Source organism: Trichosurus vulpecula, chromosome 3, assembly GCF_011100635.1.
Source record: "Trichosurus vulpecula isolate mTriVul1 chromosome 3, mTriVul1.pri, whole genome shotgun sequence".
In the NCBI taxonomy this organism is placed as follows: Eukaryota; Metazoa; Chordata; class Mammalia; order Diprotodontia; family Phalangeridae; genus Trichosurus; species Trichosurus vulpecula.
Window position 1 is genome coordinate 59,188,195 of NC_050575.1, and position 144,179 is coordinate 59,332,373.

At 40.9% G+C, this 144,179-nt stretch overlaps 5 protein-coding genes across 6 annotated transcripts in view; 2 read left to right on the forward strand and 3 right to left on the reverse strand.

Annotated features, from left to right (window-relative positions):
- Positions 1-19,506: 19,506 nt before the first annotated feature.
- On the reverse strand, positions 19,507-35,307 carry SMIM3 (small integral membrane protein 3). Its single transcript, XM_036751069.1, has 2 exons — positions 35,043-35,307; positions 19,507-21,003 (listed from the first exon to the last, which is right to left on the reverse strand). Exon 2 carries the CDS (start codon positions 20,990-20,992, stop codon positions 20,810-20,812), a length of 183 nt encoding a protein of 60 aa, XP_036606964.1. The 5' UTR covers positions 20,993-21,003; positions 35,043-35,307; the 3' UTR covers positions 19,507-20,809.
- Positions 35,308-52,069: 16,762 nt separating this feature from the next.
- On the forward strand, positions 52,070-91,468 carry DCTN4 (dynactin subunit 4). 2 transcript variants are annotated; one of them, XM_036750676.1, is made up of 14 exons: positions 52,070-52,230; positions 60,620-60,690; positions 64,434-64,612; positions 74,341-74,384; positions 77,264-77,371; positions 78,417-78,437; positions 78,841-78,914; positions 79,156-79,268; positions 79,581-79,690; positions 82,253-82,326; positions 84,893-84,947; positions 85,406-85,513; positions 86,160-86,257; positions 88,846-91,468. In XM_036750676.1, the coding sequence occupies exons 1-14, from the start codon at positions 52,096-52,098 to the stop codon at positions 89,057-89,059; spliced, it is 1,404 nt and encodes a 467-aa protein (XP_036606571.1). In that variant the 5' UTR covers positions 52,070-52,095; the 3' UTR covers positions 89,060-91,468. The 2 variants fall into 2 exon arrangements, with proteins under 2 accessions (XP_036606571.1, XP_036606572.1); XM_036750677.1 differs by lacking the exon at positions 78,417-78,437 and having other exon boundaries at positions 52,084-52,230.
- An 11,693-nt stretch (positions 91,469-103,161) lies between these two features.
- Positions 103,162-126,572, forward strand: RBM22 (RNA binding motif protein 22). The gene is made up of 11 exons (XM_036752035.1): positions 103,162-103,335; positions 103,825-103,878; positions 109,256-109,285; positions 109,804-109,936; positions 112,992-113,092; positions 113,205-113,377; positions 121,565-121,765; positions 123,040-123,204; positions 123,412-123,500; positions 123,717-123,848; positions 125,507-126,572. Exons 1-11 carry the CDS (start codon positions 103,282-103,284, stop codon positions 125,635-125,637), a joined length of 1,263 nt encoding a protein of 420 aa, XP_036607930.1. The 5' UTR covers positions 103,162-103,281; the 3' UTR covers positions 125,638-126,572.
- A 1,497-nt stretch (positions 126,573-128,069) lies between these two features.
- On the reverse strand, positions 128,070-134,445 carry MYOZ3 (myozenin 3). The gene is made up of 6 exons (XM_036752036.1): positions 134,415-134,445; positions 133,659-133,813; positions 132,212-132,280; positions 131,950-132,085; positions 130,538-130,712; positions 128,070-128,337 (listed from the first exon to the last, which is right to left on the reverse strand). Exons 1-6 carry the CDS (start codon positions 134,443-134,445, stop codon positions 128,166-128,168), a joined length of 738 nt encoding a protein of 245 aa, XP_036607931.1. The 3' UTR covers positions 128,070-128,165.
- A 7,647-nt stretch (positions 134,446-142,092) lies between these two features.
- SYNPO (synaptopodin) overlaps positions 142,093-144,179 on the reverse strand; it is a 14,222-nt gene continuing 12,135 nt past the window's right edge. Inside the window, exon 2 of the mRNA XM_036749270.1 lies at positions 142,093-144,179. This exon is cut by the window's right edge and continues 3,453 nt beyond it. The gene's annotated coding sequence lies outside the window, so the exon portion shown is untranslated.

Sequence of the window (144,179 nt, forward strand, 5' to 3'; positions counted from 1 at the left end):
GGAATAAAGCTAGAAGGCTAAATGGGGGCTGGAAAATAGATCACAAACAGTTTTAGGATTCTCATTCTGTGCTTAGAATCATCAACCTTCATAGCTGAAATGGGCCTTAGAAATCATCTAATCCAATCCCTTCATTGTACAGAAGGGGAAAGTAAAGGCTAGGGAAAGGAGGTAACTTTACCAGGATATCACAGATAGTAAATAGCAAGTTACAGATTCAAACTATAGGTCTTATTCCCAGGCTCCATGGTACTGCCTTTTTTTGTAGTTACTTATCTAAGCTTATATCTCCATGGTCTTCTATTGGCTGTGTTTTAAATCCTGTCTTCCAATGCTGTACTAAAAGTCAGAAAAGTTGCCATTCTAAATAAGGTTGGGTAGGGGCAGGGCAACACTCCAGGGGAAACTAAAAGGACTAATGATGACCCATAAAGTTTTGAGGCTCTCAGATATGCAGGAAACCTCTTAAAAGGACAGCTTTGGGTGCTATATCCTTGCTGCCCAAGGTTGCGGATAGAAAAAGGAAGGTGGACACTGTCTCACCTCCTGCCTTGGCCTCCAAGGTCACTGTCCTGCTCCCCAAGGGATCTTGGGGCACCACAACAAGGGCATGGTGGACTTGGACCTGGAATGTGTGATTCCTTCTGTAACATTACTTCTTCCCATTCCTTCCCTCTACTCTCAGTTCTCTGTTTTTCCCTCTTCCTCTACCAGGGCACCACTTTCCCCCTTACATCTTCCAGCTACAATCTAAGGGCACAGTGTTTTTCTATCCTTTGTTTTCAGAGAGGACCAATGACATCACAGAGTACTGTCTTGACTTGCTCATGAATTGGATATAAGTGAGACAGAGTTGCACAAAGTCATCAGCCTCACTCTCTCTTCCAGAGTCATCAAAGTCTAGCAGCAGGACAAAAGTGAAGAAAAATGAGATGACCTGGACACAGTGAATGACCTTGGAGACTTCAATGTCTGACGAAGCTCTAAGTGCTTCACAGCACCTACTTCAGCCACCCTCGTGGTTGTTGGAACAAAACATTCTCATCTATCTGAAAGAAGTCTTCTCATGTTTGAGGTAGACATCCCTCTAACTCACCAACAGGTTTGACACCTATTGGTTACCCTCAACCTGATTTAACCCATCTACTAAGGTTTTACCAGGGTGTGGCTACTGTACATACTACAGCTTCTTGGAGCCACAGGTGAGAGTTGGGTGACAGGCGGACCCCAAAGGTGGGTGAGAGCCCTGAAAATAACTCACCAGCCCTCACACTAGATGTACTAGTCCTCCCTGAACACCCCATAGACTGCATGTAGACATGCATTGTAGACTATAGAGAACCCAGGCCTGGCGCTGCCACCTCATGGACATGGTCAGAACTGCACTTATCCCAGAATCCTGAACTTGGTAGCTTGGATAGGGACAAAAACAGGCCAGTCACAATCATTCCCTTCTGCCTGAGCCCCACCCAATCTGGGTTTCCATCTATTGAGTATGATTGCATGCGCACTTGCAGAATCCAAAATTACCAGCTAAAAGTTCCCTCCTCCCTCCTAAATATTCTCTGCCCTCATCAGTAGGTTGGGGCCAGGGAAGAGAGGCTGCCCCTCTGCTAGAGGATAGAGGAAGATCCGAACGATATGGTTTAGGGAAATACACACTGAATTTAGAGTCAGAAGACCTGAGTTATGATTGCATCACCCATTGTCTACAAGTTGTGATGGAAACAACACTGAATTAGGAGGCAGAAGATGAGGGTTAAAATCTCAATTCTGCCACTTAGGGCCCTATGGCTTTGGGCAGGCTAGATCCACTCTAATATCCTTTTCAATTCTAAGTCTATGACTCTAAATCTCTTCACCTCTTTGGGCTTCAGTTTCTTCACCTGTAAAATGAAGAGGTTTGGCCCTAATGTGTCACTGTAAACATTAGTATTGAAAAAGATCTTGAGAGGATAGACTATCATGCCAAGTCTAATAAGACAATGTGAATGTGGAATAAATGTAATTTCTATGGCTAATTTTCTTAAAAATCAATTTCAGCATGAGGAAGACATGCCAAAATATATTTATCTCAAAAAGATTCGGAGGTGTTAGTGGGCTTCAAGATCAACAGGGCTGCCAATAGGGCTGCCAAAAGAGAAACTGAGCTATGGATACATTAAGACATATTATCCATTGTATGATACCTTAAGAAAGACGCAATGTCCAGGACTAGGGAGGTGATGATCTCCAAGTCCTTTGGCCTAGTCAGACCACATATAACAGTATTGTCAACAAGTCAAGTCAACAAACATTTACTAAATGCCTACTACCTTCCAGACACTGTGGGAAGTGCTAGGGATATAAAGAATAGGCAAATAAGTAAATAAAATAATCCCTACTCTCAATATAACAGGAGAAACAACATGCAAACAACTATGATATATACAGGATAAATTGGAGATCATCTCAGAGGGATGGCATTAAAATTAAGAAGGGCTGGGAAAGGCTACTTGAAGAAAGTAGAATGTTTTCTGAGACTCGAATGAAGTCAAAGAGACTGAGAGGTAGAAGTGAAGGTGGAAGCGAGGTAGGAAATCTTTAGAGTAGGAATAGTGGAGTGAGGAAAAGGGGGGAAACATATCATATTAACAGTATTAAAATTACAATATTAACAGTGTTGGGTTGAGTCTGGGTGTTGTATCTGACAAATTATAGAGCATGCAGAGGAGGTGACTAGGAAGGCAGAGGATCTTGAGCTTCTGCCATAACAGGAACAATAAATGAGAAAAACTAGAGATGCCTGGTCTGGAGACAAGAAGACTTCAATGGGACGTGACCATTATGTTTAAAAGATCATCACGTTGAAGAAGGATTAGATTTGTCCTGCTTGGCTCCAGAGGGTAAAACAGAGTAATGGGCGGAAATTATATCCAAGTAGATTTAGGCTTGATATTAGAAAAAATTTCCTAACAGCAGCGCTTAGCACATAATTGACAATAAATGCTTTTTGATTAATTGATGGATTGATTAAAGTTATCCCAAAATAGAGGCTTTACTAAGAGGCTTCAAGCAATGGCCGGATGATAGTTTGTCAGTGCTGTTTTAGAAAGGATTTTCATTTAGAGATAGGGTGGACTGTCAGGGTGGGGAACCTGCAGCCTTGAGGCCACGGGTAGCCCTCTTGGTCCTCAAGTGCAGCCCTGTGACTGAATCAAACTTCACAGATCCTTTTATTTGTTCTGTGAAGTTTAGATTCAGTCATAAGGCTGCACTTGAGGGCTTAGAGGGCCACATGTGGCCTTGAGGCTGCAGGTTCCCCACCCCTGGACTAGATTGTCTCTGGAGTCCTTACCAACTCCCATTATGTGGTCTATGTGGTCTCTCTCAGATCCAGAGCCTATCATCTATAGGTGTGCTGCCACCCAGTGGCCAAAGCATATATTGTACATGTTCCAGAATACACCAGAGGAAGGTCCATGTCTCAAGGTTTCTAGAGGGGTTTCCTGACTCAGCCTACCCTGTCCTCTCAGCCTCTTTCGCCAGATTCCTGTGGACCATGGTTCTTGTGGGTGTCCAAGCCTCAATCTCCTCCATTTCCTTATGCTCAGTGAACTTCTCTCTGTGCAGAAGTCAGTCGGAGGGAGGGCTATTCTAGGAACAAGAGCAATAGGACCTTACACAGTACTAGCAGATTTCTCATCTTCTCCCTCTAGCAGTATTTGTCGTTCAGTCACTTTTCCATCATGTCCAACTCTTCGTGACCCCATCTGGGCTTTTCTTGGCAGAGATACTGGAGTAGTTTGTCATTTCCTTCTCTAGCTCATTTTACAGATGAGGAAACTGGGGCAGACAAGGTTAAGTGACTTGCCCAGGGTCACACAGCTAGGAAGTATCTGAGGCCAAGTTTGAACTCAGGAAGATGATTCTTCCTGCTTCTAGGTCCAGCACGCTATCCACTGCACCACTTCACTGCTCAGTACAAGACTAATAGGTAAATGAGTGTTTGGATTGGAAGGAACCATAAATGAAGCTTTGCCTGGGTTTAGCACAGTGCTTGGCACATACCAAGCACTTAATAAGTGCTTTATCTATTTGCTTGTCATGGTGCTTTCTGGTTTGAAAAGTGCCTTATATGCCTTATCTCTATGGAAGCATAGAAGGGCAAATGTTTATTTTGGGGTATGGGGATTAATTAGAGGTATGGTAGAAGTGATACCTGTTTCATGTAGATTGTGCTGGTCCTTTAGGAGGGTAAGGAAGTCTATGGCATTGGCGTCAGATATTTTAGCAGAATTCCTACTGCCATGCAGTAATGATTGTGTTGGCAGAGGAGAGAAAGTAGCCATTTTATCCAAATTAGTATATTCTTAATCTTAGGAAGTGTATCTTTTTTATCCTTTGTCACTAGGGTTGTTTTCATTGCATTTTATGGTACTCCGATATTTCATTGTATTTTAACCCCAGCTAGAATCTCTGTTCTGGAGTGAGTTGTACCTAAGCTGTACCTAAGTTGTACCTAAGTTGTACCATAAGAGATGTTCCCTGGATCAGTTTGATGGGCTTGTATAGGGTGATGAGTATTGTCTGAGACTTACAAAATTATCTCTCCATGAAGTGTGTAGACATACACATTGACAGCTTGTAGAAAGAACTGAAGATGCTTCTTAATTGAGTCTCAGTAATGAGGACTGTTCCCAAGGTGAAACAATTGGTTCAGAGCCACCCCTTGGCATGTTTTAGAGAATGGCTTTCACTGATTGGGTCTGCCGCCATGATGAATTGGTTGGTTCATTTTCCCTTGGGAGAATGGACTCTCGTTGGAGGAACTACCTTCTTTGTGCTGAGTCTACAGACCTGCTCAGGCCTTTTCTCTTTTTCCCCTCCTTTCTTCTTTGGGAGATCTGGAGAGTGTAGCAGGTGGGGAAAGATATTAATAGCTGCCTTGAGGCAGAAACACATGGCAAGCACCCACATGAATCATGAGAAGAATTCCTTCATAATATTGAGTTCCTGAACCTCAGCATTCTGGAGGAGTTCCTGGGAGGTGTCTCTCTAAAAGGCCCAAGTTTGAGAATTTGAGGCTCTGGCTTTCTATTACAAAGAGGGGATTTTCCTGCATAGTTGATCTTTTGTTGAGAGAAAAAACTCATATGCATGTCCACCAGTGCTGGGAGGACCAAGGATAAAGCCACATCGACAGCAATCAAAGAGCATGTATGAAGTGGCACTATGTATTAGGCATTGTGCTAGGTCCTGGAGCTACAAACAACAATGTTAATCAGTTCCTGCCATCAAGGAGCTTACAGTCTACATTTTATTCCTATACTCATATCAGAGAATGGTGGATGGAGAATGGAGCTTTGTTCTAACCTCACACAGAGATGTGAATGTAGACAAAGGGCAATAGATTGCCATGCCCTTTCCTTTAGCCATGGAATGATTGGTTTGAGTAGTGGTTCAAACCAGAGATAGGCAGGGATGAGTAGGGAGTAGGGAGTGCTCCTTGGTAGAGCAGATGGCAAAATGCTGGAGCTGGATAACTCCTGGTGGATGGCTAGATAAGATGAAGCATGGTCTGGGAGCTATAGATATAGAGGACTGAAGTGGACTACAGAAATTTTTTTCAGTTGTTTTTTTCAGTTGTATCCGGTTCTTTGTGACCTTATTTGGGGTTTTCTTGGCAAAGATACTGGAGCAGTTTGCCATTTTCTTCTCCAGCTCATTTTACAAATGAAGAAACTGAAGCAAACAGGGTTAAGTGACTTGCCCGGGATCACCCAGCTAGAAGTGTCAGAGGCCAGATTTGAACTTAGGAAGATGAATCTTCCTGACTCCAGGCCCAAAACTCTTATCCACTGTGCCACCTAGCTACCCACAAGCCAATACAATACATAGCTACCACAAGCTACATTCAAGCCAAAGAAAGATTAATAATTTGTAGACCTGCCCCTGGGGTCTCACTTTGTCCATAGAAAGCCAAGATTTGATGATTTGAACCTGGGGAAAAACCTTGTGAAGTAGGTACTGCAGGTATTGTAGGCATTGCAGGTATTTTCCAAAGGTGAAAAAAAGTCTATGGTTCTTGCCCATGGTCACTCTACTAGTAAGACAGGTGAAATTGAAAGGCGGGTTGGTCCTGCTTCCAAGACAACTCCCTCTTTCCATCACAGCAGAAGTTCTCAAATTTTTTGGTCACAGAATCCATTACACTCTTTAAAATTATTGAGGACCCTAAAGAGCTTTTGTCTATATGGGTTATATTGATATGTACCATATTAGAAATTAAAACTGATAAATTTTAAGTTATTTATTCATTTAAAATAATGATATATTGGGCATATTTGGCAGCTAGGTGGCACAGTGGATAGAGTGCCAGACCTGGAAGCAGGAAGGCTCATCTTCCTGAGTTCAAATTCTGCCTCAGACATTTACTAGCTGTGGAATGTTTGAAGCCTGGTCAGGCATTGAAGACACCAAGATCATCCAATGTATCCCAGGCTATTACCAGTTCTCGATCTTTGTCTTGCCACTGAACTGAAATGACTAGAGGAGATAGTGAGGCTGATGACTTTGCACAGCTCTGCCTCACTTATATCCAATTTATGGCAAGTCAATGCATCACCCTCATTATGTCATTGGTCCTGTTCAAGAACGAAGGATGAACAACAACAATGTATTGTCTCCCTCTCTCATTAAAATGTAAGCTCTTGGAGGGAGGGGAGTGTTTCAATTTTGTCTTTGTATGTGGGGCAAATGTTTAGTAAATACTCATTGGTTGATAGATTCATTGAATCAGTTTTTGATAGCTCCATGACCTCACAGGTGCAGGTACTCCCTCCACCAGTACAGATCTAAACCCTCCCTACTTTCTCATTTTTTGTGACTTATCCCCCATATCTTCTCATTAATCCTTCCTAAAGAATCTGCCCAATGTGCTAAAGGGAATCCCCTGGTTCTTTTAATATTTTACAGGTAAGAGGTCAGCATCCAGTCCATCCAGTGGTATCTTGCTCTTTCTCCATGACTGGCCCACTTCCTTTCCTGATCATACACGCACTTAATGATGTCTTTGAAAGACTTATGTCATTGATTCTTTTTACTACTGCCAAAAATAGAGATTTTTAAATTAAACATTCCTAAAGTTATAATGATGTCGCGCTGTTTCATATCCTATTGCATCTTCATGTATCTTCATTTTTTTATAAAATTATGACTTTAGGTCACCCTGGACCTCTGAAGGCCAAGACCAATAGCAACAACAAGCATCACAATCTAGACAGTGACAGAACTTCTTTTAGACCAAAATATGTGGGATATTTGATTATAAATTTTTTTTTAAAAGAACAGTAACTGAAGCACTAGATTGGCATTAGACAAGCAGAGGAAGTGACCAGAAAAAGACAAGGTCAGAATATGAATTTCTGTACTAACACAAGAAATATAATGGGTGAGTTGGAATTGGATGGCTGTATTACAGGGCTTGTGAATGCTAAAGAAATGAAGTCAAAAAGCAAAATAGTAGAATGAGGACCCTGTCTACCAGCACAGGTGTCATAGAGTCAGAAGACTTGAGCGTAAGTCCTATCTCTGTCACTTTACTAGCTGTGTGACATTGGGCAAGCATGCTTTTAGAGTCTCAGTTTCTTTACCCATAAAATGAGGATAACAATATTACAATAACCTATGTTACATTACTGTTTTAAAATTTAAGATTTTAAAAAGTACTCTTTTCTCAAGACAATCTGATAAAGTAGTTCAAATATCCCTGCTGTCATTTTTTAGCTACCCATGGTCCCACAAGTAACGAGTATAGAACCAAAATCTGAACACAAGTTCCTTCTCTGACTACTTTCCACTTAGGCCACACTGCCTCTATGCAGTTGTTGTGAGAACGAAACGAAATCGTGTATGTGTGGCCTGGGCTTTTGGCCATGCCAGAACTGGGCATCCCTAGAAGCCTGTGCTAATGTATAAAGGACTCTGGAAACCCTACAATGCTATCAAAATGTGTGGTGGTAACTGGTGTTACTCTGTGTACACCAGCACCACCTCCCTTAAATTTTTTCCTGGACTCTGGGGTTTTCACTGCTATGAGCCAGAGGTCCAGCAGAGGGCACTTCTGGGTCACAGGTCTATTTCATTTGGGTTTTTTTTTCTATCTTTAAGGACCAGGATGGCCACATAACCAATCAGACCGAACTGAAGGAATGTTTATTAAGCCCTGCTCTATACAAGATACTGTGTGTGGTCCCGAGAATACAAAAATAATGAATTAAATGATCCTTGCTTACTTTACAACAGACAAGCGCAGGACAAGGAAACTTAAGAAAGAAGACAGCATTCACAAGGGAAGGCTTCATGGAGCCCTGAAGGAAGACAAGGATTCTGTGTATTCCAGGCATGGGGAATGGCATGTGTATCTGGAAGCCCAGAGGCAGGAGATGGAGAGATGAGTTTGGGAAACAGCTCATGTGGTCCAGTAGGGCTGGATCATAGAGTTCTTAAAGCAATACAGGGGTGGGGAACCTGTGGCCAGGAGGCTGCACGTGGCCCTCTAGGTCCTCAATTTCAGACCTTTGACTGAACCCAAACTGGGATTTGTTCTGTGAAGTTTGGAATTCAGTCAAAGGGCCGCACTTGAGAACCCAGAGAGCCACATATGGCCTCCAGGACACAGGTTCCCCTCCCCTGGATTAGTAGGAAAGAAATCTGGAAAGATCAGACAGAGCCAGGTTGTGGGAGACTTTATATGATGGACTCAAGAGTTCATGCTTCATTCTGTAGGAAATAGGGAGCCACAGAACATTTTTGAGAAATGGAATGACAAGGTCAGACCTTGGAGGATAATTTGAGCAGCTCTTTAAAGGACAAAGTAAAGAAACGAGACTAGAAAAAGAGAAACCAATTAGGAATCCAGCTATTACTCTAGATCAGGCAAGAGTGAGTGAGGCATGAACTAGGGTGGTGGCTGTGTGAGTGAAGAAGAGGGCCAGCAGGATTCCAGAATTTAGGTTTGTGGCAAGAGAAAGGAAGATTTCCTAGACATTATCAACTTTGGAAATTGCCTCATGGATGACGCCGAGTTACTGAATTTGAAAGTTTAAGCACTGGAGCATTTAGAGATTAAAAAAAAATCCTGATACAGTATGCTTCTTGGAGAAAGAAAAAGAACAGTCCATCTAACATCTACAAACTATCTTCCCCTGAGACCTAAGCCAGAAAATTACTCAGATAGTACAGGGCTCTTGGAAAGTGGATGGTTGGTTTCTTCTTGTTGTTTTTCATTCTAATCCAACTCTTCATGACCCCTTTTTGGGGTTTTCTTGGCAAAGATACTGAGTGGTTTGCCACTTCCTTCTCCAGCTCATTTTTTATAATAATAATCTATTTTCCCCCAATTACGTGTAAAAACAATTCTTAAACATTCTTTTTTAAGTTTTGAATTCCAAATCCTATTATCCCTTTCTCCCCTACCCCCTCCCTGAGATGGTAAGAATCTGATATAGGTTATACATGTACAGTCACATAAAACATATTTCTATATTAGTCATTTTGTGGCAGAAAACTCGAACTTTAAAAAAATGAAAAAATAGTACGTTTGGTCTGTATTCAGATGCTATCAGCTCTTTTTCCGGAGGCAGATGGCATTTTTCATCATGAGTCCTTCGGAATTGTCTTGGATCATTGTATTGCTGAGAATAGCTAAGTCATTCACAACTGTTCATCATATAATATTGCAGTTGAATATTGCAGGCTCTGGTCACTTCACTCTGTATCAGTTCATACAAGTCTTTCCAGGTTTTCTGAAATCATCCTGCTTATCATTTCTCATAGCACAATAATATTCCATCACAATCATATACCACAACTTGTTCAGCAATTCCCCAGTTGATGGGCATCCCCTCAATTCCCAATTCTTAGCTACCACAAAAAGAGCTGCTATGAATATTTTTGTACAAATAGGTCCTTTTCCCCCCTCTGCCCGTTTCTGAAATCTCTTTAGGATACAGACCTAGTAGTTGTATGGCTGGATTAAAGGGTATGCACAGTTTTTATAGCCCTTTGGGCATATATCCAAATTGCTCTCCAGAATTTTTAGACGAGTTCACAACTCTAGCAACAGTGTATTAGTGTCCCCGGTCTTCCCACATCCCCACCAACATTTATAATTTTCCTTTTTTGTCATATTAGCCAATCCAATAGATGTGAGGTGGTATTTCAGAGTTGTTTTAATTTACATTTCTCTAATCAATAGTGATTGAAAGCACTTTTTCATATGACTATAGATAGCTTTGATTTCTTTGTCTGAAAACTGCCCGCTCATGCACTTTGGTTTGCCATTTCCTTCTCCAGCTCTTTTTACAGATGAAGAAACTGAGGTAATTGGGGTTAAGTGACTTGCCCAGGGTCACACAGCTAGTAAGTGTCTGAGTCCAGATTTTAACTCAGAAAGATGAGTCTTTCTGACTCCAGGGCCAGCATTCTATCTACTGCATCACTTTGCTATACATCTGGCTTTACAAATGGGAAAACCGACTTCCAAGGAGCAAAAATGATTTAACTAAGGGCTGACATTCAAACCCAGATCTCTTGACACCCAAATCCATTCAAGTGCTTTTACCAAGATTACACTTGCTCTCCTTTGCCCAGACACCTCTAGTTTGAAGAAATATTTACTTTGCTTTAAAGATAAGAGAAAAATGTTTTCTTCCCTCCTTCTCCAGTCCCTAAGGCTTTAAGCCAAGCACCTCTAGGCCTCTTTGATCGCTTTCCCCTATGTTCTACCTCCAACTCTGTAGGTTCTCACTTACGTGTCTGAAACAGCCTCCTACCTCTCAGCTCCATGGCCCACTCCTAGCCCTCATTCCCTCAGACCCTCTTCCCATCCTCTGAGTAGGTTCAAGAGGGACTCATTTACCACTATGACATCCCAAACAGTAACCATCCAGTTGGCTTGAAGATCTCTAGTGAGAGAGAACCTACTTCTTCACAGGCAGCTCATTTCACTTTTGTATATTTTTAATTTTAGGAAGTTTTTTTCCTTGTATTAAGCCCAAATCTGTCTCTTTGAGGGGGCAGCTAGGTGGTGTAGTGGATAAAGCGCCAGGCCTGGAGTCAGGAAGATTGATCTTCCTGAATTAAAATCTGGCCTTAGATGCTTGCTAGCTGTGTAACCCTGGGCAAGTCACTTAACCCTGTCTGCTTCAGTTTCCTCATCTGCAGAATGAGCCAGAGAAGGAAATGGCAAACCACTCCAATATCCTTGCCAAGAAGACTCCAAAGGGGATCAGGAAGAGTCAGACATGAGTGAAATGACTAAACGACTGTCTCTTTATACTGCCCATACACTGCTCTTAGTCTTATCCTCAGGGGCTAAGCAGAACCCAAGTCTAATCCGTCTTCCATATGACAGGCCTTCAGGTACTTGGAGACAGGTATCGTGTCCCTTCTAAAGTCTTCTCTTCACCAGATTAAGCATCCTCAGTTTCTCCAACTAATCTTCATATAGCACCATCTCCAGATCCTTTACCATTCTGCTTTCTCTCCCTTCTTAGGGACTCTCCAGGTTATCGCTGTCCTTCCTAAAATGTACCACCTTAAACTGAACACATGGTCTAACCAGAGCAGAGTAAAAAAGATTATCACCATCCTCTTCCTAGACACTTTACCTCCTACTTTCTTTCAAGACTCAACTGGAACCTCACCTTTTGTAAGAGACCTTTCCGAGTCCCTCTAGCTACTAATGACATCCTCTCTGAGATTACCCTCTATCTAGTCTGTATATATATTGTTTGTGTGTAGTTATTTTCATGTTTATCTCCTCCTCTCATGGGGGCTCCTTGAGGGCAGGGGCTGTTTTTGTCTTTCTCTGAGTGCCTAGCACTTAGCACTGTGAAGGGCACATAGTAAACACTTAATAAATGCTCATTGATTGATGGATAGACATCTCTTAAGGCAGCCTAAGATTGTGTAGTGGGGATTTGGATTGGAGCAGTCCCCATCTAGAAGTTGCCAGTGGTGCGTGCCTTTTGGCCAGAAGCCAGAGCGTGAGTCCCTCTCCATGGAGCCAAAGTACACATGCCCAGCTCCATGGGAAGTGCCCCAATCCAACCTACCCCACTCCCACACACTTGCCTGCACTAGCTTTTTGGCTGCCAAACCACACAGTTGACTCATCTGGAGCTTGCAGGCTACCAAAACCACCAAATCTTCAAATCTTTCAGTCTAGCCATATTTTCTCCATTTTGTCCTTGTGAAGATGATTCTGTTAATAAAACAGAAGCCCCCAGCCCTGGATGTTCTTCCTTTCTCTAGAAGAGTCTAAACCAGCTGTAGAAAGTAAATTCCTGACGTATAAGGAGGAATGGGGATGGGAAAAGCAGAGGACAGAGCACCCTCGTTCCCAAGGCCATTTGAGCAAATGGTAGCTTTGCTCATTGGCCATCAGGACTGAAGATGGTGGATTTTATGGGGGAAGGTAGGAAAGAGCACATTGGGTGGGAATCTTTCTCCTCAACAGCTTGTTTTTCCTGTGACTCACGATCCATTCTTAGATCTTAAAGAAGACGACAGCTTTTCAGATCAGCTGATGAGACAGGCAGAGTCAGCCTGCTCCTCTCCTTTCTCCATCCTTCCTAGGCTCAGGCTCCTTGCAGTGAGGGCAGGGCTGGGACGCCAAGGAACCTCTGTCCATGTTTTTTTTTTTCCCTTTAGTACTGGCTGTCTCCCAAATCCAATTTTTCCAGCTGCCCTCTGAGGCCACAAAGCACAGGGTGGGCATTTGTCTTCCTGCACAGGCCGCCTGTACACATGACTCACTGAAAGGCTGAAGACAGGCAAATATATCAAGCATTAGTTTCCTTAGTAATCAGCATCTCTTAAGACTTCCCTAGCAGCTGAATGGAGATTGTGCCTTTGGCTGGGAGCCCCGGAAACAGAAGGACCCGACCCACAAAGTGGCCATCAACAGGGTGAACCCTGCCCATGGGCTAACAATTGCCTTCAGGGGTCACTACCTTCCTGGGATCTTTCCTTAAATGGGGAACAGGAGCAGATATATTTTCTTCTTGGCACTCTGGGGCAAGACAGGAGAAATATGCAAGGTTTATTTCCCAGATCTGCAGATCTAAACATACCCTGCAAATGTTATCCCCCAGCAGATCTTCATCATATAAACAAGAAAAGCGAGTGAGCTTAACTCTAGCCTGAGAAGCCAGTGGGGCCCCAGAGTCTATGAAAATTTAACTGCCTCCTGCCTGGTGAATGATGTTGCAAGCCCAATACAGAGAGACTTTTCAGTTAAGGTTCTTAAAGGGAAATTAGCTTATTTACAGAGATAAGGATCAGTCTTCACACTGGCCCATCAGGACTGGCCCAAATCAGATACACTCTAGGAGGCATTAAAAGAAGAAAAGAAAAATGAATGCCAAACTTCTTTAAGAGCATAGTAGGCTACATGCTTGAAGCCTGCTCTCCTGACACTTACTAGCTGTGTGGCAAGCACTGTGAGGCAAGCACTCAACCTCTAGGGACACCTCCATTTCCTCATTTGGAAAGCTGGAACAATAAGAGCTGTAGTAACTATGGCAAAAGGTTGTGATGAGGCTCCATGAGATAATATTTCGCAAACTATAAAAATGTCAGCTAATACTGTTATTCCCTAAGACATCTTCTTCCCACCTCTGTCTTCGTCTCTCTGTCTCTGTCTCTCTCTGTCTCCCTATGTCTCTCTGTGTCTCTGTCTCTCCACGCCACCTCTTTGAAGGTGTTTCCCCCAGCTTTCCTTCCCTCCTATCACAATCCACCTTTCATCATATTTATTTGTGCACATGGATTGTCTTCTTTAAAGTCTTTTCCTTCAGGGTCCACCTCAGGTGCTACTTCTTTCAGGAAACCTTCCTTAATTTCCCAGTCCCACTCCCCCTCACCTAAAAGTGATCTCTCCTTACCCACACTTACACATTTGTCTCATGGATTCTTTCTATTTGTGTGCATGTCATATCCCCAATATTAATAAACTCCTTCAGGACCAGGATCATGTTATTTTTTCATCTTTGCATTCCCAGGACCTAGTTCAGGGCCTGACCTAAGGTAGTCACTTAATCAATGTCAAAATGAAGTTATGTTGTGGCAGAGGCAAGGAAGGCACTTCCCACTATGTACTATGAGGGGGAAAGGGTTGGTTAATTACATTAATATGAAAAACTCAATAATGACTTTCACAGCCTGAGATATTTCTCTGTGTTTGGGCAGAGCCAATCAAAGCTAGCTTACAGAAAGACAGGACTGGCCGTGAATGGACTAGTTTTCTAAATATACTGTAAGGTAGTGTTAGGAGATTCAAATACCATACATAAGGGTCCCTGCAGACAGCACATTGACTTAGTTTTAAAATGTAATGTTATGTTTGTTTTATTTTATTTTTATTTGTTTTCCTAAGTATTTCTCAATTACATTTAAATCTGGTTCAGGACACTCTAGGGAGTATTCTGGGCACCCTTCAGCTGCATGTTTGTGGTTTTTCATCCTTCATTTTCTAAAAGGCCCAATGATACCACAGGATGATGTCTTGACTTACGTGTGAATTGGATTTAAGTGAGGCAGAACTCTGCACAAAGTCATCAACCTCACTCTTTCTTCCAGAGTCATCTAAGTCCAGTGGCAAAGATGACTGGCAATGGTCCAAGTTGAAGTGGATGACTTTGGCATCTTCCATGTCTGATCAAGCTCTGAGGATTCCATAGCACCTGCTTCAGCTACCTTCATGGATGTTGGAACAAATTGTTCTCATCCACCTATTCCACAGGGGAGAGTCTTCACATGCTTGGGGTAGACATCCCCCTAACACACTCACAGGTTTGAGGCCTGTGAATTACCTTCAACCTGGTTTAACCCATCTGCTGAGACAGTTTTACCAAGATACCATTGAGGTTTAGGGGTGCTCAGGACCCCAAAATACCAGCACGGCATGTCTTACCTGAATGAATTTGACCCAAGCCTTCTTTCAGCCAAAGTAAAACAAAGTTTATTAAAGATTTACCATAATGGGCAGACTTTTAAGGAGCCTGAGCATTTGTAACATTAATGCCAGCAGGCCAGATTGAACCTTTTTAATGCTAACGTAAGCAGGCTAGATATAATCTGAGCGCTTTCATGGAAACAAGATGGATCTTATATACAGAAAGACTGAGGGAAGAATGCAGGGGTGGTCTAGTAGTCTGGGGGTTCCAGGGATGGTCTTGTTGGGAGTGGTCAGTAGCCTGGAGTGACTAAAGGTTGAATCTTGGGAAGATCTTAATGGGAATGACCAGTATCCTGGGGTGACGAGAGGTCAAATCTAGGGAGGATCCTGATGGGAGTGGCCAGTAGTCTGGAGAATGGGATTTTGTTAGAATCAAGGGTGGGAAGAAGCCAAAGGAAATCCAGGGGTAACAGAGACTTGGGCATAGTGATAATGAAAGGCTTATGACTTCAAGGGAACACCAGATCAAGTGGGGAAATTCAAGGAGAGTTCAAGGGGGTTCCCAGAGCCTATACCCCATCAGTAAGGCTGCTGCACATGCTATTATTTCTTGGAGCCACAGCCACAATTTTGATTATGCACAATTAAAAAGTTTTTGAACAAACAAAATCAATGCAGCTAAAATTTGAAAGGAAACAGACAACTAGAAAAAAATATCTTTGCAGTAAATTTTGCTCATAAGGGTCTCATTTCCAAGATATATAAGGAACTGATTCAAATCTGTAAGAGCAAGAGTCATACTATTATGGAGAACAGTTTGAAGCTGCACCCAAAGGGCTATAAAACTGTGCATACTCTTTGATCCAGCAATACCACTACTAACTCTGTATCCCAAAGAGATCAAAGAAAATGGGGGTTGGAGGGGGAAGGATCTCTATGTCTAAAAATAATTATAGCAGCTCTTTTTGTGTTGGCACAGAATTGGAAACTGAGGGAATGCCCATCAATTGGGGAATGACTGAACAAGTTTTAGTATATGATTGTGATGGAATACTATTGTGCTATAAGAAATGACAATCATGATAGTTTCAGAAAAACCATGGAAGTCTTATATGAACTGATACAAAGTGAAATAAGCAGAACCAGAAGAACATTGTATACAGTAACAGCACTATTGTAACAGTGATCAACTGTGAAAGACAGCTACTCTGATCAAGACAATTCCAAAGGGATACATGATGAAAAATGCTATCCACCTCCAGAGACAGAATTGATGAACTTTAAGTGTAAATTAAAGAGCACTCTTTCAACTTTTTAAATTTTTCTTGTTTTTGTGTGTAGGTGTATTTTCTTTAGCAGCATAACAAATATGGAAATATGTTTTGTATGACTTCACATCAATCAGTATCATATTGCTTGCCTTGTCAAGTGATGGGGGAAAGGCAGAAGGGAGGGGGAGAATTTAGAACTCAAAATTGTTTTAAATAAATGTTAAAATGTTTTAAAATATAATTGGGAAATATTTAATGAAATAAAAATATTTAAAAATAATAAACATATGGTTCAACCCACAAAAAAAAAGAGTAAGAGCCATGGTCAAATGATATGAACAGCCAGTTTTCTAAGGGAGATATCCAAGCTATCAATAGCAAAGAAAGCATGTACTTGCATCAGGTATAAGGAATCACAGGAAGTGCTAGGTTCACTGGGGTAAGATCATCTCAGGAAACAAAAAATTGAAGGGGAAGTTTAACCGCTCCCTCTGGGCAAACCTTATCCATCCTTTAAGGATTAGTTCAAGGATTACCCCTTCCCTGGGAATCCTTCCTAGTCTATTTAACCCACTGTTCCCAAAACCTTCCTGTGCATTCATAGCTCTAAACTCTCCATCTCAACTACTGAGGCTTTAAAAAGTCATGGTAAGTATCTAGAACAGCCTTGAGGCTGCAGGTTCCCTACCCCTGAAGAAGGTAGATACTATATCTCATTCATATTTGGACTCCCAATACTGAGCCCAGGGCTAAAGACAGAGTTGGTACTCCAAAGGCATTTATGGATGAAAGAAGAAAAAAGACCTCAAATATTCTCATCCTGTTATTTTTAATGGCAGTTAAGAGTCCATCAGGAAAACAAGAATACATACTAAATAAAAGTGATCTTTTCCTACTAGATCTTTGTGCAACCTTCCCAAATAACTTTTTGAGCTCCAGGAACTTCCCATGCTTGATAATATAGGCCCTATCTGTCCAGAAATATTTTCCCTGCTGTCCCTGCCACAGTGTCTGAGGGAGTAGACTTTCTCTTAAAAACTAAATCTCCTATTTCAGAAAGGTAACATGCCCACTCATTTGAGCAGAGATTAAATCCTGGGGGGAAATGCCATGGGACAGGTCTCTTATGATTGGTGAGTAACAAGAGGAAGGGGTTGGAAAAATTCTGGAGCCTGCAGGGAAGGAAGAGTAGATTGGAGCCTTGGGCAACCAGTGAATCAACCACAAGTATATACACAGGTAAAGGGTGATATGCTGAATAATTGACATAAGACTTCTTATTTCACTGACACAAGGGCTCATATATCACAGTTTTCAAAGAGTTTTCACCTCGTTTAGTCTCGTATGAGAGGACCTGGAAAAGAGTTTTCTAGGACAGGCAGGAATGGATGGTTGAAAGCTGTGTCTTTGGAGGGAACATCTGAATAGATGTGATCATAGAGCCACTATAGAATTCCTTTTTTTTTGAGTTAGTCTATTTTTTAAGGTGTTGTTTTCTTCAGTATATTTTTCCGTATTTTTTTGGGTCTCCTTTAGCAAGTCATTGACTTGTTTTTCATGGTTTTCTCACATCTTTCTCATTTCTCTTCCCAATTTTTCCTCTACTTCTCTAACTTGCTTTTCCAAATCCTTTTTGAGCTCTTCCATGGCCTGAGACCAGTTCATGTTTTTCTTGGAGGCTTTTGTTGTAGGCTCTTTGACTTTATTGTCTTCTTCTGGCTGTATGTTTTGGTCTTCTTTGTCACCAAAGAAAGATTCCAAAGTCTGAGACTGAATCTGGGTGCATTTTCGCTGCCTGGCCATGTTCCCAGCCAACTTACTTGACCCTTGAGTTTTTCAGCGGGGTATGATTGCTTGTAGAGTAAAGAGTACTTTGTTCCAAGCTTGAGGGGATGTGCTGTTGTTTTCAGAGCTATTACAGCCAGCTCTGCCACACCAGCACTCCTCCTTCCCCAAGAACTCCCAACACAGACTGGACTCGGATCTTCAGCAGAACCTGTGATTTCATTGTTATGGGGAACTCCCTATAAAGTAACTTCCTCTGCCAATGAAAATCAGCAAATGCTCTGTAACTTTTAGTCTTAGAGAGTTTCCTGGAGACCAAGAGCTTAAATGACTTCCCTATGATCATGCAATCAATATATGTAAGAAACAGGACTTAAACACAAGTCTTCCAGACCTGGAGGCCACCTTGTGATTGGCTATGCCACATTCCCTCTCTTCTCAGAGTATTCTAATCACAGCCTTAAGAAGTAAGTACGAGAGCAATCTATAGAGGAAAGAGTATGGAACCTGGAGTGAGAAGTCCTCCATGGAGTCCCAACTCTGACATTTGTTAGCGTTGTGGTCTTTGAATCTTAGCCTTCGCATCTTTAAAATGGGAATAATGATATTTTCACTATCCCTTAAAGGTCTGTTGCAAGAAAAGACCTTTGTTAACCTTAAAGTGCTATAAAATGATTCATGATGGAAAAAGCTAGCTATATCCAGAGAAAGAACTGTGGAATCTGAATGCAGATTGAGGCAAACTGCTCTCTTTTTTTTGGTTTTGTTTCTTCTCTCTCATGATTCATTCCATTGGTCATAATTCTTCTTTGCAACTTGACTATTGTGTAAATAAATTTAATGCGAATGTTTATGTGGAATCTATATCGGACTACATGCCGTCTTGGGTGGGGGGGATGTGGGAGGGGAGGGAAGGGAAGAAAATTTGAAACAAACTCAAGAACATGTAAAACTAAGTATTGTAAACTAAAAATAAAAAATCTAATTTAAAAAAAGTGCTATAAAATGTGGATCACAATTGTCCTCGTTTTGCTCTAATCCTAAAATGTGACATGGTATAATCAAGGACCACTCCACCAAGACTCATTTGACCTTGACTCTATTCACAATTCCGTTATGAATAACTGGCTGTGTAATATTGGAAAAAAATCACTTAACCTCTCTGGGATCTCAATTTCCTGCCTAGCTAAGGCCACGCAGCTCACTAGTGGCAAAAATCACATCCAAAGGGAAAAAAATAGGACCAACAAGCCTCGAGGATACATATATAATCATGGGCAGATATGGAATAAGGCAATAGTGCATATCCTGCTCTCTTTGGAGAAGCAGGGGACTTCCGTGTGCCCAGCAGAATCATAGAATCTCTGCCTAAATAGCTCTGGTTTTCAGATCCTATATGGTAGTGTTGCAGTCTAGGGGTCCTGGGAACCCCAAAATACAGGGCAAAAGGTATGGGTTCTGCCTTGAAAGAATTTGACTTGAGCCTTCTTTCAGTCAGAGACAAGGTTTATTAAAACACCAGTTGGAGAGGGCTAGATTTTAAGAATCCACACATTTGTGATACCAGTACAAGTGGGCCAGACTCTTAAGGAATCTGAGCAACTTAATGGGGGTACAAGACGGACCTTTTATACAGAAAGACTTTGGGAAGATCTGGATGTAATCTAGGAACAGCCAATAGCCTGGAGTGTGCTGGAGGTAACAGACAATGAAAGTCTGGGCTGGGTCAAAGGTAACTGAATGAAGGGCCAACAATAAAAGGATTACTGGGATGGGCAACACCTCATGGAATGGCAGAGACTTGGCCTTGTGGGAAAGTTCAGGGGCTGGATCGAAAGTTCAAAGTGGGATGGGAGGGGGCAGTCCAGAGCCCATATCCCATCATTAACAGAGGCAAGAATTTAGGAAATGCTACATTCAACTTTCCCTGCTCCAGTCAAACTCTTTACCCTCTTCCAGCTAAAGATACCATATCATAATAGTACAAGAGATATGCTCCTGGCTGGAGGACAGGACCAGACGTCTGAAAGAGCCCCCTCCCCAAATATCTCCCAAGGGACTGTCACAATGCCTGAGATCTATGAGTTCCCTGAGAGTATGGGACCTTTTTTTAGTTTTTTTTTTTTTTGCCTTTCTTTGTACATCTCCAGAGCTTAGCACAATGCCTGGCCCATAGTAGGTGCTTAATAAATGCTTATTGACCGACAATAGTCATTCCTTGACTTGAATATATATTTTATTGAAGTGTAAATGGCCTAAAAAGGAAAGGGACTTTAAACTACAATGAGCTAGCACTTTAGCTAACTTGCAACTAGCTAAGAACCACGTCCTACCAGGAATTTAACATGATAGAAAATTTGGCAGGGGATTTCCCAGAATAGGCAGGGCTTTGTTGGTGACTGGAAGAACTTTTAAAGGGATGTAGGAAGAAAGAAGTAACTCCTCCATCATCCCTGTCTTTGATGATGTCTCTTGGATCATCTCTGATTTCCAGAAGTTCCAGCCCCAGGAGGTTCCATCTTATATCTTGTATATCCTGAAACTGGACCGGATCTGCTTGACAGGAGACTAGCCCTACCAGAAAAGCTTCCTTCCTCCATCACTGTTGATGGGTGCTGATGGAGAAGTACATCATAAAAGGCATTTTCACGGACAAGATCTAGTTCCGTTTGGTAGCTTCAAACCATTTTCCCTAATGGAAAGGCTTTCATCATTACCCTGCTAAGTGGGGGGGAAGTTTTCAGGGCCATGCCCAGGCATCAAAAGCCCAGACTAGCACCCCACCCACCCCCAGCATCCTGAGGCTTCAAAAGGCCTGATTGAGTATGGGATGAGTCCGAATTCGGTAAATGATAACAGCAGTGGCTGGGCACAGCACCAAGGAAGTCATGATCACGATGGTAGCCAGGATAATGAGGACGATGACCCAGATGTCCAGGATGTGCTTAGGCAGCACTGCCTCTGGGGAGGTTTGGCTGATGGCATCCATGTTGCTTTATCCTGTGTAGATAGGAAAGGGTTACTAAGCATAGAATGTCTCTACTTCTTCTGTACCATTTTACCATATTAAACTTTCTCAAATACCATTTTTATCCCACCTTCTTATCAAGAAAATAGGAATGATTATACACCTACTTTACAGGGTTGTGAAGATAAAATGAGCTATATACATGAAGCACTTTACAAATATTAAAACATTGCATAAATGCTAGATCATTATTAATATTCTTCCACAATAGGATCATAGCACCAGATCAGATGCCATCTAGTCTAAATCCTTCAATTTACAGATGAGGAAACTAAACCCCACAGAGGTTGTTGACTTAGAGGTAAGCATAGCAGGATTTGAATTGCCATCCTCTGACACCAGGACCAGGATTCCCTCCTACTGTCTCCTCATCCCCATCTAAACACCCAGTCTAACACCTCAGGTCCAAATTCCTCTGCCTAGTTTTCAAGGCTCTCAGTTCCAGGCTTATCTCCTGCTCCTCCCTTCCACGATGAGCCTGTTTCTCCAACAAGCCTAGTCTCCCTCCCAGTTACCATGTTCCCTCCTACCTTGTGCTTTTGTGGGGCCTGATTCCCTAGCCTGGAATATCCCTTCTATACTGAGCAATTTCATATCTAAGGACCTGGGTCCTCCTGTTGATGAACTGTGATTTGCAAGTTATTGTGCCTGATCTATTTTTAGGTTGGTAATAGGGGATTTCACAAAGTAGGAAAAGCTTCTTCTAGTGCCATAGCTACTAAGAAATAGTCAAGTGGAAGAAGCCCTAGATTGAGAGTCAAGATACCTGGGTTCTAGCCCCAGTTCTGCCACAAACACTTTTCAACCTTGGGGAAATCATAGGATAAGATTAGAAAATATAAGGAATTTTGGAGATCACCTGCTTCAACCCCTTTGTTTTTAAATAGGCAAACTAAGAACCAGAGTGATACAGGAATTTGCCCAAGATTAAACAAGTAGAAGGGAGCACATGTAAGACTAGCTTTCAGTTCAATGTTCTATACACCATACCACACAGGCAATTCCCTCTTTGGGCCTCAGTTTCTGCCTCTGTAAAATAAGGTTGACTAGATGAAGTCTGAGGTTATCCCTAACCTCAGTGCTAACATTCTGAGATTCTAAGTTGTACAGATGAATTTGGGGACTAACCAGAGGAAAACCCGGACTAAGGTCCTCAGGAGCCCTGCCTTGAGAACACTGACTGGGTACTATGCATAAGGGAGTAGGTTTGTTCTAGCCTTCCAACTTTTTGGCCAGTTTGAAATACAATCATTTTTTCCTAAGGCCTCAACTACAGAAATATATTGGGACTCACAAGGAGAAGAGAGAAAGGAAGAAGAGGAGATGGTATTTCTGTAAGTATTCTTTTTTTAACTTTTTTTTAATCTTTTTTTTTAGAGGGGGAAGGCAGGCCAATTGGATTAAGTGACTTGCCCAAGGTCACACAACTAGTGTGTCAAGTGTGAAATTTGAACTCAGGTCCTCCTGACTCCAGGGCAGGTGCTCTACTCACTGGGCCACCTAGCTGTCCCTGTAAGTATTCTTTACAAGCTCCTGATTTACATAGATAACTAGAAAGGCCTATGCTCAGTGGACCCCCAAGGCTCCTGACATTTTCTAAAAATGCCCCCAGGAAACTTGAAGTACAGCTGCAGGAGGGGGCAGAGTAGTGAGATGTGTGAACGCCATAGATAGAAGTTCTTCGGACTATGAGTGTCTCCAATGCCTGTCTTCAAACCTGGAAGCAGGTGTAGTTTCAAAGTAATTTGCTATAAAAGTTTATCTGAGTTGAGGTCAGGGAGGACATCCCAGGAGGAATGATCCACTCCAACCCCTTTTGATATTCCTCCAAAATATTTATAGCAACGCTTTGTGTGGTAACAAAGACCTGGAAACAAAGTAGAGGCCCATTGACTGGAGAATGGCTAAACAAACTGAGGTACATGAATGAAATGGAATACTACTGTGCTGTAAGAAATAAGGAATGAGGAACACAGAGAGGCAGTGAAAGACTTACATGAACAGATGCAAAGTGAAGTTAAGTGGAGCTAAGAAAACAATATGCGCAATGACTATAACAATGTAAATACAAAAACAATAGAAAATTAATGTTGTAAAATTACAAAAAATAAGCAAAGAAATATGAGAAGATACCTTACACACATACACACACACACACACACACACACACACACACACACACCTGTGCAATAATGGGAGATCCACAGGTATATAATATTACATAGATTTTTATTAATGTATTGTTAGTTTTGCTGATTTTTTTCTCTTCTTTTTTTCTTCTCTATAGGATAGCTCTCTGATAGGAAGAAAGGGAAGGACTATAGTACCCTATAATTGGAATGCTCTGATTCCGTACCTTTTTCCTTCCTCTCTTTACCCAGACCAGACCCAGCTCCTTGGGTCTTATCCTTCCTCCTTTCCATTTAATCCATCTTTATAATTAGCCTTTCATTGCTGAGGTTTGTTTTTCCTGTCATTCAGTCATTTTTCAGTCATGTCCAACTTCATGACCTCATACTGGAGTGGTTTGCCATTTTCTTCTCCAACTTATTTTACAAATTGAGGAACTGAGGCAAAGAGCATTAAGTGATTTGCCCAGGGTCACAATCTAGCAAGCGTCTGAGGCTGGATTTGAACTCATGAAAAATGAGACTTCCTGACTCCAGGTCCAGCACTCTATTCACTGCACCACTTAGCTGCCCCAGTTTGTTCTTCTTGTGATCATTTCCTCAATAACCACTCTTTCTCTTAAACCCAATTTTCTGTTGGGTGTCCCAGGCTTTTCTCTCTGTGTCCCTGGCTTTTTCCCTGTTTACTTTAATATATTTCTATACTCTGTTCTGTGTGCGTGCCTGTGCATGTGTGTGTGCCCCTATGTGAGCAGTTGATGAGATGCCTGCTCCTCCAACCCAAATTCCTACAGATGAAGCTCAATTATGAAAAATATTTAACTCCTCCCTTTTGTTCCTCATATCTCCCCTAATATATTCCCTTACCCTCCCTTTTCTTTTTTCTCAAAACAAAACAGAACAAAGAAAGATGTACCCAGGCCCTGAGTTTGTCTTTCTTTGCTCCCTTTTTGACCCTGTAAGACAGTTGAATTCCAAAGAGACATTTTATCATCATTTAGCCCTTTGGAGGTTTTTCTCACCCCTGGCATTGCATCTGAAAGTTTCTACTCATCTCTGGTTTTCTCAACAGGAATGTTTGGAAGTAACTTATTCTATTAAAGATTCTCTTCTTTCTCTATAGGGTTATATTCAGTATATAGGATGAGGTATTCTTAGTAGTAAGGTTTTTTTTTTCTTTTGCTTTGTGGCATTGCTTTCCTTTTCTTTACAGTAATTTCTGTTTAATCTTGTATAATCCTGACTCTTTGGTACCTGATTTCTTTCTACCTGGCAGAAGGCCATTTTCTTTTACTTAGAAACTCTGAAGTTTGGTTTCCTACTGGCATAGCACAGCTCACAAGGTATTATTCCCAAGGAGAGGCAGTGTGCTGTGTCATGGTGAGATGACTGATCTTAGAAAATCCGGGTTCAAGTCGTAGCTTTACAACTGACTAGAGTGTGATCCTAGACAAATCATTAAATATCTCTGTGAACCTGATTTTAATCTGTAGCATAGGAATAAGATAATTGCTAGCTCTCAGACTTGTGAAAAAAGTGCTTAAAGTGCTGTAGAAATGTGAGTTATTATATTTATTCTGCTCCTTGAATAGACTCATGATTTCTTTATTAAATATTTTGTACAAACAGCTAAACCTGCCTATTTAGAAGACAAAGTAGAAAGCATGGAGGCTAGCATGCAATCAAGGGAATTAACAGTCAATACGACGATGACAGGTACATCAGGGAGGCTTTTTTACAAAGAAAGGCAGGAAGAGAAAGAGAAACAAATGTAAGTAAGGAGGCAACAACAGGGGTCCGTTCATCATGTTCTGCTTATGTAGAAAAAGCCCGAAGCACCTCACACCTGGGTTTGCCTTCACTCAAGAGAAACGGAGAAATAGCTGGGAACTGATCTGAGGCCCAGCTCCCTACTACACCACATACACACACACACACACACACACACACACACACACACACACACACACACACACACTATCCCCAACAGTCAGCTTGAACACTTTTTAAAAATAAATAAACAACCATTTGAAGATCTAGCCACACGGGCTGGTCTCTTCTTGAGCAAGACTGGTGAGTCTTTAGTGATGCAATAGGGCTGAAGCAATCTACTTCCTTCTAGCATTTCTAGTCCTCACCCACCTATAGGATCATTCTCATGGTATAAATTCTGTAGCTGGAGGAAAATCATAAGGCAGAGCTCCTAAAGAAAGCCACATTCCCTAATAGCCCTTACAGCCTATTCAAAAATCCTGAGAAATCAAAGTATTGTCACCAGCACCTTAGGCTCTGGAACGGAGTTGAAGCCAATATAATAATTCAGAAGGCTCTGGAAGGGGCGGCCAGATTCTTGGTTGTGACTGCATTTAAATAGGATAACTGTGAACAGCAGCTAGATGAGGTCATGGAGAGTCAGGCAAGATTGAACAACAAAACAGCACTTTACTAGAAAACAATACTATATTCTCAAGACATAGCATGGTACAGGGACCAGAACACTTGGAGTCAGGAAGAGCTGGGCTTAACTCTACCTCAGACACTTAACAGTTCCTCCACTTTGGGCATGTTAACTGAACATCTATTTGCCTCAGTTTCCTCATCTGTAAAATGGGAGGAATGATAGCAACCACTTCAGAGGATTGTTGGGAGAATTAAATGAGATGATATAATGTATGTAAAATGCTTTGCAAACTTTAAAAGCCTTATATAAATTTTACCCATTATTTAATTACCTACTTGTTCTTAGGGGACAGAAGCCTAGTTGACAGGACTTTTACCATCACAGACCTCGATAGACTACTAGGGCAAGAAAGCCCCTTGGACATAGCTGTCTTCAAGTATCTAAGGGATTGTCAGCATGGAGAAGAGATTAGACTTTTTGACTTGGCCTCAGGGGGACAGTTAGTAGTGATGGGTGGAAACTGCAGAGGAAAATTTAGGCTTGATATAAAGAAAAGCTTCCTAAAAATTAAAGCTATTGAAAAGTAGAATGGATTGCTTTAGATATTAATTAGGTAAATAATTTCACAGGAGATCTTCAAAGACTAGATGACCACAAGAGGTTTCTCATTCAAGTATGGTTTGCAGTGGATGACTGTTGAGGCCCCTTCTAACTTTATGATTCTGTCATCCTGTAGTCATAAAAATTTAGAAGCACAAGAGACCTTAAAAATCATTAAGTCTAAACCCCTTATTTTAAAGATGAGAAAACAGAGGCCCAGAAAAGTAAAGTGACTTGCCTAAGGTCATTCAGATAGCAAATAGCAGCATCTGGGTAAGAACTCTGATCCACTGACTTCCTACACTTTGTTTTTTTTTTTCACCGCATCAGGCTACCTTTCCTAGGCAAGTCCTAGGCACAATTTGTTTTCAGGGCCCTTCTGCCCTCTCCTTTTCAGTACCTACTTCCTCTCCCACAAGTACCAAAAGATCCAAAACCATCACACTGCCCCAAACCTTCTGCTGTGCCACTTTTACTTTCTGTCCTTGTCTTTCCCCCCTTCCCACCCCCCCTGCCTCTCTCAATAATAAATAGCTAGGGGTGCCATGTGTTTAACTCCCACTGATCAGCAGTCAGTGTCAGGATTTCAAGCTAGAATGCAGTTTATTAATCATCTACTTTAACCCTCTCATTTTACATATGAAAAAATTGAGACCCAGATATGAAAAGTGCCTTGCCTCAGGTCATGTAGGTAAAAACTATAAGAGGCAGGATTCAAACCCAAATCTCTCCTTGCCTCAAGTTCAGTATTCTTTCTACCAAAATACTGTATCCCTGGCCAGGCACTAATATCAGAAATTCATTACCCAGGCTCCGGTGACCCTGGTGAATATGACAGACTAAGGCAAGGTAGTCAGGGCTTTACCCCAGGACAGGAAATTTAAAGGATACCAATTTCTTTGAAATACTTCCTCTTCACCCAGCTACAGATGCTTCCGCCTAGCAACCACAGTCTCAGAATTATAGAAACCTCAATCTGTCCCAGGTTGCACTTCAGCCCCACAATGGCTGAACCCCAGGTCAGCATTTCCTCTCACACCTACTTGCTTGCCCCAGGCGAAAGTATTGCTGCAGTGACGTATTTAATAAATAATACTCAAAGAGTTCCTTCCACCCCGGCACATGCCTCCATCCGATCTGAACCACCCTGACTGTTAACATGTGGAGGACTGATTGCCAATGTGCTTACCACACCTGTGCCCAGGGCAAGCTTCAAAGAGCATTCATTGAGGAAAAAAGTAATAAAGAAATGAGGTATCCTGTTGAGTGGCTTGTTCAAAAAGAATGCCCACATCAGTGATCCATCAAGCTGGCAATGAGTAAATCTACTCATCAAAAAGGGGCAAGGGTTGTTTGGGCACCTCTGCTCTGCTGATCTTTCATATAGACTGGGAAAGCACACAGAAAGCTGTGTGGCCTCAGCCTTTCACCAGAATGTGCAGAGATGAATTAGCAGCGTCTGGCTGTGAGTCACTAAGCCTGGGGAAGTTTGAAGATTCATGACTCCCCAAGCATCTTGTGAAATGTGACTAATGAAGCAGTTCCCAGAAGAGAGAACTTAATTTTACAAGTCTTCCAAGAACCTTCCCTATCACTTTTCTTTTCTTCCACCTTCTCTTCTCCTTAAGTAGGAGCTGAACATCCTGGTAGACTTGCTAGAAAGGACCGGGACTTCAGGTTAATCACGCAGCCCAACTGGGCAACTAAAATGATTCCCTGTATGGGGGGAGATTTTATTTTGACTGGTGGATATGTGGCCTCACTGGCTGCTGTGCAGCATGGAGATCCCAAGACATTGTCTAATAGGGTTTGTATCCCTGCTTAGTATTAGGTAGAGAAGTGTGTTTAGGTGGTTAAGGCAGCCTCCTAAGATGTAACACAAAAGGGGAGGGGGAGCACAATGACAGATACATTTTAATATTCTGTAATGAATGCACATATTTCCAATTCCAGGAAATCCCCATTCCTGATGGCATGTATTCATTAATGTTGTGATGAGTCAGATTGTGGATGTTACTATGACAACATGAAGGCTCAAGTCTCTAGAGATAAGAGACAGGATACCCAATTTTCAAACATTGCTGAGGATGTACAAATGCCTTGCCCCAGACTCCAGTCAAGCAGAAGAGAATGAAGATTTCCCATCCCTATAGAGATCTGCAAAACACAAAAGGGCACACTTTTAAGGACTGCAAGGCAGGGCTTTCTGAGGAGAAAAAAGGCTTCTTTGGAAGTCAAGACACCAGGGTTCTAGACTAAGCAGCATGTTGTATTGGAAAGAATACCAGATTTAGAATCAAAGGATCTGGTTTCAAATCCCCCTCTGCTACTTGGGCAACTCATTTACCCTCAGCCCAAGGTGCCTCGGTTTCTTCATCTGTCAAATAAGATAGTTAGACTAAAAGATCTTTAGGGTTGTTTTTTTCCCCATTCTAAAGCTATGATCAAAGCCTTGACTCTGCCGCTAACATACTGTTGCCTTGGGCAAATTGTTCTATTTTTCAGGCTTCCAATTCTTCAATGGTAAAATGAAGGGGTTATAATACCATAACAACCTTGGCAGAGCACTGAGAGGTCATCTAGTCTAACCTATACACGAATAGGAATCCCCCCCTGCAACATCCTCAACAACTGATCATTAGGCTTCCATCTAAAAGCCTCCGGTGATGGTGAGCTCACTGATGCCTGCCTAGTGATCTCTGAGGTGTGTGTTTGGTTTTTTCCCAGTTCTACCATTCCCTCTATTCCAGTTTACTTTGGGCAAGAGAAGGAGCAGATGATAGAACCACGTGCATCCCTAGGTTACCGGCATTATCCTTTCTGGCAGGTTTGGTCAGGACTTTGGGGCTTCCTTTGTCCCCCCAGAGGCCAGTGAAGAAGAGAAGGGTTTTCCTGTACTAGGCTCTCCTGTTTGTTTGTACATGGTAATGGACTCTGCATCCCTCATCCCCTGGGCTTCAGCAGCAGGCTTTTACTTGTACAGCACAGAGTTCATTACAACCTGAGGCCAGATGTTCCGAAGGAAGAAGGCGGGGGTGGAAGAAGGCAGACAGGACACGTTTGTCTAAACCTCAAGTCAATTCATAGGCACATAACAAATGACCCTAGCTCCTTGGGGTCGCCCTCTTTCCCCATTACTGTCCCTCTCATTTTCCTCTCCTCAAATATGCGTGACTGGTTAAAGCCTTGTTCGCTGCCCAGACTTTCCATCCATTCCCTTGGGGCAGGGGAGATGGAAAAACACCAGGACATCTTGAGTAGATCAGAAAGCAGAGAGAGCTACTGAAACAACATGTACCATTTGACCCAAATGACTACGGCATCTCAGAACGCAACAAGAAGCTGAAAATGGGGGCGGGGAGAAGACTAGCAAACTTTCACTATCCCACCCAGTATTATCCATCATTACTCCTTCCTAGTGACTCAGCTTTTGGGAGTTTGGCTGATGAAGACAAGTCCTATAGTGAGTGAAAAGCAATCCCAGAACCATTTCTTTTTAAGGGAGCTGGAAGGGGTCTTAGCAGCTATCCAGACCAATTCCATCATTTTACAGTTAAAATGAGGTGACTCACATGTAGTCACGTACCTAGCAAAAAGCAAGACTAGGATTTAAACCCTGGTCCTCTGGCTCTAAATCCAGCTATTCAAGGCAAACGTATTTTAGCAGAGTGCTTAGTTTATTGGGCATTTTTGTAGCACTTACCTGTTACAAAACATTTGCACACACCTAACAACAGCTGTGTTTATAAGTAGTAGTTTCCTCACACTAGCTCTTTAAGGCAAGTAACTTAAGAATTATCTGCATTCTTTTTTTCTATTCCTTTTTATCTTTGTTGTAAGGCATAGTTCTCTGGGAAAGGGAAAGAAAATGGATACTAGGAGAAATGTATGTGACATAATAACAAAATTATCAGTAAAAACTCATTTTTTTAAAAAAGCTATCTTGACAGATGAGAGAATGGAGACCTGGTGTCGCCAGCCACAGTGAGCAGAAGCGCCGAGTCTCACACGTAGCTCTTGTAGCTTGAAGGCCAGCATTCCCTCCCTGCCTCTTAGCTGGGTCTTCACTGGCCACAGTCCCATGAGCAGGAAGTGGGGGGGGGGGGAGAGGTGAGATGGAAAGAACATGCACTGCCTGAGTGACTTGGGAAAAGTCACTTCATTTCCTTGTGTCTCTGCTGCCTGTCTCTTCATCTATAAAATGACTAGATGATCTCGAAGGTTCCTTCCAGCTGCAAACCACATTCCTATTAGTAGCCCCATGAAGTCACAGGTCTCTGACTCTAAGTGCCATGGTCTTCTTCACTACCCTTCTCATCTACTCCTACACAGCCCCAAACCCAAGATGCTGGTCTCAGTTCCAAGGTGGATAGAGTGTAGAGGCAGGCAAGAGTGTGTCAGAGGAAGAAGGAAAGAGGTGGAGGGAGAGAAGTGGTCTAGTCAGAATCAGAAGCAGCCAAAGACATTGGGACTCTATCATGAAAGTGCTCAGAAGGCCTTCAAACATGAAATGCCCCTCTCCTAATTCTATCACTGGTTTACTCCTGTTTCTGTTACCCAAGAGCATAAAGAAGGATTCTTCTTCCTAGCCTGACTTGAAAATTATAGGTTAGCTCCTACTCCTGTTCCCTACTCCAGCTCCTCTGTTTGTTCGTCCACACATTTATAATACAAAATCTATGACAGAGTGAGGAATTTGGGGTTACAAAGTACATTTGAAAGGTGGGGTCAAGATAACTAGTTTGTTTCATTTTTTATGCTAGGTTCGTAGTACCTTAGCACGTGTTATTGCTGTTGTCGGCGTGTCCAACTCTTTGTGACCCCATTTGGGGTTTTCCTGGCAGAGATACTGGAGTCATTTGCCATTTCCTTTTCTAGCTCATTTTACATATAAGGAAACTGAGGCAAGCAGGGTTAAGTGACTTGCCCAGGGTCACACAGCTAGTAAGTGTCTGAGGCCGGATTTGGACTCAGGAAGAAGTCTTCCTGACTCTAAGCACAACACTCTATCCATTGTGCCACCTAGCTGCCCTATAATTTTATTACAGTTTTATTTAAGTTATTAGAAAGAAGAGGAAGTAAGAAACATGGCAGGAAAACAGGACTTACGGAATCAGGGGAGGATAAGAGGCCCCTCAAATTGAAGTTGGGATGGATGGAGTGGATGCCCCCAGATTCAGGAGTTCTAGCCATGAATATATAATTCTTGAGCTGTAAGGGACCTCATCTACTCTAACTACCTCTCTTAACTCTCGACTTTGCCACTGCTCTTCATCTCCCTTCTCTCTCCTCCACTGCCTTTGGCCCTCTTCTCCTATTGGTGAGTTCCTCCCAAGAGCTCCATTTGGAGGAAAGGCCCAGACCAGCCATGCTTCACTCTCTTGTGTTGGCAACCAGATCTCACCTTTTTTTAAAAATTTTTATTCATTTTAAACTTCAATACAAAACAAGAAAAGAAAAAAAAAGAACATTTCCATGTGCACAGCAGAATACAAGAGAGGATTCAATATAAAACAATAAACTACCTGGCTCTTTTTATGCATTCTTTCTCCCATTAGAATGTAAGCTTCCAGGGGCAACTAGGTGGTACAGTGGATAGAACACTAGCCCTTGTGCAGTCTGGAGGACCTGAGTTCAAATATGACCTCAGACACATACTAGCCATGTGACCTGGGAAAGTCATTTAACCCCAATTGCCAGAAGAAGAAGAAAGAGGAGGAGGAGGAGGAGAAAAGCTTCTTAAGGGCAAGGAGAATCTTTCTTGCTTGTATTTGTATCCCCAGTGCCTAGCAAAATGCTTGGCACACTGTAAGCACTTAATAAATGCTTCTTGACTTAACTCTCAGCCCAGGGTTCTAGCTACAAGAGGCAGTGTGTCACATAGTGTTGGACTTGGAGGCAGGAAAAACTGGGTTTAAATCCTGACCCCAATACTTGCTAGCTAAACCCTGGGGCAAGTCCTTCAGTCTCTCCAGCTCTAAAACGTGAGTAAGAAAGCACCGATCCTATAGGGCCATTGTGAGGGCCAATGAGACAATGCACATAAAGGGTTTGTCAAACCTTAAACCTGGAGTTCTTCACCTTTTCTTTCACCTTTCTGGACCCTTCTGGCAGTCTAAAGGAGCTTATAGAGCTCTTCTCAAAATAATGTTTTCAAATGCATAAAATCGAATACATAGGATTACGAAGGAAATCAAATATATTAAAATCCATTTTTTAAAAAAAGTTCATGGACCTCAGATTAAGAATCTCTTCCTTGAATAAATGTTAACATTACTACAACCCTGGCTCCCTAGAAGAGAGAGGCACAATACAGTGATCTGAACTAGGATTTGACTCCAAGAGACATAGCACCAGACTAAGGTCCATCGAAGGAACAGCTCTTTGTTTTCCCCACTTCCTGGATCCCCACCTCCATCTGCCACATTCTCTTATCTGACTTCAGAGCTAACAGTGGCAAACCAATGCTAGAATGGTCTTTGAGATCCCTGGCCAAATCAAGAGAGTGAAGCATGGCTGGTCTGGGCCTTTCCTCAAAATGGAGCTCTTGGGAGGAACTCACCAATAGGAGAAGAGGGCCAAATGCAGTGGAGGAGAGAAAAGGGAGATGAAGGGCAGTGGCAAAGTCCAGAGTCAAGAGAGGTAGTTAGACTCTGAGGTCCCTTCAAGCTCAAGAATTATATATTCATGGGGGCAGCTAGGTGGTGCAGTGAGTAGAGCACTGGCCCTGGAATCAGTCAGACCTGAGTTCAAATCCAACCTCAGACACTTGACACACTAGCTGTGTGACCTTGGGCAAGTCACTTAACCCCAATTGCCCTGCCTTCCCCTCTCCAAAAAAAAAAAAAAAAGCAGAAAGAATTATGTATTCATGACTAGAACTGGATCTGGGGACATCCACTCCATTCATCCCAGCTTCAGGGGTCCTGCTTAGACGGAAGGACTTTCTTGCCCCTACCTACTCCTCAGGAGGAATTCACTCCCTGGTACTCAACTCAACTCAAGAGCCTGGGTGTCTTCCTGACCCTGACCCCTTTATCCTCCCCCATTACCTCAGCACAACTGGAGGTTCGAGATAATGCCCAGGGGGAATTGGGAGTCCAGAGCCTGCCTATGCACCCAAGCTAGCCTGGAGCAAATATCTAGGGCCTTTAGGATTTGACTTTTTACCTACATCTTTCCCTACCTCAGCTTTTGTGCTTTCTGACCACAAAGCAAAATAAACTCTTCTTTGTTCTTCCGCTTTTCAAAGCAGGCCTTGAAGACTGTTTCCTTATTTGAAGCTCAGCTAGGCTTCCTTTTATACATATACTAAAAGACTCGTACAAAAAGAGCACAAGGCCAACCATTCACTTTTCCCCAATCCAGGTCCCATATGCTCATCAGTGCAAAGTCCTAGGATGTACAAGGTCAGATTTAGAAGTGGTTTAATCATCTTTTGACCCAGCACTTCATTCTTTCAAAAAAAGTCAACCGAAGTACAGAGGAGGAAAGCAATTTGTCTAAAGTCACATAGCATGTCAGCAAGAGGTCCAGGGGTTGAACCCAGGCCATCTGACTCCTGGGTCACAGCTCTTCTCCACTAAATCTGCCCTTGCCTTCACACTGGTAATCCTTCCCACAGATAGGACCCAGGGTTGAGCAGCTTGTAGATGCTGTAAGGGAGCACAGTGCTGAGGACAGAGCTAGTTTTATTGATAGCTCTCTCCTTTAGGTTATTCTATCTTCCTAAGTCTTCCCATGGTGCATTAAGCAAAAGAAGGGTTTAATAAGTGTGGGTTGAATTTGCTTTCACCACAGATGAGCAACCTTCTCCTCCTTTTCTCAGTGCTGTAATGAGTTGGTGAGGAGGAAATTAACTTGTCTAATAAGACTCTAGGGGGAAAGACCAAAGGACCATAGAACTTAGACCTGGAAGGGAATTTGCAGGGCTTCTCAATCTGGGATCCATGAACTTTAAAAATATATATATTTTGACAATTGTATTTTGATATATGTGCTTTCCTCATAATCCTATATATTTTATTTTATGCATTTTATAAGATTATTCTGAAAAGGGGTTCATAGGTTTCACCACACTTCCAGGGGGTCCAGGACAAAAAATGACTAAGGACCCCGAAGTCCAAATCTCTCATTTTACAGATGGGGAAATTGAGTCTGCTCAAAATCATACTGGTAGTAACAGGTATAATTCACAGCCAGGACTCCTGACTCTAAAGCAAGTGCTTTTTCTAGGACACCATATTTTCTCTCTTAAATCTAAAATATAAGATTTGGGTGACTGACTCATCTACAAGGAGGAAACAAAGGAATATAGGTCTTCCCTTGCAGGCACCTCAGACTCATAACTGGACCTCCATAGGACTGAAGGAGGGAGACAAGAAAAGAGTGGGGGTAGGGGTGGGGAAAGCTCCCCAAGTAAAACAAACTTCTAGAGAATCAGTTGAAAGGGAGGGACCTTAGACACCATCCTGTCTAACGCTCTCATTTCACAGAAGAAGAAACTAAGGACTAAAGAAAATAATGGACTTGTCCATGGTCACACAGGCAGTCGACAGCAGAGCACAAGTCTCCTTGCTTGTCGGCGCTCTTTCCTTTAGAGCCATGCAAGAATATAGTGGAACAGGGACACAAAGAGAGAGGCACCTGAAGAGAAGGCTCTCGCTGGTTGGGCCGTTCACTCCCTTTTTAAGGAGGCACCCATCTGTAGAATTTGTGAATTTGTGAAAAGAGAGGCAAACAGGGAAATTGAGGAGAGATCAAAGGCAGCCTCTGAGGAAAGGCTAGATAGCTATAGATACCCAGTTACAGACTGGAGGCTATATTCAACAATTCAAAAATCCGTGAAACAATCAGAAAGGGGAAAAAAAAACAAGTTTACCTCGCTTGATGTTCAAACGACGTATTGAGCTAAAGATTCTTCATGCCTGATTGGGCTCTTGGAATCACAGAGGAGTGAGGTTCCCTCTTCGCTTCTCAGAGGCACTGACTCCCTCTCCTTCTGATCAAACACAGCTTGAAGTTGGAAAAAGAACCGATTCTCTCTCTAGTGAGGAATGTCAGTGCAGAAAAGGGCCCTTGATCCGAGGATCCCAGCTCTGGTCCTGAGCTCCAGAGTACAATCCTCCTGAACTCTGTGGGTCCCTGGCCATCTCCCCGTGCTGGACTCGCCCCGGGAGTGCCAGGAGGCGGGGAGTGTAAGCTGTTCTCAAATTGCAGCTGCCTTCTTCACAGCTAGGGGAAGTCTGACCGCCTCTGTTTGGCTGGCTGCCACTTAGAAAACCTTCAGTATACTGGAGGGCTCCGGAATGCAGGCAGCCGAGGCCCCTGAAAACTCCATCCCAGACTCCTCTACTGCCACCAATAAAATTGCCTTTGACTCCCCCTTCCTGGGCTGGGGCAGACAGAGAAGGGAGAGAAGAAGGGGTCGGGGCCCGTGAGGGATTCTCTGACCCAAGTCACCAAATTCAGTATCTCACTCCTCCTCTAAAAACCTAACCAAGACCACAGGATCACAGGATTTAGGGTTAGAAGGAATCTTAGAGACCATCAATCTAGTTGAAGAGCCCAGGATCTGGAACCCACCGGGAGCAGGATGGGGGAGAGGGCAGGAGAGGGGGAAACCTCAGTATGCCTCAGTTTCCTCATCTTTCAAATAGGGATAATAGTGTTTATGATAATTACGCCGGCTTAATTTGACAGGAAATCCTATTCCAGAACCCATTTCCTGCTTGTTCTGATTCTTAGACAGTATAAATAGGAAGAAATCCTAAGTTATCATCACCAGACCCAAAATGCTTTTTTAATTATATACTGTAATAACAAATGTGGGAATGGAGGCTATGAGAGGGCAATTTAAACTGGCCAACAAAAACAAAAGTTTGTATCTTAGTATCTGAACTGAAAGAGACCTTTCTGTTGTTTATCGTTCAGGCGTTCAGTCTTATCCGACTCTGTGAGCCCATGGACCATAGGACGGACGCCAGGCCCTTCTACCCCTCACTACATCCTGACATCCATCAAAGTTCATGTTTGTTGTTTCCATGATGCTATCTATCCATCTCATCCTCTGCCATCCCCTCTTCCTTCTCTCTTCAATCTCTCCCAATATCAGGGTCTTTTCCAATGAGTCACGTCTTCTCATTATGTGACCAAAGTATTTAAGTTTCATCTTCAGTATTTGACCTGCCAGCGAATAGCCTGAGTTAATTTCTTTAAGTATTGACTGATTTGATCTCCTGCTATCCAAGGGATTCTCAAGTCTTCTCCAGCACCACAGTTCAAAAGCAGCAATTCTGTGGCACTCAGCTTTTCTTGTAATCCAGCTCTCATAGCCACACATCACTACTGGAAAACCATAAATTAATTCATAAAAGGTCTGACTATACAGACCTTTGTGAGCAAGGCGGTGTCTGTGTTCTTTGGTAAGCTGGCCAGATCTTCCATAGCTTTCCTTCCGGTCTATTCCAGTGTCCTCCATAGGTGGTCATCCAGTCTCCAAAAGAACATCTCCAATAAGTTTTTCCTTATGTTGAGCCAAAATCTCCCTTTCTGCAACTTCTATATGCTGGTTCTAGTTCTGTCCCTGGGGCCAGTCTAATTTCTGTCCCTCACATCTGTCTTTAACATAGTGAGACAGTGGAAAGAACTCTAGATTCAGAAGATCTGGGTTCAAATTCTTCCTCTGAGGTGAGACAGAGAGACACAGAGACAAAGAGAGGCACAGAGAGATAGAGACGCAGAAACAGGCAGAGAGAGACAGAGACAGGGAGATAGAGAGGCAGAGACAGAGAGAGACACAGAAACAGAGACACACAGAGAAAGACAAGGCAAAAAGAAACAGAAACTCTCAGAATAAATAAAGGTGTGTGTGTATGAATGTGTGTATATTCTGGACCCCATACTTTTACTCACAAACCTAAGATTTCATTAGCTTGTTGGCTGCTGTAACACTGCTGACTCATCTTAACTGTCTAAAGGCAATATTTCCACTTTAAACAAAATAGAACCATCGGATTGTGAAATCAAGTGCTTTTTAATAATTTAATATAAAACTTCATCTTTTTAAAATTCTTACATTAAAATCTGGATGACCCTCTAATTAATTTATGAAATGGGGTGGGCACACCTGGTTCTTTGGGTACTCTCTGGGAAAGACTACGACGGCAACCGGGAAGTGAGACTGCAATCACACTTAATAAGGCCCAGAGGGTGAAGGGGCAAACAGCACAGAAAGTACAGAGGCAAGTGGTGAAAAGGGGGAGGGGCGCAGAGGTACACAGAGGGTAGGGTGGTGAAGGAAGTCAGGCCACAGCGGGAAGAGAATGGGGAGGGAGAGAGGTGCTGAGAATCACTCCTGTAACCATGGATTAGAGTCGGGAGCACTTGGCAGCATGGACCCAGATGGAGAGGGGAGAATGCTGGGGGAAGGGGAAAGACAGAGAGAAGACACAGGGATTTGAGGTCTCGTTTTTACAGAGTTTTTGGTGGGAGTGCAGACTAACTTTTATCCATGCCACTTAGAGGTTAATTCATTGATATATCCAAATAATCCCAAAGCTGTCAGTACAACTTTAAAGTGAACACATCCAGATCATCTCAGAGTTATCAGTAACATTTGGCATCCTACTGGTCTTCACTGCAGATGTCTGGAACTTATCGGAGATTTACACATCATTGGACTGAAAGGTCCTGACTGCAAAGCCTAGATGGCTTCCCCAAATTTACCACATATTACCAGGACGTGATAGTTGATTAATATATGATACAGTTTGCAAGTTATACTTCCTTGATCTTTGGGAAGTTTTGTATGTGACTTGTAGGTTCCCCTTTGCAATCTCCATCCTTGATAATTGTTACTTTGCACTGGCTACTTATAAACTTACTGAATAGAAACTGAGGGGTGGGTGGTCAGGGGGAGCGGAACAAGATGCAATTTTAAAACACCGGACATCAAGTATATTTAAAATATTAGCTAGAAGATGAGAGGATGAAAGTGTTTAGGGCCTTTCTGCTGGGCTTTTGCTAACTCAGATTTTAGTGAGAAAGGCCTAGCTCCCAGATGATTTAAAGCAGCTCTGGATGAGGATCACTTAGTCTTCTACTTCTCTTTTCTTAACTCTGACTTTAATATTTTCACTATTAATTTTTATTATACCTTTTTTCCATATTAAAATTATTTCTTAATATTCTCACGCCTTCCTTCCCCGCCCTTCTGAACACACTGAATGCTCTCTTGGAATAAGGAACAATTTAAGCAGAACCTAACCAATAAAATGACTGCATCTAACAGTATATACATAGTTCCACATCCATAGTCCTCACCTCTACTGAGTTTTTCTTGATTAGAAACAGCTGTATCTCTCATGTGGGCTGTTAGGTGGCACAGTGGGTAGAGTGCTGGGCCTGAGGAAGTCACTTAACCCTCTTTGCCTCAGTTTTCCTCATCTGTAAAATGAGCAGGAAAAGGAAATGGCAAACCACTCCAGTATTTTTGTCAAAACCAAACAAACAAACAAAACACCCAAAAGGTGTCACAACAACAAAGGTCACTCTGGGAACTCCTAGCCCAGGGGTGGGGAACCTGCAGCCTTGAGGCCACATGCGGCCCTTTAGTTCTTCAAATGCGACCCTTTGACTGAGTCCAAGTTTTACAGAACAAGTCCTCTTATTGAGGGGATTTGTTCTGTGAAGTTTGGATTCAGTCAAAGGGCCGCACTTGAGGGCCTAGAGGGCCATATGTGGCCTCGAGGCTGCAGGTTCCCCACCCCTGTCCTAGCCTATTCAGAAGAGTAGATAGTTGTCTAAATGTGACTTCCATCCTACTCCCCAGAACCTTTCTCCTACTGATGCCAGAAGTTTTCCCATTAACAAGTTATACTTTTTTCTTCTTCCTCTTCTAAAATGTAAATTCCCCCTTAGGTAACTTGATCCATAATAATGCTAGCATCCTATAGCCTTTAAAGATTTATGCTTTATACTTGATTGCATTTGAGCAGGTGCTAATGGCATTATTTTCTGTTTTACAGATAAGAAACTGGTCACAAAGGTAGCATTGGAAGCAAGATCTAAACCCAACTCAAGGAGACATAAAGATTCTTCTGTGAACTAGTGCATCAAATACTTTCCAAGACAGCATGAGGATGTTAGAAGATGAATCAGCTGAATCAGCAGAGAATGTTGGACAATCCCCCAGCAAAGCCCAATGGTAAGCAAGCCTACAGCCTTCCAGCATGACGAGAGATGGGCCAGAAAAATGGGTACCCTGAAATGCTCTGTGTCCAAAGGCAACAAAAATGGAGGACTCCCTTGAGAAAATTCCAGAGTGGTCAGGAAGCCCCAGGATAGTCAGATAGTAGAGCCCCAGGAACAACAGCAACCAGGGCAAGACAGTTCCAAGGTCCCCTGAACTTTGTCCTGAGATGCCAGAGATGGTCCTGAAGATCCAGTGTTCTGAATCTTAAAGATCTAGTAGGTCTAATCCTGGGAGGTGTAGATCAGAGCAGGAACACAGGACAAGCCCAGGCAGAGCTAATCAACACTACCCAAAAGCATAGTTAGGGTCATAGGCCGGCCCTTGCACAAAGCCCCATTCAGGAATTAAAGCCAATGAGATGAGGAAAACAAAGAAGACACCAACCACTATAAAAATTATTGCGGATCTAGAGGTGCCTAAAAATACAGCCTAGAAGGGGAAAGTAACTGTAACTGTAAAGTAACTATAAGCAAAGACTAAAAGAAAAAATAGATTTTATTCAAGGACTACATGACTATCTAGAAGAAATGAAGAAAGAAATAAAAAATGAAATAAAGACTCCTTAGGAAACAAAAAAAAATCAAAAGCTAGGGAAAAAATCAAAGAAAATGTAAGATAATTAATATAAAAAATAATTGTCCTGGAAAATATGTCAGAGAGATCATTTTAGAACAAATTACTAGACTCCCTGAAAGCCATGATTGTTTTTTTAAAGCTTGGGCATTCTATTTGAAGAAATCACAAATGAGAATGGTCCCGATCTAGCAGAACTAAAGGACAAAGTAAAGACAGAAAAAATTCACTGATCATCTCCTGAAATAAACCAGAAAGGCAAAAGTCTCAGAAATGTTATAGCCAAAATCCACAGCTTCCATATGGAAGAAAAAAAAATTCTACTAGCATTCAAGAAAAAGTTCGAGTCCCAAGAAACCCAAGTCAGGATCATGCAAGACCTGGCAGCTTCTGGTGTAAATGATTTATCTTGAAATACAACATTACAAAATACAAAAGATATATATAAGCTTATAACCAGAAATAACTTACCCTACAAAGCTGAGTATAAAGAAAATGAACATTAATGTAACAGAAGACTTTCAAGCATTTTAAATAAAAACAACAGAAATGAGTAGGAATTTTGAAATACAAAAACAAGTCAAGAGAAACCTCAAAAGGTAAACTTAATTAAACAATTGGAAGGAGCTACATGATGTAGTGCTAACATTGTAATATAGGGAGAAGAAACAAGTGTCCCTTCAGAACTTTAATATCATGAAAGGATATTGGGAGAGTTAAGTAAAAAACAAAAAAAGAAATAGAGAGAGAGAGAGAGAGAGAGAGAGAGAGAGAGAGAGAGAGAGAGAGAGAAAGAAAGTGAAAGAAAGGATTGGTTCTGTTCTGAACATTTTAAGAGGGAAAAGGAAAAGGAGGGGAAAAGGAATACACTATATGGAAAGAAGGAAAAAGGGAGGGGACCTTGCTCTTTTTCACAATCGAGATTAATGAGAAGAAGAGTATACAAAAGTAGCATAACTGCTCTGGCTTCATCTCCCAGAACTAGGCCAGCTACTTCTGCCCCTCCTGGATTCAAGGTGCCCTAAGGAGGTTGGGACAGTTTTTTGTCTCTATTGACATCAACTCAAATCACCACTGGCTATGTTCTCCTCCATTGTTAGGATCCTGTGAGCACTGTCTCAAATCCATTCAACTACCCAACATCAATTAGGTTTTATAGAGTGATGCTTCAAAAATGTAACAAGAGCAAATGTATAAATATTTCCCCACCCCCATACCTCAGGGACATATTTTACCCTATACCACTTGATCTGGACACTGAGGGGAGAAGATATAAGGAAGAGTAGGCTCAAAACTTTGCTCAGTTCCTACAAACTACTGGTCCCACCAAGTTCATGTCCAAAGACAGCATCATTACCCAATGAATACTCATTTCAGTCCCTGCTAGACTGAGATCACAAAAGTCACTCCCCAAAATCACTCCTTCCTCTCTAAGACATCAGTCCTGTACTATCTACAAATCCAGCCTGGACTCCAGTTCCCAGATCTTATGGCTTGTCCTTCCAACCTTTTTGAAATTCCCTAGATTAGAAACTCCACTCCCATTACCTAAAATGGAAAAGAACAAATGCAAAGAACCTCAGCCTGTTTCTTTTTTTCTTTTAATCTTGTTTTATTTTTTCTTCTTTTTTAAAATAGTATTTTATTTTTTCCAATTACATGTAAAGACAATTTTCAATATTCAGTTTTTTGGAAGATTTTGGGTGCCAAATTTTTCTCCCTGTCTCCCTCTCCTCCCCCTTCCCCAAGATGGCAAGCAATCTGATATAGGTCATACATGTGCAATCTTGTAAAACACATTTCCACATTAGTAATGTTATGGAAGAAGAAACAGAACAAAAGGAAAACAAAAAAAAAACCCAAAATGGAAATAGTATGCTTTAATCTGCAGACTCCATCAGTTCTTTCTCTGGACATGGATAGCATTTTCCATCATGAGTCTTTTGGAATTGTCTTAGATCATTATATTGCAGGGAAGAGCTAAGTCAATCAGAGTTGATCATCACACAGTGTTAATGTTACTATGTACAATGTTCTCCTGGCTCTGCTCACTTCACTCAACATCAGTTCATGTAAGTCTTTCCAGGTTTCTCTGAAATCTGTCTGCTCATCATTCCTTATAGCACAATAATATTCCATTATACTCATTTACCACAACTTGTTCAGCCATTCCCCAATTGATGGGTATCCTATCAATTTCCAATTCTTTACAAAGCCCGTTTCTTAAGGTCATATGGCATCAGAGGAGAGAAAGCCTTACAACCAGACTCCATGAGTGACAGAGTCACCAAGACCTCTGGAGAACAAATGAGGCAAAAGAGACAATGGTTGATCCTGACATACCTTTTTGAATGCCTCTAGGGCCAATCAAAGTTTCCCCTTTGCCATGCAGTTAGTCACTTGAAACCAGTTACAGAATGTCTGTGCATGATCTACAATCTCTCCAAGGCACTTCCCTTATACATCATCGTGCGAGCAAGTCACGCTCCACATGGAGAAGCTGCATCAGCCAAGCAAGCGGATACGGTCTGCACATGGACCAGATCCCCTTTACACAAACATGGAGGAAGAGGTAGAAGGAAGAAGTATAAGATGAACCTCACACTTTTCTGAAAAGGACAAAGGAAGGTTGAACACACACAGTTTGGTGTAGAAATACATCACACACCAAAGGAAATAAGCAGGGATAGAGAGGGGTGGATAAGGTGGAGCGAATCATGATGAGAAAAACAAACTTCCTGATCCTGAGGGGGAATCAAAAAGTAAAAAAAAAAAAAAGCAAAGAATTAGAATCTCAGATGGGTGGTGCCCACTAATTGAAAAGTGGCTGAAAAAATTATGATATGTGAATACAATAGGATGTTACTTTGCTGTAAGAAAGGGGAAAAGAGATTGTTTCAAAGAATGCTGGATAGTATGAACTGATACAAAGTGAAATGAAGAGAACCAAGAGAATAGTTTACATGAGGACAACATTGTGAAGAAAAACAGCTCTGAAAAACAACCCTAGGAAATCTGATTAATTCAATGACCAATCATGTCTCTAGGGGAGCTATGATGAATCATGTTATCTCACCTCCTGAGAGAGAAGTGATATTTTCAAGATGCAGAAAGAGACATACATTTTTATATATGACCATATGACCACTGTGTATATTTGTTTCACTTAAATAAGCTTATTTGTTACAAGGATTTTCCCCCTCTTGATATTTGATCAGGGGTGGGTGGTGGGGGAGAAAAGATTAGTACTAGCAAGAAAACAGGGAAATTAAAACTTCTATAAAAATAGAAATAGAAAAAAAAACTAGAAGTTTAGAAGGAAACTTTGACAAGGACAGTTTTGGAAGTAATGTGTGTTTATTATAAATAGGTATGAATGTACATATATATTATACATGCTATATATGCATAAATACATATATGTGTGCATTTTTTGAAAGCAAGCTGAATGCAATGGATATTCATAATTTCATATACAATCCTCTTTTTTGTGTTTTGCTGTGCATATGGAAATGCTCATTACTTTTTGGTTTTTAAGTTCAGAATGAAAAAAAGAATTTTTGTTTAAAAAGAGTATTGGGATACAAAAGATAAACTTGGCTTGTTCCCCAAATCTGCCTGAGGTTGTCCCTAATAAAGATTCTTTCCCTAACATGTTTTCTTAGAACCATATATCACCAACGTGCCTGCCAGTTCTAAACCCTCACAGATATGAGTTCACATTTGTGATGGGAATATTCCAGTAAATATGCCTCATTTACTTTGAACCCTTATCCCCATGTGAGATGGGAATCCTACAAAGATGACTAGTCAATTATTGCTATGCTAATAGGCAAACAGGAACACACAATCATTAACATTTAATTGGAATATAAAAGGAAATCTAAAACATTAGAAACACTCTCAGCAACCATTCCCCTAAATCTGTATGTTTCAACTTTCTTTTCCCCAAACATAATTCAGGGAAGTTGATCTCCCTAGTAAGGCGCCTATCTACAAACTGGGGGAAACAGCACAGCCTATTGGCAGCCTTGAACACTGACGTTTCAAAGCTCATGTTCCGAAGCTCTCTACCTCTACTACACAGCCAGGAAAGATCCTAGCAGTGTTTGCAGCAGTACAGGTTCACCTCCTTATAGCTCAGCCAGTAGCCTGCTTACCTAGTTATACTTCCATTCGCATTTGGTTCCACGGTCCCTTGCCATCTTCCCCAGGTAACTAAGCTTTTATTTCCTTCTCTAACTCAGAAGGCCTTCAAACAGAGTTCATGCCTCCTAGCTCAATCACTCTGTACCACAGACACACCGTACCCATAGGAATGGAAGTCCTGGGAATTCTTTCCCAATAAGAAACTGTTCTTCAGGCCTAGACACCAAGGGAAATATAATTTGCTCCTCGTGTTCCTCCTAAATCCTTACCACAGTTTAAAAAAATTATGGTCCCTGAAAAACACACCAGTTGTACTTATTAAGCTATTGGTACACATCATAAAATGTCCATTAATTTGCATATACCATATTTATAGGTTATTACCCCAGGTGCACAGCCTACATGCAAGTCATAAAACATCTATTCATTTGCTACAATATAGTCAAAGCCAATTATTCCAAATATACTGGCTCTCCAAATTAACAAAAGTATGCAACCCAGAAAAATAGATCATGTGTAGAAATACAGGATATAGCAAGGATTCTTAAACTTCTTGTGTCATGGACCCCTTTGGTCATCTGATGAAGCCTATGGACCACCTCTCAGAATAAAGTTTTTAACTACCTAAAATAAAATACGCGAGATTACAAAAGAAACAAATTACATTAAAATAAAATTATCAATTTTTTTTAAAAACAAGTTCACAGACTCCAGATTAAGAACTCCTGGAATACAGCATCATATAACAGAATTATATTCCATAGACCAAACATAGAGGTCACATGTAAATACATAGCACATAGCAGAGTTGCATGGTTTATTCAAGGGAGTTCCCTAATCAGCTTGATGAGCTTAAAGAGTGGTAAAACTTTGAATAGTATTTTGTATCTTCCTAAGGATGGTCTGGACATGGCCCTTGATATCTCCTAGAGGCTGGATTTCACTGATGGGGGCTACTGTGATGGATGGAAGGATGGATTTTTTTGAGAGGGGGGAGATATCCTATCATTTAGAATAAAGGTCAGCAAAGAATGGTCTGACCTGTGCTTTAGAGAAACAACTTTAGCAACTGAATGGAGAATGGATTCTGGAGTAGGGTGTGACTTGAGGAAGCTATTGCAATAGTCTAGGCCTGAGATGATGAGTAACTACACCAGGGTGGTAGCAGTGCCAGAGGAGAGAAGTAACGGTATACTCAAGAGATGCCCCAAAGGTAAAAATGACAGGCTTTGGCCACAGATTGGATATGAGGGATGAAAGATAGTGAGGAGTTGAAGGTGATGGCTCGGTTGCAAGCCAAAGGGACTATGTTACAATAACAGTGAATTTAGGAAGGGAGAAGTTTAGGGGGAAAGATAATGAGTTCAGTTTTGGACATGTTGAATTCAAGATCTTTACTGGACATCCATTTTGAGATGTCTGAAAGATAACTGGAGATGAGAGATTGAGAGAGAATGAGAAGTTGTGTACCCAGGCAAGAAGAGATCCCAGAAAGTATACACCATGACCTCCTGGAGCGATCAGGTGCTAGATGGTAGCTCTGTTGCCTACTACCTAGTCTGGGTCAGAGATCTGGGGAGGGAAGCTATGGTCAGCAGGGGTGTTCCTGGTAATGAGCAGTCATGGGTCCTGGGCATTATAATGAAAGGAACAAGCTCAGAAGCAAGGAGGAGTTCTAGACCAGCTTGCAAAGAAAATGGGACAGGAATCCCAGTCTAAAAAAACCCCTGCAGAACTTCCTAGCTGGCTGACAGGGGCTGAGTCCTGTTGCTCAGATCCAGACCCTGGTCAGGAACTTGAAGAGCTCAGACCAGGGCGGACAGCAATCAGACTTTGCCCTGCATCAGACCACTTTGGAAGCATGATAGTTTCCAGGTCCCCAGCCTGAGCTGTTCCTGAGAACATAGAATAACATAACACTGTCAAGAAAGAAGCAATAGGATCAAGCCATACCTTCCTTCCAAAAGTGCCCATAGCCTGACCTCTAGTATCAAGTCTGAAGTCAAGAAGGAGGCTAAAAGAATGAGTAAACAAATGAAAAAATAAAAAAAAGAATCCTAGCATAAAAGTCTTTTATAGTTACAAGGATATTCAAGACACAAACCCAGAAGAAGAGAATGAATCCAAAGCATATATAAGCAAAACCTCAAAGAAAAGCACAGCTGGGGTACAAATTCAACTAGAATTCCTGGAAGAGATAAAGAACAAGTTTATTATTTTTTACATTTTATTTTATCTTAGTTTTAGTTTTCAACATTCATTTTTATAAGATTTTAAGTTCCAAATTTTTCTCCCTCCCTCCCCTCCCCTTCCCCCATCCCCAGGTTATACATGTAAATCACAAATTTAAAGAATTTTAAAATGTTTTCATAAATGAAATAAGAGAACTTGAGGGAGAAAATTATAAAAGAAAGGAAAACTATGGAAGAAAGCTTTGGAAAGGGAATTAGCGGCTTGGCAAAAGAAGTATAAAACCTTGTCCAAGGAACAAACTCCCTAAAATTTAGAATAGATCAAATAGAAGCCAATGATTCATAAGACAAAAAGGAATATTAAAATAATAAGTTGAAAGGCTGAAAAAAATTAAGATATTTCATGGCAAAAACAACTGACCTGAAAAGGATATCAAGAAGAAAAAAAATTCAGAAATCATTGGATTACCTGAAAGCCATGACCAAAAAACAGCCTAGATATCATAATTCAGGAAATCTGAAAACTGCCCCAATCTTTTAGACTCTGATGGCAATTAAAAGAAATAAGAACTGGAAAGCACTTGGCACAGTGCCCAGAATGTAGATTAAGGGAGGCATTAGTCATAAATAAAACAAACTCTGACTAAAGATATAAAAAAAATTCTAGTTCTTTTTGAGATGGCAAAGAAAGGGAATGTGAGGGGGTACTCATCAATTGGGGAATGGCTGAATAATTTGTGGTGGTGTTGTTTGTCCTTTGTTTTCAGAGGGGACCAATGATATCCAAGAGTAGTATCTTGACTCAAGGGTAAATTGGACTAAGTGAGGTAGAGTTGCACAAAGTCATGAGTCTCACTCTCTGTTCCACGGTCATCAAAGTCCAGTGGCAAGACAAAAGTCAGGATGATGGTGATGAACTGGGATGCTGTGGATGACCTTGACACCTTTGATGTCTGACCAAGCTCCAAGTGTTCCACAGCACCTGCTTTGGCCCCTTTATGGCTTTCGGAAAAAATTGCTCTCATCCACCCATTCCACAAAGGATGTTTTTTTCACGTGCTTGGGGTAGACATCTCTTTAACTCAATGACAGGTTTGAGGCTCTTCAGTTACCCTCAACCTGGTCTAGCCTGTCTACTGAGACAGTTTGCATGGGGTGTGGCAAACGTGCACACCACAGTTTCTTGGAATCACAGGTGAGAGGATGAGCAGCCCTGAAAAGGCCTCGGCAAATCCTCACAGCAGAAGTGTTGGTCCTCCTTGGATATCCCACACAACTTATGATATGTGTGTGTGTGTGTGTGTGTGCGCGCGTGCGCGTGTGTGTGTGTGTGTGTGAAGGAATACTATTACGTTGTAAGAAATGATCAAGGGGATAGACAGTTTCAGAAAAAACTGGGAAGATTTGTGTGAACTAGTGGAGAATTCATTGAATAGAATCATGAAAACAATTTTTACATTGATAACAATATTGTAAAGACGAACGACATTGAAAGCCTTAGGAACTCTGGTCAGTGTAAAGACCAACAGTGATTCCAAAGGACCAATAAAGAAGCATGTCACCTACTTCCTGATAGAAAGGTGAAAGACACAAAAGTGCAGAATGAGACATATATGTGCTTACATATGTGTGTGTATATATGTGCAAAGAAATATATAAATATGAAAGAACTCATAGGACTAAGGAACTATATATTATATACATAAATATATATGTATAGACACATATATACTTACACATATATAAGAATATATATATATATAAACATATTTGTGTACATATATCATATTGAACACGGTCAATGCAGAAATTTGTTTTGCTTCACTATACACATTTGTAAGAGGGGTTCTGTGTTTCTGTCGTTCTCAATTGGGGGTTGAGAAGGAGAGAGAGGAATTTTGCTGATTTTTTTTAAAAATAAAATTTAATTTCAAAACAACAACAGCAACAGAAATGACAACAGAGAGAGACACTATCGACTAAAAGAAAATGACTAAAAGAACCCAAGCATCTCCTCCACTGCATGAGGTATCCATCAATAGCTTCACCTAATTGGTAGGTCACTGATAAGCCTATGAAGGAATCTAGTGGCAGTCACTCCAGGAGAAGGCAGGTGGTGGCAGGAGGATGTGGCTTGCTGAGATGGAAAATCTCTTGCAGATCTTACCTTTTTTCACTTTTGCCTTTGGATCCCCAGTGCACAATGCCTAGGACATGGTGGATACTTAATAAATGCTTGTTGATTGGCTGACCTTTGAGACCAGGGTGATCCTGAACCTATATGGTCTTTGGGGATGCCAGGCGAGCAGGGGAACAGAAGCCTGGGGGGGGGGGGCGGAGGGAGGGAACTGAGATTTCAGATTCTGCCCAGCAACAGCTCCACTGTTCCCGAATGCTAGCATGCTATTATGTTCATTTTGGTTCTGCTTTTATAAGCGTATTGTGAGCCCTACACAAATGAATAATTTTTAAAGTTCATGCAGAGTTCAAAAGAGAGATCAGAATCTCAATGGGATGGGTACTTAATCATAAGAGATTTGTTATGTTATCATTTGAGTTATTCACTTCCTACACAGATAGCTCAGGAAAGCAAAGGCTGCCAAAATGAACTTTTCACTCATGTGCTAGGAATGAGGCGGTAATAACTCAAGCTATAAGCAACATCTAGAAGCTTGATCAGACATGACAACCCACTGGGTCAACTGTTTCATTTGCAAAGGTCCAGTGAGAGAACTGGAGCTTAGGGGACCGCTTGAGCCTAGAGCACCATCTGGTAGCTTAAGAAGAGTGCCCTGAGTTACCTCCTCCAGTAGTGGCTCCTAGAACGATTGCTAATGGGTGAAACACTAGTCCAGCCTGTGTCAAAATGAAAGAAAAAATGTTCTGAAACCTTTAGTGATCTAAGGAACCCTTTTACCTATGTCTGTGAAAACCTGGACATAAGCTGTATCCCAAGATTTCCTAGAGTATACTCTCGGGAGGGCATCATAAGTTAAAGAGTAACTTCTGAGGGTAGCCCCCCAAGATCAAGCTCAATACAAGTTAAACCCAGAACTTAGGGGTGCTGTACCACCATTCACACGGCAGACCAAATAGGTTACATGCTTAGGACTTCATACAGAATACACACATTATGTTGTCTAGCTAAGTCTAGAACCTACTCTAAGAACATCATATGTCAGCCTGCTCACTGGCTAGATTTACAGGGGTAGGGAGCCTTGACCTTCCTTCAGTGACTCCTTGTTGTCCCTACATCTCTAATTTTTGTACATCCCTTGTCAGTGGATCAGAAGGATCCATGTCAGGCCAATAATTTTGGGCCCATAAAAAGAGGGAACAAGTATTTCTATAGTATCTATTATGTGCCAGGCACTGCACTCATTTGATCCCCACAGCAACCCTGGGAGGTAGACATTTTTATGAACCCCATTTTACAATTGGGGAAACTGAGGTACACAGCAGTTAAGTGACTTGCCCAGGGTCACACAGCAAGGAAGTTTCCAAAGCAAGATTTGAGCTCAGGTTTTCCCAATTCCAGTTCCAAAGAGCACTCTATCCACAAGCTGTCTCAAAGACCAGGATAAATGCTGCTTCTCCCAGTCACCAATGAATCATTCTCTGTGGGTGACTTCCGTTTTCTTGAAGACTCCGAAGCTGAAATAGCAGGCAGAAAAGGGGCAGCCTGCATTGTTTACTATTGCCCAAAAATGACAAAGGGAAATATTATAGATATTATACCAAATGAAAAGTACAGCTGACAAAAAACCAGAGCCTGCATGTCTACAAGTAACACCTTTTTCCTCAAAGAAATTCCAAAGGCAAGCTCAGCCTTGCCCATAACCTGTAAGCTGTGAATTGAAAGATGCTGAGAAAGCCCTTCTGGCTCCAAATTATCTCCCACCTTCTGCTTGCAATTGTCCATTTCATCTGTTGTACTGCCAGAAATCCCACCAATTAGAATCCTAGAGAGTCAGAGCCGGACAGAGACCGAATAGCCTGGAATGTCAGAGCTAGATCACGTGTCACAGCATAGAATGTCAGAGCTCAAACGAACTTCAGAGGTAGTCTGGCCACGGGATCTTAGGGTGAAAGATTTAAGGCTGGAAGAGAATTTAGAGACCAGTGGAACCCCTTCACTTTACAGATGAGGAAGCTGAGCTTGGGAGAGGTTAAATTACTTGCCCGGGGTGACACAACTTATAGCGAGTGTCTGTCCAACCTCATAATTTTACAGTGGAAGAAACCAAGGCCCAGGAAGAGGACGTGACTTGACACAAAAAATTAATGACAGAGCTAGGCCTAGAATCAGCATTCTATGATCAACATCAGTAGCAAAACCACTACTAGAAACCAGGTTGCTCTGATTCCTGTGTCAATGATCTCTCCAATGGTCCCCCGCCTCAGGGCTCTCCCCACTCCAGTGTGTCCTTCACTCAGCTGCCAGTGACCTTCGTCAGGTGAAGGTCTGACCATGGCCCCACTCCACCCCTATTCAATAAACTCTAGTAGCTTCCTATTGCCTCCAAAATAAAATACAAAATCCTGTTTGGCATTCAAAGCCCTTCATTATCTGGATCTTTCCTAGCTTCTACGGTCTTTTTACAGTTTACACCCTGCCCCCTCCCCTGAGATCCAATGACACTGGTCCCTGTCTTGTTCCTCCCACACATCTCTGGGATGCTCTGCCTCATCGCCACCCTCCCCCATTCCCTGATTTCCTTCAAATCCCAGCTAAAATCCCCCCTCCTAGGAAGCCTTTCCTGATTCCCCCTTAATGCTAGTGCTTTCCCTCGGAAATTATCTCCAATTTATTCAGTATGTATCTTGTTTCTGAATAGCTGCTTGCGTGTTGTCACCCCCATTAGACTGTTGCCTCCTTTGAGGACAAGGGCTGTCTTTTGCCTTTCTTTGCATGCCCAGGATTTAACACAGTGCCTGGCACATAGTAGGTGGTTAAACTGACCTTTAGTCACCACCTTTCCACAAAGGAAGGAAGGGAAGGGAAAATTAGCTCATATAATCAGGCCCTCAAGTAGACGTTAATACAATAGGCGAAAGAAGGGAAGACTCCTATAGGCTCAGGGCACTTATGAAAACCCTTTGAAGAGTGATTATCTAATGGCGGAATGTCAGGCAAAGACTGCTGGTGGAAGGAACACACCTTGCCGTGTGACCCTGGGCAAGTCTCTTAACTGCTGTGTACCTCAGTTACCCCAACTGCAAAATGGGGATCATAAAAGTGTCAACCCCCCAGGGTTGCTGTGGGGATCAAAGAGCGCAGTGCCTGGCACATAATAGGGGCTATAGAAATACTTGTTCCCTCCTTCTATGGACCCAGAATTATTGGCCTGGCATGGATCCTTCTGATCCACTGACAAGGGTGTGCAGAAACTAGAGCTGTAGGGACACTAAAAGAGCCATTTAATCCGTAGTTTAAACTACCAGTGCCTTTCAGGACATACAGCAGGAGCAGAAGGCAGGCCGGCAGCTTTCATTACTACCCGCAAGGGGCAAGGGTCAAGACCCTCCCATTACCTTCCCCTAGCCTAGTTTCCCAACTGCACATGCGCGTTTTGTACATCGCACACCTCACGCACGCCTGAGGTTGCTGGGGATTCTAAGACTAGGCGCGCAGGAAAGAGAACTTGACGGCTCTAAGTGATGTAACCACAAAGGGAGGGAGTAGGCGGGGCAGCAGGAAACAGTTGTTTCCCCCCCCCGGTCACGTGACGGGGGTGAGTCGCTTTGGCACCTCCCATTCCAAGATGGCGTCGCTGCTGCAATCGGAGCGGGTTCTGTACCTGGTCCAAGGAGAGAAAAAGGTTCGGGCTCCACTCTCGCAGCTGTACTTCTGCCGCTACTGCAGCGAACTGAGGTCGCTGGAATGTGTCTCACACGAGGTAACCAGGCGCCATTTCTGGGGTTAATCTCTGTTTCCCATAGAGGGCCAAGGGAACTCTGACAGTTCAAGGCGGGATAATCATGTATCTTCGTTCCTTATTGGCCAACAATCTTGTCATTCTCAATGGGGACGGCTTGGGTGGGGCCGGCTGACCGTGCTGAATTTGTAGCGCTCATTGATTGGCTGAAGCTCTGGGTCTAGCGAGGTCACCATTGGCAGTGGGGGCTGTGCGTATCCCGGCGCAGCTTGTGGTTGGGCGAAGTGGCTGTCAGTTGAAGATAGGGGCTGGGTTCCGGTTTTGTGGAGAGGCGTGGTCCCAGAATGAAGGACTGTGGATTTTGCTTCTGCCCCTGAAGCCTGCTAGGGGCTTGTAACTCTTCAATACCTTCATTTCCCTTCCCTCCTCTACCGGGGCTGCTTTCCTCTGAGAAGTCTCTAGGCTCTCCTTATCTTTACTACCCCTAGTCCCACCCCATAAATACACTGCCCCTCTGCCTGGCTCAGGTCCAAGGCTGCAGGGCAGGAAGATGAGTCGGGGTGCGTGTGTCAGCTTTCTTTACTGTGAGGCTGACGTATTCAGAGTACAGTACTAGGTAGGACAGTTTTCGGGGTGGGAAGGAGCAAAAAGAATACAAGATTACCACATTCAGTTTAATTCAAAAGGTCTGAGTTCTGGCTAGGTTCTCAGCACTCAAGAGTTGGAGCGAGTTTGGACGATGAGGGGGTTCAGAAGATGGGTGACGATCCAATCTAATCCAACAAGCTTTGGCTGATTAATCTCCTATGTGCAAGTCACTGTGCGAGGCAGGATACAAAGACAAAATTAAAAATTAATCCCTGTTCTCAAGCAGTATTTGGGAAGGCCTCTGATGAAGGAGGTAGGATTTCCATTTAACAAACATTTATTAAGTAACTACAATTCGCAGGACGCTGCTAGGTGCTAGAGACCCCCTCCCCCCACTTTCTCTGTCCCTCTTTCCTTTCACTCAAGGAGCTTCCATTCTTTGGGGTGTTTACAGCTTCTAAAGTAGTAAGTAAATAACAAAGCGTATGCAAAATAATTTCAAGAGAGAAATGGTGCTAAAAATGAAGGGGATAGATCAGGATTAGCAAAGGCCTTCTATATGAGGTAGCCCCAGCTGTGCTTTAAAGGAAAATTGGTGATTTTTCAAGGTGGAGGTGAGTAGGGAGTATATTCTAAACTTGAGGAACCACATGCATAAAGGCACAGAGGCAAGAGATAGAATTTTCTGTACATGGGTCAGTTTAACTGGAAGGGAGATGTCAAGAAGAGGAGTAATATGAAATAAGACAGCAAAAGTAGGTGAAAGCTAGGCTGTGAGGAGCTCTAAATTTCAGGCTGAGATTTTGTTTTTCATGGAAGCAATGAGGATTGAAGATTTTTGAGCAGAGAGTAACATCTTTGTTTAGGAATTTCATTTTGTCAGCAGTTGGAGAATAGATCAAAGACAGGAGAGGCTGGGAAGGTAGAGGCATCAATTACCAAGCTATTGCAGTAGTTCATGGGAGAAATGATGAGGGCCTGAACTAGTGTTGAGGTTGAGAAAGATTTGAATGGATGGAATGAAGAAAGCTATTTGCCACTTAAGAGAAGTGACAGGATATACCCAAATAACAGCACCTACCACGGAAATCTAAAACTAAGTATTATATCTTATCCTCTTGTTTTCAAAAAAATGGGAAGATGGTAGATTTTGCAAAGCATAGTACTTAATAAATGTTCTTCCTTAATTCAGTCATTTAATGAACTTGATATTAATTAATGATGCCATTCTAGAATGGATTTTTAAATGGATCTTTTGTGAGTACCTAGGAAATGAACTAGTACCCTCTAGGAGTCAGCATGGATTTACTAAATCCAAATTGAGCCCGACTGCATCTGGAGGATCATAATCCTTGCCAATGATTGTGTTTTTGATACTGTTGACCACCCTCCCTTCCTTGATCCTTTCTCCTCCCTTGTCTTCTATGACACAGTCCTCACCTAGTTCTCCTCCTACTTACTTGAGTGCTACTTCATGGCCTCCTTAGCTAGATCATTTGTGTCCTACTCCCTAACTGGGACCCTCTAAAGGCTGTATGCCTTGTGCTCCTATCTCTCTATATACTCTTAGTAATCCTATTATGTCCCATGCATTCAGGTTTCATTCCTATACAAATGACTCTCAAATCTATCCATCCATCTTTCCTTAACTCCAGATTTTATTGTCTGTTGTTGTATATACCTTTATTTGGATGTTCTCTAGGCATCGTAAACTCAATAAGTCCAAAACCAAATTCATCTTTCACTCTAAACCCATCCCTCGTCCTAACTTCTTTATTTCTGCTAAGAGTCCCATCATCCTTCTAGTCACACCAGGTTTACAACCCTGAAGTTATCCTTGACTTTTGCCTTCCTCTCATTCCCCATATCCATTCAGTAGCTAAGTTTAACTAAATCTAGTTAAATCAACAAGCATTTATTAAATGCCAATTATGTGCCAAGTACTAGGCTAAGCTCTGAGGATACAAATGATACAGAGTCCCTGCTCTCGAGAAGCTTACAGTCTAATAAGAGAGACAACGTGCAAACAACTATGATATACCGGATAAATTAGAAATAATCACAGAAGGAAGGTACTAGCATTAAGGAGGATTAGGAAAGTCTTCTTGAAAGTGAGATTTTAACTGGGTCCTGAAAGAAGGCAATTCTACCACCAAAACATCCCTGCCTCTATCTGCTTTCCACTCAGCCTGCCAACTGCCTAGTTCAGGCCTTCATCATCTCTCATCTCACCTGTGGTAGTAGGCTAATCATTGGTTTCTCTGCTTTTAACCCCTCATCTCACCAATACATCTTAAGCACAAATAATAATCTTCCTGAAGTATGAGCCACACCATGTCTTTGTTCTGCTCAAGAATCTTAAGTGGCTCCCTGTTGCTGCTAAAATAAAAGAAAAACTCCTTTGCCCAGCATTTCAAGCCCTGCACAATCTGGCCCCATACTTAGTTCATGTTACTCTCCTTCACACAATTTTCATTCTAGCCCAACTGGTCTACTTACACTTCCCAGAACTTGGCATCTCATCTTGTGCCTCTTAACTTTGGGTGTGTTGTCTCCCAAACCTGAAAGGGGCTGCCTACTCTCCTCCAGTTCTTACAGTCACTAGCTTTAATCAAGGCTTAGCTCAGGTGTCATCTACTTTTACCTCTCCTGGCACTCCCCCTCCCCAAAATTGTTACTGTTCTTTCCTTTCCTGGAATATTTTATACTTTTTATATTTGTGTGTTCCATTTCCCCCCCCACCCCTCCCCTGGGTAGAATGTAAGCTCCTTGAGGGCAGGAGCTATATTTTTTTTCTTTTGCCTTGTGTTCTTAAACTCCAATACCTAGTACCTTGCTTGGGTACTTTGCTCCTAGTGCCTTGCTTCTGTATTTGTCTTATAAAGCCTTCCATAACCTGGCCGCTTCCTACCATTCCAGTCATTTTTAACTTTAACCTACCCCTCCCCACCCTCTTTTATTCTGCAGTCCAGTGACACTGGCAGTGTTTCTGTTTCTTGCACACAACACTCCATCTCCCAACTCTGAGCAATCCAAAGCATTTTCACTAGCTGTCCTCCTTGCCTTAAACTCTCTCCTTCATCTTCTTTGCCTCCTAATTTTATCTAACTTCCTTCAAATGTCCCCGTAAGGCCCACCTTCTGCAAGGTCTTTCCCAGTCCCCTTTAATTCTAGTACCTTCTCTCTGTTGATTATTTCCAGTTTATCCTATCTCCATCTAGCTTACACATACCAGTTTCCATGTTGTCTCCCTGTTGCAACAGTTTGGCCAGCAGCTGCTGTAGGGGTGAAAGACCAACACAAGCCCAACAAGAACGCTGCCACTACAGGTTCTTTGATCTGCTTTACTAAGGAAAGTAACATTAAGGGGCTGACAATCTTACTTTAGTCCAACATATACATATATCATTCACTTAGTTCAGGGGAAAAAGCCAGCACCCTGAACTTCAGAGCAAATACAAACAAATTACATCAACAGACAGACCTTGTCTGATTCAAATCTCAATGCATAGTTACCAGGGTTTAACAAAGTCCCAACATCCAAGTTTACAGGTTGGAGGGCTCTTAACTACAGCTGCCCAGAGTCCCCACATTAACACACCTCCAAGAATGAGAGCCCCCAAGAGAAAACCCCAACCTTTGGGTTTATACAGCTTGTTCGGGGTCAAAGGTGAGTCATACATGCGACTCACCCACGTGATCTAAAAGTGTCACAAAAATGGGACTTAAACCCATGTGGTCTAAAAGCCTCCCATGTCACAAAACATGTCACTCAAACCCATGTAAACTGGGCTTTCCCTTGAGGCAAGGAGGTCATCAAGGACTCCTAATTTAATCAAGGAAACAAAGGCCAAACTCTTCAAGGGCACTTGATTGAATAAGTGCTAAAGGCCCATCTTAATTACCAATACACTTCCCCATCAGACCATGAACTCCTTGAGTGTAGAGACTTTTGCCTTACTTTGTATCTCTAGTGCTTAGCCCAGTGCTTACTAGGGGTGGGGAACATGTGGCCTTCTAGGTCCTATGTCCTTTTGACTGAGTCCAAGTTTTACAGACCAAATCCTTTTATTAAGGGGATTTGTTCTGTGAAGTTTGGATTCAGTCAGAGGGGTGAACTTTAGGACCTAGAGGGCCACATGTGGCCTCAAGACCACAGATTCCCCCCACCCCTGATTTTGATTGATTAGATAAGTTCTAGATAATTGGAGTTGTTTGAGGTACCTAGAAGTAAAGTGACTTGCCTAGAGTCATTCAGTTAGTGTTAGATGTCAAATTTGAACCAAGATATGCCTGAATCCAAATGAGGCCCTGGTACACTATGGTAACCCTTCGACTTTCACATTGTAGATGCTTAATAAGTGCTTATTAATATTTTAGGAAGAATTTGACAAGCTAGAGATTATGTCCAGAGAAGGGCAAGCAGGGTGGTAACAAGACTCAAACATATACCATACAAGGAATGATGAAACTAAGGATGTTTTACCCTGAGGAAAAGAAAATTTAGTGAGAAACGTAGTAGCTGTATTAAAATATTTGAGGTGCTATCATGTCAAAGAAAGATTATGTTTATTTTTGTTTGGCCCCAGAGGGCAGAACCAGGGCCAATGGGTGAAAATCACAGGAATAAAGATTTTGTCTAAACATTAAGGAAAGAATGGGTAAGGCCATTTTTTTTTTAATGGACTAGACTACTTTTTCAGGTAGAAAGTTCCCTGTACTTAGAGACATTCAAGCAAAGGCCAAACCTCCACTTGTCATGGATGTTATTCTAGGAGGATTACTATATTAGATAGGAAGGTGAACTAAATGAACTGTCAGGTCTTTCCAGCTACAGTTGATTATTGCTTCTGGGAATGCTGAGGTTTTGGGGCTAATAGGAATGACTAGAAATTGATAAGCCTAGTCCAAACAAGATACTTCTGACTAGAAGAATTAGGCAGTGGGTGACAAAATATGGCATTAAGGTGGTTTACAGGATCTTTCCCTATAATAGTATGGTTGGCGAGCGTTTTTTATTGATATAGTACTTTCCACATAGGCACTCAGCACATATTTATTGAATTGAATCATGCAACAAGTATCTATTAAATAGATACGTTATGTGCCTGGTACTGTACAGGTGGTATGATGTGTGAATATGTGCACACTACCAGATGCCTAACACTGCATTGTGGTACTATTGGTACTTAGCTCCTTCCTAACCTCTTTCTATGTCCACCTCTTCTTCATAGAGTCCAAAATAGGCCCATATACTTAGTGCTTAATAAATGTGTGATCGAAGTCTTCCCTAGTGACTTTCAGTCCACGTCAGGGAGGAACCTGTCAGAGGTAAGACTTAACTCCAGTACTCTCTTATTCAAGTTCAACATTCAGATGATCTGAGGCATTTTCAAATCATTGAACATTTAACACAAAGAGCTTTACTTTGCTTTAACACAGCAAGGATTTGTAACAAGGATACAGTGTCACTTAGGTTTCTCTAGATGTTGGCTCCACCCCTCCACCCCCACCTCACTCTAGCCACACAGTCCACAGAGTTCAAAGGGGCTATGACTGCAACTTTTTATGCCCTTAGATGACCAGGAGACTGCATTTGGCTTGGGCCAATCATACAAACCAATCAAGGTGGGGAGAGAGCAGCATTATCTTTTTTTTTTTTTAAGTTTTATTATGTAGAAAGAGAAATAATCCATAGAAGATAGTGTATTAAAAGAACATCTACTTCCTCCAATATTCTGAGATCAAGGTCAGTCTCCTGTCCTGCTCCCTCTTTTTTTTCCTCATTTTATTAGCTACTTATAGCATTCATTTTATTTTAGCTTTATATATTTCTTTAAAAGTGGTTTGGAAGAAAATATCAGAAATAATCAAATAGACACATTCACTGGATTTTTTTTTCTTTGATATTCAATTCAATCCAACAAGCATGGAGTAAGCACCTACTATGTGGTCAGCATTGGACTAGGGGATAAAAAGAACCAAATGAAACAGCCCCCACTAGAAAGGAACAGCATTATCCTTTAGATAAAACCTCCCTATGTTGTGGGTGGGAGGAAGGAAACTTAGGGAAATGCTGGTCTTTTCTCAGACTTCCTCTCTAAGTGGACCTAGAAGTTCTTTGAGGGTCTTTAAAGTTGTTTGCTAAATATTCAAAGGCACATTTGGGTTGGATATCAGGAAAAACTTGTTAACAATTAGAACTATCCCCAAATGAATGGACTGCTTTGGGAGTAAATTTCCCCTCATTGGAGCTCTTCAGGCAGAGACTATATGACTGACGACTTGTCAGTGCCTTGTAGAGAAGAAGACTCTTGTTCAGGGTGGATCTGGTAGCTTCTGAATTCCCTTCCCTGAGATTAACAATAATAGCTCACATTTTTATGTGCTTTACCTTTTCAAACCACTCTCTGTGGGTTACCTCAATTGATCATCACAACAATTCTATGAAGAATTCTATGCTATTATTCTCATTTTGTGGGTGAGGAAGCTGAAGGTGAGAGAGGCTAAAGGACCACTAGTCAGGCATGCTTTACTGGGGATTCTTTTTCAGATATGACTTGGATCATATGGACAGTAGGGTCCTGTCCAACTCTGAAATTCTGTGATCTTGGTGTTTACCTATGTATTTGAGCTCGCAAGATGAATGTCCGTAAAATAATTATAGAACAAATGTATGCCAAACTGTCATACTGCCTGCAAATACAATAGAAATTCAAAAGAGGAGAGGTCACTCCATTAGTAAGCATTTATTAAGCACCTACTAATGTCCCCAGCACTTCGATAAGCACTGAGGATACAAGGAAAGGCAAGAGTCCCTGCCCTTGAGGAGCTCACAATCTAATTAATGGGGGAGACAACTAAAAAATATGTACAAGATAAATAGGAAGTAATTTACGGAGGGAAGGCATTAAAATTAAGAGGGGTTGGGAAAGGCTTCCTGTACACAAATAGGTATGTACAAAATATGTGCAAAGTAAGTACAGGGTGATTGGGGGAGAAGTTCTCATGGAGGAGGCAGCTTTGAAGGAAGCCAAGGATTCAAAGGCAGAGAAGAGGGAGTACATTATAGGCGCGGAAGCTCTCTGCAAAACCACAGAGACTGGAGGAGGAAATGGTATGTGTGAGGAATAGAAAGTTCAATTTGGCTGGATTCTAGAGTACACGAAGGGAGATAATATATAATGAGACTGGAAAGATAGGTTGGAACTGGATTCTGAAGCACCTTGAATGCCAAAAAAGAGGTTTGTATTTTATCTTAGAGGTGATGGGGAGCCACTGGAGTTTATTGAGCAAGGAAACAACATAGTCACCTCTGTGCTTTAGAAATACCCTTTTGTCAGCTACATGGAGGATGAATTGCAGGACAGAGAGACCTGTTAGGATGCTATCACAGTAGTACAGATGAGCAAGGTAGAGAGCCTGAACTAGGATGATGACAATGTGGGTGGAGAGAAGGGAAAGGATCTAAGATTGTCTGTATGTATGTATTTTCCCCCTGCTATAGTAAATTGTATGAGATCCATTAAGGGTAGGGACTGCCCTGTTTATCTCGTACTATGTCTTTCCCCAGCACCTAGCACAATGCACTTTTATATGGTAGGCCTTAAGTAAATATTTATTGAATATCATTTCTTGAAAATCAAACCTTGGACACAAAGTATTTGAGTCCCTGAACTGGTAGCCTCACTTTCTATTCATGACACCCTTAATATCTTGTTGCAGAAGAATATATTAATTACTCTTTTGGCATAGATAAATATCTGTAAATACCATAAAATGTGTTTCTCTGCCTCTATCAAGTTTTGCTGGTTTGCTTTAGGTGGACTCACATTACTGTCCCAGTTGCCTGGAGAACATGCCGTCAGCTGAAGCCAAGCTTAAAAAAAACAGGTAAAAGTTGTGACTTTTTATTTTATTCAGTCATTTTCATTGATGATAAAGAAACACTAACTCAATTATGTTCTTGCCTCTTCTGTTCCCCTCCACCTTCCTTATCATCGACTGCCAGGTCAGCAGCCCATGACTGGGCTTCTTTGGATGCCAAGTTACTCTAGCACCTGGTACTTTTGAATAAATCTTGCCAGAAACTGTCAGAAACACACTTTGTTCTTATTCATTCAAGTTCAATTGTTGCTCTCAAGATAACATGAAAAGAAAGTTCCTGACACCAGAAAAAACTGTTCAGTTTAGGTGGCAGTAATTACCTAAAGGGAGTGTCTTTAGTCCAGCTCTGACTTGGACTGTAGTCCGGAGCAGGAGGGACAAAGCATGGGGCAGGAACTCCTTTCTACTAGGGCTTCTGTTTGCCCCATATTTGGACTAGGAAGTACCATTTCTAGAGAATCCTTTGAAACATCTCTCTAGCCCATTTATATGATCTTGGTCTCAAACAAGTTGGTCTCAATCTGTTGGAAACCAATGTCCTATGGTAACATACTGGTTCTGTTTCATGGTTTCTCCTGTACAGCAGTTCCACCTTGAATATGCCAGAAGAAGGAGAATGGAACTTAAATGTAGACCTTGGTAGAATCAGAAGTCTTTTTTGGTTCTTTCTGTGTTTTCTGAAACCAATGTGAAGTAGGTATCATCGTAAATATTTCTATGAGAGGATATTCTAAGAATAAGTTCTAACAGGTCTATAGTACTGCCCTTGTAGGCATATAAATCCACAAGAACTAAAGAATTTGAAATTCATTTTCAATTCATGTCTTGATATTTTTAGTTGATAATGAAAAAAATTAAAAATAAAATTTCATTTTAGGGTGGAGGTATGAAAAACTTTGCATCTGTGAATATTTAGGTTCCTTTATAGTAGGAACTGTATGCAGTGATTATGATCTGAGCCAGGTAAGTGCTCATAACAATCAGTAATAATTCAAGTGTTGTCTCAAGATCACAGTGAACATGTTCAGTAGCATTGTTAAAAGAAAAATTGGGAGCTGTTGTCTTTCCTGGAAATAGCTTAACCTAATTCTCTCACCTTCATCCACTGCATCAGAATTATGGTTGACTACAGAAATAGTACTGGATTGCTAATACTTTATTTGTCCTAATGATTGAGAGCTTAGATGCCATGAATGTACACTATTAGATAAAATTATTAACATGTTTTGTTAATGTAGTGCTGGCAATAAATACACTCTAAACTAAAACATTAAAATTGGTTAATTCTTATTTAACTCCTAAACTTGCTGAATTTTAGAGTTGGAATAGATCTTAAAAATTTTGTAGCCTAAGTTTTTAGATGAAGAAATCAAAGCTTTCTATAGTCATATGAAAAAAATACTTCAAATCACTATTGGTTAAAGAAATGCAAATTAAAACAACTCTGAAATATCACATCATACCTACCAGATTGGTTAATATGAGAGAAAAGGAAAATAATAAATGTTGGAAGAGATGTGGGAAAATTGGGACACTAATGCACTATTGGTGGAATTGTGACCTGATCCAGCCTTTTTGGAGAGCAGTTTGGAACTATGCCCAAAGGGTAATCCAACTGTGCATACCCTTTGATCCAGCAATACAACTACCAGGTCTAGTCCCAAAGAATAAAGGAGGAAAGGGCCTATTTGTACAAAAATGTTTATAGCAGCTCTTTTTGTGTCTTTTTTTGTCTTTTTGTGGTGGCAAAGAATTGGAAATTGAGGGGATGCCCATCAATTGGGAATGACTGAACGAATTGTGGTATATGATTGTGATGGAATACTACTGTGCTGTAAGAAATGATGAGCAGGCAGATTTCAGAAAAACCTGGAAAGACTTATCTGAACTGATGCAAAGTGAAGTGAGCAGAACCAGGAGAACATTGTACACAGTAACAGCAATACTGTATGATGATCAAGTGTGAATGATCTAGCTCTTCTCAGCAATACAGTGATCCAAGACAATTCCAAAGGACTCACGATGAAAAATGCTATCCATCTCCAGAGAAAGAACTAATAGAGTCTGAATGTAGATGGAAGCATGCTACCTGACCTGCATGGGAGATTGCATGTAGTCCAGGGTGACCGAGCATGGAGTGTGTGGTAGTGGGTAGTATGAGGTACCGCTGGAAAGATGAAGTAGTGTAAGATTGTGGAGGGCCCTTGAATCACTCTTGATATCTCCCTACTGTGGATGTTTTCCAGGCTGTACTAGACTGCCTTTTCTCTCTATACTTTCTTGGTGACTTCATCAGCTATCATGGGTTTAAATATCACCTCTATGGAGATGACTTAATAAATCTATGCATCTAGCCCCAGTTTCTCTCCAGAGCTTCAATTCTGAATCACTTGCTTGCCTATTAGACATTGCAAACTAGATATCCCAGAGATATGTCCAAAACAACCTATTATTTTTCCCTGCAAACCCATCAAACTGTACTATTTGTGTGAAAGGACCACCATTCTTTCCATCTTTGAGGTTTGTAACCTTAGTGTTATCATCAGCTCCTCTTTCTGTATATCTAATTGATTGTCATATCTTTCCATTTCTACCTTTATGGTGTCTCTCACATCTGACACCTTCTGTCTGCTCATATTGCTACCACCTTAGTTCAGGTCGTCATCACCTCTCACTTCAACTATTTTTTTTTTATTTTTTGGTTTTTTGGCAGGGCAATTGGGGTTAAGTGACTTGCCCAAGGTCACACAGCTAGTGTGTCAAGTGTCTGAAACTGGATTTGAACTCAGGTCCTCCTGACCCCAGGGCCAGTGCTCTACTCACTGTGCTACCTAGCTGCCCCTCACTTCAACTATTGAAATGACTTTCTAATTGGTCCCCCTGCCTTAAGTCTCTCCCTACTGTAATCTTACACACAGCTGACAGTGATTTTCCTTAAATGCAGATCTAACCATATCACTCTTCTACTCAGTTAATTCCAATGGTTCCCTATTGCTTCTAGGATAAAATATAAATCCCTTCCCAGTCTGGCCTCAGCATACCTTTCTATCCTCATTATATTTTATTCTCCTTCCTGTATTAATGGTCTAACCAAACTGGCCTTTTCTCTGTTCTTCACACGTGGTACTCCATCTCCCACTTCCATGATTTTACATGGTCTCTCCCTCATGCCTGGAATACACTTCCTTCTCCTATCCATTTTATAAAATTCCTTATTCCCTTCAAAATGCAACTTAATCATCACCTTCTACAGGATGACTTTTCTTTTTCCCCCAACTGCTAGTGACCTCTATATTTTATAGAGGTTTATTTTATATATACTAATATATATACACATTATCTTCTCCCATTACAGTGTAGCTCTTTGAGAGTAAGGATTGTTTCTTTTTTTGTATTTATATTCCAGGGCCTAGTAAAATATATGAGATGCAGTTGGTACTTAATAAATTTTTGATTGATTAAATCCTCCACAGTGTCATTTGTAATGTTTTGTTTCTTCTTTGATACAGTGAACATACAATTCTTTTCCTAGCAAAATTTCTCAGAATTCTCAAGTTACTTTTTTAACTTCCTATCTCACTCCTCCAGTGTGAAACCCCTTTTAATCTTTATGAAAATGTAGGATGATCAGTAAATCTGTAGCTCTCCTAAATCTGTTTAGTTTGATGCTGTTGAAAAGGGAAGACAACAAGAAAAATATTTTTGTAAAGGCAAACTCCAGTCACATTGGTGTATTCTCTCTGTTACAGATGTGCTAACTGTTTTGACTGTCCTGGCTGTATGCATACTCTTTCTACTCGGGCTACAAGCATTCCCACACAGCTTCCCGATGATCCAGCCAAGACCACCATGAAGAAAGCCTATTACCTGGCCTGTGGATTTTGTCGTTGGACATCTAGAGATGTGGGCATGGCAGACAAGTCTGTTGGTGAGCAAGGTTGAGTTTGTTATGAAGTGTCAGGGAACATTTTTATAAAGCTGTCTTTGTTCAGAGAATAATGCCTAATTGGAAATAGCTTTCTGAACAGAAAGTACAGTGAATTTTGTCATTGTCATTGTCTTAAGCATGTTCAAAGTAAAGTTTAGAACCACAAATGTACAGCCTGAGGCCAAATAGTTACTACTTAATTTTCTGAAGTGTTAAGGAAATATAATGAACTTGGTTCCATCATTATATATGCAGGTGCACAATAGGAGCTTAATGTATGTTGACTAACCTTGTTGAAATTAATATTGACTTAGGTAATGTCATTCAGTCTTTTCAATCATGTCTGACTCGTCATGAAACCATTTGGGGGTTTACTTGGCAAAGATACTAGAGTAATTTGCCATTTCCTTCTCCAGCTCATTTTATAGATGAGGAAACTGAGGCAAGCAGGGTTAAGTGACAGGGTCACACAGCTACTAAGTGTCTGAGGCCAGATTTGAACTCAAGAAGTTGAGTCTTCCTGACCCCAGACCTGGCTCTCTATCTGCTGCGCTGCCCAGCCTAGGTAAAGGCTTCTACAAATTCTGAAATAGTTGAGTATATGTAGATTAAAATTTCTTTAAACCTGGTCCAGTTTATAAGGTAGATTTAGTATTTGATTCTTTTGTATGGGGTTGTGTGTGTTTAACAAGCCACTCTTCTTAAAATTTTTCAGAATAGAGGTATTCTGAATTTTTTCTAGAATCTATTCCATATTTTGATTAACCCTCATTTAATTTCAGGATATTAAATTGTTACCCAATACAATTGAAGCAGATTATTGAATTATTATTTCGTTCAAACAGCATACCTATACTACCTCCTCTAAGATTACTTAATCCTAATCATCCCAGTTCCTCCTCCATTTCCTTTTGTACCTTTTTGTTCTCATCTACAAAGAGACTTCTCATCCCAAAGAGACTTTTAAATAAAAAAGGAAAAGGATCTATATGTACAAAAAATTTACAGCAGCTCTTTTTGTGGTGACAAAGATTTGGAAATCGAGGGGATGCCCATCAATTAGGGGGTGGCTGAACAAGTTGGGGTATATGATTATAATGGAATATTATCATGCTGTAAGAAATGCTAAGCGGGATGGTTTCAGAGAAACCTGGGAAGGCCTGTATAAACTCATGCTAAGTGAAGTGAGCAGAACCAGGAGAACATTTTACACAGTAACAGCAGTATTGTAAGGATGATCAACTGTGAAAGACTTAGCTACTCTGATTAATACAATGATCTAAGAGAATTTTAAAGGACTCATGATGAAAAATACTTTCTACCTCCAGAAAGAGAACTGATGAACTCTGAGTACATTTTGAAGTATATTTTTTTCACTTTCTTTATTTTTCTTGCTTTTTTGGTGACATGGCTAATAAGGAAATGTATAATTGATTTATTGCTTACCTTCTCAGTGGCTTGGGGAGGGGCTAGAGGGAAGAAAAGAATTTGGAACTCAAACAAATTTTTAAATGTTAAAAAAATAAATAATAAATTTTTAGAAATTAAAAAAAGAACACTTTGACGTAATGATCCACACAGGAAAAACTTGGATGAAGAATATCTGTTGTCCAGACTTTGATATGCATCTGAATAGAAATCTCAGAGATCTCATCTATTGGTAGACGTACCGTGGACAAACAAGACAGATGTCTAGCAAACAGTATCTTGTATTCAAAGTCAAACAGGGGGAAGAAAGCTGACTAAATTGCCCCTAGAATACTGTGCAGTATTTTAATGACCATAAGTTTTTTTTTTCTCAGAAACAAAGTCTTTCTCTGTTCTTTGTTTTTTTTTAAACATCATTGATGTGGTGGTAAGTCAAGGAATGAATGCCCTAGTCTCTAAACAGTTTAAGATGCAGGTAACCAAATGCACCAGAATGGCACAGGCATGGCAGGAAGAGGCACAACTTTTATCCACAAACCATGTAAAGAATTGCTATAGGATGATGACTTTAGATCCCATCCAATTTGAAGTATACTCCTGTGATCCAAGAGAGGTATGACTGGAAAAGGAAGTAGCCCAGTCACGTAGCAACATTGATGTGTAACTGACAGACATCCTGTGTGTTTGATTGCTCTCCTTGCAAAATCAAGAGATCTAGAGGAAGAACCTTACAATGTCAGGTGGACACTGCCATGGAATACATTGAAAAAACACGGACAGGAGTCACACAGGATGAGAAGATATGGATGAGTTGTGATTAAGGGAATGCTCACATCAATGACATTCCAGATCATTGAAGCAACTTTAAAAAGAAAAGTATCATCAGGTTAGCCAATAAAAGAAACAAAAATACAACACAAGTTTATATGAATCTTTAACTTTTAACAAGGCATAGCCAAATAAATTAACAAATAACTAACAAACAAAGATAATTCTCTGGTTCAACTCCTCCTTCAAGGTCTACATGCTACTTTGGACCTGGTTTCTTTCCTCCTTCCCATCCTTCTCTCCTTCCTTCCTTCCTCCCTCTGTCCCTTCTTCTCTTCCTTCCTCTCTTCCTCACTTTACTCCTTTCCTCCCCTTTTTATTTTCTCCCTCCCTTCTTCTTACCCCTCCCTACCTCCCTTTCTCCCTTACTTTCTCCTCATTCCTTCCTCCCTCCCTCCCTTCCCTTCTCTCCCTTTTTCTTCCTTTCCTTGCTCCTTCCTTTCTTTCTTCCTTTCATTATAATTGTAAACAGTATGTATACAATTCTAGTTCTGTTGATTTTATTTTACATCTCTTTGTAAAGGTGTTTCCATATTGCTTTGTATACTTCATATTTTTCTGTTTGATAAGGCAGCATATTTCATGACATTAACAGGTCCTGATTTAGCCATTCTCCCGTTGTTAGACATACAGGCTGCTTTCTCTTTTTTGCTCCCATAAATAGAGCATCTAGGAATATTTTTCTTTATACAAGTCTTTCTGTAAGGGTATTTCTCTGTCATTTTCTTTTAATTCTTGGTGGTGGTGCAAGTGATTTATCTGCTACTTTAATTCCTTTTTATGATGTTTTTGGAGTAGAAATCTAGCAATAGAATCTATGGTTCATAAGGTACAATCAGTTTTGTGACTTGTTACATATTTACACATTGTTCTCTATCAGTCTGCAGACCCACCATCAGTGTACTAGAGGGTCTGTTTCCCTAGCCACACCAACATTGGGTTATATATGGGGTTTTTTTGTCATTCTAATTGATGGAAGGTAGCATTTTGTATTTATCTTGATTTACATTTCTCTTATAATTTGGGAATTAGAGCACCATTTTTTCACATGCAAGTTAATGGTTTCTAATTCTTCCTTTTGTAAACTGAACTGTTTCTGCCCTTTGAACATTAATTAATTAATAATTACTCTTTTAGATATGTGTTTGGGATGCCAGACTTTTAGCTCATTAATTATTGCAAATCTTTTTTTTTAGAGTCTTTGTATATATCTTATTTAATTTTAGTTTTCAACATTGATTTCCACAAGATTTTGAGTTACAAATTTTCTCCCTATTTCTACCCTCCCCCCCATTCCAAGATGGCATATATTCTGATTGCTTCATTCCCCAGTCAGTCCTCCCCTCTTTCACCCCCTCCCCCCCATCCCTTTTCCCCTACTTTCTTGTAGGGCAGGATAGATTTCTATGCCCCATTCCCTATATATCTTGTTTCCCAGCTGCATGAAAAAAAAAATTTTTAAGCATCTGCTTTTAAAACTTTGAGTTCCAAATTCTCTTCCCTTCCCACCCACCCTCCCTAGGAAGGCAAGCAATTCAACATAGATCACACATGTATCGTTATGCAAAACACTTCCGCAGTGCTTATGTTGTGAAAGACTAACTATATTTCCTTCCATCCTGTCCTGTCCCCCTTTATTCAATTTTCTCCCTTGACCCTGTCCCTTTTCAAATGTGTTTGCTTTTGATTACCTCCTCCACCAATCTGCCCTCCCTTCCATCATCCCCCCTTTTTTTTATTCCTTTCCCCTTACATTCCTGTGGAGTAAGATACCCAGTTGAGTGTGTGTGTTATTCCCTCCTCAAGTTGAATCCAATGAGAGAAAGATTCGCTCATTCCTCCCTCTTCCCTTCCAACAGAACTGCTTTTTCTTGCCACTTTTATGTGAGATAATTTACCACATTCTATCTCTCCCTTTCTCCCTCTCTCAATATATTCCTCTCTCACCCCTTAAATTTATTTCACTTTTTTAGATCTCGTCCCTTCATCTTCAACTCATCCTGTGACCTCTGCCTATATTCCCTTTAACTCCCCTAATACTGAGAAAGGTCTCCTGAATTACACACATCACCTTTCCATGTAGGAATATAAACATAGCAGTTCAACTTTAGTAAGTCCCGTATGAATTCTCTTTCTTATTTATCTTTTCATGCTTCTCTTGATTCTTGTATTTGAAAGTCAAATTTTCTATTCAGCTGTGGTCTTTTCATTGAGAAAGCTTGAAAGTCCATATATTGCCTTGGAGGATTATACTCAGTTTTGCTGGGTAGGTGATTCTTGGTTTTAATCCTAGCTCCTTTGACCTCCAGAATATCATATTCCAAGCCCTTCAGTCCCTTAATGTAGAAGCTGCTAGATCTTGTATTATCCTGATTGTGTTTCCACAATACTCAAATTGTTTCTTTCTGGCTGCTTGCATTATTTTCTCCTTGACCTGGAAACTCTGGAATTTGGCAACAATATTCCTAGGAGTTTTCTTTTTGGGATCTTTTTGAGGAGGCGATTGGTGGATTCTTTCAATTTCTATTTTACCCTCTGGCTCTAGAATATCAGGGCAGTTTTCCTTGATAATTTCTTGAAAGATGATGTGTAGGATCTTTTTTTGATCATGGCTCTCAGGTAGTCCAGCAATTTTAAAATTATCTCTCATGGATGTATTCTCCACGTCATTGATTTTTCCAGTGAGACATTTCACATTGTCTTCCATTTTTTCATTCCTTTGGTTCTGTTTTATATCTTGGTTTCTCACAAAGTCACTAGCTTCCACTTGCTCCAATCTAATTTTAAAGGTAGTATTTTCTTCAGTGGGCCTCCTTTTCCATTTGGCTATTTCTGCCTTTCAAGGCATTCTTCTCCTCATTGGCTTTTTGGAGCTCTTTTGACATTTGGGTTAGTCTATTTTTTAAGTTGTTACTTTCTTCAGTATTTTTTGGGGTTTCCTTTAGCAAGTCGTTAACTTGTTTTTCATGGTTTTCTTGCATCATTCATTTCTCTTCCCAGTTTTTCCTCTACTTCTCTTACTTGCTTTTCCAAATGCTTTTTGAGCTCTTCCATGGCCTGAGCCCAATTCATATCTTTCTTGGAGGCTTTTGATGTAGGCTCTTTGACTTTGTTGATGACTTCTGGCTGTATGATTTGATCTTCTTTGTCACCAAAAAAGGAATCTAGAGGTTGAGTTTGAGTCTGAGTTTGTTTTCACTGCCTGTTCATGTTCCCAGCCAACTACTTGACCTTTGAGCTTTTTGTCAGGATATGACTGCTTATAGAGTAGAGAGTACGTTGTCCCTAAAGGGTCCAAGCACTGCTGTTTTCAGGGCTACTTCTACTCCACCGTCACCCCAGGGTCTGTCACAGCAGCGCTCCTCCTCCCCCAAGAGCCGCCAACCAGGACCGCAATTCAGATCCAAGCAGGGCACAGCAAGAGAATCCGCCTTTGTGCCCACAAAGTGCTCCTTGCATTCCCGCTCTGATCTGCTACTAGATTCCTCCCACCGTGTGAGGTGGGGACTCGGGCAGCCGCTGAAGCTGGCACTCTGGAGGCAGCCTCAGGACCTTCCTGCTGCTGCTACCGCCACCACTGCATGACCTCCTCCACCCCCAGAGCCAGAGGCCAGACGGCTCTGAACTCGATCCCACAGTTTCCCCCTAACCTGTTCTTTGGCGTTTGTGGGTTGAGAAGTCTGGTAACTGCCACAGCTCACTGTTTCATGGCCCCAAGGCGTCTTCCAGCTGGCTGACTCCGGGTCTGGTCTGTCCTGGCACAGCCCACACTGGGCTGCCCTCTGCTCTCAGCACCGTGCGATAGACCCTTCCCAGGGACCATCCAGGTTCTCCTGGGCTGGAGATCTGTTTCCCTCTGCTATTTTGTGGGTTCCGCAGCTCTAGAATTTGTTCAGAACCATTTTTTACAGGTGTTTGGAGGGATTTGGGGGGGAGCTTAAGCAAGTCCCTGCTTTCCTGCTGCCATCTTGGCTCTGCCGCAAATCTTTTTCTCAATCTTTTTCTTTTGGTTTAAAGATACTATTTTTGGATGTGTAAAATCCTTTTGCTTTTTGTAATCAATCTCATTGATTTTTGTCTCAATTTATTCATTTGATTCAAATTCTGCTCTCTTTATAGTTGAAAACCTAATTCTTTTATATTTCATATTTTTAATAATTTCTTTATATTTAAATAGATAATCTGAGTAGGATCTATTGTCTTGAGTATGTTGTGGTGCTAAATCTTTTTTTTTTCTTTTTGCCATTTAAGTATCTTGTGTCACCAGTAATTGTTACCAAATGAGAGAGTCTACTTGCCAGTGGTTTTTTATAAAACACTAGCCTTTTATGTTTATTAATTTCCGTTTCTTAGTTTGCTATTCTTTTCCATTGATACATTTCCTTATTCTTTTTTGAGTATCAGATAGTTATAATTATTTTGTAACACATTTTTATATTTGGTAGTGATAGTCCCCATTTACTTGTTTTCTTTTTTATAACTCTTCTTCACATTCTTGTCCATTATCTATCCATTTTAATTTTCTTTTGATTTTATCTAATTCTATAAAAATAATCTATTGGTATTTCGATTGATATTACATTAAATATGTAAGTTAGCTTTGAAAGTATTTGTATTTTTAATGTATTTGCTTATCTTCCATGAAGAGAAGATATCCCTCCATTTGTTAGGTTGTTCCATGATGTGTCAAAATAATTTCGCAGCTGCCATTTTATAGGTGTCTTGTATGTATTGATAAGTTAATTCCCAAATATTTGAAGCATTTTATTGTCATAAATAATATTCCTCTATCAGTTTCTCTTAATTCTTGGTGGTAACATATAGAAATGCAGGGGTTTGTTTTGTTTTGTTTCTATGGGGTTATCTTATATCATACCACTGTAGAAAATACATCTATTAATGATTCTTGCACCTGTCAATGAACTTGTCCCAGAATTGAACAGTAAGAACTAGCTGGCATGCCTTTGGAAAATTGTAAAAGTTTTTCACGACCTCTCCTGTCCCTTCCTCCCTCCAAGCTTTTTTCTCCTGAAAGAAAGGGACAGCTTTTCAGTCTTCAAAGGACTGAAGTATCTAATTAGCTCCTAGATATGAGCAGATTGCAACACATTACAAACAAGGAAGTACGTAAAGAGAAGTGTAAAGGTTGTTATCAAATTATTGTGTAATCAGTATTAGTCAGGAAGGGGCAGAGCAGAGCCAGTCCAGGAATGAAGGCAGTAATACTCAGATGTTAATGGGCAATTAGTATAATTCAGGTAGAAAGGAAAGGCTTGTTAAGAATTAAATTATTTGTAGGTAGTAGAAGTGTGGGTTTATATCTTAAGATGTATTTGATCTAAGCAGCTCCCTTTCATCTCCTGAATATAAATGGGTTGAAGCGGGATAGTTGCCTGCAGATTTCCGTGAAGCAGACTCCAAAAACAAAGGCTCCTTTCCAGATGCTCTTGGCAGTGAGGAATGTTGAGATGGAAGAGGGTCACTCCAGAGACCCAATATATTGGAGACCTAACTGAGAGAAGTTGAAGGCCACAACTAACAAGTCAATCCAATTGGAACCCAGAAAACATGGGAAACTGGAACTCCCAATTCATAGACTCCTCATCTGATGATCCTAAGAACATGAAATTGTAGGCATTGCTGTTGTCATGGCTGATTGTCCGGTACCTCTATGACCAAAAGTTTGAGTGATTGAATCCAAGGCTGGCTCTAGACTTGCCTCCGCTGGCAAAAAAATTCCCAGGTGCCGTATGTCTCCTCCTTTACCCAAATGTTACCCAAGAAAGGCCGGCAAAGATTGAAACTGAAGTTTAAAAAAGAGAGAGTAAGAAATTATAAAAGAAAGAAAGAAATGTACAATCAGAAGACAAAGGTGGACTGATCACATAGGATCACATTGAGTAGATGGTGGCTCAGTGGATAGAATGCTGGGTCTGAAGTGAGGAAGACTAGAGTTCAAATATGGCCTTCTACATTTACTAGCTGTGTGATCCTGGGAAGTCACTTAATTGTGCCTGCCTCAGTTTCCTCCTCTGTAAAATGGCGATAATAACAGCACCTACTTCATAGGGTTGTTGGGAGGATCACATGAGATAACATTTGTAAAGTGCTCAGCACAGTGCCTGGCACACAGTCAACAACATGTGATGTTAGCTATCTTTGTTGTTGCTGAGAGCCAGTGATAACTGACTCGTTCCGTTTGTACGTATGCAACGTCAAGGGATCCTGAATAGGATGCCTAGGATGAGCAGGCATGGGTGGGTGGTGGCCTCTACTTTTAGAGTCATGCCCAAATGGAAGAGATCACTCATCCACTGGAGTGCTGGGCTAATGAAACAGTACAGTCTCCAAAAAGAACCTCTTTTCAGCAAATATCATTTCTCTATTTTTCTCTTTTAAAAAAAAATTGTGGCTATTTTTGGTATGGAAAGGAAACAAAATTCAGTAATCTGTCCAGACTCTTTGATATCTTACTGCTCTCTGAGTTAGTCCATCCAGTTAAGATTTATATGAATGAACAAAAGGCAGTATAGAGAGATGACAGACATATCAAAAGTTTCTGTTACCTTCTGGCATTTTACCTCCTTGGACATAGCACCTTGACAGGAATAATTCACTTGGAGCAGCTATTAAGGATGAAGAGCAGTTTTATTTTCCCTTTATAGTTGAGAAGCTCTGAAACAGCTATAGTTCAATTAAAATAATCTGCTTGTCAGGAAACAGACCCATTGAATTTGTACTGTGTAATAGAAGAAGAAAAAACTTCAAATAAGAAAATGACGCCTCTCAAAGTGTTGAATTTTTTAAAAGAGCTGTATAAAGCAAAGCAAGCAGAACTTCTAATAACAGATACTCTGAATATGAATATATGTATGTGTGTATATATGTATGTATTTAAAATTAAGAAATCTTTAGTGCATGATTGAAAAATATGAGAATAGTACAGACAGCAAATGTTATTTGTTATACTACATATATGTAATATATATAGGTGTGTGTAATATACCTATCAAAATATGTCATTTTGTTTATTTGATTGTTGGTATTGAGATTATTATAATTTGTAGCTAAAAATAAGGTTGTTGGTGGTTGTTTTTTTAATAGAAGCCAGGAGAAACAATTAGGCAAAATACTTGGATTTTTAAAATATTATTTCGACTAAACCATTTCTCTTGTGTCGTACATGCCTTCCTCTTGACTCAAAAAGAAATAAACTGCCAGGAGAACGCAGCCTCTTAGAAAAATCAGCCTCCAAAAAAATGTGGGGAAGTATTATGATTCTAGTTCTTAAAAATAAGATGTCTTATTAGTTTTTAGAAAACTTGAAGTGGTGGCTAGGAGGTACATTTTGCTCAAGCTTGTCATGAAAAACTTTCATCCTCTTTTTAGAGAGATTTTGATGCTAGTTGTACAGGAGCTGGTGATTCTAGTACTTTTTAAGGTCTCATGTGAGACTTCATTTTGTTTTTCAGCCAGTGGTGGGTGGCAAGAACCTGAAAATCCTCACACACAAAGGGTAAGTAAAGGAATAGAAGACAGTAAGAGGAGATAGAAAAATGGAAATGCTTCAGTTAGGCAAGGCTGGGGAAACTGATCGGAACTGGTCTTTGCTTTGTAGACTGATAAGTATAATCAGTCAATTAAGATGCCTTAATGAATAAACACTTCTTGTACGCAATTGTGTTTCTCTTTTTTTTTTTTAAGTAAAAAGCTTCCCTGGTCTTTTCCTGACCGAACTCAGAAGAAAACAATCAGTTTATTCAACTCTCAAGTCTATGATTCTATAAGGTTTAGTGAATTGTGAAATAACAAGTGTTTTTTAATACTGGTGTTTTTATTTTTCCTACAAGTAGTCAAACCATACAGGAGATGACTGACTTGTTCAAGGTCACACAAGCAAAGCCAAGATTGTAACCAGTGTTTTATGATTCCAAATCCAGAATTCTGTCTGTTATACCAGACTGCCTCTAAGTCTTTCAGAGAAAACTTAAAACACACATAGTAACTGTGTTCAGTTTTTGTAAGGACTATCCCATGAGAGGGAAATGAGATTTGTTTTATTTACTTCATTGGCCCCGAGGACAGAGGGCAGAACTTAAAGCAACAAGTGGAAGTCAAGAGACCAATTTTGATTCAGTATAAGGGAAAGCTTCCTAACAATGAAAGCTGTCCCAAAAATGGAGTGGGCTGCCTTGGGAGGTAGTAAGTTTCCCCTCACCAGAGGTTTTTAAGTTGAAGCTCTCTTGTCAGGGGTTATTATAAAGGGAATTCTTGTCAAGGACTAGGTTGTACTTAAGGCCTTCTAAGAACCTGTCTTGTCTGAGATTCTGTAGTTCTGTGCATTTTTATTGCATTGCTGGCTTATGGACACAGTCCTTCAAATATAAAAGATGAAACCTGAGAAAATTAATTTCTTTTTAGCATTTTATAGTAGTATCTTAAATATTTGAATGTCTCGCCTGTGTTAGAGTACTATAAAATATTCAGGACTGTTCAGTATGCTGTAGTGGAAATGCCTGGGTGTGAAATTAGAGAACCTAGGTTCAGATCCTTACTGCTACTTACTACCTTTGTCATCATAGATAAGTCTCATTTTTAAAATAAAGGGGTTAGTCTCGATGACTTTGGGGTTCCAATCGAGCTCTAGATCTCTGAGTCTGAAATTAATTTCCCTGACATTATGAATTCTTTTTCAAAGTATTTTAAGCTTCCAGATATACTTTACCCCAAAAAAGCATTTTCATCAATTCATGAGTTGTGTTTGTTTGTTTTGGCTTAGCAATAGTTGACTATAGATTCTTGACTTAAAAGCCTACCTATCATTAGAAATAATTGCTTCAGAGTTCATGACCGAATAAGAGATAGAAAGATTTGTGGGAGGTAAAATGGATAATTTTGATTGCATGACATTAAAGAGTTTTTTTGCACAAATAAAATTAATGCAGCTAAAATTAGAAGAAAAGCAGTAAACTGCCCCAGAAATCTTTGTTACAAGTTTCTCTGATTAAAGTCTCATTTCTCAAATATATAGATAAACGGACCAAATTCATAAGAAAAAGAGCCATTTCCCAGTAGATTAATGGTCAAAGGATATGAACAGGCAGTTTGAGGAGGAAAAAAAACCACAGCTTTCAATAATCACATAAAAAATGCTCTAAATCACTAATAATTAGAGAAATGCAAATTAAAACAACTCTGAGGTGCCACCTCATTCCCATCAAATTGACTAAGATGGAAGAAAAGGAAAATGACATGCTGGAGAGGATGTGGGAAAACAAGTACACTAATGCACTAATGGGGGAGCTATGAACTAGTTGAACCATTCTGGAGAACAATCTGGAACTATGCCCAGAGGGCTAGAAAACTATGCATACCCTTTGATCCAGCAATACTACTACTAGGTCTCTATCCCAGAGATAAAAGAAAAGGGGAAAAGACCTATTTGTACAAAAATGCTTATAGCAGCTCTTTTTGTGGTGGCAAAGAATTGGAAATTGAGGGGATGACCATCAATTGGGGAATGGCTGGACAAGTACGATTGTGATAGAATACTATTGTTCTATGAGAAATGATGAAGGGGATGGTTTTAGAAAAACCTGGGAAGATTTTGTATGAACTGATACAATGTGAAGTGAGCAGAACCAGGAGAACAATGTACACAGTAATAGCAATATTGTAAGGCTGATCAACTGCGTAAGACTTAGAACTGATCAATACAATGACCCACCACAACTCCAAAGGACTCATTATGTCATGTGCTGTCCACCTCCAAAGAGAGAACTGATGGTCTCTGAGTACAAAGTTAAGCATTTTTTCCCTCTTTCTGTTTCTTGCTGTTTTCCCTCCCCTTGCCCCACTAAGATCATGGTTAATACAGAAATTTGTTTTGCATGACTTCATATTTGTAATGGGTTTTGTATTTCTTGCCTTCTCAGTGGGTGGCAGAGGAGGGCAGGGAGAGAGATTCTGGAACTGAAAATAAAATTGAATTAGAAATAATTGCTTCTTTTCCCTGAGAGGCAAAAGTAATCTAATGAAAAATTAAGGGCAGGAATTTTATAGCACCTAGCACAGTACCTTGAAATATGCGTGTATGTATGTTGATAACTAAAGATAAAAAAGTTAGCATAATATGAAGTATATAATTTACTAGCACCTTGATTTTCCATTTCTGCTTATGGTAAAATTAGGATTTCAGCCCCCCAAAATAAGCTCACTTATGAAAAGGAATGCTGTTTGTGGGAAAAGAGCATAAATCTGCACAGTATAGTATCTAGTGCACTGTTTAATCATTAGGAACTTTAAAATGTTATTGGGTGGTGTATTACGGATTTGGGGTTAGGACTGTTGTTTTATTTATGAAAGTTTGAGTGGCTGATCCTTGTTTTCCTGCAGATGAACAAACTGGTTGAGTATTACCAGCAGCTGGCCCAGAAGGAGAAAGTGGAACGAGATCGTAAAAAGCTGGCCCGGCGTCGTAACTACATGCCCCTGGCATTTTCGGTGAGCGTTTGATACCTAGAGAACTTTGTGATCAGAACTAGTGACTAAGAAGAGATTTTATAAAGTAGAGTATCCAAATAGGATATTGTGAGGTTTCAAATAAAAGCGTTTTCATGTCCTTCATTTTAAAGCCAGTCATTTCGGATTGTTCCTTTTCCTACTTCACCAGTTCTAGAAATTTTTATTATCTTAGTTTTTGAAGGGAGGGTTTATGATTCTCCCCATTCATCATTCCCTTCTCAGGTAGTAAATGAATAACTTCATTCATAAAACTTTTAGTTCACAGTTTTCACTCAGATACCTATAACTTCTCAGCTCTAATATCATTAAAAATCTCCTTGGAACTTCCCATCTTCCCTCAATTCATGGAACACTGTCTTTACACAGTGTGTGTGTGGCGGAGGGGGGGGTCGAGTCATGGGCAGAACAATCAGCTTAGAAAGGCAGAATTTTCAAGAATTGTGAATTATGGTCATTTTTTTTCTTTGTCAGCTTATTTAGTGAGATAAGATGTCATTTGAGCAATGAGAGTCAAATAGGATTTAGTGCTGTCATCGCTATAATGCAAGTTAAGTTTTTTAACAGGGGGCACATATTCCCAGGATTATAGTATATTACCATCTTAATAAAGGCATGTAAGGAAATCACGTGAGAATTTACATGATGAATTCACATGAGAATTAGAAAGTAGTTCATCCCACTGAAAATTTAGGGAAGCTGGATAAGCCAGTTAAGTATATCTTGATTGGAATAGTGAATGGCATCCTGGTCTATTTTCCATAGCACCAATCAGCTAATAAAATTTGCTGAGGATCCACAATTCTAGATTCCTTACCAAAGTTTTAAATAAATAATCTTAATGAATTGATCTGAATGAGTAAGTAACTTGTGAAACCAAGAGTAGACCTAAAAAGAAAAATTTGATCCGCTTGCTCTTTTTCCAATTTTGCTATATGATCTGCCTACTCTATGAGTTTGCTTTTGTCTTATTGCTGCATTTTTTTGTCTCTGTTGCGACCTACTGCTATTTGGGGGCTCTCCACAGCAACACACTATTCATGTAGTGGTAAGTGCTCTTTCATGGTTTTTTGCTGGTACTAAAGCTCTTGAAAAAGAGCTCGTGAAAAAGACCCTAGATCACTTGGGTTCCAGTTGACTACTAGTTCAGGGGTCTCAAAATCTTACCACCCCTCATGTCTTAGAAGTGCCTAGATTGATAGAATAGCTAGAATTAAATTCACTTTTACAATGCTAGAATAGTTTCAGTGCCTATAGATGGTACTTTTTTAAATTAAAAAAAATAGCTTTATGGGGAAAGGCTATGTTTTATGTCATCAAGGTGAGCTTTTTAAGTTTGCTTTCCTTTGCTTAGTTTCCTGCGCTTCTCATGCTGTCTCAGAAATAATTCTTTCTTTTGATAAATAGGACAAACTGATATAAATATCTTGATGAAACTTTTTCTCCTCTAGGACAAATATGGTCTTGGAACCAGGCTTCAGAGACCAAGAGCTGGAGCTCCTATCAGTACCCTTGCAGGACTTTCGTAAGTTTGATATTAAAATGGCATTGATGAGGAAGGCAGATATTATACAGAAGATTCTGGGAAGAGGAAAAAATTTTAATAGGAAATGTCACAAGGAAAAAGAAACAAATTACATACTTAGAAACAGTAAATGTTATTAACCTTAAAAGGTGAACTGAGGTATTCATCAAAGGGAAGGTTTGGTGCTTTCATTCCATGTGTTACTGGGTAGCTCAGTAAACTGCCGTTTTCCATCATTTAGCCTTAAGGAAGGAGAAGACCAAAAAGAGATCAAGATTGAGCCAGCACAAGCTGTGGAAGAAGTGGAACCTCTTCCTGAGGACTACTATACAAGACCAGTAAATCTAACAGAGGGTATTAGACTTTGCTATCTGTTTCTAACTTACTTTGAGTTTAGCTTGTATTAGTCATGTTCTGTTTGCCACATGGCATTATTGGTTTTCAATGGTAAAATGATCACAAAACATTAAAACAATGTGACTTTTTAAAAAGTACAAGGATCTTTGTTTTGAGTCAGATCTACATTTAAGTGATAGTCTTAAAAAAGATATTTAATGAAACCAGTGATGACCCTTTTATTTCAGTGATGATCACTTTATAATTGCTGATTAAATGTTGTACTTAAGCAGCTTAAAGTAAATTTAAATTTCTCTTTTGAATCCCAAGTGACTACCCTGCATCAGCGCCTCTTACAGCCTGACTTCCAGCCAATCTGTGCTTCCCAGCTCTATCCTCGACACAAGCATCTGCTGATCAAACGATCCTTGCGCTGTCGAGTAAGTGTGCCATCATGGAGAATTGCCTTCTTTGCAGCAGAGCAACTAGAACAAACCAAGACTGATTTGAGTGATTCTGAAATACATACGTAGGCAACACACATGTTATGTCCTGGATACAAGCAATCAATTCTACAAATATTTATGAAGCATCTTTTTTGCATTGCACTATGCTTTGTAAAGGAAATAGCAGTTGAGATAGACTTTGAAGGAAACATCACAAGGCAGAGATGTGAAGAAATTCTAGGTAGTAGGGAGAATGTGTGCTAAGGCCATTTTGACTCTTTTGATAGGCTACACTTGCTAATTCTACTGCTTTATGAGCTACTCATTCCTCAGCCTCTGGCAGCCTAGCTTCTATCTCCATCATTTAATTGAAACACCTCTTCTGGGTCCACAGTGACTTTTATTGCTGAGTTCAGTGGTCTCTTTTTCTGTCCCTCCTGTCCTCTCTGATGATAGCACTTGACATTTTGATCACCCCTTCCCCATTGATGTTTTCTCTCTTTTTCTCTCATGTCTCTGATCATGCCTAATGTCACCTTTGTTTGATCCCTTCTGCCCTTAAAAAGGAGGTATTTTCCTAAATCTGTTCTCTTGTTGTAACTGTCTGCATTTCCTTTTGATAATTTTCATTCAGTCCTGCAGATGACTCCCAAATTTTTATCTCCGTCTTTAACCTCCCAAGACCTAGATAGAGTTCCAGCTATGAATTTCCAGCTTCCTACTCGATATCTCAACTCAGCATCTCACTGTTACCTCAAACTTAGTTCTCCAGACCTCCAAACTACCTTATCGTCTAACTTCTTTATTTCTTTTGATGATGCCATCATGTTCTCACTGATTGAGACTCAAAACTTTGGCATCATCTTGGTTTTTTTCCTTTTCTTCTCTCCTTCCCTTCCCACCCCATCCAGTCAGTTGCTAGTTCCTATCTATTTTACTTTCACCACACACTTTTTTTAACAGTTCTCTCCTTTTCATTCCTACGACCCTAGTTTAGTATCTTTTTTTTCAAGTTGTAAAGAAGAATTATAATCAAGGAGATGAACCACAAGAAAGAAGAAACAAAAAAAAAGAGAGCACAAATAGTTTGCTTCAACCTGCATTCAGACTCTGTAATTCTTTCTGTGGATGTGGATAGCTTTTTCCATCATGAGTCTTTTGGAGTTGTCTTAGAAGCATGTATTGCTGAGAAGAGCCGAGTCTATCAAAGTTAGTCATCACAGATACAGTGTGTTTGTAATTGTGTACAACCTAGTTTAGTATCTTATCTCTTCTTGCTCAGACTATCGTAGTAGCCTTGTAGACTTGTCTCCCTACCTCCAGATTATCCCTTTTCCAATCTGTCCCTCAGACTACTAGTCCAAAAAGTCTTCCTAATACCATACTCTGATAACATTGCCTTTCTATCCAAAAACCTTCAGTGATTCCTTGTTGCCTGTGGAATAAAATAAAAACTTCTGATCATCTCCTCCAAGATCCTTCACAGTCTAACTTCAGCCATTTCTCACATTGACTCCCATTATTCCCCTTAATGTACTGGATCATATTCTAGCTTGGACTTACCATCCTCCATTCTTATCCTGCTCCTCCCATCTCTTTGCTTTTACTCATGTCATCCTCCATCCCTAGAATGTATTCTCTGTCTCTTATGTCTCTCCATTGAAATCTCTTCCTTCAAGGCCCACCTCAAGTTCAACCTCTTCTATGAAATCTTCTCTGATATCTTCCTCTACCTTATCTCCAATTGAAAATAGTCTGTCTTAATTGATAGATAGATAGATGGATAAGTAGATGGATGGCTGTATACATATGTGTGCAGATTTCTCATTATACATTCCCTAGACCCAAATTTGCTTTGTACTTAGCATACTCTTCCTTAGTTGTTTGTGTGTATGTTGGCTCCACTGTCCCCTTTCATTAGATTGGAAACTGCTTAAAAGTAGGCTCTGTATCATTTTTATCTTTGTATCCCTAAGATCTGAATGTTAATAAATGTTCGTTGAATTGAATATGTGGAAATTAAAGCTTTTGTTATTTTGGAGCATAAACAAGAATTCAGGCGACTTGGATTCTAATCCTTTCTTTGCCAATAGCTTAGTGTAAGAGTGGCCAAATGATTTTAGCTCTCTGAGCTTCCATTTCTTCATCATTTTATATGATCCCTGAGTTCCCTTCTTGTTAGTTTCTATTGCTTTGTTTTTCTTCATATCTTAAGTATTTTTTGTGTTAGTGTTATCCATTTTAGAATGTATATTCCTAGAAAGCAGATAACCAGTATTCCTTGTGACTTATTACTAAAAAACATAATGCTCGGTGCATATATGTGTTAATTCATAGTAATGGTTTGTTTTTAATACTCTTATCGTTTTCATTTTGGAAATTTTTCAGATAAGACCATACTTACCCTCATCTCAAATGTATCACCTTTACTGTATTTGTTAACTTTATTGAAAGCTAGTAAATTCTGCTTTCGATGAAAACAATAGTCCTGTTAATCAGTAAGGATTGCTCACTTTTCTGGGGTATACATTAAGTATTTGGCTTTTTCTTTTTTAGAAATGTGAACATAATTTGAGTAAACCAGAGTTCAATCCAACATCCATCAAATTCAAAATCCAGCTTGTTGCTGTGTGAGTATTTTGGTGGTGTGTTATTTTCTGTATAAATGGTCTTTTCTTTATGGTTGGAAGTTCATGAGATTGTATATTTTTTTTAATGATCTTCCTATTTTTGTGTCCCTGGATAATTTCTAGGTTTAACTAACTAGTCTAAAAGCCAGCTGCAAAAATAAGAGAATGCTATGATTTTTTAGGATTCAGCATAGCATGGTAGAAAGTATACTAAACTACCAGAGGAAGGACTAGATTTATATCTAATTCTGTCTCTTATATTCTGTGTCTTTTGGCAAATCATTTAACATATCTGGACCCCACTGTCCGTAACTATAAAATGAAGATAACATCTGCCCTGTTTATTTTATAGAATTGTTTTGAGGCTGAAACAAGGTCATAAATATGAAAACACTTTCAAGAATATAGAATGTTATGTTGCTAAAGGTGGTGGATGGAGAGCCATTTTAAGTTCTGGGTTCAAGTCGTACCTCTGGTGTGTACTGGCTTTGTCACATGAGAAATTCTCTTCACTCTTCATTGTACCACAGGCAACTCTCTGAGATGAATAGTTGCTGATCTGTGTTGGTGAAGGGAGTTGCCTTACCCATAGTTTCCTACACCAATGAAATCAAAGGTCTACAGACAAAAAACATTGTTGTAAATATTTAATTCTGGATCCTTGGTAGGATGTAGGAGAGCTGTAGAAGTGCTGGACAAAGTGAAATCCAGGAAGAACCTTTTTCCAGTTTTAACATCCATCTAAATATACAAAGCCTCTCAATGGCGACCCTTTATTCTTGCCCTTGCTCTGATCAATATGGGTAAATGCACAAGTGTTTGAAACAGGGGTGGGCAGACTAGATACACACAACAGTTTCAAATGATGTGGTCAGGCTGCCCCTATGGTATTCTTTATGTGATCAAATGATTAACTCTAATAGAACTCCTTATAGTATTTCAACAACAGCTTCTCATACCATCTACATTTTTAAAAATTATAAACTTTAAACAAAAATTACAGCTGTTGGCACTTTAAAATGAACTTCTTTGTACATTATGTCCATAACAGCTTATTAGTTTCTTTCTATCCCTTTCCACTTATCTCTGTATTTATTTATACATTTTTATTTTTAGATAGTGTCTATGCTATTCTTCTAATTCTGTTTTCTCTGCTTCATTTACTTCATATACATCTTTCCAATTTCTTTATGTTCCTCATAACTTTTAATGTCACTATAGTATTTCATTCCATTGATTTTTATATAGCATTCACTCAGTGGTACAATTACATTTTTTCAATTCCTTGAAATTACAAGTCATGCTGATATGCATATATACATATATATATATATATATATATATATATATATATACACACACACACATGCATGCATACATATATACACACAAACATATACACATTTCTTGGTTTTTTTAAGCATATCTCTTTTTTCCTTATAACAATCTTGGGATATAATCCAAATAACAGTATTGTTGGGTCACAGGATATGACTGTTTTTGTGCCTTTTTGTTGTGTGTCTCAAGTTTGCCTTCCAAAAAAGATTCTGCCACTTTGCAGTTCTACTAGCAATATATAAGTACACCTATTTCACCACAATTCCAGCAACATTGGGTTTTGTCAGTTTTGATTATTTTTGCAAATGTAGTAGCTGTGAAGTAGTGCCTGAAAGTTATTTTTTTTGCTGTTTCTGTAATTATTATTGAGGTTGACCACATTTTTGCATCGTGTAATAAGAAGAATGCTAGACTTGGAGGTAGTAGAGACCTGAGTTTTAATCCCAGCTCTGACACTACCTGTATGACCCCGTAAAGATATTTAGTCTCTGAGACCTTGTTTCTTTCTCCTTTGTTAAATGGGGATCATCTTGCTTACACCACCTATTTCACAGATCTGTCATGGTGATCAAATGAGATAATGTATGTAAAGTCTTTTGCAAACCCTAAAGCACTATATAAATGTGAATCGTAGTTATCATTATTATTATTATTCTGTGTGTGCTGTCTTATAAAATGTCCATTTTCTTCAACTTTCTCTAATGGAGACTGGGTTTTGCCCTTGAACATACTAGTTTTTTACATTTATCTTAAATGTCCTCTCAGTGATACTTTAATTCATTAAAATTATCTTGTCTTTCCATGTCTTAACTAGAAAATTGTTAATTTATCTGTGCTAGCTAGAAAAAAAAAATTGGCTCCAGCTTTAACTAAACACCTCATGAGATCTTTTAAGACTGATTCTTCATCTTTCTGGTACCATGGACCTCTTTTGAAATCTGGTGAAATGTGAACATAATTTGAGTAAACCAGAGTTCAATCCCACCCTTTCTCAGAATGGTTCTAAATGCTTAAAATAAAATACATAGGATTACAAAGGAAACCAGTACTATTGAAGTAGTTATCAGAATATTGAAAAACAAATTCACTGACTCGAATTTAAGAATTAAGAATAATCCTTGCTTTAAGTAATAGATTGTTGAGTTTACTTCAGAATTTCATTAGAATCAGAATTGTATTGAGTTTAGATGAACTAATGGTTATTTGTTTTCTTCATATTTATTAATAGCAATTATATCCCAGAGGTCAGAATCATGTCAATCCCCAACCTACGCTACATGAAGGTGAGTGGTGCCTTTAGAGAGCATTTTGCCTGTTAAAATGAAAACTGTTCGATGATGATTTTTTGGATGGGGATTAAGGGTGTAGGGGAGGGAGGAAGCTGATGGAGAAGAGCAGGAAGTTGGTGCAACAGAAAAGGAAGTGAGATCAGCTGTGATATCATCTCTTCCATGTTTCTTGACAGTAACATCTAAGAAGGGTCAGTAAAAAAGTTAGTTACATGTGTAACAGAGGTGTCAGTGGCACCCATGGTGACGTAGACTACGGTACTCAAGAGATTTAGCAGATTATCACTTAGCACAAACAGAAGCGTGATTTATTGGAGTATCTGACAGACTCTCCATGAAGAATTCAACATTATCTGGAACTCGAGTCTGGTTCCTTAGAGCAGCCGCAGTATTAGCAGTCTATGGGATGTTTGCCTGAATATTCTGATCATCGATGTTTTATTGTTCTTCAGGAAAGTCAGGTCCTGCTGACTCTTACAAACCCAGTGGAGAACCTTACGCACGTTACGCTGTTGGAATGTGAAGAGGGAGACCCTGATAACATCAATAGTACTGCAAAGGTAAAACTATCGCTTAGAAACACCCAGCTTGATGTGGATATCCTTCATGTAGAAATCTGCTTTACATTTTCATGTGTGGTAATATACTTGGCACTTGACTTTTTAAACCAAAAGCTGCTCACTGGGTGTAAGCTGCTACTAGACAATAATCTGACATTAGGGGAAGGCCTCCACCTTCATTTATCTTTCAATTATTTAGTAATTTTTATGCCATATTTTCCTTTTACTGTTTGATTTTTGGCACTGCATCTTGGTGCTTCTGTCAGATGGAGGAAATGATAGACAAAATTGTCACTTCTTCGTTCTTATTAATAGTTCCACTAACAGATTTGATATGGGAGGAAACACAAATGATTCAAGTTTCTGTGTGATTTGGGGATTTCACTCACCCTAGATGTCTTAGACCCTCCCTCCTCTAGAACAGAGGATTGAAAGTTGGTTATGATTCTGCCTGTCTTCCTGGGTTTAGGCAAACAAGTTTGATTTGGTTTGGTTCTAAATCATGTAAAGCATCTAATCATTTAAATTTTTAAAGTATATGTATATTTGGGGGAATTACGATTTTTCCAAGTTTTATACACATAGGTCAACACAGTTTGAAAAGTGATGTTTTAAGGAGTGTCATTTTCCTCATGTTACATTTCAGGTGGTTGTTCCTCCCAAAGAACTTGTTCTAGCCGGCAAGGATGCAGCTGCAGAATATGATGAATTAGCAGAGCCTCAGGATTTTCAGGATGACCCTGAGTGAGTTTGTTTTCTAGGACGTGGGCTACCACTCACAATGTCCAATTGGAATCTTTGGGCTTTTCTCCCTTTAGCATATTCAGTAGACTTGAATCTCAGAAACCTTGTACTTGACCAGTAAAAACCATATACAGGATGATTTTGACCTGAACTTGTATCACTTAAACTTTTTCAGCAGAACAGATAAAATCATAGGAGAAAAGAACAGTATTTTTAGCCAAGGAAATCCTCCCTGGCATTGGTTAAGAAAATGACATTAATGTTCTGTGTCTCCTAAACCTTTTTTTAAAAACATATTCTTTATGAAACGATATTTATTAGGCCAGAGCCACCAAATATCCCCCTTTTCAGTACCTCTATACAATATATCCACAGAATTTTCTCCTGTCTAGGGAACAGACCCAGAAACTGGCTCCCTACCCCAAGTCTCAACAAATCTCAGACAGCAGGTTGCTTAGATACCTAGTATATTTGGTGCAATCCTGCAGGCTCAAGGCCACATGTGGCCCTCTAGGTCCTCAAGTGGGACCCTTTGACTGAGTCCAAACTTCACAGAACAAATCCCCTTCATAAAAGGATTTGTTCTGTAAAACTTAGACTTACAAGGACCTAAGGACCTTGAGGCTACATGTGACCTTGAAGCTGCAGGTTCCCACCCGTGCTCTAGAGTGTACTAATGAAGCATACAGTGTACTTTCTCCATTTGCACGCTCAGATTTTACTATCACAACTGGGAGGAGAGGAAGGCACAATAGTATTTGAACAGTATACTTAATATAGGAAATAGGAGGGACTTCCCTCCCAGTCAAGGCTCCTCGGACTTCAGTCTCTACCTATTCACCCTGGTCTTTGCTCTCTAGAAAAGGAAGATAGATGGGATTAGGGGAAAACTAGTAGGACTTCTACCCCAGAACAAATTCATTATAATAACCAGAAAGAACTCAGGGCATATTTGCTCAGTTCCCTCTTCAGGCTTCTCCAGAGACCTGTTTAGGCCATCAGCCTGAGGTTAAAAGCCATTTCCCTATGGCAATATAGTGACTATCTCTTCTCTTTTTTGCTTTTCTTTAATGGTGAAAATTTTGTCTAACTCATAAACTTATGAGCTGGCTACTAAATGCAAAGCAGATTTGTTATATACTGCTCCATCCAGTAGGCCATATTTGTTCATCTCTCTCTCTCTCTCTCTCACACACACACACACACACACACACACACACACACACATGTCCCTAAATATTAACATATAAGCTATAAACTGTACTAATTAATTTAAATCTTATTTTATGCTAACAAGTAGGGAGAGAATATGTGGTCTGAACTACAGAATAATAAACTCAATTTTATTATTTTCAAGTACATTCAAACTAAACTAATAATGCTCAACTGTAAAAGGCCCTCAGTGGACCTGCTTGACTTAATGGGTGAACAGGAGTTATTAATACATTAGTTGCACACAAATGGATATTTTAAAAGTATTTGAAAATAGTTTGCTACCATTTAAATTAAATATTTCCAATGGAATCTTATCTATCCTGTTAATTTGCTCTATGAGTACAAAAAAAAAGTAGGTTTCATACCAGTAAGTTGTTTTTAATAAAAATCCCTAAGCACGAGGAAGCTGCTGCTTCCTGAGGCAGCACATCAATCATGATACATTTTTGAATCTAATTATTAGGAAGTTTTCACTTACATGTAATTTTATTAATATTCCTTATAGGAGTGACTATAACAACCCTCAACTACAGTTATTGAGGATTTTTAAAGTAGTAACATCTCTTTCTAAATTGCCACAAGTTCAAAAAGTAATAGAATCGGAGTTAGAGATTTCATGGCATTGTATTTAATAGATCTTAAATTTACCCTTTTTTATTGTAACATGCAGATCTCTACAAATTAATATTATAAATGTATGTAAATATTTGATATCACATTTACTGGTAGCCTTATAGTAGAATACCTGAATTCTTTAAGCATAATATTGATGACAGGTTTACAGTGTCCTTTTACTGTTACAAGTAACAGTTTTAAATATAAAAATGCTACATGGACTTGTGAGAAAGCAGATCTGGAAATTTACATTTTTCTTATTTTACATACCATTATTTGACTATTAATATTTGCCTTGTAAAGATACTATGATGTTTTAGGCATTAGTCCATACATGTAAAAAGTTCTAAGCTCTGTAGAAAAAAAGTGGCCCTTTTATGATGATCTAGAACAGAGATCAGCAAATTAATTAAGAATGTAAAAATCATTCTTAAAGCACAAGCCATACAAAAACAGGCTGTGGCCTATGGGTGCTAGTTTACTGATCCCTGGTCTAGAAATTAGATTAAAAGCTATGAGCTGTTAAACAAAATTACTGAAAACTTTAGGAGAATGCATTTTACTAAAAGCAGTTCTGGGTTGTAGCTAAATACTTTTCATTACTGTCCTTTAAAACTGGATAGCTTCCTGGGATAATAAATGGGGAGCGATTACTTATTTTTCATAATTTAGGAACCATTTGGTACCATCAAACTGAACATGATTCCTGGAATTTTGACTGACTTGCAATTTAATACTTTGCTTGCTTCCTCTAATAGCATCATAGCCTTCAGAAAAGCCAACAAAGTTGGCATTTTCATCAAAGTCACCCCACAACGTGAGGAAGGCGAAGTAACCGTGTGTTTTAAAATGAAGCATGAATTTAAAAACCTGGCAGCTCCAATTCGCCCTATTGAGGAGGGTGACCAGGGCTCTGAAGTCATCTGGCTCACCCAGCATGTGGAGCTCAGTCTTGGTCCACTGCTCCCATGATGGACCCTGATGATGAGCAAACCTCAAAAGACAGCATGGAGATTCTCACACTGCAATGGAACGTCTGGAAATACTGAAACCACTGACGCCACAACTTCATTAGGCCTCACTTATGCTATATACACACACTACTGATTTCTGTCGGGGAGTGGGAAACATGGGCAAGGAACAAGGAATGCTGAATAATTGCAGTTCTTTCTTCCATTGCTATATTACCACATAAATGTTTGACTCCTTCACAGCCCTTGTGCACTTTGAACTGCAGCACTGTTTGAGCACGGAGAAAGGTGGCCATTCTAAGCCTGTTACTGCCTCTTGCTAAAGTGGTATTAGCTTCACAGCCCCCAAAGTGCTGCTTGTTCTCTCTCCAAACCAGTCTTATGAATACAGATCAGAATCTTACAAAAGAAGCTGCAAGCAGTACCCAAAAACGGGCCTGCTGTTATTTGGCCACTATTTAGAAATAGAACACTGTTAATGTACCAGCTGTTCTGTGCATTCCACTAGAAATTTTTTTAGCAGTCTAAATAGATCTCTCCACTTCCCTAAGCATCTTCTACCACATTCTTCTGAACTGGCATGTCTGTGGTAGCTTGCTCAGTGATGGAGTGATTCCTGATTCTTAAGGAAGCTCTTGCTTGCATTTTGTTAGGAACGTGTTCTGTTCACAGTGTGAAATGAAACACCTGACATTTGCAATATTGCTGGTAAATTATCCTGATATTAAATGATAGAATGTGTTCTGTTAAAGAAGTATTTTAAAAGCAGGCAATTACAAGTCCAAGGATGGTAAATTTCATTAAGTGTTGCAAAAATTTTGCTGGGGGAAGTGATTTTTTTTTTCCCTTCCAGTCTCTTTTTCTTTAATTCAGTATTTCAGAACCTCAGATGCTTTCAGCATTTGGAAACTTCCCAGAACCCAAAGGAAATTTAAGTAGATAAGATCAGTATGCTTAAAACTTTAAAGGTTAGTTTTTTAGGCATGTCTTAAATTTATGTTCTTTCAAGAAATTTAAGGGAAAAATTAGTAACTGTATTCTCTTAGATCCAAAAATGAACATAAAAAGACTGCCATCCATCCCCTTCTTGGGTTCCTGGTGCTTATCTACACTAGAATTTGTCAGGTAGTTATTTTGATTTTTGGTAAATAAAGTGGCTGAAAGGGTCCCACAGAAACTCTAGCAGTTCACTTCCTCAATTTGTACTCCATTTTAAGAGCTAAATTGCTATGTTGAGTTGCTGTAATTGAAAATGAGACCTTTAGTAAAACATGCCACAAAGCCCACCCTTCATGCCTCTAGTGTTACTAAATTCTGACAGGGCTTGTGTTTTCCTTGAAAGATTGGTATCTGTTTCAGAGTGCACCTTTAAAGGTCAGTTTTGGTGCCACCTCCTAATTTGATAATTGAGTGCCCGTAGGCATTTTGACTTCTCTGTTGTCCCATGAAATGAATAAAAACTTAGCATTAGAAAAACATTGTTTGTTGCATTATCCGGAATATACCAGTTGTATTTGACTGTTTTTCCTATAGAGCAACAAATATGCCACAGTGGAAAGGAAAATGTTCTTACCTGTATGTTATTAAATACTGACAATAAACACAGTTTAGCAGCTTGAAAAAGGAGGGTGTGGGTAACTGGCAGACAACAGGAAGAGGTTGTGTTTTTATGTCTAAGAATTATCTAATCTTCATTCCACTGTCAGAAAGGCTGCTGTGATGGCATTGCACCATATTCGCTGGCGAAGGAAATGGGTAACAAGTAAAAAACCTTAATGTGTTTGTAAATTTGCATAGATTACACACAGTTGTACAAGCATGAGTTTATAAAATGTAGCTGGTATTTATTCTTAAATGTTATGTTGAGATAATAGCAACTGCTACTATCATCCCCCATATATAACGGAACACTTAAATGCTTTGGTCATAAAACTTTTCAGAATCCAGATTAACTTGCAAAATAACAGTGCTAACTGGCATAATGTTTCCTTGAAGTAGTTTTTAGTGCAGACTGGTATAAGTGTGTATGTGGAAGTGGTTCAACACTTGCTACACCTAGTGACTTTGGGGTTCTATCCTAGATTACACGAAAGATTCTTTAGTACTTATTCACTGTCTATCACTGCAGGAAAATTGAGTATTACTGGTACTATTATTAGCTGTTATTTTGGAAACCAAAAGCTCTTAACTCAGAATGGTGGTTTATTTAGCCCACCAAAGTTTATTTTCCATTAAATGCTTTTAGGAGCGACTCCAGCAAAATCCTGTGCATATTTTTGCGGACGTATCTCATTTATTTTCTGTAGGGGAATAAGAGGCATTCTGTCTTGATCTTTGTTAATGACAGGTTACTGTGTTGCCTTATTGCTTAACTTAATGTAGTGAAAGAAATAAAGTAGACAAAAAAACTTTTAATGTCTCTTCTCTTCCTTACCTTTTCCTTCTCCATCACCTTTCATATCCAGTCAGCCACGTAGACTTGTCTATTCTGCCTATACAACATTTCTCTATGTTCTCTCCACTCACATAACAAGACCCTAGTTCAAGCCTTTATCACTTCTTGCCTGGACTTTTGCAGTAGCCACCTAATTTTTTTCCCTATTTCCATATTCTTACCTCTCCAATCCATCTTGCACAGAGTTACCAAAACCTAGACAGGTTTGGCCATGTCACTTTACAGCTCAGGAGTCACTAATGGTTCCTTGCTGTCCCTAGGATTCAATACAAATTCTTTAGCTTAACATTTGAAGTACTACTGGCTCCAGCCTCCTTTTCCAGACATATTTCACACTCCTGCCTTTCACAAGGTATGTTCTTAACCAAATGAACTTACATGCTCTTCCTCTGACTGTCTCCATCTGTGTGGAGTTACATAGGGTGACTATTTCCCAAGTCTGAAATGCACTCCTTACCTTCCCCTCTTGGAATCCTTAGCTTTCTTTTTAAAGCTCTGCTCAGGTGCCACCTTCTATTCAAGATGTTCCCCTGCTTGTTAGTTCTCTCTCTCCCTCCTCACATTATCTTGTATTTACTAATTTGTTTATACATTGTTTCTCCCTAGAGAACATAAGCCCCTTAAGGGCAGGGACTGTTTTTCCTTTTTCTTTGTATCCTCATTGCCTAGCACAGTTCCTTGCACATAGTAAGCATTTAATAAATGTTTGCTTCTTGTAATCGTTGGTTATATGTAATATTTACTTAAAATCATAGAATTAATCTTTAACTCTTTTGTCAGTTTCCCTTATGTAATTTTCCTCCACCAGTACAATTTAATGGGAAAATAAGTTTGAAAGCATAAGGTTTTATGACATTAGGAACTAATATGTTGAGTTCCAAAATACCTTAAGATCTTTAAGGTATCTTGGATGTGTATCCATACATTATTTCCTATTACTAGTTTTACATAGGGCAGCTAGGTGGCACAGTGGATAGAGTGCTGGGCCTGGAGGCAAGAAGACTCATCTTCCTGAGTTCAAATCCGAGCTCACATATTTCCTAGCTGTGTGACTCTACGCAAGTCACTTAACCCTATTTACCTCTGTTTCCTCTTAACGTAAAATGAGCTGAATCAAATGGCAAACCACTCCAATATCTTTGCCAAGAAAACCCCAGATGGGGTCATGGAAAGTTGGACGCGACTGAACAACAAAAGTTTTACACGAGATAATATTTTGGTTTTTCATAGTTTATATGTCCTGCATTCAGCTTTGATCTTCCTATCTGCACTCAAATTGATCTTCCTAAAGTACAAGTCTGACCATTCTCTCCCTCCCCCAACCTAATTAAATCAATTTCATTGACTCATTTTTGCTTGCAGGATCAAATGTAAAATCCTCTGTTTTTTAATCCCTCCATAACCTGGCACCATTTACTCTGCAAGCAGTGACCTCCTTGCTGTTCCTCACATGAGACATGCCATGTCCCTACTCTGGACGTTCTCACTGACTGTCTCTTATGCCTGAAACTCTCTCTCTCCTCACTTCCACCTCTTAGAATCCCTGGCTTCCTTCATGTCTAAGCTAAATTCCCACCTTCTGCAAGATTCCTTTTCTGACTCCCCCTTAATGCTTGTGCCTTCCCTTTGTTGGTTATTTCCAATTTGTCCTCTATCTTATTTGTCCATGGTTGTCTCCCTCATTAGATTGTGAGCCAGGACCATCTTGTCGCCTTTCTTTGTATCCCCAGCACTTTGTATGGTATCTGGTACATAGTAGATATTAAATGCTAATTGATTTTTGTAGCTTATAGCCCAACATGTATGTGGGTACTTTACAATGGCATTTTTCAAAATGAAATATTGAGTCAATGGCTAGAGTCCATTTTGGCCACTTGGGTACTAGGAATTGCCTACATATTAATTGACTATATTAAGAAAGAGAATTATCCTTGATCCTAGTTGTCACAATGAAGAGGGATTACCATCCAGTATCATTAGTCCCTAGAGAGAAGAAAGTTGCCAGGGAAGGGAGTGCTTAAATATAGCTGAAGAGATGTCAGATTGAAATTCTGTAAGTAGTAACCTGTTGCCCTTTTGTCCTTGTCACAGCATTTAGTTGGAAGAGGAGGCATTGTGTCCCAGGGTCACTGGGATGGTTCAAGTCATTTAGCTACAATGGAGATATTAGCCAGAGAAGAGAGACAGGTAGCAATGTCCATGTTGCCAGAGAAGTGGTTAGGTATCCCATGTACAGTTACAAGCCTCCTGCCTTTCCTGACACCTTGGCCTTCTCCCTCGGTGAAGGCTTCAAACTAAGCATGAAGTAGTCAGTGCCTCCATAAGGCTTTACTGTCCCCAGGGAGACAACTCCTAGGCAGCCACAAATCGCTTGCTCTCCTTGCCCCTCAGAGAGCCTCAGTGTCACTGCCACGAGTTTTGGTTTCAATCAAAGAAAGTGGTTTTTCTCTACTTGATGGTATTTTCTCTGTTTTGTTCTCTTTATTTTCTCCCTGCTTGTAACTAACAAAAGGATTGGGAGATAGGTTTTTTTTTCATTCATACTTATTTCCCATTTCAAAATTATTTGGGAAGGGCTGGAGAGAAGAACCAATAACTTTCGTCAGAATGAAGAATCCCAGTTTGTATATCAATATTTAAAAAAAACTCAGACAAGATTTTCATGGACTATTTTAAAAAATATGTATCCTCAATATAAGGTTTATAACAGTATTTACTCACTTCTCACCTGTAAAGAAACTGAAGGCAAATATTCTTGCACAGAATAATTAGCAGAGCTTTGAGATTTATTTTGGGTTAAGTCCACTTTGTTTGCCAATGCGTTGTTAATGTTTAGAGGTCTGTTATACTAATATTATTTAATATTTTTATTCCCATATATTGCCAACTAAAGAGCTTTTCCATGTACCCATGTCTGTAAAAGAAAAAATTTATTAAATAAAGTTGTTGTAGCAGAAATAAAAAAACAATGAAGAGGGATTAGACTTACTCCACTTATCTCCAGAGGATGGAACTGACAGTGGGTGGAAATTGCAAGAAGGCTATTTTTTAATTCTCACCATTTAGAACTGTCCAAAAATGGAAAGAGCTACCTCCAAGTATTGTGAGTTCCCTATAACTGGGCAGGTTGGCCACATGTCAGGGTTGTTGAAAAGGGTATTCCTGCTGGAGCCATGATGGCGGAGTGAAAGCAAGGACTCACCTGAGCTCTCCCACAAATTCCTTCAGATACCTCTAAAAAGTGAATCTGAACAAATTCTAGAGCAGCAAACTCCATAAAGAGACAGGAGTGGGGCAGATTTCCAGCCCAAGACAACCTGGAAGGTCAACGGGAAGGATCTGTTGCATGGTGCAGGGAGAGGAGCACAGTCTAGCACTCATGCTGCACCAGTATAGACCCAATCATAGCAAGGACAGAGCAGATCCCAGTGGACTGAATGACCAGCAGCAGTGGTGATTCCTAGACCTCTCAGCGTAAGATGGGGGTCTTGTTGGAACTGGGTGAGAGAGAAGGGCAGTCCTGCGCAGGGCCTGTGGCAGTGGCAGCAGCTATTCCTGGGTCTATCAGCCAACAGGCTAAATGTTGGAAAGTCACCTATTTAAACTTCCAGGAGCCAAGATGACAGAGTAAACAATAAGTGCTCTCCCCAATCCCTCTTGTTGACCTTGAAAAACCCAGAGAATATTGCCCCAGGAAAAATCCTGGAATAGTGGAGCCAGCAGAAAGATGGCGGTCTTTTAGCTCGGGAGGATAGGGGGATTAATGGGAAAGGTCCCTCTTGTTGTGTGGCTGAAGGGGACAAGTACAGGACAGGAGGCATCCCAGAAAGCCAGCAGCAAGCCCCACCTCAGCAGAACAGCAGGAAATCCTGAGCCCCAGGGTGGTGGAGCCAGCAAGCACCAACACCAGGACCCCAGCCATACTTTCACACAGCCAGGGGAATTGGCAGACACCAGTGCAGACAGGCATCCACCAGCAGCTGAACCTACCAGGGCTCTAGCATAGTCCTAGGGGAGGAGGAGACCTCCAGCGCCAGAACACCCCTCCCGCACCCCTCATGCCACAAGCTTCAGTGTAACCCCCAGGAAACACAAAAAGACATCAGTTGCTCATGGGTAGGTAGAGTTAATATAATAAAAATGACAATTCTACCTAAATTAATTTACTTATTCAGTGCCATACATACATATCAAACTACCAAAAAATCATTTTATAGAGCTAGAAAAAATATCAGAATTCATCTGGAAGAACAAATGGTCCAAAATATCGAGGGAATTGATGAAAAGAAATGCTAGGGAAGGTGGCCTAGCCATACCAGATCTCAAATTGTATTACAAACAGCAATCATCAAAACTGCTTGGTACTGGCTAAGAAATAGAGGAGTAGATCAGTGGAACAGTTTAGGTACACAAGGCATAGTAGTCAATGATTATAGCAATCTACTGTTTGATAAACCCAAAGACCCCAGCTTCTGGGACAAGAACTTACTATTTGACAAAAACTGCTGGAAAAACTGGAAAATAATATGGCAGAAACTGGGCATAGACCAATGTCTGACACCATATACCAAAATAAAGTCCAAATGGGTACACAATTTAGGTATAAAGGCTAATACTATAAACAAATTAGGGGAGCAAGGAATAGTTTATCTGTCAGATTTTTGGAGAATGGAGGGATTTATGACCAAACAAGAGATAGAGAACATTATGAACTCCAAAATGGATAATTTTGGTTACGTTAAACTGAACGGTTTTTTTAAATATAAACTTATTTTCAGTTTTCAACATTCACTTTCACAAGATTCTGAATTCCAAATTTTCTCCCCATCTCTCCCCCTCCCCCCCACCCCAGGACAGAATGCATTTTGATTACCTACCCCTTCCTCCAATGGGCCCTCCCTTTTATTACCCCACCACCCCCTTTCCTTATCCCCTTCCCTTCTATTTTCCTGTAGGGCAAGATAGATTTCTACACCCCATTGCCTGTATATCTTATTTCCCAGTTGCATGTAAAAACAATTTTCAACATTCATTTTTAAAGCCTTGAGTTCCACATTCTCTCCCTCCTTCCCCACCCACCCTCATTGAGAAAACAAGCAATTTGATATAAGTTATACATGCATAGTCATACAAAACGCTTCCATAACAGTCATGTTGTGAAAGACTAACTATATTACCCTCTATCCTGTCCCACCCTCCATCTATTCTATTCTTTCCTTTGACCTGTCCCTCCACAAAAGTGTTTGCTTCTGATTGCCCCTTCCCCCAATCTGATGTCCCTTCCATTATATCTCCTCTCTTATCCCCTCCCCCCCTTTGCTGTAGGGTAAGATAGATTTCCATACCCAATTGAGTGTGTATGTTATTGCCTCCTTAAGCCAAATCCAATGAGAGTAAGGCTCATTTATTCCCTCTTGCCTCCTCCTCCTTCCCCTCCATTGTAAAAGCTCTTTCTTGCCTCTTTTATGAGATGATTTACTACATTCTACCTCTCCCTTTCTCTTTCTCCCAGTACATTCCTCTCAACACTTAATTTTATTTTTTTGTATAACCCCTTCATATTCAGCTCACCCTGTGCCCTCTGCCTACATATATGCACATATATACATATATGTACACACATATATGTATAAATACATACAAATATATGCACACATATACACATACACACATATATACACATATGGGTGTATACATATACATATACATTCCCTAAAAGTACCCTAATACTGAGAAAGGTCTCTTGAGTTACAAATATCATCTTTCCATGTAGGAATGTAAACAGTTCAACTTTAATATGTCCCTTATGGCTTCTCTTTCCTGTTTATCTTTCCATGTTTCTCTTGATTCTTGTATTTGAAAGTCAAATTTTCTATTCAGTTCTGGTCTTTTCAACAAGCATGCTTGGAAATCCTCTATTTCATTGAAATTCATTTTTTATCCTGAAATATTATACTCAGTTTTGCTGGGTAGGTGATTCTTGGTTTTAATCCTAGCTCCTTTGACCTCTGGAATATCATATTCCAAGCCCTTCAATCCCTTAGTGTAGAAGCTGCTAAATCTTGTATTATCCTGAATGTGTTTCCCCAATACTTGGATTGTTTCTTTCTGGCTGCTTGTGATATTTTCTCCTTGACCTGGGAATTCTGGAATTTGGCTACAATATTCCTAGGAATTTTCCTTTTGGGATCTCTTTCAGGAGCTAATTGGTGGATTCTTTCCATTTCTATTTTACCCTCTGGCCCTAGAATATCAGGGCAATTTTCCTTGATAATTTCTTGAAAGATGATGTCTAGGCTCTTTTTTTGATCATGGTTTTGAAGTAGTCAAATAATTTTTAAATTAGATCTATTTTAAATTTTTAAATGGATCTATTTTCCAGGTCAGTTGTTTTTCCAATGAGATATTTTACATTGTCTTCTATTTTTCATTCTTTTGTTTCTGTTTTATAACTTCTTGATTTCTCATAAAACCATCAGCTTCCATTTGCTCCATTCTAATTTTTAAGGAATTATTTTCATCAGTGAGCTTTTGGACTTCCTTTTCCATTTGGCCAATTCTTCTTTTCAAGGCATTCTCCTCATTGGTTTTTTTAGGCCTCTTTTGCCATTTGGGTTAGTCTATTTTTAAAGGTGTTATTTTCTTCAGCATTTTTTTGGGTCTCCTTTAGCAAGCTGTTGACTCGTTTTTCATGATTTTCTTGCATCACTCTCATTTCTCTTCCCAATTTTTCCTCCACTTCTCTTATTTGATTTTCAAAATCCTTTTTGAGTTCTTCCCTGGCCTGGGACCATTTCATATTTTTCTTGGAGGCTTTGGACGTAGGAGCCTTGACCTTGTTGACTTCCTCTGGCTACATGTCTTGATCTTCCTCATCAGTAAGTGTATAAGAAAACATCTTTTCACCAAGAAAGTAACCTTCTACAGTCTTATTCTTTTTCCCCTGTTTGCTCATTTTCCCAGCCAATTATTTGACTTTTGAGCTCTTTGTTAAGTGGAGGATATACTGCTCCAATTTTCAGGGGTTTTGTGCAGCTGTTTTCAGAGATATCTTTACTAAGGACTTGTAAATTTTCAGTTCCTCCAAAGTGGTATATGATCAAAAGAGAGGTGTTTACTCCTCTCCTGGCCTGTGCTCTGGTCCATGAGCAACCACAAGCACTCTTTTCTGCCCTGGAACTGTGAAGAGGGTTCCCTCTCCACAGCTGCCACCAGCTCCGCTATGACAGCACTCCTCCTCACCCCAGAACCACCACCCAGGACTGGGACCCAGATCAGCACTTGGTTCTCTGTAGGCCATGAGCTCCAGAAGCAGCCACCACTGTGGTAGGGGCTGCCACTACCTTAGAGCTGGGGCAAGGGCTAGGGCCTGACCACACTCCCCTCTCACTCAAGTAAGAGAGCTTTCCCACTGACCCAACAGAAGCTGTTTTTGGTGTTTGTGGATTGAGAAATCTGGAAGCTGCTGCAGCTGCCAGTGATTCAGAGTCCTGAGGCCTGCTCCAATCCTGTCTGTGCTGCTGTGGCCCAGGCTAGGCTGTGCTCTGCTCCAAGGCCAGTGTGATAGACCATTCCTATCAGCCTTCCAGATTGTCTTGGGCTGGAAATCTGCTTCACTCTGTCATTTTGTGGCTTCTTCTGGTCTAGAATTTGTTTAGAGTCATTTTTACAGGTATTTAGAGGGTTTGAGGGGAGAGCTCAATCAGATCCCTGTGGGGAGCCAGCTATATCCTGTTTAGGCCTCATTAGACCTCAGCAAAGCAGTCTCTTAGATCTTTGCACAGCAAGGTCAATTGAGAATGGATCTATGCATGGCAAAGGCCAGTTTCAGGATAAGAAGACATGGCAAAGAAAACCCGCCTTCGTAGCTGATTATCTATATGGGAGATGACAGAAATGTTTCAGTCTGGTTATCCATATGGGAGAGAACATAAATGTTTCAATTTGGTTAGCCTTGAGGAAAAATAGTGTCTTGCTCCCAGCAACAAGGAGATAAAAAACTTAACTAATGCTTTATTGTAGTCTTCTTAGAAGTCAGGATGACTCAGCAATTAACATGTATAAAATACTGTCAGTAACTTCATTAAAATCAGTCTACAGCCTAACTATACGACTCGCCTAGCCCCATGTTTGCATCTTTTTGTGTCAATTACTTCATCATATATTCATGCCACTGCTGGCACAGGTCCCTGCTTCTACTCTGCCATCTTGTCTCCAACACCTCAATTGAAAAGTTTTTGCACAAACAAAGCCAATGCACCAAGATTAGGAGGGAAGCAGAAAAATGGGAAAGAATTTTTACAACTAGTGTCTCTGATAGAGGCCTCATTTCTAAAATACATAGAGAACTGAGTCAAATTTACAAGAATACAAGTCATTCCCCACTTGATAAATGGTCAAAGGATATGAACAGTCAGTTTTCAGAGGAAGAAATTAAAGCTATCTATAATCACATGAAAAAATGCTCTAAATCACTATTGATGAGAGATGCAAATCAAAACATCTCTGAGGTACCACATCACATCTATCAGATTGGCTAACATGACAAAACAGGAAAATGATAAATGTTGGAGAAGATGTGGGAAAGTTGGAACACTAATTCGTTGTTGGTGGAGCTGTGAGCTGATCCAACCATTCTGGAGAGCAATTTGGAGCTATGCCCAAAGGGCTATAATAATGTGCATACCCTTTGACCCAGTAATTCCACTTCTAGGGCTATATCCCAAAGAGTCATAAAAATCAGAAAATGACCCACATATACAAAAATATTTATAGCAGCTCTTTTTGTGGTGGCAAAGAACTGGAAATTGAGGGGTTGCCCATCAATTGGGGAATGGCTGAACAAGTTGTGGTATATGAATGTAATGGAATACTATTGTGCTATGAGAAACGATGAACAGGCAGACTTCAGAAAAACCTGGAAAGACTTATATGAACTGATGCTGAGTGAAGTGAGCAGAACCAGAACGCTGAACACAGTAACAGCCACATTGTGTGATGACTGATTTTGATAGCCCTTCTCAGCAATGCAAAGACCTAAAACAATTCCAAAGGACTCATGATGGAAAATGCTATCCACATCCAGAGAAAGAACTATGGAGTTGGAATGCAGAGTGAAGCAGACTATTTTCTTTTTTGGTTTTTGTTGTTGTTTTTTTTTTTCTTTCTCATGGCTTCTCCCATTTGTTATAATTCTTCTATGTAACGTGACTAATGTGAAAATGTGTTTAATAGGAATGTATGTGTAGAGCCTATATCAGATTGCATGCTGTCTTGGGGAGGGAGGGGAGAAAATTTAAAACTTATGAAAGTGAATGTTGAAAATGTTGAATGTTGAAAACTAAAAATAAATTAATTAATTTAAAAAGGGTATTCCTGCTTCAGTAGAGCCTCTGAGGTCTCTTCCAACTTAAATCATTTTTCATTCAAGACACTTAGGTATTCTGATGGATCTGGTCATAGGGTTAAACTCATCTCTTAAATAATTATGATTTTGTTGAAAATTTTTGATAGTGATCTAGGGCTCAATACAGTTAATTTGTCACCTACTAATAGTAGTATTTGGATGATAAAGAATCTTATATGGACTTTATCAGACATAATTTGTGAAGAGTACCTTAATACAATAATACCTTATTAATAGTACCTTAAATGATCCTATATCTCCCTCTCATGCCTCATTTGATAATCCCCAGTCACTGAACAAGGCTACTTTTGTACATCACCACTTATTTTCTCATCTCAATGAGACTGCTCTGTACATGTGGCAAAGTTATCCTTGATGAAAAAAATAAGCATGGATTAGACAGGCAAATGAGCTTTTTCTGCAACAGACCAATCACAAGTGACTGAGATTTGTAGATCTTGTCTATTAATTTTTTCATGCCATTTGACTCAGTAGAACAAGAGGAAATTAAAGCTCTTGCAAACAGTGTGTTTTCCATACATAGACTTCAGTACTTGAGTGATCTGTGATCTCATCAATGTGGGCACTCCCTTCCCTGGTGTGGACTGCAAACAAACAGTACATTCCCCTCCTGTGTGGTGCTTGACCACATCTTTCCATAAGCTCTTCACAGATAATCTTCTCTTAGTATTGAAATAGAAGATTTTTATGTCTGTGTAAGGAACTTTACCTGTGATTTTTTTTAGTATAGGGAACTCCCTGGTGAGAAACTCTATTGATAAAGTACAGTATCTTCTCTGCAACTTAATTTTTGACCTGAGACTTTAAGTGACTTGCCCAGGCTAACATAACCAGCATGTTAGAGGTAAGACTTCAACTTGGATCTTCCTGGCACCAAGGCCAATTCTCCAGTCACTATTCCATGTTGTCTTTCTATGATGGGGTGTCAAAAGATGAATATCACACAATTTGTGTTCTTGCAGAAGTTACAGTCTAGTAGATCTTGAAAGTCTTGGTTCACTTTCCATTCATCAGATGAGAGGAATGAAACAGAAGCAGTTCTTCTGAATCAGAATATTCAGTCCTTCCCTGGTAGGATTTAATATCTCTTATGGGTATACAGAATATGTTTGATTTCTCATGCCACTGGAGACTTCCCAAAGTTCGGTTAAGCTAGTTATGATTAGATCTTAGAGTCAAAAGTTCTAGGACAAGAAAGACATCTTCTTCCATTATTCCCACAAAGGTGATGTTCCTCCTTTCCCCAATTCAGGTGTTCTCCAGAAAACACTGGAGCATCCTGGTTCATTGCTACTTTGGAACTCCAGAAAAGCAGCAAACCAAAGAAACATTCTTGGGATTCTTATTTTGTGTGTATGTTGAATTTACTTACTTGTACTTATTGTATCCCCATCAAAGGAATGGGTCAGCTAGATGGCATAGTGGACAGAGTGCTTGGCCTGGAGTCAGAAAGACTTATCTTCCTGAATTCAAATCTGGCCTCAGTTACTAGCTGTCGGACCCTGGGCAAGTCACAACCCTGTTTGCCTCAGTTTCCTCATCTGTATAATGACTCGGAGAAGGAAATGGCAAACCACCCCAGTATCTTTGCCAAGAAAAGCCTAAAATGGGGTCACAGAGTGACTGAACAATAACAGTAATAAAACGAATATAAACTCCTTGAGAGTAGAGACTGTCCCAGTTAGTACAGTTCTTAGCACGTACTAGAGACTTAGTAAATACTTGAACCGAAATCAAATTATTCTCTTTATGGGACATAGAGAAAAATGCTGCCTCAGGTAGGTCTGGGCCTAGATGTGCCCTCTTCCAACTCTTCAGGGTGTTTGAGAATATGGGACGTTGGAAAATACTGGAACAAGGTGCCTAGAGTTTGATTTTAGGTTGGCTGGTGGGGACTAAGGCTATAACACCAGAAAGGAGGCTCTTGTTACAGGTGGTGCTGGTCAACTTTGGGCCAACTGCCCAGAGTGGTTGTTGACAATGCCCTGACCCCCACAATTTGTCCCATGGTCCTTCCCTGGGGTTTAGTTTAGTCAAATCTGCATCACGGTACAGGATCTCTGTCCTGTTCCATCTTCCTGGACTTAGGCTTGAGAGGATGCAAAAGATGCTCTTCTCCCCATCCTAAGCCCTGTATCCTAGGAAACAGGTTGCCAAAGCAACACTCCAGGATGCTGGGCGGAAGGAGTGGGTATGTAAGAAGGCATCTCTATGGCCGGAAGGAAACCAGAGCGTCCTTGCTCGCCGCTGAGGCTGCTGGGATCGTCGCGGCCCCGCCCCAGGGGCCGGCGCCGCGGCTCCTACTTCCGCCGGCGGCGCCGTGGCTGCCGCCACTTCCAAGATGGCGACGTCTTTGGGCTCCAACACTTACAACAGGCAGAACTGGGAGGATGCGGTAAGTGGCCCGCCTTGGGATCCGAGCCCCGGGAGTCGCGGGGCGTGGAGGGGAGCGAGACGACGGCAGTCCGCCCGCTGGGGCTGGAAGCTGGAGTTGGATGGGGGCGAGGCCGAGGCGCCTCTGGCCCGGGAGAAGGAGGGAGGTAAGGAGGCCCCGACCCGAGGAGCTCGTGGGGACCGCCGGAGCCGGAGCCGCGGCCTCGGAAGCCCCAGGCAGGGTAGGGGCCGCCGAGCTCTCCGTGCGCTCCTCTCTCCGCTCCTCCCACTTCCTCCCGGCCAAGGGGCGCTGACCCCAGGTTGGTGGAGCCCGAGCCCTGCATGGGGAAACTGAGGCTCGAGCGCCCGCCCGGGCATGTGCGCGGGGCGCTCCCCCCCCCCCCCCCCGCCCGGGCTCGCACTCGGCAGAGAATGAATGAGGACGCGGCGACCGGGCGAGCGAAGGAAGGGCACGGCTTGACCCGGCTTTCTGTGTTTTGCCTTTGCCCAGGACTTCCCTATTCTGTGTCAGACGTGCCTTGGAGAAAACCCCTACATCCGGATGGTAAGTGACAAGTGACCGAGAGCTCGAGGTTTTCCCTGCATGTTAACAGGCATCTGAGTGTCTTTATCATTCGGCTTACCAGGCTCCCCTCCGGAAGGTGATATGATCGCATGACCCCCTTACAGTTTGCATCGGAGCTCCGATCTCTTTCCTACTTTTAGGGCTAGAAAACCTTTTTCTCACTCAGGCCATATGAAGCAAGTGCTAGTGTGGAGATCAGGTCCAGCTCTTCCCACTACCCTCTACAGCCCACATCTAGCACTTTATAATTTGAAGTTAGTCTGTGAATGTTGTCTTGCACTCATCTTTGGCATTCTCAACGCTCAGCTGAAGAAGTTACCTCTCCATAGATTACAGCCAAATGTTGGGATGAAAAATGAGCACTATTAGGGCTGTTGGTCATGATAGTTGGGGGTAGTTTCGTAGAGGAGGTGGTCACTTGATCAAAACCCAGAGGAGGCACAGGACTAGGGTTTGAGTTGGTGGAAGGAGGAGGACATTCTTGGTAGAGTAGGAAATTTTTGGTGTTAGTAAACTGGGTTTTGGTTGCTACGTAATGATATTTCACTTTACGTAGCCTTTTAAAGTTTGTAAAATTGTCCTCTCAATCACCATCTGGTAAGTAGGTATGGCAAGTAACCTCCCCATTTTTATTTGAGAACAGATCGGTGGTTTCATTGTTATAGGAAACTTCTGATGAGAAAAGTCCCTCTACTAATGCAAATGGATATTTCTTCTGCAGCCTAGGACTTAGTTGCCTAAGGCAGAGGTATCAAACTCAAGGCCTTCAGGCAGCTTACTGCCCCAACAGATTGCAGTGGGAAATGTTTAAGAAAAAATTTATTAAATACAGTACAATGTAGATAATATTAATTCATGGTTATCTAAGACAGTACAGGGCCTGGCAGGAATGCCTTTCTCTTTGGGTTTGATTCCACTGACCCTAGGCACTGAGAGGTTAAGTTAAATGAGTTACCCAGGGTCAAACAGCCAATATTGTCAAAGACTGAACTTAAACCCAGCTTATCTCTACTCAGAAGCAGGCTCTTTACTTACCTGCATCTCACAACATAGTCATTAAGCATTTATTAGGCACCTGCTATATGCCCAGCACTGTGAATACCAAGAAAGGCAGAGGGTACCCTCTAGGACCTCACAGTTTAATGGGTGAGATAACGTGCAAATTATGTACAAACAAGCTATACACAGAATAAATAGGAGTTAATCTACAGAAAGAAGATACTAGAATTAAGAGGGATTAGGAAAGGCCTCCTGTAGAAGGTGGGACTTGAAGGAAGCCAACCAAGGAAGGCAAGAGGCAGAAATGCGGAGAGCATTCTAGGCACAAAGGACAGCCAGTGCAAATGCCCAGAGTCAGGAGATGAGTGTCTTGTTCAGGGAACAGCCAGGAGGCCAGTGTCACTGGATCACAGACTGTTACAGTGAAGGAGGGGGTATAAGGTGTAAGAGTAGAAAAGGGGGTGGGGGGAGTCTAGGTTATAGTTGATCCTGGAGATGATAAGGAGCCGTTGGAGTTTATTAAGTAGGGGGTCAGGAGTGTGTGATATAGTTGGACTGGTGCTTTAGGAAAATCACTGGCAGCCAAATGGAGGATGAACCAGAGTGGAGAGAGACTGGAGGCAAGCAGACCCACCAGCAGCTACTGCAGCATTCTAAGTGTGAAGTGATGGGGTCCTGCACCAGGGCGGTGGCAGTGTCAGAAGAGAGAAGGGGGCGTATTGGAGAGATATTGCAAGGGTGAAATTGACAGACTTTGCTAAAGGTTTGGATTGAGGGGTGGTGAGAGATTGTGACTGACTCCTGGGTTGCAAGCCTGGGGGCCTAGAAGGTTGGTGGTGACCATGATAATCCTTGAGAAAGTTGATGGAGAGGTTTTTTGGGGAATGATAATGACTTCCGTTTTGAACATGTTGAGTTTAGGATGTCTGCTGGACATCCAGTTCTGCTCTCTAAAGGCAGCTGGAGAGGTGAAACTCTCCCTATTTTCATAGCCTCAGAGAAGTACAGTGACTTGTCCAAGTCACATCTGGTGAATGCTGGAGTCAGTGCTTACACAGAGCAACTAAATGATTAAAAAGACTTGTTCTCTTAGCCTCAGAAGAGAACTACAACCAGTATATGGCAGTTTCGAGTTTTAACAATGTCCAAAAGTGGAAGGGGCTGCCTCAGAAGATAGTGAGTTTGTTCTGACTGAACATTACACAGAGGCTGGATGAGTTGTCAGAACTGTTATGGAGAGATCACTAAGGTATGGTGAGATTCCATGATCCTAAATCTCTGGTCCTGACATCTGTCCTTTGGTTCTACCTTTCTAGGGGCTTGTTGAATGTTGCCACTGGACGTTGTACACTCAGTATGTCCATATCATCTTTCTTGCCCGCTCTCCTCCCCCTAAACCTGAGCACCTCCTTTGTCTTCCCACATCATTCTTCTAATCACTCAGGCTTGAAACTTTTCAGTCCTTTTTTTAACTCCTTCCTCATACTACCACCACCCCCATTTAGTTGCTGTGTCCTCAGTCCTGCTTCTGTACTCTCTCATATTTCTCCCCCTCCTTTCTACTGTAGTTGCTACCACATTAGTTCATGCCCTTATTACCTGGCCTAGTGTAGTGACCTTTTAACTGGTCTCCCAGCCTCTTGTCTTTACTTTTTCCAATCCATTTTCCTAATGCATAAGTCTAATCACATCAGTCCCCATCCAGACAACTTCAGTGACTTTACACTAATAATATGGTGCACTGGAAAGCACATTGAACTCAAAGAGTCAGATCTGGGTTTAAATCCAAACTTTGGGATACAGTAGCTGTGTTACCTTAGGCAGGTAACTTTGCAGACTCAGGTTCTTCTCTGTATTTAAAGAAAGGGATTGTACAAGATCTTTAAAGATCCCTTTCAGCTCTCATAAGCAAAGAATCTACAAAGGCCCAAATCCTTAGCCTGGCATTCAAGGCCTCCACAAGCAGGCTGTCTCATTTCACACTTAATCCCAGTAATCTCCTCTATATTCCAGCTGTACTAGCTGTTCTCCTATTTCTTCTTTACTTGCCCTCTCTACCTCTTGAAACTCACCCCTTCCTTCAAAGTCCAGCTTATTGGTCCCTTCTTTATCCTCTCTCCTCTTGAATCTCTCATGTCCCTTTTTTGGACCTTGTGCATTCTAATTCATGTTACTGACTTTTGCATGTCTGTCTTATTCTCTCGTTAGGTTGTAATGATCATAGCTAAATTATTATCTCATTCAATCCTCGCAGCCACCCCAGGTGGTCGGAGCTGTTACTATCTCTATTTTACAGATGAGGAAACCAAGGTGGGCAGCAGTTAAGCGACTTGCTCAGGGTCACCCAGCTAGTGATGTCTGAGGACAGATTTGAACACAGGTCTTCTGACTCCAGGTCCAGCACGCTCTCCACTGAGCTACCTAGCTGTCTCTTGTAAGCTTCTTGAGGGCAGGGGCTATCTTATTTCATTTCCATTTCTCCAGAGCCTAGCACAATGTCATGTATCTAGGAGGGATGTAATAAGTATATATGGAATTGTTGGACTTGATCGTGACAACGACTCTATAAGATAGGCTGAGCAGTTATCATTTTACCACTGAAGAAACTCGGGAGTCACAAAGTGACTTAGATCCGTACAGCTCAGCTGGTAGAAGCAGCATGGTGCAGTAACGCATTCAGCTTAGTGCTGAGAGGCCCGAGTTCACATCTTGCCCATCACTTAGTAGCTGTGTCATTATGGATTGGATCCCTGAACCTTTCTAAGTGTTAGTTTCCTTATCTGTAAAGTGGACACAATGATACCTGCTTCACAGGATAATAGCATTCTGTAAGCCTTCAAGTGTAAGTAGTAGTATTAGTAAGTGATAAAAGGATCAGTATGGTAGAGTGTGGTACTGTTTCTGATATATCAGGATGCTTCTGAATGTTGTGAGTCCCTTGCCATCTGTGTGTGTAAAGTGATTTAATACATTAGCAACTGTAGATGCCTATGTATGCACATAAATATGTAAGCTGTTTTGATTGTGTAAACTGATCGATAATACAGAGCAAGTGCTTTTAGTTGACTTTCCTTTGGTGTTTAATTGATTTGCTTTGAACTATCCATAAATTCATGCTTGGTCTCCTTATGACACTGAGCAAAGATTTCAATTCCTCACCTCACAGGATTGTTGTGAGGAAGGTGCTATACAAATCTTGAAGTGCTGTGCAGCGTGAGTTGTTGTCAACATGTTTCTATCATTGTTATTTTTGTACAGGAAATGGCTGGCAGAGTTTTTAACCACATCATAGAGTGTTTGGCACATAGCTTAATGCATGCTTGTTGGTTCTTTAATTGACTGACTGGGAGCAGGGAGGTACTGGACCATATAGGATTAGAAACTGGAACCTTCCCTTCCCTCCTTGCCTTTTGGCGGAGCTAAAAAGTAGTGGGGGACTACAGTTGGACTAGCAGTGGGAATAACAGGGGAGTGTATGACTGTGGGAGAGGTAGCGTAGGGATGCATTTGACAGGGCTTGACAGCTAATTGGATGTGTGGGATGAGGGAAAAGGAGGAGAAAGATACAACAGCAAAATTATGAGTACAGGAAAATGGAAGGATGATGTTACCATTGACAGGAATAGGGACATCAGATGGAACAGTTTTTAGGCAAAAGATTTGAGTTCTTCTTTAGATGATACTGAATTTAAGGTGACAAGGGGAAGGACATCAAGTTAGAGTGGTTCAGTAGGCAGTTAGATATATAGTATGGGAAGAATTGTCAGAGATTGATTTGTTATTTAGTCATCCACTTAGAGTGGAAATCAGGAGAGTGCCTTAAATAAACAAAATGTAGCGTATAGAGAGAAAGGAACTCAAAACAGTTGGATGTGGGAGGAGGGGGAGAAGAACTATTTTAGGAGATAAAGAATGGTCAGAGAGAAGAAACAAGAGTAGAAATACCTAGGAAACCAGGGGAAAGAGACAAACCATCATAAAGGATAAGTCGTTTAAAATGCGAGGACTGAAAAAAGTACTATGGATTGGTAACAAAGATGACATGGTTGACCTTTGAGAGAGCTGTTTCTATACAATATTAGGGAGAGAAGCCATATTACACGGGACTAAATAGTGAATACACCTGGGGAAAATTGGAGCCAAAAAGTGAAGTTTTGTTGCGATGGTAGCAGTAAGTAGCCCTCTGTTACTTGAAGTTAAGTCCTTAACTTCCTATGGCTTGCTTAGGATTAGGTAGGATTCCTGAATAATTCAAAGATAAATTATCCCTCTTTTTTTGTCTTCAGAGAGCCAGGGATCCTAGACACATTTGCTGGGTTGTGTTCTTCCTAATAACTACAGTTTTCTTTTATTTCAGACCAAAGAAAAGTATGGAAAAGAATGCAAAGTAAGTTTATCTGCATTGGAGAACTCTTTCCTATTTTCTAATAAAGTTGCCTTTAAAGATAATAGACAGAAAAATAGAAGTTATTTCTGCAAAGCTTTCCTATGTCATTTGTATCCTCTTTTTCTATAGATTATCTTCTAATGGTGTTGAGTGAAACCAAGGGAAGCCTAACTGGTTAGTCTAAGGGCAAAAATTGATTCGTCTTGTGTACAAAAAGGCAACTAGAATTTGGACTTGTTTCTTCTTAGATATATCCTCCAGAATTGATCATGCCTGTTGGGATAGTTAAATTGGAATTTATGTTATTTTTCCTTATAGATAAAAAGATTTTTTAAAAATCAGTGGTGGTTTCCTTAAGTTTTCCAGCATTATAAAGCAAGATTATTGAAACATTAAACACCAGCCCAACCCTCTTGGTTCAATAATTGTTCCAAAGGAGAAGGCCTTGCCTGTGATTAGGTAGTTGTACTAGTCGGCCTGGGACTGGGCCAGTAAAGGTCTCTGGCTTTGTGCTCCAGATTTGTGCCAGGCCGTTCACAGTGTTCCGCTGGTGCCCCGGTGTTCGCATGCGTTTTAAGAAGACTGAAGTGTGCCAAACCTGCAGCAAGCTAAAAAATGTATGTCAGACCTGCCTTTTGGACCTAGAATATGGTGAGTTTGTGTTGTCAGATGAACCAACAAGTGCCCTAGAAAGTGGTCTCCCATATCCTTCACCAATTCTGACCCCATCTCTGGTTCTAATCTAACCTTGGGGTTCAGTTCCAGGACCATTCTGGAGAGTGGTTTCATCTGATTGATGCCTGAAGGTACAGTTTCTTCCAGGGACATTCTGGACCCACTGTAGATCTCACTTGGCCCTTAGTGAGAGCCCTGGAGGTAATTAGTTGTGACTCAAGGATAGTCCTAGTCCAGACTTCTCAGATGTGCACCCTTGTAGATGAATTTCCACCAGATGGAGTGGCAGGTGAAGTGAGTCACCTAGGAATTGTTCTCATAGCAGTTACTATGGGATTTTTCACATACAACCACAACCCAGACCATGTCTAAATTTTTTTAATTTGCCTCATTTCAACTGAATTCTTATGATTGTGTATTAAAATTTCTTTAAAATGAACTTGATGCTGTCACATTCCCACTGAGGTTGTGTGAATTTCAAAAACAGCCACTTTAGATGTTCTAGTTTTAGTTGAGCTTTCCCTGCTCTCCTCAGCTAGTAATCTCTCCTACCCCTGAATTCTTGTACCTCTCTTGCTGCATCTTTTTATTATTTATGTGCGTGTCTTATCTTGCCTCTACTGGCTAGGAATTTTTGTAATGAATAAATGAAGAAAAATAACTTGTCAGAGGACTAAGAAGACCTACAGATGCTAAGAAAGGGCAATGCTTTTGATAATACCAGTGAGAGTTTTGGAAACAGTTTGAGTGTCGGCATTTTAGGGAGTAGAGGAGAGCTGTAACACTCAGAATGAATGCCTCTGTCCATGCCTCAGGCCAGCAACTTCTGAGAGATCTGATTCTGGGGAGATCCAGTACTTTTGTCTATTATGATCCACTCTCAATTATCCAAAGACCTACCTTTCCAGCTTTGTAGCACATCATTCCTCTTCTCATACTTCATTCTGGCCAAACTTTGAACTTAACATTCCATCCTTCCACCTCTCTTTATTCACATAAGCCATCTACCATGTCAGGAATGCAGTCCTTCAAATTCCTTCAGAGTTCAGCCCAGGTGAAACTTTCCTCCATTGACTCTTCTTTGATAGCCCCTAATTATTAGCCCCCATCCCTAATCAGAATACCATGTATTTGTGTATATATGGTATCTTTTAACTAGAACGTAAGCTTTCTCAAGGCAGAAAATTTTAATTGTTGGCTTTTTGGAAGAGCCTGGAGATATATAGGAAAGTTAGTTGAAATGAAACAACGAAAAACAATCAGTATGGGACTCTAGTCAGGATTGTGGTTGTTAATGAAAATGCCACAGTAATAGATTTTAGCTGAATGGGGAGAGAAGAATTTCAAGAGCCTGCACTATGCATCAAGCTTGTGCCTGTAGTATTTTGGGAAATGGAGCCAGGGGAGAAAGGTCTCGTGCCCTTGTAATTCCTTGATTGTTAAGAATTATCTGTATTAGCAGCACACATCTAAAATCCCTGCTACCAGGAATATGAGGCTGGTGGATTGCTTGAGCTCAGGAGTTCTGAGGCACAGTAGGTCTAAAACCAATCGTGTATCCAGTGCATCCAGTCCATGCGTATCAGTCGTGTAAGTTTGGCACCGGTATGGTGAATCCCCCCAGGAGTGGGGGTAAGAAGGATGCCAGGCTGCCTAAGGAGGGATGAACTGGCCCACATCTGAAACAGTCGGTCAAAGCTCCCATGTCAGTCAGCAGTGGGATCAAACCCATGAGTGGGCACTGCAGCCTCTAACTTGGATGAGATAAGGAGACCCAGTCTCCAAAAGAAAGGGAAAAGAAAAATCATCTGTATATATCAATAAACAGGACAGCTTTAAAAGTATCCTGAAGTGCTTCCATGTTTATTTAAGCTGTATATAAGTATGTGATTTCATACTTTTTCTGTTCTGCTTTTTATTTGGAAATGTTCACTTTTATGTTTTATGTTCAAAATTTTTTTTAATTCTTAAGAATTATCTATATATTTATTGCCTGTGTTCAAATGATACTTAGAGTCGTCCCTGATCCTTATTCAACTGAACATAGGGAAGATAGTATTCTAGTAGTGGTGAGAGTAGGACCCAAAGAGGTTTTCATGTCATGTAATAAAGAGAATAGACATCTATAGATCCTGTGCTGGATAAAGGAAGCTTACCTGTAAGTTTGTTTGCTAAATATTATTATAATTTTTGTATCCAAAATTCTACAAATTAAAGTTAGCCATTTATATTAATTGTTTGAAAGTGAAGCTAACCCCAGCATTGTACATTTAAATTTGGGGCCTATAAGCAAAATTGTTGGAGCAAATACATCTCTTTTCTTTGGTGCAAGTACTACAGAGTAGTTGGAGGCTTTTGTGCTTTTCAAAGCATATGCTTTGAATTAAAAGCAGTTCTTTCTAAGTTTGGTTTAGTCTAACTTGGTTTTTAGAGTCAAGCGATTGAAGTATTGTCACATGAAAGAATAATTAGATTTCTTTTGCTTGGTCTCAGAGGTCAGAACTAGCAAGTAGAAGTTGTAGGGAGGCAGTTTTCAGTTCCAACAATCCAAAAATGAAATGGCTGCCATAGAATATTATGAAGCTCTAACTGGAAGTGTTCAAGCAGAGGCTGAGTGACCACGTATCAGGAATATTGTGGAAGTGGTTCTTACTTTAGGTGAAAAATGCACCAAATGACTTCTGAGGACCCTTCCAGCCCTGATATTCTATAATCTTGTAAAAAATAGTACACATTACTAGGTTCTAGGTCAAAATCCAACATAACATAATCTTATATAACCTTATAATAAAAATTCTTTTTGACTAAAAGACTTCCTTACCATGACCACAAAAATAATTTATTTCTTTCTAGCAGTATTTTATAAGTGACAAGAGCAATATAGGAGTTTGAACAATCCTTTACAGTGCCTTAAATATCTGAAAAAGTAGTCGCTGTCGTAAGTCTTAGTGCATATTCAGTAGATGCAACTTGTTATTTAGACTTTTGGATCTTGCTGAACTTCTCTCTCAACTCCCTTCTTTGATTTCAGGCTTACCTATCCAGGTCCGTGATGCAGGGCTGTCCTTTAAGGATGACATGCCTAAGTCTGATGTGAACAAAGAATACTACACCCAGAATGTTGAACGAGAGGTATGGGAATGTTGTGACTTCCTGAATGAAAGTGATGTGAAATGGGATTTGGGAACTGTCTCCAGACATCTCTGTTGTCACTGTGATCTCTCTTGCCTTTGGCCTCTCGTAGATTTCTAACTCTGACGGAACTCGGCCAGTTGGTGTTCTTGGGAAGGCCACAGCTACCAGTGACATGCTGCTCAAATTGGCTCGGACAACCCCTTACTACAAGCGGAATCGTCCTCACATTTGTTCCTTCTGGGTGAAAGGAGAATGTAAAAGAGGAGAGGAGTGTCCATACAGGTAGGAGAGGAACCTCACTCAGGGATTGCTGGGGGCGGGTTGAGGAGGGGGATGTTCATCCAACTGAGAAGCAGTAACGTATGTTAATTTATTTAATAAGCTTCTGTTACGTGTAAGGCATTCGTTAGAGACAGTGGACAGAGTCAGGAAAGCCTAGGTTCAGGCCTCATCTCTTACACGTGAGGGCCATGTGACTCATTTAAATTCTCAGTGCTCTGTGCAACGGTAAGACTGTAGGATGCTGAACAGTTGCGGGTTTGCTGTTGGTAGAGGCGTTTCCTCACTAGAAGCTCCTTATGTTGATAGCTAGCTATAAGTTTTACAGAGCGCTGTATGCCTGTTATATCTTTTGCTCCTCACAACAACACTGAGGTGTTGATGCCATTATCATCCCCATTTTACAGATGAGGAAACTTGAGGTGCAGAGAGGTTGTGACTTTCCCAGGGTCACACAGCTACTAAGTGGATGAAGCAAGTCTGGAATTTGAGTCTTCCCAAGTCTAGCAGTATATCCCCTAAACCACCTATGCCAATGAAATAACAGGTCAGCTCAGAAGTGCAAGGCACCGTACTGTCTATCATGTACTTCCTCCCCCTAATTACCCTGGATAGACTTGATAGTGTTTCCTTCTTACTTCTTACCATTTGAGTGGTGAAGGTAGCAAGATTACTTCATGTGATGAACAGAAATTCAATTCAGCAAATATTTATTAAGTATCCACTATATGGAAAACCTAAAGTCTAATCAGACATTAAAACTTGGGCACAAATAACTGATACAAGAGAGAAGTATGCAGATTGCACACGTTTAACCTATATTAGATTACTTGACATCTTAGGTGAAGGGGAGGCAGAAAAATTTGGAACTCAGAATTTTATAAACAATGAATGTTGAAAACTATCTTTACATACAATTGAAAAAAATACTATTTTTTTAAAAAGGAGAAGAAAAGAGAGAAGTAGGGTAAGTGCAAAGAAATAATTCAGGCAGAGGTGTGAGGAGTTCTTGATGGAAGCAAGGGACACCCGAATCAAGCCATGAAGGGTAGAGAGACCAGCAGAGGCGGAGAGAAGTCCATCATAAGCATGTTGGGATGGTGTAGAGATGGGAGATGACAGGAAGAGAGTAAGAAACAGTATGGCACAATTTGACTGGAATATACAGTACGTGAGGGGGAGTGCTTTGAGATGAAGTTGGAGCCAGATTACAGGGCGTATTGAATACCAGAATAAGTTGTATGTATTTTATTCAGTGGCTATTAGTGAGCCTCTAAAGGTTTTGGAGAAAAGAAGTGATAGGATTAGAGGAGCATATTAGGAAAACTACATGGGCAACGGTGTGCCGACTACTTTGGAGAGGAAATAGAATGTTTTTTGTTTTGGTTTGGTTTTTGGTTTTTTTGGGGGGGGCAGGGCAACTGGGATTAAGTGACTTGCCCAAGGTCACACGGCTAGTACACGTGACAAGTGTCTGAGGCCGGATTTGAACTCAGGTCCTCCTGACTCCGGGGCCGGTGCTCTACTGACTGCGCCACCTAGCTGCCCCGAGGAAATAGAATGTAAGCACAAATAATGGTTAGGACAGTAAGGTAGTAAGTGAGTTGAAAGGGTACTGGTACAAGTGATATTGTGAAGATAAAATCAGTAGGTCTTTGTAAATGATTAAATGTAAAAGTATAGAATAATTTTGACACTTTAAGCCAGGATAAATAGTAAGATGGTGGTACTAGCAATATAAATAGAGAAGTTAGGGAGGACAGGTTGTAGGGAGAAGATAAATTCAGTTTGGGACACAGGATCATAACTATAGAGCTGAAAGGACTTTAGAAGCTATGAGTCCAACCTCTTCATGTTACAGATGAGAAAACAGGCCAAGAGAGGTTAAGTGATTTCCGTGGGATCACAGAGCTAGTGAGCATCTGAAGCTGGATTCAAATTCAGGTCTTGATTCCACATCCAGCACTCTATCCATTATGCCACCTAACTGCCACATGTGGTCTGTGTGGGAAATCCACATAGACACATCCATAAATATATTTTGTGCATGTGTGTGTTTATGTGTATTTTTCCCCTTCTCTACCCCTTATTCTTTGGTGATTTCAGTTACTCCAGTGACTTTCAATATCACCTCAATGTGGGGGATTCTGTGTGTGTGTGTGTGTGTGTGTGTGTGTACATATATATATCCAGACTCATATTTCTTATTGTTCACACACACACACACACACACACACACACACACACACTTCTTTTTTGTGTCACCCACATAAAGGTCATATTGAAAGTCACTGGAGTAGGTGAAGTCACCAAGGAATAAAGGGTAGAGAAAGAAGAAACAGAATATTCCTTCAGCAAACATTCATTAAGCACCTTTGTACCCAGGGAATATAAGAACAGAAACAAAAGTCCCTTGCTGTTAAGGAGCTTTTCCATTCTATTTAGAGGATATAATACTAGGAGGATAATGTACACAGAGAAGCAAATACAACATATATACAAAGTAATTTCCAGAGGGGAAGACCCTATAGCTGGAGGGATCAGGATAGGCCTTATGTGAGAAGTGGTCCTTAAGCTAAAAACTGAAGGAAGCTAAGGAGTCTACAAGGCCAAGGTGAAAAGATATATTCCAAAATGGGGATAGCCTTTCAAAGGTATGGCAAGAGATGAGTGCTTTTTGTAGGAAACAGCAAATACACCAGTTTGGCTCAAACATCATGTACTTGCATGAGAGTAATGTGCAGTAAGCCTTAGAAAGCTAGATTAGAGCCAGATTGATGGGGTATAAATTTTTAAAGGAAAAGTTTGTATTTTTATTTTAGAGCAAGGGCTCTTAGCCTGGGCGGGGGCGGGGGGGACCTGTCTATGGATAGATTTCAGGAGATAATGAACTTGAATGGAAAAAAATTACATCTTTATTTTTACTAGCCGCTAACTGAAATTTAGCATTTCCTTCAATTATCAATGTTGGCAACAAATGTTATACTGAGTATGGATCTACAGGCTTCACCAGATTATCAGAGAGATCCGTGACACAAAAAGAGGTTTAGAACGCTCATCCTAGAGGCAATAGAGACGTGCTAGAGATTTTTGAGCGGAGGTCTGATATAGTCAAACCTGAGCTTAGTGGTTTGGTTACTGTGATGAGAATGGATTGGAGAGGTTGGTTTCAGGGAGACTAAGAGGCCATTGGATTAATAAGGATGATGTCCTGAACTAAGATAGTGGACAGGAGACAAATATAAAAATATAAACAAGATTTAGTAATTAACTTCCCTTCTTTACAAATATTAAAAACTATGGGAACACTATAGTCATTTGTTTGTTTATTTGTTTTTTTGGTCAGTTTTGCTGAATTGTTTTTTCTTTTGTATTCTTTATTACAAGGAATGACCGGGGGGAGGTACAAATGTTTGGAAAGGAGGACAATGGAAAATCAAAAATATCAGTACTTTTAAAAAATGAATCTTTAAAAGACTTAAGCAGTTTGATACAAAGAGTAAAAGAGAGGGACGAATTAAGCATGACCCAAAAGTTGCAGACTTGGATTACCAGAAGGACAATAATACCTTCAATAGAAGTAGAAAAGTTAAGAAGATGGGGGAAGAGGTGGTGTAGAATAATAACTTTTGGACATTTCTGAGTTTGCGGTGTCTATGGGGAACATCTATTTGGAAATGTGATGCAGCACAGGTGCTCAGGAGAGAGGCTAGGGCTGGATCTGATAAAACAGTATCATCTACATAAAGATAATTATTAAACCCATGGGAGATCCCAAGAGTGAAGTAGAGAGGGGAGAGCAGACCCTGGGTTAGCACCACTGGGTACATGCACACATAGTGGGTAGGACATGGGTAATGATCCTATGCAGGAGAATGAGGAGTGACCAAACAGATAGGGAGGGAACCAGGAGAGAGCGCATTGTCTTGAAAAATCATTGAGGAGGGAATATCCAAAAGGAGGGGAATGATCACCAGTGTCAAATACTGCAAAGGAAGTCAAGAAGGATAAAAACTTTAAGAAACCACAAGATTTGATAATTAAGTAGCTTTGCAAAAGCATCTTCAGTTGAGAGATAAGGTTAGAAGACATATTTTAAGGAATTGAGAAAGGTAATAAAGTTTAGTTGAATATAAGCAGCTTTTTTCTAAGAGTTTGGAAGTGAGAAGGGGAATGACCTAACATAGCAGTTTAAAAATGGCAAGGTCAGATGAAAGTTTGTTTTGTTTTTTCCTTATTTTAAGGATGAACATATAAGTAGCAGGCTGCTAATAGAGAAGGAAAGATAGAAATTCAGAAAAAGAGAGGGGATGATTACAGAGGCAAACTACTGGATGAGACGGAAAAGATAGGAGATCAGGGATATAAGCAGAGTGGTTGTCCTTGCCAGACCAAGGGGTTGTTCGGTAAACAAACATTTTTAAGCACCTCCTATGTACCAGACGCTTTTGCTAAGCACTATACCACTCTTCATGGACTAGAGTAAAAGAGGAGAGAATGTGGGACGATATCAAGGATTTTGAGATTATATAGAATAAAGCAGGAAAGAGAGCTCATGAAAATGGATTTTGTTTTCTTAGTAAAGTATGAGATGAGTCCATCTGCTGAAAGGGGGAAGGAAGGGTTGTATGGAAGGTGTGAGATAAATCCCTTTTGTAAAGGGGAAAAAAAAAATAAAACAACCTAATGAACCAACTAGCTAAAGGAAAGGAGATGAAAAGAGAATTTACTTGATTAGCTGAGAGGAAGAAAAAAGAGAAAGAAATAACTAGATAAAAGCAGAAGAGGAACAAATAAAACCCAAAAGGGAGAAGAGTAACAAACAAGAAGAGGGGATTGAGGTGGGGGAGGGGAAGAGAGCCAGTGGGAACAGAGCTGCCTTTAAAAACATTAAAATAAAATAATTTAAGAAACATAATACTGTGTTTATAGAAGAGAAGGGAAAAGAATCATAACTTAGAGAAAAAGAATTTTAGAGACAGATGGAAGAAAATATAAACCTAACTCTTACAGCTTTAAATGTGAATAGATTAAACAATCTAATAAGACAAAAAAAGCAACAGATTAGATAAAAAAATAAAACCCAACAGCCTATGGCTTATAAGAAATACATTTAAAAAAGAAAGACATTCACAAAATAAAACTGAAGGGATGGAGAAAAATTTACTATTCATCAAGTGAATCCAAAAAATCAAAAGTTGCCATCATGCTGTCAGAGCAAAAACATTAAAAGAATAAAAAGGGACAATCAAGGAACTGTATTCTGCTGAAAGGAACCATAGACAACAAACCAGTATCAGTAATAAACTTATATGTTCCAAATGCCTTAGCGGCCCAACTCATAAAAGAAATATCTAAGCTTCAAGAAGAAGGCATAGACAGTAACATGGTAGTGACAGGAGCTAACATCCTAAATAGCTGGAAGATTATTCAGCATTCATGGCTCAGCCCTGCCAATATAGTAAAAATGACAATACTACCAAAATCAACTTATATTTTTAGTGCTATACCAGTCAGATTACCAAAGGGATACTTTACAGAGCTTGATAAAATAATGATGAAATTCATTTAAAAGAAACAAAAAAAGTAAGGACAAAGGGAGAATAATACTTCTAGGCCTCAAACTATATTATAAAACAGCAGTCATCAAAACCATCTGGTATTCTTTAAAGAATAGAGAGATATAGAACAGGCTGACAAAGGAGATTCAGGAATGATAGAACTCAATAACTTAGTGTTTTGTAAAGTGGAAAACATAAGTGTTACCTAGGGAAAAACTTCCTATTTGATAAAAATTGCTTGGAAAACTGAAACGCAATCTAGCAGAAATTAGGCTTAATCCAGCACCTTAAGCCACATACCACAATATATTCTAAATGGATACATGACCTTAATATTAAAGATCATATTATTTTTAAAATTAGAAGAACTCTCACAGTTATGGATAGAGGTTATGGATAACCAAACAAGAGAAGCAATTACAAAAGATAAATTAGATCGTTTTGATTACATGAAACTGAAAAGCTTCTGCGTAGACAACTTTAATGCATCTAGGATAAGAAGGGAAGTGGTTGAATGAGAAAAAAATCCTTCTATCAAATTTCTCTGATAAGGGTTTGGTATTTAAGATATTTAAACAATTAATATATGTGTATGTGTATACATATACATGTAAACTAATATCCATTGCCCAATAGATTAGCAGTCAAAAGATATAAACAAACAGTTCTTGAAAGCAGACGTATAGAGTATTCACAACTGCATGAAAAAATGCTCCAGATTACTAATAATAAAAGAAATGCAAATCAGAATAATTGCAAATTACCAAAAATGGCAACAGTTAATGTTATAGGGATTGTAGAAACATAAGCACATTGATACATTATTGGTAGACCTGGGAAGTAGCACAATCATTTTCTAAAGCAATTTGGAATTAGGCAAAAAAAGGTGACTAAAATATCTGTATCCTTTGAACCAGAGACTCCATTACTGGGTTTATATTCCAAGGAAGCCATCAATAAGAATAAAATCCCCATGTACTCCAAAATATTTATAGCAGCACTTTTTGTAGTAGCTAAGAATTGGAAACAAAGTAGATGTCCATCAGTTGGGGAATGGTACATGAATGTAATGGAACATTACTGTACTGTATGAAATGATGTCTGTGATGAATAGAGAAGCATGGAAAGATCTATTTGAACTGATGCCCAGTGAAAAAAGCAGAGCCAAGAAAATGGTAAACATAATAACTGTGACAATGTAAATGGAAAGAAAATGACACCAAAAAATTAAAAGTGTAACAAAATTATAAAAAATCAAGTGGGAATCAGATGAAGAGATATGAGAAGACACCCACAACCTAACCTTTTGTGGAGCTGGGAGATCCACAAGTGTTCCACAATACATATGGTATCAATCAGCTGTGCTTGCTTTTTTTTCCTCTCCAAAAACAATACTACTTGTCACATGGGATGGCTCTCAGGGAGCAGGATGGAGAGGGATACATGGGATACTATACTGAGATAAAAAACAGAAAACATCAATAAAAACTTATATTAAAAAAAGTTTTAGAGCAGGGTTTCTTAAACCAATTTTTTTTGTTATTTACTCTTCTCAGAATAATATTTTTAAATGTATAAAATACGTAGCATTACCAAGGAAAACAATTATATTGAAATATAGTTATGAAAGTTTGTTTTTTAAAGTTCACAGACCTTAGGTTAAGATTCCTGATTTAGAAGAATTTTAATAGATTCAGAACTCACTTTGCAGTTCTTGGAGATATCCCCCATATATTTCACCAATACATCCTACTCTGTGTTCAGTAAATACTTGGAGTCATTGTAACAAAAGAGCTTTAGAACAAATATTTGAGAAATGTGATAAAGAGTTAACATTCATAAAAAGGATTGCCGTACAACATTGAGAGCCCAGTTGAAATTAACATATTTATAGTAGACCCAGACAGCAGTTTTATGATTTTTCTCCAGCTGCATTTTGGCAGCTCAAGATCAGTCATGAGGGGAAAAAAATGATAGAAACTACCCAGAGTTGCCAGTTAGCAGGGTGGAAATAATGAAAGGTCAAGGGAGGAAAAGTAGAAGAGAGGATATTATTGAAGTGGCTGACTGTGTAGGAAGGGAAGTACAGCTGCTGGAACAGAGTTGATAGACTGGAAGAATACCGAAAAACTGTGGGATTGAAAGTCATGGTTAAGGTGAGTAGTAAAAGAAGTAGGAAAGGTAGCAAGGCATTATGACCAGAGTAAGGCATTTCAGAGTCCATGATCTTGGAGATGCAAAGTTTCTAGTGAGATATAAGGTGGGATTATCCTTGGATGTCTTAAAGTTGGAAGTCATGAATTGAGGAGTTCAAGATGCTAAAGGAAGAGTATTCAAAAATCGCAATTAATGAGAAGGCTGAAAACGAATACAGAGTTGTAGTTTGAATTGTGAAGCGGCCATCTAGTCCATCCCATACCTGTGAACTGGATGGCAATGAAAATGGGGAAGGGAACTAAGGGTATAAAAGAAGGTGGAGGTTGTTCAACAGAGCTAATAAGATGTGGTTTTCAATTTTGATAAGCATTTTTTGTGACTTCTCTTAAAGTAAATTTATTATGTGGCCTAAGGGAACTTTGGCTTCTTTAGCTTTAAAGTCAACATTGTTAATTTTCATCCTAATTCATAGGCATGAGAAGCCTACAGACCCTGATGATCCTCTTGCTGATCAGAACATCAAAGATCGATACTACGGTATTAATGATCCTGTGGCAGATAAGCTGCTAAAACGGGCTTCAACGATGCCTCGCCTGGACCCTCCCGATGATAAGACCATTACCACTCTCTATGTTGGTGGCTTGGGAGATACAATTAGTGAGACAGATCTCAGGTATGTGCGTATATTTTAATTGGTTAGGGGACATGCACACCCCATAACCCCACTGGAAAAGTAAAATTTAATATGCAGTAGTGGCGGTAATGGAAATTGATGTAAGGCAGCAGATTGGGAGATTTATTCTTTGGGTTTATATGATTACTGGTGACCTTGTTATATCTAGTGAACCTTTTTGATGTGTCTGGGCTAAGGAGAAGTGAGCAGTTTGGAAGCAATACCCTGATGGATTTCATATTGTAATGAGTATGGAGACACTTTGAAGAAAGAGGTGTTAGTGATTAAAGTTTCATGAAATTCCCGTAGCTACAGAGGACATCATTGTTGTTCAGTTGTTTTTAATCATGTCTGACTCCATTTAGGGTTTTCTTGGTAGAAATACTGGAGAGGTTTGCCATTTCCTACTCCAGCTCATTTTATAGATGAAGAAACTGAGGCAAACAGGGTTAAGTGACTTGCCTAGGCTCACACACCTAGTAAGTGTCTAATCTGTATTTGAACTCAGGTCTTCTGATTCTAGGCCTGGCACTCTATCCACTGTGCCACCTAGCTGCTGAGCCACAGATTTGGTCCTGGTTAAATAAGGAATAGTGACAAAAATTGGAATGGTAGTCCCAAGGAAGTGGAGACAATATTTCTGATTCTTCCCTTAATGAGAAAAAACAATATTTAACCATGGACCTGGCTGTTTTCTGTACCTTCTCTACTTTGGAAAAACACTAAGGATGGTGTGGTCACAGAAACAAAGATCTCCATAGACAGAAAATGAGCATGTAGAGCTGTCCTCTGTCCTCAAGTAAAGAAATGCAGCTAATGTTCTTCTTCCCTAATACGATTCCAAGATGATAAGACTGGCAGAGAGGGTTAGGATGATAACCAAGGACTTGGCGGGGACGGGGCAGGGAGTAATAAAGGAAAAGGAGGACCTTTGTCTCAGAAGTTTGCCTTGAGGAGCGGAAGAGGACTTCCATATTCCTTAAGGAACATTCTCCCCACCTTGTTGAGTTTATTTCATTTCTAGTCAAAAGCAAACTATACGTCCAGACATTTCATCCAGTGTAAAAGCAGCACAGTTGGCCGGCACTCTTCTTTTGTTCTTTCTCTTAGGAGCCAGGATAAAAAAAAAAAGAGGAATGGGGGAGAGATTGCCCAGGGGTCCCCAGGTGGCTCTATTCTCCGTAGCAGTGAAAGAGTTCACCTGTTTTCAGTCTAACTATGCTATGTGTTTAACTTAAGGGAGATTTGGATTGTCCATCTTTCTGTCCATGTAGAAATCACTTTTACCAGTTTGGAGAGATCCGAACAATAACAGTCGTACAGAGGCAGCAGTGCGCTTTCATCCAGTTTGCTACGAGGCAGGCTGCAGAGATGGCTGCCGAGAAGTCCTTCAACAAGCTGATTGTGAATGGTCGCAGGCTTAATGTGAAATGGGGAAGGTGAGCTTTGTGTTTATGCTTGTCTCTTAACAGATTTTTTTTTTGAGAGACTGCAGTATGGTGAGCTGTATGCAAACTTAGATCGTTAGGATTCCAAGATAACATCAACTTGTGTTTGTGGGCAGCCTAGAGAGTGGTAGCGGGCAGTGTCTTTGGGTCATCTTGCTCGGCATCATAGGATGATTTTGATTTTGTTGTATGTTTCAGATCTCAGGCAGCCAGAGGTAAAGAAAAGGAAAAAGAAGGAACCACAGACTCTGGAATTAAGCTGGAACCTGTCCCAGGACTTCCTGGAGGTGAGTTTTTATTCCATTGCTTGCTTGAATATATTAATAACAACCGGTTTGTTACTCTGAATAGTAAATAAATTTCCCCTGTGACAGGTAGCAACTCCTAGTGCTCCCATTAGCAAAGAATAGAAATAATGGGAGGAAGCAGCGGTTAAATACTCCTACTTTGGCCTTCCTGCACTGAACATTATTGTATCTAACTTGTGTTATTCTCTTCTTTAGCTCTTCCTCCTCCTCCAGCAGCTGAAGAAGAAGCCTCTGCCAATTATTTTAATCTCCCTCCCAGTGGTCCTCCAGCAGTGGTCAACATTGCCCTGCCCCCTCCTCCTGGGATCGCACCTCCTCCCCCACCAGGTAAGACCTTCCTTTTCAGAAGTTTCTTTATCAGCCTCTAGCCCAGAAGATAACGGACTTCTTATAGTCCTAGGTCTACCCCTAATGCTCTGCCTGGGTCTGTCCTCAATTTCTTTCTGTACAAAATAGGGGGATTGGACTAATTGATCTCTAAGCCCCTTCCAGTTCTAACATAAGATTTTAGAATTCTCTGGTGGCCCTTTATTCCCTCTAGAACCAAATATGAGCCCCTCCGTTTGGACTTTAAAGCACTTCACAACTTGGCCCCAGCCTACGTTTTTTACACCCTACAATCCAGCCAAAGTTGATGGAATGCTCTGTCTCCTGCCTCCATTCCTTTGCACTGGTGTCCCCTTCTTCTCAAGCACCACGCCCTACATTAAGCTTTTCCTGATTCTCTCCTGTAGGCTATTCCCTGAGCCCCTCTTCTCTCCCCTCTCCCTGCCCCCCAAAATCTACCTTGTATTTATTTTGTATAAACTTAGGCATATGGCATCTACCCCCTTGCCCTTGAGGGCAAGGACTGTTTCCTTTTTGCCAGAGTGGACACTTGACGAGTGCTTGTTAATTGATTAGTAGAGCCCCAGTCTCCTTAGAGGCAGTCTAGATTTTTATACTAGTTTTGTTTCAAAACAATATGACACATAGAAATTATGTCATCAGTTAATTGATCTCTACTTTTACAAATCACAAACTCCAACGGTATCCAAGAGTGGCCCTTCCCTAAAACCAAATCTTCAGTCTTCCTTTACAAAATGTCTGGTATATGCAGGGCATGGAACTAGGTGCTTTGGGGATACCATCCTGATGTTTGCAGCTTAGAGGGTGAGATAAGACTTGAATACTAAAAGATACTATAGGATAGAGAATATGCAAGTGCTTTAAAAGAGGTATGAAGGAAGAGATTGCTTCTTAGATGTGATTGGCATCTTAACAAGGAGGATATAGAAAGTTCTTATGGCAGAATATTGTTGAGTCACTTTCTGTCGTCTTGTTCCACTACTTTCCCAAATACCTACACAGCTCAGCTTACCACCACATTCCTTCGATTTATTCTGCAGAACTCCATAACCTGCTGTCAATCTGCTGAAATTTTTTTTTCTTTGTCTTCAGCTTTCCTGTATTAATCAGCAGTGCAGCTAAGAATTTTGCCATAATGTGTGCTTAACTGGTTTATTCAAGGTTCTGTAAATAGGACTTTGCTAACATTATGTAATGTACTGCTTAATAGACATCAGGAAAATTGGTGTGTAACAGATCTTTCTTTGGCTATTGCTCTGTAAAATTTGTTAAAAAATGACAATCTTACTCCAGTCTGCCATTCAAGAATTACAGCTAGTGAAAGAGGCTTGCACCAATTTTAATACATCATCCCCAAATCCTAATCAAACCTTGCCTGGCAGACTACTCCTGCTCAGGAATCCTTGAACTCTAGGTACCCAGAGGATGCCTTCAGCCCTGTTAAAATCTTAGGAGGAGAAAGGCTGAGGGAGAACAAGTAATTGGATGGACATCTTTAACTCTGGAGGCTGGCTTGGAAGTCAGTTTTTCATTAGGCTTTGTTTGGTTTACATACTTTAGACTGGGAGAGAAATGAAAATTATCAAAGTTTGTCAAGAGAGCTGGAAAATGACACATCTGTTCCTTCCCATCTGCAGGTTTTGGACCACACATGTTCCACCCTATGGGACCACCACCTCCCTTCATGCGAGCTCCAGGACCCATCCACTATCCTTCTCAGGATCCCCAGAGGATGGGGGCTCATGCAGGAAAGCACAGCAGTCCCTAACGTTCTGCTCCAGTGGTTGGGCTCCAAGGAGGAAAGGCGCTTTAGAAATGTAATAAATAAATCTTGGAGTAAATATTTTTTTCCTTTTTAAGTTTCCATGGTAGCATATAACATGCTAAGATAGGGGCAGACAGAGAGCTGGAACTGAGTTCCTGAGCATGGGGCAGGTGAACGGAGCCCTGATAAACTGATATTAACAAATGTGGTCGCTAATGTAACAATGTCCTTTGCTTCTTAACCATGCAGGAAAAAAGAGGGTCAGGGTGAGTGTGGAGCTTCTGGGAACCTTAAGGAGAGTTGTAATTCTGATTGTTTGTATTCCTTTGTGTGTTTGGGGTTTGACAGACTTTGACCTGGGGTGAAAGTAAACATTTGACAATATTTTTAATATGATCCTTTTGCTAGTCATTAAGGAGAGTCGTTAAGGATTATTTCCCTGTTACCCGAGGTCAAACTTTGAAAATCAAGCACCCCCAGATACTTTCTTTCCTTTCATCCTCCTCTTGCTAAAGGAACCTCTTCCAACAAAACAAAACCGACTTCTTTTCAGTCTTAAGAAAGCTCCTGCATATGCTCTGGCATCCAAAGTGACTGATCTCTTCACAAAACTTTGGGGCCTGCATTGCAAACTAATGCCTCCTCTCACAAGGGAGATGTTAGTTAACCTTTCTAACTGTGAAATGAACAAACTTTTTATTTTGCTTGTATGGATGAGCTGTGACTTACAGAAGGGTCTTTATTTAACTTGCACCTTCATGTGTTTCTATCTGATTTTCTGCTGCTGCATAGGAGGCTGTCTATTCCTTTTCTCATTATAGAAATGTTGCTTGGATGTAACTGAATTGTAGTCAAGTGAAAAAGGTCAAAGAAATGAGACCTGTTCTAAATTTTAGAATTTTTTAAAAAAGTGATTAAAACGGGCCAGTTTTTCCAAATGTTGTCGTGAGCCTACTTCTAATTTTCTGTAGTATTTTCTTCCACCTCTGGTGACTGGTGTCTTTGGGTTAATGGAAGTGACCCCAAAATTGCCCATCTCTGAAGTGAAGTAGTGTAACCCTTTGCATTTATATAGCACTTTCTTGCTTTTCAAGGCACCTTCAACTCTGCTCGGATTTTATCCTCATGAAACACCACTGTGAGGAAGGTAAGGAAGGGATTCTTTTCCCCATTTTCAAGGTGCAACCCAGGATATACCAATGTAACAGTTATTAAGTCTGCTTACTAATAATTGGCTTCCCCTTAGTGTAAATAGATCTTACGGTAGTAGTTGGAAACTGGGTTGTCTGAAGGAAGCCTTGTGGACTTTTCTCTCCAGAACCTTTGGTTAAAATCTCAGTTGGGTTTCAGGTATGTTGAATGGATGCTGTTGTTTCTCCCATAAATGAGGTTTGCATCTATGCTGGACCCAACACCTGATTTTTACTGGATAAGTACTCAGTAGCAGTACCTGTTAAGACATACGTTCTTAAGTAATTAATAGGACCAAAGTCAGGTATATATTTCTTTAAAATGTGTGAGGTTTTCATTTAGATAGGTATATTGGATTTTTTTCTGATGAGACTTTTCCCTAGCCCAGGGCAAAAGAAGAAGCTCAGAGCTGAATGAAATAGCCCCCACATACCTATGATCCAACACCTAGTTGCTGCTGCATCCGAGAGAGTTAAGCACATATGCAGTTTGTGGTAAAGGAGGTTGAATTTCCTTTCTGTGTTAGCCAGGATACTCTCCAAATTCTTCCCTTCAATGCTAAAGAGGCCTTTAGGTCAGAGAGTCAATAGGACTTGACCACTGGCGTTAAATAATGAACTATGCTAACCAAAGGCAGCACACACTCTCACAAAAGCTAATTGTCTTCCTAGCCCTTTTTCTAGTTATATTGCTACAGTCAGACTTAAGAACCAATGTCTAAATGTTTGGTGTCTCAGTCTCACAGTAGATGAACTTTGCTGTTCTGGCACTTCTTACTAGGATAGCTCAGTACCAGCAAAGGTTACACGTAAGTCTTTCTCCCTTTTATCCATCCCGTCCCATTCCCATTGCCTCCCCCTCCTCCCAGTCTCCCCAACATATATCACATGTATTTTAATAATTGGTCTCCATCTAATGGGAGAAGAACTGCTGTTTTAAATGCAGAGCTAAGCATAGAACTTCCTGACCCATTGCAGTAAAATGCAGTGGCACCCACAAGAATGGACTTCTAGTCATGCTGTCTTTGCAGTGGGGTCTGGGCGTCACTCTCCCGTATAACTACAAACACTGAAATCAAATACTACTTCTTGCCAGGGGGAAAGGGAGGTAAAGTTCACCTGGCAGATTTGACCCATTAAGAAGGTTGATACATAGGGTAGGACCCAGAGTATACGGATCTCTCTCACATCAGAGGTTGATTCAGATTTCATTTATGCAGAATTCAGAATGTGACCCATGGCGGAACTGCTGGCATGTGTAACCAGCATTAGTACACTATCTCTGTGCCTACTAACAGGCTAATAAAGCAAAGCAGTAGGAATACAGGAATTAATATCAAGTCACAGTTCCTCAGACTCTAGAAGGGCCCGTACCCAGCCTTGGGCTACTCGGTTGAAACTGGGTCTGTAGCTGAGGAGATCCAGGCCACTTACGGGCTCTTTTGGGATGAGGGGTGTATCCGTTTGGGGGAATGTCTCAGAGATGAGGGGTCCTCCAAATGGCACTGGTGTCCTAGGAAAACAGAATAATATGGTCTGACCTTTATACAAACCATGATCAAACTTAGCCATCATTGACAGACCGTAGGGGAAGGAGAGGAAATTTCTCTGGTACTAGAGATGGATTTTGCCAAGAGTCTGTGACTGTCGCACAGAATACTGGTCAGAAAGAGACCTGAGTTCTAATCCCACCTCCGCCACTGACTCATTGTGTGACTTCAGACAAATCACTTTCCTTCTCTGGGACTGTATTGTCCCTTCTACAGAAGAAGGAATTAGACTTGGGTGATCTCTAAGGTCCTGTTTTCTCCAAGGTGCTTTCCAGCTCTAACATTCTTTGTTCTGCATACTAAGGCCCCTTCCAGATAGGACATTCTTTGGCTCTAGAGTTTTGTTATGTGCAAAGCTCACTATCCAGATTATCACAGTGTTTTAATTGGTGGTTAAAATAACTGGCAGATGAAGCGTTGGTGTTTCTGGAATGAACTTAGGAGGGATGGAAAAGAAGCCTTTCCTGCTTCACATTGCTTCTTCTTAGACAAAAATAAATAGAAACCCTGGAGAAGAGAAATGTACTATGCATGCAGTCTTTTTCTCCCACTGTTTTTGGGCAGGTAGGAAAATTTTCTGATGAGAAACAGAAACACTGTTGAGCCTACAAATAGCAAGTTTGGGTAGCTCATTCTTCCAGAGCCCCATGCGACTGGCCAAAGACATTCTCACCTGCTCACACCTAGCCACGATGAGATTGAGAGCTGAAAACTAGTGCCCAGAAGAAATCCTAGCTTAGAAAGGGAGAGTGCTGTGGCCCGTGCTTTTACTTTAAATGCAGCAAAGTGACTGCTGTTGAGAGTGTTAAGTAAAAGAGCAGCCAGAACAATGAAGGCAGTGCTTTGCAGAGTACGTGTTTGATGTTTGTTGAGGTGAGCAGGTCCCATCCTGTGTCAGAGAGGCCATCTTGCCCATCATCTGTCCCCCCACAGTTGTTCAGGTGAACACCACATGCTAACTTGGGCTTGGTCATGGTATCTGACATCCTCATAGCTGTGGAAATGGAAGGAGGGTAGGGATGAGCTAACATACTCCTCATTGTCCCAGCTTAAAAGGGAGCAGAGCTGAAGCCCAAAGAGTTATTGTTTCTGTCCCCTTTTTCCTCAAACTCTGACTCATCCTTCTGGGAGAGCTCATGCCCAGGAAGAAAAACACCATCCATAGACACCCTGCCTAGCACATTCTACATGATCTCTAATTTAAACAAGACTGTATTAATATCCTTTATGTATAAGGCCCTCTACTTAGGACTTGGGGGGAAAGATGAGTAAGATGTGGCACCTTGATTATTAGGAGAGATGAGACATGGGCATAAATCAGGACAGTACATGATAAGAGACATAAAAGCAAGTGCCAAAGAGAAAATGGCTTGGGCTGGGGAAATCTGGGAGCCTTTGATAAGGTTATAGATCTTAGAGCCGAAGTATCCGTAGAGGTCATTTAGGACATGGCCCTCGTTTTACATTTCACTGAGGAGGGGGTATTTAACCCGGGCCTTGAAGGATGGGCAAGATTTCAATAGGCATAGATCAAAAGAAAGTAGAACAGAGGCACTCCAGGTGAAGCAAACAGTGAGCAAAAGCAAGGCAAGAAAGCACTAGAGGTGTCCTCATGGAGCAAGGGAGATTCTAGTTGAATGCATGAAGCATGTATTGAGTGCCTACTATGTGCAGAGCATTGGGGGTACAAATAGAAATGCAAGCCAGTGTTTACTCTCAAGGAGCACACGTTCTAATGGGGAAGAGAACACGTATGGAAGTTTTCAGCTACCAGACAGATGCAGAAGTCCCATGGTCTGCAGAGTACATCGGAGAAGTATGGTTTTTAGTTTGGCTAATGTATAGAATAAAGAACAGTGATGATAGGCTGGAATGATTAATATTTAGAGCTGGAAAGTACATTTTTAGATCTAATCCCACCTCCTTTTTACAAATGAATAATGTCACAGCTGGAAAACCCCAAATTGGGGCTGGAGGGTTTAATCTGAGGCTAGGATTGAGTCTGTGACCAGCTTAGGAAATTATCCTGTGACTCTAGTCTGGGCTCTGGCTGGAGATGGCAAATGAAACAACCTCAAGTAATAGGGATACTTTATCCTGTCCTCATTAGGTATTTTCCTGACTTCCTCTAAACTACTTGGTTACAGACACATCCATCCTTACTTGTTGAAGTTCCTGTAGTCTGAGGGCCTGGGTGTGTGGTTTAGGTGGTCCTTGTAATAGTCTTTGTATCCATCCTTGTAGCCGATGAACTCTTGCCATGGGGACCGGTAACCCTTGGGGATGGCTGTGTGATTGAACTTCTCTGGTGGGATGCCTGTCAGGGGCTTAGAATAGCCTGTGAGGGGTGATGGCAGACAGTTGTGAGAGGTTAACTTAAAGATGGAGAGAGGGGGGTAGTGAGAGACTCCTTTATTTTATTTCCCTGCACTAGAGACCAGAGTTCTTGACCTTCCTCTGTCACCAGCTAGCCCTGGGATCTCTGTCGAGTTATTCCCCTTCTCTTCCTTCAGATTCCTCATCTTTAAAATGGAGATAATGATTCCAAATTTTTTTCCCTGCCTGATGATTGAAGCGTCCCAGGGGAATATAATTACTATATCATATGAAGAGTCCTATGTAGCCTATAAATATCAACCTTTAGTCAGTTTTTTTTTACGTGTACTCCCTCCACTGGTACAAATCACACGCTTTCCATGTTAGTAGGTGACTGCCCAAAAGAAACGAATCCTCTGTGGTGGTGAGCCTCTCTGTACCTTTCTGCTGCCGTAGCCTCTGAAAGACTTGGGTCCTTTCCACAAGACAATGAAGCACTGGAAGATTTTGACATAGCATTGTACAAGTGCCAGAGGCTGATGTTCTGTGCAAATGTACCCATTTCTGCCTCAGTATACCTTTTAGCATATCTAGTGGAGGCTGCTTAGTCCCTCCCTCCAACAGCTCCTCTTAGTTTTGTTCTCCTCATTTTACAGAGAGGAAGTGAAGCCCAGACAGAACGAGAGATTAGCCCAAGGCCTCTCATCAGGGAAGTGGCAGGATTTGAGCCCACAGCTTGTCCCAGAGGCCAGAGGAACAGTGAGTCACAATGGGAGGACCCCAGGCCTAAAAGAAAAGGTAGAAATTCCCAGGGGAAGTTACAGAAACAGAATTAGTCACAGTTGGAACATCTAGCCCAACCTCCTTCCCCGCTCAGGGATCCTCTTCAACATGCTTATCCAGCCTTTTCTTGGATATATCCCAGGGAAAAGAAGTTTATAAGGTGAGCCTTTCTGCATTTCCTCTGACTTCCTCAATCCCATCCCATGTCTTCTGGGAGAGGTGGTCCAAGCCTTTGGAACTGGTGAGCAAGGAAAGGACATGTAGACTACAGAGAGAGCCCAGTCCCTCACTTGTCTCCTACTGAACAGAATGCCTTCTTCCCCTATATCACCCCTCCCCCCATTTTAAAAATCAGCTTTACCATTAAGATCTCCCACTGCTCCAGAGTAAAGTTTCTCTTGACACTCATCCTCAAACATCCTCATGTCACATGTTGTTACACTCCCTCCAACCTCCCAGAGAAGTTGCCAACTCACCAGAGGCCAGGGCACTGGGACTAGGAGCCCTTCCTGGGGGTGGTTCTTGACTGCTCCTCTCAGACCCAAGAGGTGGGGTAGGGAAGATTTGGATCTCCGTCCTGTAGTTCTCCTTCCCATCTGGGCCACTGGCAGTCTGAACACAGAATAGGACCCCTGAGGGAGCTGGTCTGGCTCCCTTTACTCCCACTGCTGCCCTCAGAGGGTAGGCCTGGTTTCCCAGAGCCTGGAGTCCATTTCTCTGGGGACAAGCTCTACTCACAGCCAACTCTTCTGGTGGTCCTGCTGGTGTGGTTCCCAGATCACTTCCTCTGTACTCTGAGACTGAGCTCTGTGGCAGAAAGATACAGGAAGCATCCTGCCTGTTAGGAGCTTCTGACCTTTTTGCAGGGTCCCATCTTCACTAGCTTTAGCTCCCCAATAAAAGGCATTAGGTCTGGGTTTTTTCCTGTCTTCTTCCTTTGCTTCCCTTCTGCCCCCCCACAGTGATTAGCCCTATGTGGGAATTACTGGGTTGTCCTTCTGGAAGCCCTCCAGTCCATCCCTATCCCTTCAGGGAGGTCCACCCCATCTTCTCTGAATTCAGCTCACCAGGGTAGAATTCAGGCAAATCTACTTGCCCTATGCCCAGTTGTAGGGTCATAAACTTAGCTGGAAGATGTCACCTGATCCAACCCCTTCATTATGTAAATGAGGAAACTGAGCCAAGAGAAGTATCTTGCCAAAAGTCACACAGCCACATAAGTGACTAAACCATGATTTGAACTTGGGCGTTCTGATTCCAAATCCAGCCTTCTTCCCACTCTTCCACGCTGCTTCCTTCCTCTGTCTCCCCCTCGCTGAGGAATCATGGAGTTGGCCCTAGGTTCTAGGAGATTATGCCAATGATGTCCAACCTCTGACAAGTCTTACAAAGCTGGAAAGGCTTTGAGTGCAGATCCAACAACCAACGTCTCTCATCTGAGGACCAACTCAACTAAGTGCAGAGAGGCAGTTAGTTGGCCACAAGGTGATGATGAGAAGACCACCTACTAAGGTGTAGAACAGTTGTGACCTGTGCTAATGTAAAGAGTTCCCACGCCAATGAAATCACTGATCTTTGAATTAAAAGTAAGTAAAGATAAGGACACCAAAAATAAAAACAGAAACCAAGGGGAAACATTAAATATTAAAAAACCCAACAGGTGGGAGAGGGGGTCCTAGGGAGAAGAGGGAACAGGTCTTAGGAAAGAGGAGAAAAATTATCCTGAGCCTTCACAAAGAGAGGCTTTCCCCAATAGACAGTGCCTGGTGCATAGTGAGTGTTTAATAGGTGCTTGTTGATTTGATTTGACTATCCCTGCACCCTAGTCCTCTTCCCCTTTATAGGTAAGTCTAAGCACTTTCAGCTAAGAAAAAAGATTACCTCCCACTCTTAAGCCATGTGTTTACCTTCAGCTACTCATCTCTGTAGCCCTTTAAGTTATACAAAGGCCTTTATATATGACAACACCATAAAGGATGGATGATTCAAAGACTGTTCTTTCCATTCTGCAGATACTGAAAGACCCAAGTAAACTCAAGACCAACCAACTAATAAGTGTCGGAGCCAGAATTTTAAACCTAGTCTCCTGACTCTAATTCAGGTCTCCTTCCACTGTAATGAAAGTCTAGGAAACACCTGATATAATGGGTACAAACAGAAGAGAGGCTAGTGGGGTCACACTCACCTGTGTCTGTTTGGCTGCGTACTCAAAGGTGAACCTCTGCACTCTCTTCTGTCTCTTTTGGAACAGGAGGGAGCCCCTGTTAGAACGAAGGGACAGCTCCTCCACCATGAGGTCCTGAGGAACGCTCACCTTCTTGCCCAGGTCCAGCAAGGGGACTACTAGAAGAAAGCCAAAACCCTGCTATCTTCTGTTGACCATAGTGAGATTGACCTGCTGTCATGTCACCTGATGCTCCTTGTGACCAAGGTCACTGATTAGGCAGGAGAAGACAGGGCTCAGTCTGAGACCAGTGTGAGGTTCTGTCTATGGCCAGGGTTAGGATTCACTGTGTCTTGAGGTCATAACTATGACCTTAGAATTATATTTTTTATATCAAAGGTACTGCCCCAACATCATTGAAACCTGTAACCTTTCACTTGACACCCAACTATGACCAAGGAAACTCTTTACCTCCCCCCAAATCCTGTATTGGGGGCTGACCTAGGTCCTCCAAAAGAAGGAGACTTGTTCCTTGGCTTGAGAATAGAAGATTCCTAATGACAGGAACTGTATTATGGAGATATTCAGGGAAGTTCCTAGCACTGGAGGAGGTACAATTAAAAAAAAAATCTGGTGACCTCAGCCCGATTTTGAGGGAACTCATTCAGGTCCAAGGGTTACTCCAGAGGACAGGACGGGATAAGATTAGTCAGCTATGTGGTTCCAAGGTTTAGTTGTGGGGATATTTTGCGATAGGTCTTACCATCCTGCCCTTACCTGCTCCCATGAAATCTTGTGCTTCGGCCATTGTTAGTGCCTTCTGCTCCTGGAGGACTTCTGAAGGAAGAACCCTACAGGCAGGGTCAGGAATTTGGAGGCAGTAGCTCAGTCTTCATCGTCCCTTGCTGCCTCCACTACTTGCTTTCCCACCCTCTCTTGGCTTATGAATGCCCCAGAGTAAGCCCCGATCCTGTCCTCAGCTCACACCCCAAGGATGGAACATATCAAGGAGTGCTTTACACACAGTAGGCACTTAGTAAATACTTGTGGGATTAACCCAATGAAGGCTGTGTCTAAGGGCTAGTTAATTTTCCAGGATTCCTAGCCCCAGTGGCTGAGATTGAGCTATTTTCCACCACCAGAATTCTTGCTATGGATCTTTGTTGATGATGTCCCTAAGTCCGGGAAGAGAGCTCTTTATCCTGAGATAGAGAGGGTTCCCAGTGGTATGTCACTCTGTGAAGAAATTAGTGGATGGGGGGATCAAGTGGGCATCCAGATAAATTATTCTTTGTCAGAATGTTGGGAAAACTTGCTACTATTGTGGTCTAATAGAAAGAACACTGGACTTTGAGTGAATTCCTGGGTTGAAATCTCGGCCATTTACTAGCTCTGTGACCATGGGCAAGTCACTTCATCACTTTGAGCCCCAATTTCCTCATCTTTGAAATGGGGATAAGAATTGGTAGTGCCTCATCCCTCTGAGTGGAAGGAGGAATGGTAATAATAGAAACTGACACTTATATAGCACTTTAAAATTTGCCTAGTATGCTTCACAGATGACGAAGCAGGATCAGAGAGACTAAGTGACGTACCCCTGGATTGTAATTCTGAATTAGTGAGTAGCAGAGGTAGCATTTGAACTCAGATCTTCCTGGCTTTTAGGTCCAGTACTCTATTCACTACCTTCTTTAGCCGGTGATTACTAGGACTATATGAGTAGGACATACCTATACCCTCCACTGACTGGGAGAGTGCCTGATGGAAGGAAAGTGTGCCTGACACTGTAAGCTGAAGAAATGTGTTACATCCATAGTGATCACCTAGGACATTCTGGGAACAAAGCCAAGGGGAAAGTGGGAAGGGGGGAGGGACAGAACTTAAGCTATCTAAGACCTTGGAGAACACCCAACCTGGACTCAGTCATCTTTAATTTAAACTCTTGACTACTTGCAACCTTAGTCTTAATATTTTTTGATACTACTCATTTCCCTTGATAATAAACCCTATTTTGGTCTGGAGTGTGTGGAGGTAGCCAAAGGAGAGCACAAGCGAGGTTCAGTAAACCCAGGCCAGGGCTTGGTAGCAGGAGCAGAAGAAGGAATAATCAGGTTTGGAAGGTCTTGAACTGAGGGAGCCAAGTAGGCTAACAGACCAGGAAATTCAGAGGCTTGTTTTCTTGAGCCAGAAGTTATAGGTTAGTGAGGTCTAGAATAGAGTAAGGGGAAATCTCTGGGTCAGTTCTCAGAGGTCTTCAAGATATCAGCAACATAGGACAATCCCTTATGTGTTCTATGGATCTTTTCCCAGCTGGGTGAAGACGACCCATAGTCTGAGCTGTTGGTCTTTGCCCCGTGACTGAGCCTCCTGGGATGGAGGTAGAAAGATATCCAGGTTCTAGGCAGTGAGGAGGGAAGACGTGGGCCAGAGGGACATCTCGTGCCAGCCCCTCACATATGTATCAGAATTAAACCAGCTTCTGAGCCAGGAACTCGGGATCCATAAACTGTAGCTGCTGCGTCTAGGGACACCAGACCAATAGTGAGACCCAAAACCTTCCCCGTTTCCAAGTTCCCGGGAGCCAAGAAGGCAGAGTGCTGGGCTGCTAAAGGTGGGTTCGATATCCCTCATTTTATGTTCTGTCATTCTCTGTCTTCATCCCCATCTCTTCTGCTTGGCCCTGCCTCTCTTCTCTTCTACCTCCTCCATCTGTTCCCATATCAAACCACTCTCCACCTGCCTCATACAACATGGCTGCTCAATAAATGGTGATGTTGATGGGTGATGTTTCCCTTCCCATTGAAGGAGAAGACTGAAACAGAGATGACTATTCACTTTGTCCAGGCCCCAAGAAACCAAGGCAGGCACCAAACCAGTTCTCTCCAGCCCCCTGGGAGAACCAACCCATCACTTTCCCCACCGAGATCTATGCTCCTTCCCTGCTCTGTTCCCCATTTTCCCTTCTCTCTGCCCCAGCCCTGTCTTCTATTTCCCAAGGCATACAACCTCAAACAACCTCATTTTCTGCCATCACTCTCCCATGCCCTACAGTTATTTTTTCTATCTTTAAGGGAGTCCGGGTCTCACTTGATCCAGTAACTCATTTTGTAGCTCTTCGTATCATCTAAGCCAGAGGCAAAGTCCACACTCATCACACCCTCTGCAGGGCTGTAATCCGTCACCCTGCTTTAAAGTAATAGTGAGGTCTCCCTAAATATAGAAATAGCTCCCATCCTCATCCCTGGAGCCCCTGGTACCTGAATGGGTGGACACACGTCTGGCTGGGGGACTGTTCAGGGCCCCGAGTTTCTGTGCAAAAGGATGACCAGGTCCCAGGCAGCAGTCTTTGACGTGTGTCCCTCTGCTGGCTCAAGGGTTCAGCTGACACTGTGCAGTTATATTTACATATGTCACAGTCTTATTTCGGGCTGCGACATGAGCCGGAGCCAGATGCTAAAAGTATTAGGAAGGCGTTGAGAGAGACAGGTGGCTCATCTGTACAGGCCCCTGGGAGCAGTCAGGAACATGGTCACATCACAGCCCTACAGGCTTCCAGGATGAGATGTGTGAGAGACTCACACACAGGCATGCATGTCTTTGGCAGAGCAAGGTTAAAGACACCCGTCAGGCAGAGTTGTTGGTGCCAAATAAGAAATAGTGAAAAAAGTAGTAGGTTGAGATTGTGTGAGGGAGTCCTCCCCACTTACTAGGGAGAGAGGGTATGTGTGCCTTAATGCCTTTATGCATTATCTAGACAGAAGTAAAGTTGTCAGAGTCTCATGGATGATGGAAGCTGGAAGGGGCCTTAGATAGCATTTTGTCCAACTGTTTTTGTTTTACAGATGGGGAAACAGGGAGGAAGGGACCTACCCAAAGTGATGGCTGCCACAACATCCCCCTTGTGACCAGTGACACAGACAGCCTATATCAAGGGAACAGATTCCATAGGTAGTACTTACTCATCCTAGGATGGAGAATGGGAACTAGAGAGGCAATGTAGCTTAGTGGAAAGTACCCTATATTTGGTTGAAGGACCTAGGCTCAGATTGTGGTTTGGACTCCCACTATGTCAACGTGGACAGGTTATTAGATGATTTCTAAGCCCCCTTCCAACTCCTGTGTTCAGATACATTTACCTCATCCCATTCCATTCAAACATCATCACTTGACCCATGCCAGTCCATGAAATAGTCATTCAGTGTTAAGTGAACAAATTTATCATTACAGTTACCCTTCCACGTTGTCACTTTCCCCATCATGGTTTCAATATAGTGTGGGTTGGCATAAGAAGTTATATGGGAATTTTGGGGGAGTTTTGCAAAAGCTACAGATAACACATAAAGGTCAGCAGATGAGACAGAAAAAGTTTAGAAACTCAGAAATGCATAAAATATATGTATAATATATTGTATAATATAAACCCAAATTTTACAATAAGGTACTATAAATACCCCATAAAAGAAAAAAAATTCAGACTTCTTCTCTGGTACAAAGGGAAGGCCAAAAGTTTTACAGAGATTTTCCAGAGCCGATGGGTGCCATGCCCCTAATCCCCACAGTGTGAAAGGGATAACTGTACTTCTATCCATTTTAGTAGTTGATCATTTGGGTAACTAGCCACCAGCATTCTTTTTTGAGATACCCTATCACCTGTAGGGAAATTTAAGAAAATTTAATTCCTGACCCAACAGAACTGAGATCCAGGCTCAGGACCTTTAGTGAGCCTCACAAAGGGGCAGTTACCCCTGTGAGTGAAGGCTGGTCTGAGAAACTAGCTGGCTGGCCCAGGATTCTTCTCCATCCCACTGCTGCCTTACTCACGTGCACACGCCTCAGGTTAGGCAGAGATGTTAACAAGCATCTAGGAGTGGGTTATCTTTTATGGCCTGCTACTACTGGATGACCCCAACATAAGGGGAAAGCCAGATGTGGGGTGAGAGTGCTGTGCAGTGAGGTTGCATCAGGATGGCCATTGTGTGTGCTTCAAAAACAAAATGAAAAATGATTTTGCCATGCCCCCATCACCCATATCACCAAGCATGGCATATGCGTGTGGATGTATATGCCTCTGCTCTAGTAAGTTGGCCTCTGTGATCAAAGACAGGGTAACATGAGGAATCCATACCTGAGCCTTAGGCCATGTTGGTCCAGGTCTGAATCCTAAGGCACCTCCTTCCAAAATTAGCCATTCCTCTTGTGTCCCCAGACAAACAAGGTCAGAAAGAGAAAGATCATAGTCCTGACTGCCACTTTGAGACCCTCTACAAACCTCTCCTCCTTTGAAGCTCATACCATCCAGTAATATCACCACCCAGATCCTTGTTTCTGCCACCTCCTAATCTCTGGGTTCACTCACTCTCCTTCCTCAATGAGTCCAGCACCTGAACACAAGTTTAGCAGGGCTCTTAATTTTAGGTCCTGTTCTCATCCCTCACAACTTTCAGTATTCATAGTGCTTGGCCTTCCAATTCATCCATCTCTTCAATGAGCAGTCGGGCAAACATTTATTAGATGTGTACTGTGTGCAAGAGCTGGGTTTAAAACAACAGACACAAATCAGTCTCAGCTTTAAAGAAGCTTACATTCTGCTGGTGGCTTATAACATACAAACACATAAGTAAATACAAAGCATAAACACAAATAAGTAAATATAAATGATGAATACAAAAGTAATTTCAAGGAGAACACTAAGAACTGAGGGATAAGGCAAGTTCTCATGAAGGAGGGGGTATCTGGGCTGTGCTTTAAAGAAAGGTAGAAATGAGGAGGAAATGCATTCTTCCAGACATAGGGGACCACCAGAACAAAGGCTTGGAGGTGGGAGGTGACCAGTGGTGTGGAGACAATAACTAGCAAGCTAGTTTGAATGCAAGAAGAGAAGCAATACAAAATAAGACAAGAAACATAGATGAGAATCAGATTATGAAGGGTTTTAAATGCCAGGCTAGGAATTTTATGTTTTATCCTAGCAGAAATAGGGAGCCATTGAAAATTTGTAAGTAAGGGGATGGCATGATTAGATCTAAACTTCCATGACCACTGCCTCTACCACACTTAGAGAGCTTGTCACCCCTTAGACCTCAGTATCACTTAAAACTGTTCCCCCTCCAAGGTATTGAACACTGAAATTCTGATCACACACAATTTCCTGTCCTCCCACTTCTCCATAATTCCTCCTCCCAATCCATTCTCCTGTTCCATCCTTACTTGACACCTTTCATAGGCTTTAATCCCTTGTTTTCATGCCCACTAATTGTCAACCCTGGGTCACCTCCACCGTGTGCATGCTCCTGATCATGAAGCTATCCAGGTGGGTCTACTAGAGATTCATGCTATCTAACCTCACCAGTGCATGCCAAATCTTCTGTTTCCTCAATCCCCCAACTCCACTGTAACCCACTTTCCCAACAGATGACCACATCACCTGCTTTACTGGTAAATGAGGCAATCTGATGTGACCTTCCTCATCTTCCCTCTTCCACGTCTCAAAACCTCTCTGTGCCTTCGCCCACGTCCTCTCGTTCCCATCTCAGGATAAGGTGACCCTTCTTGCCAAGACTAACACCGCCCCCCACACACACACACACACTTATGTCCTTGATCCCATCACTTTCAGGAGTGTGCCAAGAGCTCCCTCTTCTCCCCTTTTCACCTCACATCACTCACTCATACTTCCCCACCATCTTTTCCTTCTCCCTCATCTCACATGAAGAGGTGGCCGTTCTTGACAGGGCCAGCTTCTCTGTACATGCACAAATGATTTCATTCCACCCCATGTCTCCCCCATCCTCAAAACCCTCACTTGATCTGTCCAACCTAGCTAGCTATCATCCCATATCTCTACTCACTTTCATGGCTAAACTTGAAAAGGCTGTCTACAGAAGGTAACTCCATTCCCTTTCCTCTCACTCTCTTAACAATACAGTCTGGCTTTATCATTCAGCTGAAACTGCTGTCTCCAAAGTTACCAATGATCTCTTAATTGCCAAATCTGATGGGCTTTTCTCAGTCCTCATCCTTGACCTGGCTGCAGCCTTCAACACTGTCACTCACACTCTTCTCGATACTCTCTTCTCTCTAGGTTTTCATGATACTGCCCACTCCTCATTCTCTTCTACTTGTCTAAATACTCTTCAGCGTCCTTTGGTGGATCTTCATCCAAGTCATACACAATAACCAGGGGTATCCACCAAGATCTGTCCTGAGACCTCCTCTCTTCTCCCTCTATATGATTTCATTTGGTGAGCTTATCAGCTCCCATGGATTCCATTATCTCTCTGCAGATGATTCTCAGGTCTAGTTATCCAACTCTAATCTCTCTCTTGATCTCTAATCTTGAGTCTTCAACTTCCTATTGGACATCTCGAACCAGAAGTCTCATAGACATCTTAAACTCCATATATCCAAAACTGGACTCATCATCTTTCCTTCCCCCTACCTTCTCTCTCCCCACCCCAAAACCCAACAGCTGTGCTCTTCCTAACCTATTACTGTCAAGGGTACCATCATTCTCCCAGTCACCCAGGCTCACAACCTTGACTCCTCACTCTCATTTGCCCATATCCAGTCTGTTGCCAAGCCTTATCACTCTACCTTCCAACCATCTCTTCAATACTTCCCCTTCTCTCCTCTGAAACTGCCACTACCTTTATGCCAGGCCCTCATCACCTCACACCTGGACTATTGCAATAGCCTGCTGGTGGATCTGCCTGCCTCAAGTCCCCACCCCATTCAACTCTCAAAGTGATATTCCTACTGACCACGTCACTCCTCTATTTAATAAACTCAGCAGCTCCTTATTACTTCCAAGAGTAAACATAAAATCTTTGGTTTGGCTTTTAAAGCCCTCCTAATGTGGCCCCTTCCTACCTTTCCAGGCCTACACCTTACTCTTCTCCATGTATTTTGCAGTCCAGCCGACATTTGAAGATCTCTAGTGAGGGACAATCCACTAGTGCCTGAGGCAGCAGGCCTTTATAGTTGTAGATAATTCTAATTATTAGGAAGCTTTTCCTCATATCAGGCTTAAATCTGTCTCTCTGTACCTTCCACCCACTGTTCTTCTGACGCTAAACATGACAAAACTAAGCCTCCTTGCCCAAGAAGTACTTGAAGGCAGCTATCATGCCACCTAAGTCCTCTGGAGGTTAAACATCGCCATTTTCATTTAATTGAATGATTTTTTATAAATTTAATATCAAACATCAATACAACTCATTTTATATTTAAATTAACTTCATTGCATAAAATGTCATAACTTTTCAGTCAGTCCCTCTAAGTATCCATCTGGATTCTTTGTTTATTACTTTTCACTTTTTTCCTATGTGGCCCTAGTTAGTGTGTACTGTTTTTCTGGTTCTTATTTTTTCAATTTTCATTATTTCATAAAGGTCCTTACCTATCTTATATTCCTCATATATATTTTTCTTAATTACATTATACAATTCCATTACACTAATGTTGTCACCATTTATTTAACCATTTTCCCGTTGTTAGATTTTTGAGTTAACTTCCATTTTAAAGTGACATATAATGCGACTACAGAAATAATTTAACAGAAGACTCTTTTTTGTTGTTTTTGATAACACTTCCAAAAACAAGGTATGATTACTTTTGTAACTTTTAACAGAAGGCTCTTTTTTGTTGTTTTTGATAATACTTCCAAAAACAAAGTATGATTATTTTTGTAACTTTTACGGTATGCTGCTAGAATGCCCTCCAAAAAGACCACACAGATTTGCAATTCAACCAGCAATGAATGAATGTACTATTTCTCCTCAACCCCACCAGCATTGCGTCATTGCTTTTAATTATTTTTGCCAATTTGACGGTTGTGAAATGGTACTTTAAACTTGTTTCAATTGGCATCTCATTACTAGTGTGATTGAGCATTTTAAGTTGTTATTAACAATTTTTTTCCTTTTCTGAAAATATTCAGTGTATATTCTTTTACCATTTGTCCATTGTAGATTGAAAGTCACCTCTGTGAATTTTTAACAATTCCATGTGTATATTTTAGATATCAAAATTTTGTCATATTTTACATAAACATTTCCTGAATCATTTTTCTTATTTTAAAGTGTTATTATACAAATTTTTTATTTAATGCCATTAAGCACATTCATCTTGTTCCCAATATTCCTTCCATTTCATGAATAGAAAGAAGTCCTCTAACCATCACATTTAAGATAAATACCATTTTCTCCCTTTTTAAGTGCCTTTTTTTTAATGTGTAGCTCTGTGATTCAGCCAGAATTCACTAAGGTATATATGTTTGTAAGATGTGGGTCTAAATCCATTTCCATCCAAATTTCTATCAGTTTTCCCAACTATATTTGTTAAATAATGAATCTTTTCCCCAGTTTTTATCTTCTAGAAATTTATCAAACACTAATCTTCGTTGGATATCTGGTATATCTATTCTATTTCTTAGATCTTTTTCTCTCACTTTTCCCCATACCAGATGGCTTTGATAATAACTGCTTTGTGTTATGTGCCACCTTTATTGGAAGGTTTTTTAGTGACCTTTCACTACTTTCTAAACCTTCCCCAATCACTGAGTCCCCAGCTCAAGTCACCAGACCTATTAAACTTTCTGTTTGCTGAGCTTGCTTGGTTTTCTGGGTTCAGAAATTTGCTCCACTTCCTCCTTAATTACCTTTCCCGTTCCATGGTCACAAACACTGAATGCTGGACTCTTATATAAGCTTCCTGTTCCTCTTCTGATTTTCCCCTTCATCTCCACACACTTACAGACCATAAGAATGGGTTTTCCAATGTTTATTTACAAGGGAAAAGAATATACACACTTCGAAATAATACACCAAAATAAGAGGCATACGGAAGAGTTACCTAGTCCGAGACTGGGTGGCCCTTAAGCTTACTAAGCTATTCTAAACAGCTACAGATCCACAGCCCTATTTTGGCCCATGACCCTCTTCAGCTCAGGAGCCCCATATCAGGATATGTGGTTTTCCTGTGGTCCCAAAAGAAACTGGCCTCTTTAGGCCCTAGAATACCTCCACACTGAAGCCAAGACTGAGGCAATCAATCCTGGATGACACCCCACCTCCAAAGAATCTGGTTCAGGGAAGGGGATGCATGAAACCAAGGCCAGTAAGTTACAAAACTTTCCAGTTGCTTTTCTTCCTCCTCTAAGAGCAGGATAACCCTTAGGAGGAGAATCTCAGGGGGCCTTGACATGAGATACCATGCCAACATCCCAGGGAAACCTACATTCCCACAACCCAGCATTCCCCAAATTCCTGAAATCTCAAAGGCTCCAAACTCCAGCATTCTAACCATTCCCAGGGCCTGCATGATAGCTAGTGAAATCCAGCAAGTCATCCCTTTCTGAGTCTAGATTTGCCAGAAAATACCTGGTCCCAGGATTTTAGTCTCAGGGAAATGAATTCAACTCCTCCCCAGGAGGGAGAATCCTAACTTTCTAGATCTTCTACCAGGTAGGCTGGAACCATACTGGATTTACCTGCCTGGCTTTGGGGACCACTGATGCCAAAATCTGTTCTAATGCCCTGTTCT

What these genes read in the sequence shown, in the direction of transcription:
- SMIM3 (XM_036751069.1), bottom strand. Translation starts at nt 20,992, where the DNA reads ATGGATGCCATCAGCCAAACCTCCCCAGAGGCAGTGCTGCCTAAGCAC.
- MYOZ3 (XM_036752036.1), bottom strand. Translation starts at nt 134,445, where the DNA reads ATGGCCGAAGCACAAGATTTCATGGGAGCAG. An exon ending in ACGCAGCCAAACAGACACAG is followed by an intron (nt 132,281 to 133,658) that starts GTGAGTGTGACC and finishes TTTCTGCCACAG; the next exon opens with AGCTCAGTCTCAGAGTACAG. An exon ending in GACTACAGGAACTTCAACAA is followed by an intron (nt 128,338 to 130,537) that starts GTAAGGATGGAT and finishes CTGTTTTCCTAG; the next exon opens with GACACCAGTGCCATTTGGAG.
- DCTN4 (XM_036750676.1), top strand. Translation starts at nt 52,096, where the DNA reads ATGGCGTCGCTGCTGCAATCGGAGCGGGTTCTGTACCTGGTCCAAGGA. An exon ending in AACACACTATTCATGTAGTG is followed by an intron (nt 78,438 to 78,840) that starts GTAAGTGCTCTT and finishes TTTCTCCTCTAG; the next exon opens with GACAAATATGGTCTTGGAAC. An exon ending in CCAACCTACGCTACATGAAG is followed by an intron (nt 84,948 to 85,405) that starts GTGAGTGGTGCC and finishes ATTGTTCTTCAG; the next exon opens with GAAAGTCAGGTCCTGCTGAC.
- RBM22 (XM_036752035.1), top strand. Translation starts at nt 103,282, where the DNA reads ATGGCGACGTCTTTGGGCTCCAACACTTACAACAGGCAGAACTGGGAG. An exon ending in AAAACCCCTACATCCGGATG is followed by an intron (nt 103,879 to 109,255) that starts GTAAGTGACAAG and finishes CTTTTATTTCAG; the next exon opens with ACCAAAGAAAAGTATGGAAA. An exon ending in CGCACCTCCTCCCCCACCAG is followed by an intron (nt 123,849 to 125,506) that starts GTAAGACCTTCC and finishes TCCCATCTGCAG; the next exon opens with GTTTTGGACCACACATGTTC.